The following is a 144,179-nucleotide window of genomic DNA, read 5'->3' on the forward strand; positions in this document are numbered from 1 at the left end:
ATTTCTGAAATAGGATGAGTTTCCTTTTTTTTAAATATAATAATATAATATCAAAAAAACATTACTAAATTTATATTAAGTTAAAGCCCTTGACCTTTTGTGGTCTTACCGACAACATATTTTCAAATTGGCCATTCACAAAACAGGTAACAACTTTAGGCGAAATATAAAACCACTTCTTCCTTCGTTGGAAGATGGGAGAGGGGACTCAATAGATGACAAAAATTTAAGAAGATAAAAGGAGGGTCGTTTTTTTTTTTTGATATTAATCTTTTCTAAAAAAACCGTCATTATATGAAATTTTTTCAAAATGGACATAAGAGGTCTTTATAAGAAAAGAACAACATAAGTACACATGGGGAAAGGGAGTACAAATTATATGAAAAAAGACCACGTCTGGCTTATCAATGACTAACTAAAACCTTATATTTATGTAAAATAACGGAATTTTTATTCAACCAAAACTCAACCTCTTAAAACAATAAACTATATTTGATATTTTGTACAATGGTTATTGTACATTTTTTTTTTTTTTTTTTTTTTTTTTTTTTTGGCTTGTTTTTGAAGAATAATAATTCATATTAACACAAACTAATAAGATAAATAAATCAAAATGAACGCTTCAAACCTATAATTAAATGAGTTTTTTACTTAATTATAAACTTTGTATAGGAATAGTAGAGAACCGAATTTTACACTTTATTACTCACATCTATTGTTTATTCCAAAAAAAATATATTTTGTTCAAAATCTTTTTTGAATAAATTATCATAAATTTTAAAAATTCAAGAAACACTCAACTATTATAAAAAGTAAATACAAGATAAGAATAAAAGAACTTTGATATCTAATTCACATGTGAATCTCAAATGAAAGGTTAAACAGTAACTACAAATTAATTGTCAGAAAAATAATTTCTATTTTTTACATATTTGGCTCGTCAAAAAGTCAACACAATGATTTTTCTTAAAATTGAGAATGGATTACATTTGTATTCTTTGACAAATTTATATCAAACCATTATTCTTATATCTCAATAGAGACAATGGAAATTGCACATAAACTAGTTAAAATTGATCGTCACAATAAGAGAATGAGAAAACAGAATTTGTCAAACAACTTTTTTTAGAAATAATCGGTGGAGAAATAGTTTTTTTAAGCGATATATTTGGCAACAGTTTAAGCAAAAAACAATATTTGTACCATCTTCTCAAATAATTCAAATATTTATAGATAGGGAAATCTTAAATCCTAGATCCTGGGTTTTTTTTTAGTGTGTTTTCCATTTCACTATTTTGCGTTGCTATTTCTTGTTTCGGTCATCTGTCTGTTTCTGTATATTTTATTTCTCCACTATGATTATATACCTCTAGCATATTAATTAATTGTTTTATTACACATTTGAATAATTTTATGACTCCAATGTATGTATCAATACTAATAGACAAATAAATGATAAATATATATTCAAATAAAAATACGGAATATAAGAGCAGTTAAAATCTTTTCAACCTCGGCCATTAATTTTTTTATTATTTGGGAACATATTTCAATGTTTAACATTGTATAGAAGTACTTTATGAATATATGTAGTTAATTTTTGAATATAAGTATTTGAGAAATTCATAAAATTATATAATTTTTCTAATGCACAATCTGAGGAGTGTTTTTATTTTCCAAAGCTATTATTATTATAGTTTAATTCTTGAAGAGATACAATCTCAATATAAAGTAATCACTAGTGAGTGTACTAATGAAATACGGAGGTTAGTACTGAAGATTCATAATGGATTTGGGAACTGTAAGTCCTTTTTGGAGTAGAGTTGATGCTCGAAATCGGAGTGATTCCAAATATATCGCTTCTAGATAAAGATTTATATTTGAGCCACAATCACAATGTTTGACTCAAAAAATTACATTTCTTGTCAAATTTATTAAAAATGTAACAGTAAACTCTGTCATTAACAGAAAAAGTTAAAAAAAAAAATGGTTCTGGGAAAAAGTGCGTTACAATTGGGAGGGAAAGGTTGAATGATAAAATAAATGTAAAGACGTAGAAGACTTCATCTGTGATACCTCAAAAGTGTCCTCTCAATAGAAAAAAAAAGTATTTGGTAACCAACTAAAATTTAAACAAATGGGTCATGTGGTCTCCGTTTTTTAAAATGTAAAAACGAGTGCCCGAACGGAAATTTGTCAGAACTGAATGAATGGACGAAAAGAGTGTAAACAGTTCCAAGGCGGATTATGATTATATACCAAATTCATTTTTTACTACAATTATTATTATTAGTGGTATAATTCTCCAGGATGTGTTACCTCCATAGACATGTGTGTCAGATGGTCCCTGCTTTTAGAGAGCTATATTTTTTTTAAAATATTATGTATATTTCAATTCCAAAATGTGTTACTTTCACAAACACACAACATCGTGAAGCTAATGACCATAATTCAAATGAAGGAACCATTACTGTGATAGACCAACTGTAAAGTCACTTTTAACAATAAATGGCACTCCAAATTGAGAAAATTGATAGATTTTTGATGAACCTAGTTTTCATTCAATATTTGTATACAAAAAGTTTTCTTAGTTTACAACAAGGCTTTTATTTGGTTTTCGACTGAATTAGGTTATGTATATTTAAAGAGCTACCCACATAAAATAAAGCAAAATTTGTCTGTATGTCATTTTTTTTGAGGATTACTCAACAGTGCAGTTAAAGCTCAGCACCACATAATAAATAAGAAAAGGAGTGTACATATATTTGGGATTGTAAATCTTAAGTTTTTTTAGCATCCAATATTTTTGTAGCAGGGAATCTGAACAACGTTTTTTTCCCCTGAAGTTATCAACTTTATTCTTTCATCCTTGAGGAGATAATTGAAGATTTGTTGAAGAGTTATCTTGTATTTTTATAAAGCAAAGTTTGTCTGTTTATCGGTGCATAATATATATTAATGGAATGTCGGGTATTACTGCTAGTAATAAATAAATTAAAGATGATGAAAACAGTTCTATATTATGCTTGGGAGGCGTATAAGTTCATTAAAAGGAGGTTCCCTCAGGATAAATACTTGTATGTGCATCTATGTAAGTCTTTTAGAAGACATCATGAAGCTGTATTAAAAATGGACGTCGTAAGGAAGAAGTAATTATAACACTTGAACTTTGTTTGTCAAGCTTCACAAGGAGATTCCAAGGATATCACTTCCATTTCTTTTCAGCACTTGACGAGAAATATAGTGTGCTTAATAACCACACACAAATGTTGTTTTTTTCGTGCGTCTTTTGTTGTTGTTTTCTAATAATGTAATCCCCTCTCTAACACAAATATTTACAATGCTTTAGTTGTTTCCTATTGATTTTTCTGCTCCCCCCGTATCAGTGTTCTGAACGTTGATTGGTTGAGTTCGTGGTAGTTTTTGCAAGTTATTAACAATTTGAAAAAATATAAATTATTATTACTTAGTAAGGAAACATTGGCTAACAACTATCAACTTTTTTCTGTTTATTTTAGGATAGAAGGTTGCGAGGTTCAATTAAGATAATGACGTAATGTATTTTTTTTACAGGGAGATTATAATCTAGTTTATGTGTATAATATAATTAATCAATCTTATTAACTTAAACGGAAGAAAAAATAAACTAATATCAAACTTAACCTAGACTAGCAGTCACTTGTTTATGAAAGAGTAAGGAGGAAGAAGGGTATCAAAGAAAAAGCCATACAAACGCAAGCAAAGTACATATATATGTACTATGAACATAGTACATTCGGAGATGCGCTGAAAGGAGAAAACGGAAAATAGAGAATGAATAGTTTTGCTCGAAAAGAATTGAGATTTCATATGAATTTTGTTCCTTCGAGAGAGGTGATACTTATTATAATATATCATTGTAATTTGTCAATTGTTAAAAAAAAATCTTTGCTCCCATAAGAAATGATTAAACTTTGTGCTGAGGATCCATAGATGCTACTCCTTACACACATTCAAAGTTAATAAGAGACAAGTGTTTAATGTTATACATAACTTAAGGAGAGACCCTCTGACATCAAGGTAAGTTCATAATCTGTTGAGTGGGAAACTGTATGACTCATGTAATACTATAGGTGAACCTTTTAAAACACACGATGTGTTTTTGCTATTTCTAGTTACACATTGAATCATGTACTCAAATCATTTGCCTTTTTATACTAATGAAATCATTGATTGGTGACATTTATTTATGATAAAAATTATTTTCAAATTATAAAAAAACCTTATTAATAATTATATAAAAGATATTACAAACATCAATTCTACAAAGTGGAAAAGCTTGAATTAAAAAAGAAAAAAAAATTATCAATCTTAATAAATATTGCTGTAAGAAGTATAAACGATATTTATGTATATATATATATGTTAAGGTAAATAGAAATTTATCATGTTTTTGTTATTGAGGGCCTGGATTGAGTGACTATGGAAAACTCACCATTCAAAGAATTGGCATAAATTGCAATAATAATGTGAACAATAAATAATATGATAGAAATTGGACATGTCTTACTCTTGTACAAACTTACCTATAAAATAATAATTAATTTTACTAATTAACATTCACAAATAGACATCTTAAAAATATTAAGAAATTTATCCTCAAACCTTTTTATATTTACATATTACATTTGTTATTTTACTTTTTTATTAATATATTCTATATCGTTACAAAAACATTAATGAAATGGATCATATCAATGCACTACTTAAATGGTTAAAACATTAGGTTCTGATATCCCTTATTGTGATAACTTCCTGAATAAATGAGACAAATAAAATACAATTGGAGTTCGAATTAATACCTTCAAGTTAAAATGAAATTTAATTACTTATTTCCTTTCAAAAAAAGATTTTTTACGTATCAAAACAAGAGTCAATCTTATGAGTTTATTATTTTTTGACCCAATTATCTCAGTTTAGTTCAAAATAAAAATGTATGGATGTAATTTTAGGAAATAGAAAAAAAAAATAGGAAAATATTTTATAACTTATCATAAAATGCTATTACACTAATAATAACCACTGTATTTATATTGTAGTATTGCGGAATTAGTAGAATAGAAATTATATGAAAATTGGAATTGAACTAAACCTTTCATAGTTAATTAGGATTTTTTACACACTAAGACCTATAATATTGCGTCATATTTCATTGAATCAATATTTTATCGCCAATACCTTTTAGTATGCTCAAGATACATTAAATAAGTTAATATAAAATTCTTTATTTAAACTGAAAATTCCTTGTTTAAGATTTTTTCGTGTATCTTGCAACTTGTAATCGAAGTTTAGTGAATTTCAAGTACTTTCGTTTTTTTTTGTTTTTCCTTATGATTCTTTGGATCCTTCTACAGTTAAAAAAAAAATTCTAGCTATTTTTTTTTATAATACAAGCTACCTCATCAAAAACTGAGGGTTTATAAATTGATTCTCAAAATTTAAATAAAAGAATACAAATTTAATATTTCTATGATACGATGAACAAATTATATCCTGTTGAATCCCCAATATTTATATTTATACAAGTATTTTTAGCAGTCAAATTGATGTTTGCCAGTGAAAAATCGATGTCATATTTAAAAAAAAATTAAATGAAGTAATTATTTTAATTGTTCAACTGTTTATCATGTAATAAAATATGTTTTATTGTTGTGTTTTACGGAGGTTTAAAAAAATTGTGTAACAAATGTCTTCTGAAATTGAATTAACTTTAGTTAATATTCCTATATCATAAAACAAATAGATTGACTAGCAAATAGTTTTATTTGATAAGATAGCCATTACACCATTTTCTAATTCCATTCCCTCTTTCATTTAATAACTATTCTACTCTAAGAAATCGCACTGATTTTGACCAACCATAGGGGAAAAAGAATTGTGTATATTCAATTAATAAAGTATTCTTCATTTTAACCCAACATCTTATCGACATTTCTCAACAAAAATGAAAAAATAATAACGAATTACTTATAACATAACATATCTAATGTCGCCAAAACCGATTTATAAGTTAAAAGAGGGGCAGTATCATAATACAACATATTCAAGTAATTTTTTAAAAAGTGGAAGGAAGGAGGAGGAAAAGATTCATTTCTAATGTTGTATAAAATATGACATATAAACAGTGATGGCCAAGTCAACTTATCTTTTTAAGTAGTTAAGTTAAAGTTAATTATTGTTTTATTTTCTAGTAACCATTTGAGTTACATTTAATATCGATTTCTATGAAAATTAACTAGTTAAGTTAAAGTTAATTTTTGTAACTAGTTAAGTTTAACTTAATTAACTTTAGAGTACTTTAAGTTAAATTAACTCACCCAAAACTTGGTTAAGTAAAAATTAATTTCGATATTAAAGATTAACTATTTAAGTTAGTCCATTGAGAGATTTATCAAGGCTTAACAATAAAGATTATTATGTTGGTCTCTATGGCTGGGATTTTATCTACATCCAATTGAGCGAGCAAGAAAAAAATACAGATTCAAGCTCCCTACAAGTGAAAAAGCAATGCAAGAGAAATTAAGTAATTAAATGGAGGTCAAGAAAGCTAAAATTTTAGATTTTTGAGCTTTTATGTAATTTTAAACTATATGTAAAATTATAAAAATATCGGAGATAATATAAAATGATTTGGTGTGGAATGACCGAGTTTTAAAGTTTGGTAAGACAGATAGTATTGCCACAGTGTTTAACTAAATTATGGGAGAAGTAACAGTTATTTTAAGAGTTTTTTTTTTAGTATTTCAACTGAGAATAAAAAAATAATTCACTTTAACTAATTAACTTAATCAAGTTAAGATAATGCAGTTAAAAAAATTAAATTGTTAAGTTAAAAGTTAATTTTGTTAAAAAAATTAACTAGTTAAGTTAAAGTTCAAATACCGCCGTTTAAATAATTAGCTAGTTAAGTTAAAAGTTTATTACTTATCTAAGTTAAGTTGCATTAACTTGCTCAACTCACCATATAAAGCATAAGATACTTTTTATAGTTGCAAATTGAACATTTTTTTTTCTAGAGCTGTTATCATTATAATTTAATTCTTGAGAAGGAATCATTTAATTATAAAGTAATAACTAATGTGTGTGCTCATTAATGACGGGGAGTAACAATGAAGGTTTGCTCGGGAGTTATATAAATAAGTGCTCGTTCGACTTGGAATATAACTGAAGATAAGAGTACTTCCTTTATAACAGTAATGTCTCTGTGGAATAATTTGTGGACTTTGGCTGAACAAAAAATTATCCCTCAACTTGTCTTTAGTATTTTCATAAATTATCTGAGTTTTATTGTGAATGGCGTATTTTTTTAACTCCGATAGTGTTGATTTTATAAGTTTTATGTACGTATTTTTTTGTAAATTTTATCTACATTGCGATTTTATCTTACCCAGAAGATTTAATTTGAAACTAAAATGTGTTTTAATGTAACTATTTTACGAAACTGCTTCTGTATATAAGTATAAGAAGGAAAAATAAAATAATGTGCTTGCTATTTACGGACTAAAATTGGTTTTTATTTAATTCTTCTCACACCTGCTTGCAGCTGATATAATATAATATTTAGATTGTAGACGTAGGTCCAACGTTAATGTTCGGTTTCTTTTATCTTTAAATACCCGTAGGTGTTTTTATGCAACTTTATTCATCCTCTCTCCCTCTCCTTACGGTTGGAGGGGCTTTAGGTAATTTTGCCGTGAATAATTCCGCCACTTGTAATTTCATCTCTTTGTGATTTTCCCACATGACATAATTGCCTTCTTTTTATGTTATTATATTATAGGTTCGTAGTTTACTTTTAGTATTTACTGTTGAAATATTCCTTTCTTTCAATTGTTGAAGTTTTATACATTTCTTCAAGCATCAAAAAGGATCTTGACTATGAGTAAGACGGAACTATTTAATAGTCTTTTCGAATTAGACTATTGATTTGTGACTCCTTTGTCCTTGTAAATATTATTCTTTCATTATTTAGTAACTATTTTTCTTCTTCTTTTGATCTACAAATAGCTGAGATGCAACAGTAAGGACTAAAGATAAAGTTTGAACATATTATATAAATGATAAAAAGACGGTGAATATGTCATGCGACAAAATCTCCAAGAAACAAAAATGTAAGCCGCAAAATTACTAGTTGGGAAAATGTTGACTGCAAAATTAGAACCAATGATTATATAATAATAATTTGTTCAATTTCCTGTCGTTCTTTTTCTTTTTATATTTCCCTTTTTTCAATTTAAGATATAGACGTTACTAAAATGTAATATCAGCTCTTAATCCATATATTTCACTTTATCTCATCAAAGTTAATGAGGACATTTTTACTACCAAAGGTTCGTCAAAAGTAATTAATATTTCATATAATTTTTATAATAATTCAAATTTTATAATCACAAATCATATCTTGTTGATGTCCAAATCTAATGTTGATCTGATTAATTATCGTAATTCTGTGTTTAAGAAATAAAACTAGCTTAATATTTGGATAATAGAAGGACCCAAGTTCATTAATTCCATCAAAAGAAGGATGTTCATTATTTAATTCATTCAATTTTAGCAATATAAAACTTTATTTGCCCTTAGTAGTTATTATGTACGATTTTATAAGCATCAGTGAACGAATAAAATACTTTTATAACATTTTTTATTTCTTTAAATAACTCATCAAAAAGAAAAGTTAGAGAAATTTGTAGAAAGTAACAGCATAGTAGTTTTCTAAATAAATAATTTTTTTTTAAAAAGACATGTTCTAAACCGAATAAGATATCTCTTCATCCTTTTTGTCATATTCATCTTTGGGATAGATAATAGATAAAAAAGGCATAAAAACAATCTTTGTAACCTCGATAATTAATTATAATAAATGTAAATAACTCAGAAATTTGTAAAGTTTCTTTTAAAAAAATGGGACATAGGAATTACAGGGCTAACTATTATTATTTACTCATCTCTATTAAGCAAATCTTCAGGGGTTAAAAGGGACTTTTTTTAAATCTCCGATGAACAATGATGTAGAGGCCATAATTAGCTGTGGAATGCTAAGAAACACATTGTCCTAGTCGCCACCATAAGAACACAGTACGCACAAAATTGTCAACGAAGTCCATCAGGGAGCAGACGGGGCTTCAAGGATGACAATTTGCCATGCATTCCATGCATGAATATTTCTCTGTCGCTAGGGTGAATAAAATAAACAGTGTTGGAAACAGAGAATAATTAAAGATCGACATTGGGGTAATTTTTGACCTGTTCGATACGAAGATGGATGTGTGAGTATTCTCTTCTTCTAATAGCTGCTCACTGCCATTATAATGAAATATCATGACAGCTAAGCTGCTCTCCTCTAAAGCATATTACGAGCAGGTAATTTTTTCAACAATTCTATTTATTTATATTAGGATCTATCTAATATTGATTTTTTAAATAGCAAACCATTATTTAGAATAAAATAATGACCAACTAATAGCTCTTTTTTTTAAATCAACTTTTGAGTTATCATTTAAATCATCAAAAAATACGCCTTTTCAATTGATTAATCTTCTTCGTGCTCTAAGCAAATCATCTGCCAAGATTTTGAAAAATTATATCCTATAATCTTTTTTTTCCAGGTTTTTTAAAATTATGCATTCGATTTGATTTTATTGATAGTAATTTTGACTATACATAGGATTTATGGTAGATTTTTTGGCAATAAAGGATCTGTATTTTTCAAAAAGTTATCTATGTTAAAAATAATATAACATACCTTGAATTACATGTTGGGCTTCAATAGGCTAATTAAAGATGAATGCAATTTCAAAAGAGCCACACGACTATTCATAGGGTTCAATCCTTAACTAATTTTCGCATTTTAGTTTGATTTCTTAAAGAATAATTTGCTTTCTTAAGAAAAATTTTCAGAATGTATTTAAAATATCTATTTTACCTATTTAATTTATAAAACAATAAATACGAAACCAACTGATATTTTTTTTAAAATGTTACAAAACTTGTTTTAATAAACATGTCTTTTAATTTAAAAAATATTTGTTGTATTTATTACAAAATTTGGGAGTTCTGACTTCCAAAAGTATTTTACTTTGACCATCATAATAGTTGCTAACATTTTATCAAATATTTCGTTTTTTATAAATGGATCTTGTTTTTTTGTGAAAATAAAACATAAATATCTATTAAATCGATTCAATATTAAAAAATGTCCAAAATTGGCCCATTTAATCATTTTACCAACATACTGCTCTATTTATAATATAAATATATTAAATTTAATATGTATATTGATTCATCAACATAATTTATTTTTATAAACATTTTAAAATTTTCTTAGTGAAATTTTTTATTAATTGAGTCGCAGTTGTACCCGGTATCGCCCTGAGTATATAAGAGTAAGCTAAAATACAAATTTTGCTTTAATAATAGCGAAGATAAATCACTAAGAAATCCTCAATGTTACTCTCAATTTTTCACTCACACGTAACTATTCAATATTTATATCCAAAGGTGAAAATCCAGTGTGGAATGGTCATTAAAAAAAAATCAACATTGTAACCCTAACAATTTAAAGAATATTCAAGAGAAGAGAAAAAATAATGCTCATGACGTTTTATTAGATCAGCTACAATCAGGTGTGACAAGAGAAGAAGGAAAAAAAGATATAAACAAGGACATATGCTGGAATGGAATTTCAAATATAGCTAAGTAACAAATCCTCATAGTTACCTTCCATCTTTTATGAACACACACTAACGTTCAAACAGGTTTTGAATATATTTCAAAGGATATTCACACACTTTTGATGTTATTTGCACACGTCTGCAATATTTCATTTATAGGAATTAATTTTTATTAATAAGGTCAAAATATGTCTATGACATACATCATGGAGTACAATATAAAGAGCACTCGGTGACCCGTTTTCATGTAATCATACAGAAAGACAAATTTTGCTATATTAATATTGTTTAGATATATTTACAAAACAATTGTAATTCAAATAGTAGTAGACGCGTTGATCATGAATCTGTAAATAGTTTTCCTTATTAATATGGGTTTTAAATAGATTCTCCATTTAAATTTAAAGCATTTATATCCTTTTCAAAGGTTTGATGCATTTAAAAAAAAATATATATAAATATATATCATATACAATCATCTAATTTTGAGAAAATGGAATTTTAAGGTTAAAAAACTAACATATTTTATTACTTTTTGTTTGAAAAGGAATAAAACCTCAGTTTTTCATTTGTTTGTTTATTCGTCAGAGGAGTTCATTTGAAGTGTTAATATAAAATTTTCAAAATATTTACAAAAAATAATTTATAGTTGATATACAATATTTATTTGTTTTATTTAATATCGAAGGAAAAGTATATATGAGTTCAATAAACTAATTTTATAAAAACTTAATTTTTTAGCTATTTATATTTGAATTTATGTATTTCCTTATGCTAGCTAAAGTTACCCGGCGTTGTTCAGGCTAAAGAAAGAGAGGGAAATCACATTAAAAATGGTCAAATTATTGATGAAAATTAAAAAAATATTAAGAAAATAATTCTATATACCACATATACTAATAATTACAATATGAATGTTTCGTTGTTGTCGAAAAAGATCCTGATAATTCTAATTCTCTTGGATTTTTCACATATATCAATCCGGTTTAGTAAACTAATCGACAAAGTCTTATTATCGCAAATCCCCCCTGGAGTCCATTATTTAATAACTACAAAAAATCCCAAATCGAAATTTGCTAAAATAAAGTGCGCTAATTTTGAAAAAAAATAATTGTTAATAGCAATTATGGGAACGGTAAATGAAACACAAATATACTAATATTTTTTTCGTACTTTCAAAGACAGAAAAGTTATGAAGAATAATGTCGTCAAAAAAATAACACTTGATAACTGGTTCACTTTTGTAAATATTATAATTATTATGTAATGAAATGTTCTACAAATTAAAAATACTCTGTGATGATGTGCAATGACATTCATTTGTGCAAAAACATCGTCTTGTTGTATTTTTCTTAAAAAATTAAAAATCGACGTTGAATGAAAAATTGGAAAAAAAGAGAGAAAAATGAAGAATTATTCAGAAAATGACAGTTCAGTTAAATATCAATTTTTATTTGGCAAATTTATATGCAAAAGAATCTCCAGACAAATTTTACAAACTCTGTTCCATTTATTAATGCCATATTCCATTTGGAAGTTCATTTTTTTGAACCTGAAATAAACGAAATTGCAATTATCACCGATTTCTGTTTTAGCCCATGACTTTTTTGATTTTGAATAAATTTAGAAAAGTTAGTTATTAGTTTAGTTTTTTTTTGAAACACCAATCACTTATTGATCAATAACTCAACCCCTTTATATGACCTCTCCACAAATCGACTAATTTTAAGAATATTGTTTGAAAAGATATAATGCCTCAGGTTTAATATTGTTATTCTGCCAAATTAGATTATTTGATGAATATCCAATATGTGTTTCACTTTACGAGTAAGTATTTTCTAGTTCTAGTTTTGTAGCAATGTTGGTTTAATATTAATATTTTGGAAATATAAATTGATCAAGGTTAAGTCTTTAAATTTTTAACATTTTGTAATATTGAACTATATTACATATATAAAAATGGAAAAACCTATAATAATTAGGTATACACTAAAGTTTTTATTAATGATTTCGTCAATAATTTTTTTTATAAAAAGTTATATTACAGTTATATTCTTTGAAAGGTTTTACATTAAGCACGCGTGTTATACATAAAATATTTGAATAAATTGAGATATCTTTGTTTTTATCATATTAAGTTTTTTATAACGATCAAATAACTCATAATAAATATAGAAATAATCTTTTGTACGTGAATAATGAAGCATCTTTCTATATAATTAAAACGGCTTTCAGATCTTGTCACCAACATATTTATCTTTGGATCCTAACTTATATGTCGACAAAAGTTTAAATGTACAAGGAGTTTCACTTTTTATTTGACACGTGGAGAGCCTAACGATGAGATAAGCGATGAAACAATCATATGTCTTACAACATCTATGACATATCATGGACCACTGACTGTGGATCTTGGAAAGATTGTGGACCGGAATAGATTCCATAATTTCACCAATTTGATTAAATTTTATGAGGAGACAGTTGCAGGATTTGTAGTAAACAACTATTTGAATAGGCTTAGGATTAGTGACTGTGATATCATCTCCAACAATCTTAATGTAAGTTTGATGTATCAATTTAGGTCATACCTCCCGACAAACTTGATTGTAGAAATGTTCAACGGAAAACACATGAAATAATCCTCATAGAGATGAAAATGAAATTTAAAAGATTTACGAAAAAGTAAAATTTTGTTGACTTGTGTAATATTTACAACTGTCGATGTACTCTCGTCTCTATAAAATATTGTTATTGAGTAAAGTTTGTAATAGAGTATTGTTTGAAAGCATATGAATGCAAAATACTGCATGCATATAAATAGATATACTAAAAAAGCAGTTTCCTTAATAAACCTAATTATATTCCTCTAGTTGGATAGTTCTTAAGTGCCAATTTATTGCAGCTTTTTCAATAAAAACGTATTCGTAATGTGCTTAATGTTCTCTCTTCAGTACAAAAATTAACATGATAGTATTTTATTAAATACAGGATATGAACGTTACTTTGCAGCGGTTAAAAAAATTAAGTAAAGTACCTTGTTTATGGGTTATTTTGCACCATTACTTTAAATGGGCCTTGAAATAGCATTATGCATTCAATAATTAAAATTTAGACTATAGTTATTGAATATTTTTCACATTTTATTTAAATAAGTCCTTAAACTTATTCAAAGATTTCAATTTTGGACAATTATGATTTATCTACCTTTATAATGATAATAAATTCGAACATAACTTTTTTTTAGAGAAAACTCCTTATTTCTAGCACTACTCGTCCGACATAGATTTGATTTTTTGGAATCTATATTTGAGGATTGAAAAACCATCAATTGATAAATCAAGCAATTTTCCATATAGTTAGAAAAACAACGGAAGAGAGACAATGTTTTTTTGTAAAGTTGAAAGAGAGACCCCGGAACATTTTGCGAAAAAGGTAAGCGCACAGAAGGGATAAAAAGTCAAGTGCCAAAGATATAGAGTTATATAAAAAGCAAATCATTTTCCTTTTATCTATACATGCTTCCATCAAGAGGATATTAATTTTATCATAATAAAATAGCGTACATGCTTTATAAATTTAAAAGTACGAGGACTCTCTTACCAGGTAATATTTTAGATTCTGTATATAAAATTTGTGATATGTATTAAATTTAAAGTTTCAAGATATAAAAGAAGGTGAAAGATTTATGTTAACTAGACTGTCATGTTTTAGGGTCAACATTTGTCTAATCTGCACAAATACCTTTTCTGGAGACAATAAAAAACTACCCTTTGCAAAGTTACTGGGATCGCTGTGTCATCAAGCAAAACATAACCTTAATTGAAGTGATAATTTTTGAAAAAAAGAAAAACTATTATCTTATATCATGTTTTATAAAACCGGGAAATCAAAAATTATTGAGCCCATCTAAGACCCCATAAATTATTGAAGACAAGATGTATAATATTTTTACTAATAATCAGAATACTATAAAGTATAAAAAGTACAATTTTTAATCGTAGCATCATATTTGGTAAAAGATGTAAAGGTGGTAAAAGAGGCCAATCAATGGGCAATTTAAAAACAACAAGTCCATTTTTAAAAACTAAAGAGGCAATTACCACGTAAAAGATAGCTTAAGAGGCTATAAAACTTTTCCAAGGTCCATTTTTGGGGTGAATCCAGTAGAAAAATTAGTACAAAAATGGGACAGTCTAATGTATACCTATGATCAATTAATGTCTATGATACATCATTTTGTAAGTAGACAAACAGAGTATATGCACATATTTGTATAGTATATAAGCATAATAGTAATAAAAGTGAATTTTATGTACTATATGTCTACAAAGTTTTATCGCAATTTTCATACCTTTATATTTTAAAGCCTTTTAAATTTAAATATATAGTTTTACTGTCAAAAAAAAATGAATGTTTTTAAAAAAGAATGACAGCTATTTATAGCAACAAATATAATTAAAATAAATTGAATAAAATATTCTTAAATGTATATTGTTTGTACCAAGACAGCAACATGTTTACATAAACTTAATTTATATAAATAACAATAATGTCAAAAATGAATATTTTTATTTAAAAGATAAAGATGAAGCTACAAATATTATTTTCTGCCTTATTTCCCTTGATGTCCTAGCGTGAGTACTTCCCATTAACTCTATGTCGACGGTGTATCATTTTTGATATCATTTTGCCTTTGCCAAAAAATATAGATTGTTTACACCCTACTTATACATCATGATTACACAAAGTTTAGACGATGCTTTGGAGCTTTATAAAGGGTTGATCTTATCTAGTGTTACATATTCTTTTTTGTTTTTCCGTTTTTCGAGAGTAAAATTTAAACAAAAGGTTTTGTGAGGATCATTATTTTACAAAATCATCTGAAAATGGTCTTTGGCATAACTTTTATTCAATATATGAGCCCTCAGCTCTAATAGTTACTTCGATAGGAGACCTACATCCCTTTTTGACCTTGACTATTTAATCAGAATCGAGCTTGGTCCAATCCCTCTTGATGGAAGTCTCTAGAGACTGTCACTCCTGTGAGGATTAGCACACACCCTCTCCTCCAGACGCACTTAAATATAGTAGGCCAAGGAGTTAGCACAGCCACATTTTGAGGTCCCAAAAGTCCTGAAAGTTGTCTCTCAAGAAGGCCAGGGTCTTAGCGGTGCAATGCCCCGTTTGAGGAAAATAAAATTGTCTCCAAACTTTTATCTGGCCCAAGGTAGCACTTTCTTAACCAGAAGTTCAATGTAAGCATCTGCATTGAGAAGCTTCTTCGTCTCCACAAAAATATGTGGGAATACTTCACAGCGCCCAAAACTATGGCTCCGGCTGGATTTTTTGTTTAGAAGACGTCTCACTGAAACTGAGACATTATCTTGATGTTTGGTTGTGATGTAGCTGCTGTTCTGTTTATTCATAGTGGCAATAACGGTGAAAAGAAGTTCATCAAAATAGAGCAAAACTTTGCCTCAGTTTTTCTTGACCTTCAGAATATTTAGGAGCTATTTTCTCTTTCAAACCTCTTTCTTCACCTTACTCTCTTCTGAGATAAGAGGTCTTGTTGTCCTTCTCCTTGATTTTGCACCAATGTCATTCCGGCTTGAAAATAATAAAATGGTTACCAATAGCTAAAATCAACTCAGTAATTTTTTATGATCCCTAAACTGTCGTAGTAGACAGTTGAATCATTTTTGTACTCATCAATATTTACTTGTTCCATATTTACTCAAACCATGGAACTCTAGAGACCTGGACTAATGATGTAAAACTTTGTATTCCTACATGAGGACAAATAAAAGGTTGAAAAAAGGGGAAAAATAATCAAAGTCATTTTTTACTTCATTCTTTCAAGAGGGGAAATAAAGAAAAATAAGCTTAGGTGCATAAGTGATCATTCCATGTGTTTATAATTCTATGACTCAGACATATCGATATTTATTCCTACCAGGTTTTGTATCTAGTTAATACATATATAGTAACTATATTAGTCAGAAATATTATTATTCTTTTGTCGGCCAGCATAGTTTTAAAAATCTTTAGACATATTTTCTTTGATATCAGCAGTCTGCGAAGAACGATTCTATAATACTATCGTTCTAATATATACTTACTGTTATTTAGTGTAAATAAATTTAAAATGTTCATTAAACTTTTTCTGAATTTTGAAAATTTTTTATAGGTAAATTTATTAATTTGCATTGCAAATGGAGGTGCCTTACCAGTCTCGTTTTACTAAATGAAAACTTTAGTAAAATAAACTTTATTTGTCACAGCATTAACTCACTTACATAAAAAATATATAGTATTTTGTTAGTAGCTGAATGAGTTCTTGATTGGTTCAGCTTAAATGAGCTCTTATCAGTTGTATTCTATTCCCAACAATTATTTTAAAATAATTACACAGTTGGGAAGAAATGGCTGATTAATTACGGGTTTTAGGCATTTTTCTGTTTCTTTTTATTGGAAAATTTATGAATTGTATACACTACAATTAATCAATCCTATTATACTTTTACGGCGAAAAATAATTAAACATTAATAAAATGGTATTTCAGAAATAAAAACCTATATTTGCCATTAGTAATTAACACATATAATACTATAAGCTTCAGAAAACAGATATAACACGTTTTACTTCTATATTTTATAACTATGAATTAAAAATCAAATATAGTAGTTCAAACAATGATACTACGCTTGGTAAACTGTATTGATTATTTATAAATTAATAGATTTTTATGAAACATAACAACATGTCTACAGAATAAGACATCCACCACTCTCTTTATATATGTAGCCCTTGTTCATATTCATTGTGTGTGCGTAGGGGTAGATTAATAATATGAACACATAAAAAAACCTTTTATGAAATAATAATTTAAATGTGAAATGAGAGCATTTTTTTCACATCCCCCTGATACAAGGGGTGTCTGAAGATGGAATACCTCATTTTAAAAGTGGAAGGGAAACTATATACTGCAAATAATGATATTCACCCTTTCACAACGGGGATCCAAAAGTATGTGCTTAATTGTTTAATTGAATACTCTCCCTATACCAAAGCCTAGCTAATTAAGCTAATAAAGTCAGTGTTTGTTTTTATCTCTCTTTGTTGACATACGTCATAGTACCAAGACCAGTTTATCCTTTAATCTTGTATAAAAAATGTGCGGGCTATGCTATTCTTTTTATAACAATAAGGATGGGGTGTTGGGAAGGGGAGAGAGAAAAATGTATCAAAAGAAGAAGATATATATATACATATATATATGTTGACACAAGGTGTATATAATATCATATTTTACAGTATTAATTACAAGACGTTATGTGCATTATAATTAAATAGCAATTTAAAATTTATAAAAAAACAACAAAAGCAGTTTAATCAAATTTATGTTTCATATTAAAATATTTTACAAAATGATGTGATTCCATTAATTCCCTAACGAAAATAATTCCTTTGAAATATGTAAAAATTATTATAGTATTTAAATCTTCAATATAAGAAAGAATATTATTCATTAATGTCTATTTTTCTTCGGTATAACGAATCATAGATAATTAGTTTACTTTTGAACTATTTTTATGAGTTGACTCTTTTCGTATTATAAGCATCTGACCATGTGTAACTCTAAAGGTTAACAAATCATTATATGTATATTTTTTTTTGAGACAAGAGGGAGTTTAAGTGGGAATACAGAAAATTGTGCATGCCATGTTACAGGCGTGCCTTGTCCCTACAATGTTATTACAAGTCAATGATACCTTTCAAAATAGACTTATGACACTGGAGCCGTGACTCTGATCGATTTCATACACACACTTCCTTCTTTATTTCCTAGCTCTGTTCCTTTTCTTATAATCTGAAGTACAACAGTCAAGACTAAAGGCAAATTTTAAGAATAAAAAGGTGGCAAATATTCACTGTGGCAAAATCTCCTAGGGTGAAATCTAGTTAATATTATGTTTATATGGAATTGTTAAATTTATCAAGAATGAATCTGATATTTTATAATATTTATTTCAAATATTGACTTTCTACATGGTCGTCTCATCGAGATTCCAATAAAGTTTTTCAGGTAAAATCCGTTGTATTTTTGCAGAGTCATTAATAATTTTGTTTACGGTGGGGTTATTTAAAAAAGTGTCTCTTACAGATTAATGATAAAAAAAAATCATGCCAAGTGTTTTTTTGCTTATATATATTTTTACTATTCTACAAACTAAAGCCATAAATTACAAAAAAAAAAAAAAATATAAAGAATTTCATATATGTATGTTGAAGTCAATACTGCAAATACGATCAAGTACTTATTGAAATATGTAAATTACTTCAACTTCTTCGATAAACAATAAGTTGGGAACTTTTTATTTCAACATCCACTTTATGTGAAGTGACTAAATAAGTTTCCATTAAATATCTCCCCTCAAATTACATTTTTGTAACGACCACAATGGAAATGAATACATCTCCATCAATGGAATACAGAGTGGACCAATTGAGTTAAGGAAAAGTTGTTGCAGCCATGGAACTAATGACTTCAAATTTATTACGTAAGTACGGTATCAGGATATCAACTCATGTAAAGTGACCAACAAGGTGAAAATTTTGGGGATAGTATGGAACTCTGAAGTACCCTGCCATTCCAATATGTTGTACTTAAGTTCTTTTGCAGAAGGATTTTACTATGAATGGTGTAAATTTAAGAGTCGATCTATATCATACAAAGCTTGTTTAACAAATAATTTATGTAGGATGCGCTATTCCCTCAGTAGCTGAGGAAATCATGAAAGAGGAAGAAGTTTGCCTGAAAATACTTTTCCATAATATATATATTTCCGCCTTAGAAAGATACTGCAAGAAATTGTGAGGGGTTATGTCTTTATTGTCAGATATTCTTCCGGAGATATATAGTAAGTTATTTGTTGATATTAATTAAAAGCCTCAATTAGAATTAAGAAGTTTTATCACGAAATCATCAATCTATGACTTTCTTATGTTTGCTTCTGTTATCTCAAATGATTCCATCAGTGCGATATTTAATGAATGGGCAGCTCTACAAAGAATTGTTTGGTTCATCACTCCTAGATTTGACAATAATAGTACGATATCGTCCAACAAAACCGACATAGAAAACACTTCTTCAAAAAACCTTTCAGGACGTGAGGAGCTTGAGAGCATTGCTCTGGTTGAAAAAATCCTTAATGTTGGTGATCTAAAACTTGATTCCTATTTTAATAATGGAGGATTCTTTTTTGCTCTCCAGAGAGCATCGAAATTACAACTACCTCTGATGCCATGTTATATGACATTATATCATAAGCCATGTTAAGCCATGCAATGACTGTAGAAAAAGGTTTAATAATACACTGCCTTCCTTTTTTTGACTGTCCCTCTTTGTGGATAGTCAATCAGTTTATAGAGTTGAATTTCTTGGAAATGCAGTCCAATGTTTAAAAGCTACATATGTTATTCAGCATTACTTTTAGTAAGTTAAATAATACTGAGGAAGAAAAGACATTGAATCTCGCCGTCCGCAGTGTCAAAGCTTATGTAGCACATAAATTAACTGAATAAAAACTTATCGAGCCATAGTTCTTATCATTTCCTTCATTTCTTATTCATTTTTTTCATCTGTATATTTATGTAAATAATAATTACCTTGGTGTTGATAAAAAAAGAAAGAATATAAAGTATATAATATGTAAAGAATTCGTAATGTTGATAGCAAATGAAATCATTTATTACAAAGAAAATGAGCAAATGCTAAAAAATAAAATATCATCACTAAAATACTTTATTCCATTTTAATTTACAACATGTTTTCTTTATATAAATTTGACATATATGTAGCTCATTGACAGAAAGGCAAGGTAGAACGACTTTTCTCATTGTTAAGCCTACATTAAATTTGTATTTTTCGACAAATTATCGTCAATTTATACGAGTATAAACAAATTATCTTGATTGCTACATTGGAGAAGCCGCAATTTGAACTTTAATTAGCATAATCTTTGGCATAATTTAATAATTTGAAATATATAAGTATTAATTTAAAGCGCCATATTGGAGCCAAATATAGTCTCATAAATAAAATGAGGATTCTTAAATATATTTAACACACTTGGATATCTCAACTCATCCCAAAAATTTGAGTACAAAGCCAATAATGGACAGAAATATTATGAAATATTGGTCTGTATTTTGTATGACTAATTAAGTAAAAATACGCCCACTTATAATCGTGCCAGAATTGAACTATACTATCTACTTGTACAAGTACCGGGTGGTCTATTTAAATCTTAACACTTACAAATTCAATAATTCATTAAGGTTGGGTGAATGAAGTAAATTCATATTTTATAAATATTTAAGCATAAAAAATTAGTTACAAAACAAACCTGAGCCTCTCTAGCTTAAGTACAAGTCAAGGACATGACAATTCGATCGACAAATTTCCATTAGCACACTCCAAGCAGTTGGACATCTCCAGGACCACCGTCTTTGCTGTCAGCAACGTTGAAGAGGAAGAAGGGATATGTCAAAAAGGCCAAATTGGAGCTGGAGGAGTTAAAGAAAACAGCCTAAGATAATTCCTTTAAGTCATGAGGGCGCATGCAAGATATATCTTGGTTTCCCGCCAGACTTGTGCAGAGTACTATTAACAAATCTGTGGAAATATCCTTTTGAGGGTAGAGTGACCACTTTTGAGACCAGCAATTAATAAAACCCATATCTCCGTTGCAAAACTCTTTTGAACTCATTTTTGACACTTTTCCCCCTCTATTGCTCTGATGCTAACCCCCTAGACATTCATCTTTTGAGTGCATGCCAATGGGAAGGCCTGTAGCGTTCGTCATCCAAACACCAAGACCATCAAAGCCACTGTCAGCCATCACTGGGACGTCATGACAGAGAACTACATCCGAAGTGCGGATGCCAGGCCTTCGGCCATCTACTGAAGGCAATTATTACCCCCTAAGGGCGGTTATATTAATGATTAAGAGAGTTCAGATACACATCTGTTTGTTTTATGAATTTTGTTGAAATTATAACGTTAATTCATAAATTATATCTTTTTGAAGTTTATAATTCAAAGTGTTCACATTTTGATGGACCACCTGGTAGAATGTCCAATTCTATCCTAACACGCTTAAAAGTGCGCATTTGCGTTTATCTAATTAGTTTTTGTTTTGGTTGAAGTTAATTTTGCTGTTAACTTATTTTATGTGTACTTATACCTAGCCGTAAGAGAGCAATGTGCAAAGGGTCTAAAATAAATAGTCTATGTTTGCGAACTTGCAACACAAAATTATATAATTCAATTATGGTTCTATAAATAAATGAAGAGCTAGGAAATAAGTTTTTTATCCATATGAAGTTATTATCATATAGTCAATTTACAAAAAATGATACTTATATTAGTTTAATGGTTTTTTAATCCATTGTTACTTGTAAAAACTTTCTTCTGTAATACAGTATAGAGGCAAATAATTTATTCAGCTATTTAGGGATAAACCCATTTACTTTTTTCAGAAGTAAAAAAATATAGTAAAAAAAATACTATAATTGAATGTTAAAATGAATCAAGAAATAATAAGAATTAAACCTTTTATTTTCAATCAAAAATATATTGCCTGGTTTTATTTTATATCCGAGTCTATAATGTATTAAAAAAATGGTACAAATTTAAACATTTTGAGAACATGATACTTTGATTAAATTCAAATGTCAGATTTTAGAATCAAATAGTATTCAATTCACGCGTTGAGTTTTTTTGTTTAAAAGGCCATTTGATGGAATTTAATCGAGATTTATTGGAAATTTCTGACATTTATATCTTTTTATTCCAAGTTATACTGTCAATTAAATTAACATAGGCTCTCATTAATTTGTTTAAGAAACCATTTTATACATTTTTGAGCTTATTTTGGTTAAATATAATAATATCAAAATAGTCTAAATTAAAAATATATGCCCTCTGTCTATTTAATCATTCGGTTAGTTTTAGAAGCGCAATTACTAATTCATTTATGTTTGAATTATTTAAAAGGTTGGCTGGGAAGTATCTAGGATATCTCAAGGATTTATTGTTTTCAAATCAAATAAAGTTTTTTCATTTTAAGAACCGATTTATTATATCGAACAACATTTGTGGATATTGATAATAGAAAGTACAGATGTTTTGATTGTTTGAGTATCCGAAGTATTTCGTTGGGCTACAATTTTTCAAAATTAAAAATAGAGATTAAGATGTTATGTATCACTTGAGAAAAGGAACTTAAATGAAACTTTAGAAATTCAGCACCATAACTTTAAAATTGAAACTTTTGAATCCCCTTACAAATAGTGAATGTTGTTAAAAAAAGTCATTTCTAAATGCTTATAAAGTTCAAAAGACGCCCTTTGAAGACTGATACTTAACAAACATACATTTTCATCAAAATACAACATAACATCGAATTAACAGATCACACTAAAAATTGTACAACCTATAACACAAGCATAAATAAAAATTTGGAAGAATTTGACTTTTTTGTGACTTTCAACTGTATTTTATAAGCTTAAAATGTTAACTTTAATGTGGGGTGGCTAAACACTCGATGGAAGTACCATATTGTGATAGGATTTGCAGAGAAACAATGGAAGGGCTAAAAATAGAAAGATACCAAAATAGTACACAAAGTTAATAGCGTGTACTGATTTAGAAATCTCCTATGATTATTCCAAGATTATATCCGTTATAGAATTGGATAACACATGGCGTAGTCAATTGTTTTAAAAGAACATTAAAGAAGACAGACAAGTGGATTCATAAGAACGCGACAAGATGTCGAATAATAAGGAGACTGCCATGCTATCCATTGCGAGAAGATCCTGAAGAGCCCAGAAAAGAATCATTTGAGTCGCAATCTGAAAATTAAAAAAAATATATAATAGAAGAAAAAAATTCATCCCGTCATAGAATCAATCGGACATAAATAGTTAAAAAAAAATGCAGTTGTGAAATATAAGGAAAAAACGGTAGAAGTTTTTATGTAAGAGGAAAATAATATAAGAACAATGGAGCTCGTTGAAATTGAATTTTGAGCAAGTTAGTATTTTGAAAGACGTTCCAACAATTCAAATGAAACTTAAGTAAAGAGCGTAAGACATCCAAATATTAAGGCAAAAATTATCTCACCAAATGAAATAACATATGAAACACGCAGACTTTTTAAATGTATTGAGACCCGGGATAATTATGTAAAGTAATCACATTTGGAGGTAAATACCAGAGAAGAGCAGATTGCAACATCATAGACGTATTGCTTGCCTGGATTCCTTATCAAAGCACTCCACTTGGTTGAAATTCCAGCTACTACTACAAAACATTAGGGGAAATTAATTCAGAGTATGGGTAAATGTCTAAAACATAAAAAGTAAATTGCAGCAGCAAGATATATATTAGTCAGACAAAAACAAGCTAATTTTGAGGATTTTGATGAATTCTATTGTGAACTAAAGATGTTTGGCGAGGAGGCAGACATTTATGAAATGCAATCAGAAGATTGGTTGTCCACTCTGGTCACAAGTGGAATCAAGGACGATGATGTTCACCAACAAGTTTTAGAATATACTAAACAACTTAATTTGAAAGAGACCATCACCTTGTGTAGAACAGTTGAAACGGCAAAGAGTAATAAAGACAGTTTAAATGATTTATTATTAAAGGGTATTAATAGAATTTCAAAGGCCGATAATGATAAATATGGATTTGAAAAAATATAAAGTAAGAGTCAATAACTATGGATGAGAAAGAGAGAATTAATATGTATACAACATGGATTTGAAGTGCATCAATATAGAAGACCATGCTCTGGTAAAGAAATGGAATGCCAAAAGTGTAGGAAGAAAGGTCCAAGAACATAAGATCACTTTAACTCGTCCATTCAGTTCGTGGATGTAAGCTGAATATAATTCCAATTGATATGCTGATTGTAAGTGGAGAACACATCGGGAATAAAGTTTCTATATTTGATGGTGGTGTAATGGCTTCTATTACAAGCTTAAGAGTTTACAAAGATTTAGATTTGCCATCAAAGAGGCCATGCCATCCATATGCTAACCCCAAAATAGTCGGAGTGAACGGCTCAAGATTCGAGGTTATTAAAAGTATTAAGCTAATATTTAGACTTGGTAATCGTCAACATAAAGAGATCGTCTATTTTGTGAAGAATATTGGCCAGGCGGATATGTTTTTATCACAGCATACATGCATGGGATTGGAAATTATCCACCCAGATTTCCCTTAATTACAAGTATTAATAGTAATCAAACGGAGTGTGGATACTCTCCCAATTAAATAGTCTATGGACAAAACCTACGGGAAAAATATCCCAGCACATAGTAGTGCACTGAAGAAATTAGTTCATGACGTCCCAAATAACTTGCACAACATCTGTAATAAATCCAAATGTTATTACGACACTTGTACTAGGGATTTATGTACATAGGATATTGGAAGTCGAGTTCGGATACAGAATCCGGCAACAAAATTATATGATAAGGTTGGTAGAATTATTTCCATTTTTGGCTATTATATGGGATTTATGATGCTCAGGGAAGAACTTGTTCATTCAATAGTTTGAAAATCAACGATCTAAAATAATTAAAAAAACAACAACAGTTTATTAGAAGCGATGGATTCACTTCTGTAAATAAACCAACTACTACTACATACATGACACAAGATAGTTTAAGCAAAATGAACGTTTCTTTTGGATTAACAATAAGTTTACCAATATAACAAACTGTACTTAGTTTTTGCAAAATCGAGTTCATGCCTTGACAACAGTTTTCTTCATTTAGGATGTTATCTGTGACACGGTAGGTCTATAGGTCTTTTATTTTTAAGTATTTCAAGAACTATTCGGGTAACATAGCTTTTCATATATCTCGGTAACTTATAATTCATAGACATTCCCATCTCTTCAAAGACACTATTCTCTTCATCGAGATGTCATTTTTCTTACTCAGATCACGGAATACAGAAGAGTTGTGTCAACCTCTTTGCGCAAACATTCATCGAATTCAGTTAAATATAGGCATTTAGAAAATCATCGATGAATTCCATAAATCAATTCAATCCCATCTATGGAATCTTTATGAAACTGGTTCGTTGATATATTTTGGATAGAATTGTGATTTTGGTGCATGACATGTTGTCTTTTCCGATGAATGATTCTAGTACCCTAATCCTTCTTTGGAAAATTGGTCGATATATATTTGGAATGTATAGATTATTTGTTATTATGATTTATCTATTTCATTGACGAGTAGGGCTGACGGTGTGTCAAAGTATGATATAATTCTATTTAGTTCTATAAGTGATAACATAGTCAACATTGTAGACCACAAAAACAAACAAAAAATGTATTACAAAAATGATTTGTATGTTCATTGAGGTAAAAGCAATTACGGTCACAACATCTCTATTCAAGGGAAAAAATATGTTCAGGAATATTATATTCTAATTATATTAATTAAAGAATATTATTAATCCTTTGAAGGTTCCACAAATTACACTTAAAAGTTGCAAAAACTCCCAATCCTTATTAAAGAAAATTAAAAAGATAAATTTTATTTGAAAAGCTATGATATATCAGAGCCATATAAAGTTTCATAAACCGAATAAATGTTTAACACTATTTAAAATATTTTTGGACATTTTATTTCATTCTAAAAATATGAATATAAAGTCCACAATTGACCAAAATATGGTAATGAAATATTTGATTGCATGAAATTTCATAACTTAAATATAAATATACAAATATTTTATTAATTTATTTAGACAAAGCATTGCTTAATGTTTTAAATAACGTAATAAATATTCACAAAATGAGAATACATATGTATATAAGGGAAATCATCATTAACCATCAATTTGTATCAAACACTTTTATGTCAAAATAAGATGGGACGTTTACTTAAAACAAATTCAGATGAATGTATTTCATTTTATTGCGGAAAAAATTCTTAAAATACTTTTTAATAAATCTTCAACGAATGACTAAAAATAACGATTAAGAGAGAGCATTTTCAAACAATAGAACATAATACTTTATTTTGTAAATATATATTGCTAATTGATTGAAAGTTATTGTTTGTCATTGTATTTGGTAAAATAGTAATTTAATCACAGAAACATAGATGTTTCCACTTTTCAGGCCTGTCTAGCTACGCAAATCATCTCCTAAGTCTATCCAAAAATTATTTCATTTATGGGGTTCAGCCAGGAACACTGAAGGTATCAGGATACCTATTCGACAACCTTAGCTGTTATTTCTCCGGATCATAAAGTGAGACAGCTTTACACCATAGTTGCCTGATTACTCTGCTCTTTGAGAGCTGGTAAAAGAGCACATCTAAGACTCAGTGAACTGAAAAGCCTTTTGCACACTAACTTCCAATGAAAAATATAAAATAACGTAGTGATTGTCAAAATTCAATTCTGCATCGAGTCCATGAAGGCATCCAGCTCCAAGCTTAAGGGATGCGTGATGAATATTTTCAAGAAATAAATAGGCATTTAAAATAAAATTAGGCTTACGTTTTAAATAAATATTTTATAAATGTTTGTGTGTGTTCATAAATTTTTATTATCTTATTTTAACATTTTTCGAGTATTTCAAAATATTTGAAATAAATTATGGTTATGAAAAAAGAAGAACTATATTATATGTTTTTTTCCTTATATTTAAATCTTTATCAATATTTGTCAAAAAGACATTCTATACACTACAAAACCAGAATTTCTGTGTTATAAAAGTAATTTTCATTCTCCCCCTCAAAAAGTGATTTCTTACACGAGTGTAATGTGTTGAAAAGTACAATCCACTCACAATTTTGGCGAAAATTATTGTAGGTTTCTTTTAAAGGTTGACAGGAACATACATATAATTGAATAAAGTTAATTACAAGAAACACAGATTTATAGTTAATTAATAACGGATTATGGAATAATTGAAAACACTAATTTTGTATGTTTTTCTATAGAAAGACTGATCTAATTTGTACCTACATGAAATATATTATCATTAGTAATATAAACTGACGTATTCCTTTTTAATATCTAAATTATTAATTATGCTTTACTTGTAATATTAGTATTAATATTAAGAAATACTAAGTAAAGTAATTTTAATATAGATAGTTTTACGTAAAACTACGTTTGTCACGTCTCAACATAAAAGTAAGTTAAATAAAAATGAATTAATTCAGGAAAAATATATTTTTTCAAGCTATTTAACTTCACAAGGAAAGACAACATAGGCCGCCATTATACAATTATAAATAGATTTCTACACTTATATTTATAAAATATTAATAGCTGACAAAGAAATATAATAGCTAATTTTTAAGCTTTTTTTTATGCTTTTCAAATTATATAAAGTAGATAGATGATTTTGAATTTAACTTTAAAATATTATTGCTAATTTCTTATATTTGATAAGTGGAAGTCACGTTTTTTACAATTTAGTTTGAAAGAGGAGAACTTAATCAAAAATTTTAACTTATTAATCGAGTTTCACAAAACAATTACAGTTTGAATATATGTTACGGGTCAAATATGAAGTTATCGAATGATATGAGATATTATCAACATTTTTAAAGTAGTAGGAAATATGAAGTTAAAAAAAAAAATTTAAACGCGTTTATATTTTTGAGAATTTCAAGTTCAAAAATGGACTTAGACATTTGCAACATGTAGCCTCTGACTTTTTATGAAAAATTTAATATTACTTTTTTCATTTTTTGTCACGTGTCAAAAACTAACTTATCCAAAAAATGAAAGTTACAAAATTTTTACAATTTTTTGTAAAGATTTTATATCTACTATTTTTCATCATATTTTGATATTTTTTGTTACTTTGTCTGATAAAAAACAAAATAATTATGCTTTATAGTCGGTAAAGGCAACTTCAACTACAATTACAAATTTAGCTTGCTCAATTTTATTTTCTTAAGTCTTTGAGTTTATATATTTTAGTGTGTAGAACAATGGCTCATTAACCTGAATATTTACAAAACAACAATAGATAAAAAAACTTAAAAAAAAAAAAAAAATTGTGTTAAATATTCAAATTCATAATTGATTAAGATCATAAAAGTATTAATAATTATGTAATAAAGAGATAATATATGGGGTTAAAAATGAAATCTTGCCTATTCACCAAGGTTGGAAGAGTGTACTCCACTCAATGGAGATTCTAGAAGCCGTCTTCTACTAGTCAGAGATTATGGGGAATGATGAATTATTAACGTGTATAAAGCTTACCGACAGACCAAGGAATTATCTAGACTAGAGGGATTCCGGATGGCTCTTTTGTGTTATTATAGATTTAAATAAATGAACAAGATTCTTGCGTAATGACCTCAACTTAGAACAATTGATACTACGTCATATAATATGTAGTATAAATATAGAAGAATTATATTGGAGAAAAGGAAAAGATCGATTGAGGGGTATATAAAGGGAAAAAATAGTAGTTATGTAATGGATAGCAGAAGGGAACAATCATTTTGTAAAATAATTAAATAAAGGAATGAATCCAAATTTTAAAAAAATCACTCTAAAAAATCTCAAAGGATTTTTGGTCCATTTTGTATTTTTTAAGTGATATGATATTTCTCATGACAATGTATTATGAATAAGTTATAAGGGTCTAAAGAAGAGTGTTATTTTTCATTTTTTTGAGCCTAAACACGGAAATGAATCAAGTCCAAAGCAAGATACAAAATCAATAAAAAAACATCAAATCATAAAAACACTCTTACATAAGTTTTTAATCGTACTTTTAATTTGGGGATTGTTTTAAGGGTAAAAATGACTCTGAACGATAATAGTCCCGCATTACTATAATCCCAAATAAAAATGACTGAGAACTGTTTTGGATTTGGTGTTCAAGGAAAAATTTCTTTTTTGGCTTGAAATTTGTACAAAATAAGGATTCTCCTGTGTAATTAATACATTATGTCGATAATGCAACGCCAATTATATTTTAAATTAATTTGTTTTGTTAAACTTTTTTGAAGTTTTTATTAGTGTTTTTAAGTAGTTTTTATAGATTAAATATGAACATGTGAATTTAGCATAAAGGAATAGTAAAAAAGTTACCATCAATGGTTAGTTTTATAGGTAAAGCGTATATAAATATTAAATAATCTGGTTGATTTAAAAAATAATTAAAACTGCAAAAACTACTACAATTGTAAAGATTTTGGTATCGGCATAGCATTTATTTATGTAGATAAAAAATAATTGACAAACTTTATGTTTTTAACAAAAATTTGAGTAGGTGAATATATTTTTTGTTAGTTTCTTAATATAGGGCGAAGCATTAAAAAGTGACAACCACGATTAAATATTAATTAATGTCATAAATGTAAAAAAAATATTTTTAAGGCCCACCTTAATGTAGATAAGGGTATTTTTTTGTGGTTTTTTGAATGTTCTATGTACTTACATACCTATTCCTTAAAAACCATAAATCTTTCTTTTTTCTTTATATATATACATATTTTTTTAGATTTCATTAATAGAAAAATATTTTTTGGGTTTTATTTGATTTCTTTTCTTTTAAAAACAATTATTTACAATTAATCATTTGGAAAATTAATTGAAATATTATTATTTAAATTAAACTATTTTACCATATCATTTCGTTGTGTTTAATATATCTTGGACTTTTTCATCTAAAAGAGACAGAAAAAAAGATTCAAAATAAGTCGGTATTAAGTAGTGTCTGAAAATCCAAAACCGGTCTGAGATCGTTATTATTTTTGGAGGACCAAACTAATTTTGTGCATTAAAGAAACTTGGCTCAGACCTTTCCCAAATAATAAATCAGTCTGGATCTGATTCATCTAGAATTGGTCTAGACCAAGCATATCTAAACTTTTCATATAATGGGCTACATTGCAACCTGAAATATTTAAATGGCCCACAGAACCTATTAAATTAAGTTCATGAAAAATTACTTCATAAAACAAAACTATTAAATAATATAAATTTACTTCAAATTTTATAAAAACCAAATCTAATTTTTCTAACCTTTCATAACTACGTGTAGATAATTTAATGAAACGTTATGACAGGTAAGCTGTTCTTCTCATAAACATTCTTCTTATTGTCTATTCTCACCGTGTTATTTTTCAAAGTTTTTTCAACATACCGGCAGATCATTTGAATTACAACTCATACATTCAACAAGGATGTGAAGGGTCATTGAGCGGGATTGATTGGATGTTCACTATTTCGGACCGGTATTATTCAATAAAAATATTTAATTCAAGACTTAAAAGTAGCACCGGTGGTAGAATATTTCTTTAAGGATGTTTTTGCATATTTTTTCCTACCATATTGGTATTTTATATATTCTGACTCTACTATGAAGTTATTAAAAAAATATTGACCTAGTCATTTTTACCCAATATAATAAAAGGCCTTTCTTGTTAAATAATTTAGTTCATTTTTAATCGAATATCATTCCTTTTAAAAATTAATTTTACGTTCTTAATTACTTAAAAAAAAGTGAAACCTTTTTTTATCCTTTTCCTAAGTAAAGGCCTTAAAAATTTTTTTTTCTGTTTTAAATAAAATAAAATACGTAAATATATAATAAGAATGATCTAAAAAAACAGTCTTAATAAAATTTGTTAGTCCTAGAACTCTAATACCCTCTTGACACCCACCCTACTACAAAGTACAAAGTTACTCATCATTTTTAAAAGCATAAGCCATTAATGACGATAAGTCATCATCGTGATCATTTTTTGACGACGTGATTACCAAACAATTCTTCGTCAGTTAGACAATATGTAAATTAATAAATGTATAGCATCATTGCCTTCACATTGGCATGTATGTACATATTTTGTTAATCTATTTACGTACATGTTTAGTGCATTAATACATCTTGAATTCATTATCTCACAATAAGGAATAATATATTGTGTATACATTATTTATTATACTTTAGAAGTCATAAGTCTTCATATGTTTCCGTTCGTAATTAAATACATATATTTAATACTTATATAATATAGTGTATGTAGTCGTAAATTAATTTGCGTTAACCTGCCAATTTTTTTTTTGTATTAATAACCTTATTTCATTATACAAATTAAATAGAATATTTATTTGCCAAAAAGGGAATTTTATTAGAAATTTCGCTTTGTTTTGTTAATTTTTCTGTTTATCATTAATAAATTTTATAAAAACTTTTACCTCGTATTATGTATATGCAAATAAAAAATGGTATTCTTATATTTATAAAGCTTCTTGGAATTAAACACCTATTCCATCCATTCTGCAATCGTTAATATCAATTGAAATTATAAAAATACTTTTATTAAAATAAGAGATAAAAAAAATGTTTTAGTCAAACAATTATCTAAAGTGCACTTATAAATGTCGAAATATATGAAAAAATCATAATTAGGACATTATTTATGTAAATAGTGAATTGCATATTTTCACATGCAATGTTTCAGGAGCATACTGAAAAATATTGGCGGTAAAATGTACAATCAAAGGAATTGAATTTTTGTACATCTTGTGGTGGATAATATCCCAGTTTACTAATGGAGGATTTATATAGTTGCCATACAAGACGTATTATCATGTTGAAAACAGAAAAATGAATTCCGATATGTCTGAGTACATGTTTGACCAATTAAAATTATATAATTACAAAATGATTATACTGTCCACTGAGGTAGCATAAAATGTTTTCGGGATCATAAAAAAGTGTTCGATGTGTGTTCAAAAAGTAAGGTGACTTTTCAATTTTTTAGGCAAGATAGACTCGCCACGAACATATATTTTCAGTTTCAGTGATGTCATATGTTTAGTTTTTTTGTCAGAGGCCTAACAAATGTAAGTATTTTGGATGTTTGGGGATTTTTTGCCATTGACAAACAAGGATAAAAGAATTTGCATTAAATTTTCCGTAAAATATGGAATTAATTACTCCAAAACCCTCAAAATGTGAACAATGCGATAAAGTGAAACTTTTTTTCGGGAAAGAAAAGGTTTTAGAAGTGGTACAAACTCTTCCAAGATGGCCGGGAATATGCCAATGCCGAGCTTCGTTCTGAACGCGCAAGCACGTCAACAACAATTGAAAACGTGGAATCAGTGAAGAAAACTGTTCTTGAAAACCTTTCTCAGCAACTTCTCCGATAGTGATTACAGAACTTGCTGAGGATATTGACATATCGGGTTTTCCGAATATTTTGGCTATGAGATAAGTATCAGGGAGTTTTTTTTCCGAAACTGCTTAATTTTGACCAAAGAATCGTCGCATGAGTATCGTTCATCGCTGGAAGAGCTCAAGGATATGCCGAAAAAAGCTTATGAGAAGTGGTTCAAAGATTAGAAAAAGCGTTGGCACAAGTGTACCGTATCTGAAGGGGACAACATAAATATTGATTAATAAATAAATATTTTTTCTAAAAATATAAAACCCTGTATCGCTCTAATTTTTTTTTTTTTTTCAATTGTGGGAAATCTAACGTATGAACATTAAATAAAATATTATAGCAAATTCTAAATGGTATCACAAATTATATCAACATAGTTAAAGTATGAATAAACTACGCCTAAAGGTAATATAAAAACCTCCTTCAATGTAAAAATAAAGGAATTCAAAAATAATTAAATAATAAATTTATGTATCTTTAGTAGGTATATTTCAATTAAAATATTAAGAGAAAATGTATTCGAGAATGGTGCTTTCAATAGTTGATTTACCCATATATAATGTTATATGGATAGACTACAGAAATATGATTGAGCATGTCCTAAACAAAGAAGTAGAGAGATTTATGAATTTAAATGTTTTAGACAAGCTTTTTCCACATTAAAAGATATAGAAATGCATAAATCATATTAATTGTATGTATGTCCATATGTACACCGAAAAATCGTTTCACTACCCTGAGATATTATGTAGTTGCGTACATTGAGTTTGAAAAAAAAAAAAAAAATAGAACAAGCGCGAAATTTTACAAACTTAACAGTGTTATTATTTTATTTCCCAAAGCTGTTATCACAATGTTTCATCTCTTGAGGATATAAAATATAGTATGATTCTTTAATTCTTGAAGAGGGAACATCTAAGTGTTTGTCCTCATGAATGAAGAAGAGTAACACTAAGGATTTTTTGGGGAGTTAGAAGTGAAAGTGCTTCATAGACTCAAAATGGAGCTTATAATTAACGTTAGGGTCATTTCTTCCTATGTCCTTCCTCTCAAAGCAGCTTGCAGCTAATGTAATAAAATTCATACAAACTAAGCTGATCTCCTCTTAAACTTTAATCCAATAGTCATATTTTCTACAATTCTACAAGATAAATTTAGACTAATTTACTACTTGATCAAAAATTTAATCTTGAGCAAGGAATAATAACTCTTTATTGAAGTGTGAGATTACGTGATTAAGAATACCAGGTATGCGCCTATGAACCTTGAACGTTTATTGTGAAAAAAATGATTACAAATTTAATTTTCAATGTATGTGCCTTCGCTAGTCCCACATTTCCCCCTTCTTTTAGGTAATTTATGTATGCCTTTCCAAAAATATTGTTCGTCTTTGGCTTCAATTCAGCCATCGGCCCATATTTTGGCTTCAGCGTGAGAATCGAAGCGTACATCATTGAGCGCGTGGCCTATCGATACAAACAAGTAATAATCGGAAGACGCCAGGTCTGATGAGTAAGCCGCATGAGCAATAGGCTCCCAGTAGTACGATTAAACAAGCTGACAGGGGGCTATAGAGGGATGCGGTGGTGCGTTGTCATCAAGGAAAATTACCTTGTGTTGCCTGGCTTCATATTTTGGGTGTTTTTTTTGACGTATAGCATGGTTCAAATCGGCCAATTGTTGTTGGTAGCGATCACCATTAATGGTTTGACCGGGTTGTAGAAGGTCATACTATATGAAACCATACTTGTCCCTGAACAAACAGCATTACCTTCCTTCCAAAGCGTCAAAATCACCACTTTGGAATTTTCAAACAAACTGAAGCACTGTGCTCTGCTTAGATCATGTCTTTTGAAATACGTGTTTACTTGTCCGGATTTATTCAATTGCCCCTGCATATGAATTTTCACTTTTATTTGATTTATATATTTATTCAATAACATATCTATTTCACATTTTCACCGAATTAAACTTTTATTAACGGGGGTTTGCTAATCCGTTAATTAATTTTATTGACTTGGTAAATTTTCCTTATTATTTCTTGGCAGGGAGTTATTTTAATGATTTTATTTACAAATCGACTTTATTAAACAATTGAAAGGAGTACAAATGATATTTCGTGAGTAAATATTGGCAAAATAGTTGATTCTACAGTAATTGCATTATGCCTAAGAACTAAAGATACTTAAACTATTTACTTATTGTTTGATTGAATTTAAACCTTAATGTTATAATTCAGTCTGTTCAAACTTATTTGTTGTAGTTTTACCATCAAATAAAATTTATAAACTAATGAAATATATACCATAAGTTGCAATTGAGTATAAGTTAATTTGCATCCAATAGGGGGTATACTTTCTTTCACTTCTTTTAAGGACAAATATACCAATATATCCAACTTTTTGATTAAAATAAATATTATTCTGATAGCCATTTTCATATGTTTTATCGGACGTTTTCTCTCATTTAAATCGGATTATACAAATAAGAAAGCTTATTTTTTAACAGAAACCCGCAAAATATTACAAGTTAGTCTTAACACATACATACATCCCCTCTAAGAGCGAATATATACTAGGCCCATCATTATTTGTTGAGTACTTTGGACTATGCATAAGTAAATAAATAATATGCATGAAATACTTTATGTATCATAAAATGTATTTTTTACAGTATAATTATTAGCTTTGATGCAAACCTCCACTCAATGGTAAAAGGATTTAAATGATTTATAAATCTCAAACTCTATCATGCTAGTACATGATTCCGAACAGATCTTTTCAGCCTTGAAAACTTACAGTGTCTATTCCTTAAAGTTTCCTGTTCTTTTTGCAACCATACATTGTAGTCACGTGGGCTTAGGTTAGAAGATGAGGGTGGCCAGATCTTCCAAAAATTGGCTAATATAGACCTGGGTGGCTTCAGAAGTATATTTATATTTTATTTTGCCATAGTGGTTAATTGTCGCATCCGATATATATAACTCTCTACATAGTTATCATATTGTAATTCGTGTACTTAAATATATTATAAATTTGACAGATGTAACATGGCCCTTGGATCAAGCAGATTAAGTTTTTACCAGATATTGGCTTCACCTTCACATTGTTACAATCTTATGCATATTCTTGATGTCATGAAAAGTAGCCCTAGAGATGCAGAAGCGTTTGACAAATTCAACAATTTGGTTATTCGTTGAAAAACCCGTAAACACTATTTCCAGTAGCTCTGTTAATATAAAAATATGACTTTTCAATATATTTTTTAGAAACACTTTATTTACAAATAATATTGTCAATATATGTCAAAATAATTGAATTAATCACACATACACCTCTCAAAACGGCATGACTTAAGATTTAAAGAGTGTTCAACGACAAATGACGCACATTGTACATATCAATGGATAAAAATTGATCATAGTTTAAGAATTCAGGCTATTTTTAATTCAAGTTGGGTAATTTAGAATCATGCATTACATAGGGGTTCTACCCCAGCTCATGCCAGACAAAGCTGTTATAATGTGATGACAATTTTTTTTTCCATTTTCAATGATTCTTTGCTAGCTTTAAAACCTTATGGATTTTACAATGTAGGTCATTGTTGTAAAATAATCCAATTAAAGGGTTTATAATTGGCAAGGAAGGACCAAATTGAATTAATTTATTCTTTAATGTTTGTACAATTAACAGTTTACAAATATACCAAATATAAATATGATTGACCATAATTATTATTAAGATATGTATTATTAAATTAACATGGCTTAATTTTAAAAAGCGGCTCTTAATTATCAAGAGCTAATGCAACGGCTACAGTTGTAAAAAATATGACATGTTGGTATATTTAAAGATAACCAAAAATCAACTTAGTCATTTGGAGAATGTTTATGAGGAGAGCAGTTTAACTATAAATACGTTTTATTAGATTATTTGGATGTAAAGGACTGAAGGGAAAGAGCGAAAATAACAACAAAAATATAAGAGAAAGAAATAAGGTCTTTATCTACAGCTATCCTAGAGAATCCTAAATTATTTCTTTCTATTTATCTATTTAACTTATTTTTAATGTTTTTAAGTGCTGGACTTGACCAAGTTATTATAGAGTATTTTTTCCTTTTCTTGGACAAACATTTTATTTGATCATTATTCAAAAACCCTTCAATATAGGTTTTGCTACAAAACTGGGCGTAAAATAGTAAATAAGATAAAAGGAATATAAATCTTTAATCTATCATTTACAGATACTACTAAATTGATACAATACTTATAAAACATCCCATTAATTTAATTTTCAAATCCTTCACATAGCCAAAAATAGTAGATTATAGTATTTGACAAACACTTGAGTCTGTTGCGGGATTCCAATTCTCACGTTTGATGGCAATGATCTACAACTTCCTTCGATTAATGTATTTAGGAAAATTAAACTTTTTCATGTGTGATAAGCCTGGAAACTTGTTACTCGAAGTAGAGCTATTACTACAATACACTGCACTACACGTTATCATTATGAAAAATTTATTGCAATTAATAAGTATGGCCTCATTATGATAAATAATTAAATGAAGCTCTCAAATTAATACATAAATTGCCTTCAATACCTTTAAAATATAACTTACGGCAGTAGACAATTTTAAGCCAATCGATAAAGAGAAGGAAAAAATATACTCTTCTTCTACAGAGTGTCCACTGTTTCTCTTGATACTTTAGTTGGAAGTAAAGAACGGAACGGAAATAAGCACAAATTCAAAATATATTAACTTATTCATCATATTTAAATCAAATTGAGATATATTTATGTGAGAAAAAATAGATTTAACATCATAAATGTAGTGACATATTCAGATACTAACTTTCAATATATAATTTGAAAATATCAAATAAAAAATATTTTAATATTTGACAATTTCTATATGGAATTGACTAAAAAATAAATAATATTTTTCTTTGATGAGACATTAAAATAAATCAAATAAACGTAGTCCATTGACCATTTGTGCATTTTCAAGTTGAGTTCAAAGTACATTAATATGGATTTAATAGGAAATCTTGGAGACTTAATAAATTCCTTAAAAAGAAAAGAAGAATAAGATTTGATTATGAGTTTCAACTGATGCGTGCATAATACATTGATTCATTTATGTCTTCGCTCACAAAGTGTGTTATATGTACAAAAGAACTATGTATAATCATTCACACATCGTTGAAACAAAATGAATACATCTCCTATGCCACAATAGACAATAGGGGGAGCATGTAAACCCATATATGAAAGTATATTTATTATATTATATACAATGGCCTGACAACCAAATGAGATTCAGAAAAAAATTGAATTTGCACGACAATGCAGCGTAAATAATCTTATTTTCTCCACATAATGGGAAAGGAATTGTTTTAATCAAATCTGCAAATATAATCAAAGAATCCTTTGTTTTGTTTCTTACTTATGCATATTCAGATTGAGCGACGTTCATTTAAACATTAAATTTTTTTAAGGTATTGAATCAAATGTATATATGTAGCCTGTCAACACAAAAGTGAGCCAGAATGTTTTTTCTCAAAATTGAGTGTGGATTATTTTTTGCCAAATTATCGTGAATTTCTATTAACAAATTGTTCTTAATAATCCCTTGGAGGCACCTGCAATTAAACTATAAAATAATGAAAAATTGATAAATTTATTTGAAAGACCATAATATCTGTTCCATTAAAAGTCTCATAAATTAAAAACAAAACAAAAATACTTGACCATAGCTAAAATTCTTGACTATCCTAACTCATATAATAAATTTGAATATATAGCCTGTAGTTGACTCAAATATGTCTATGAGGTATTATAATACTTATATTGCGTATATTACCTATATTGGAAGTAAAGAAAATAATTGGGATTTTATTTTTTTATTTTCTTGTGTTAAGATTGACACTCCACATATACGATATTCAATGATAGACAACTCTTCAAAGATATGATATATTGTCATGTAAACTCTAGAAATTTCAAAGTTGGAGAAATCAAGAGCAGCTACAAAACTTTTTACTTATGGATATTGAAACTTAGTTTGACACTTTGAAATTGAACAAAAACTACCAAAAAATTTCAACTCTATTTCTAGTATGAATAAAAATATGATTATTTTTACACAAATCATTTGAATGAGACCTGTAAATGTATATTGCATCTATCCTCATACCCAGGGAAAACTGTCAACAAATCAAGTTTGCAATTTAAATGATATAAAATTAGACAATATCAATTTTTTCTAAGGAATAATTAACTTAACTTCTTAAGGTGTTAAATTATTAAATTACAGAGTATTATTCTTATTGAGATATAAAAAGATTTATATCAATTATAGGTCACTTATCAATATCAAAGATTGGAAATATTCAGTGTGCACACTCTCTCACTCTCACAATGCCCCATATATATTCTAATGAAGCGTAAATATATGCACTGATGCATAAATTATGTCCTGCCACTATGTTCAAATAAAATTAGGCAAAAATGATCAAAAAATCCGGGAAATTTGACTAATGGTTGGAAGGGGAGCAGCATAGCTGTCATGAAGTTTTGTTAGATCTACTGTACGCAGCATTGAGAGGATGGAAATAAATACAAATCTCACTCCGTATATAATAAGGACATACTTGTAGGATGGAATTACTCCGATGTCGATCCTCATTTATATTCCGAGTCCAGCAAGGACTAGCAAACCCTCATTGTTGCTATTATTCTTTCATGTACACACGCACTTGTTCTACCTCTTTATACTTAGAAGTCCCCTTCTGAAGAATAAATAACAATGATAGTAGCTTCAGAAAATTAAAAAAAAACCTGTTAAATATTAGCTCTAATAGATTAAAATTTTCGGTCTGCAGTAATGAACGTCAACATTATAAAAAATGCTGTAAACAAATGTACGGTAATATTTTAAGATACAAGGGCTTCAATATACTAGTTTATATTGAGATATGAGCTAGTCAAGAATTGGTGACAAGAGACGAGACCCACTTCAATATTCCTTTAAAAATTATTTGCTTTAGAACATTTACTTTGATTTACAAACTCCTTCATGGAACAAATTAGACTTGTAAAAAAACTGAATAAGACAGTCACTTCTACGGAAAAAATGCCTTTTCACGTGTCTTTTGCGTTTGAGATTGTAGTTTGTAAATCCTCATCTGATGGAAACATATATATCCTTTGATAGCTTTTGAGTTGTTTAAAAAGATTTTTGTATATAATTTTGAAATTGACTTAATACAGCGTTTCTATAAGAAAATAAATTGCAGATCTTTGATTTTTTAGCGAAAGTATTATTATTTTTTATTGCTTTGATTGGTAATAAATTATTAGTGATGATGAAACAGTCGGATTTATAGACCAACCATGCGTTAATAACAATTTCTTAAAGTATAGATTTTATAATATGACTGTTTCCCTGCACCAAAGAAACATCCGTACCTTGGAAATTCATATTTCGGACATAATTTTTGTCTATGAGGATTTTAGGTTTTTAAACTTTCAATTTTAGTTCTAACCCTTTTCTGATCATTTTGAACTTTATTTAAGAATATTTATTTTTCTATATAACATACTGTAATATTGTAGAATGAATTTTACGTTGGACATTTTTACTCCTTAATTATAAATAAATAATAAATTATAATTAAAAGTAACAGCTACCTTTGATAGCCATATGTACACTTAACAAATGATTATGTTTCGGATGAATATATATTTTGTAATATTATTTTGTAATGTTATGTATTAAGAGAAGAAAAAGACTTTTTTAAGAATAATTAATCTAAAAAGTCAAAAAGTATGTGAAGATTTCTTCATTATATATCTGTAGATTTGGATCTTTCATTTATGTCGGTTTCTCTTTAATAATTTTATATTTTATCAAGTATGTTAATGAAGTTTTTAAGAATATTAAATAAGTATTATGCTACAAATTTAAATTAATGCAGAAATAATTTTAATTTTCATACATAATTTAAAATTTAGTTACTTTGAAATAGATATATATCTAAATTAAATTTTGGGTCTTAATTTGAGATTCTGGTTATTTTCTGTTATAAATAAAAAGTATATGGGCAATTTGTATAATTTTTTGATTCTTGGTGACAAAATTGAATATTCTACAGGGTGCAGAAGCAAATTTTCCCAGTCAGTGAAAACGAAAACTTTTTGTTCATAATTTTACTAACTGATTTAAACAATATGAACTAAATATTTCAGAAAATAGCAAAGGCTTCATCTATTCGATATGACCTTAATGCAGTGTTTGAAGCTTGTTCTGGCTTTGAAAATTTTGCCTTTGGGGTATTTAGACCAGACCTTGGAGATTGACATACACATTTCGTTGTGGGGCTGAATTTATGATGCCCTCGATGGAGCTCCCCAAAGAATAATCAAAGGGGTTCAAGACGTGTAATGACGGAGACCACATGTCCTTGGGTCAAAAATCAGCAAAGTTTTGTCGCAGAACTCCATTTTTTTTTCATATTGCAGACGACACTCAAATTAAACCTGATGATGCAAGTGATGTCTTTTTGGGCTACATGTGAGTTTGAACAAGTTCAAAACAAAAACAACATCAAAATAAAGGTTTTTTATGACGCAATCTTTTATAAAATAATATTACTCAACATCTTACTCAAAAGAGTATTAAAATTTCTATTGGTTTTAGCAGCAAAAACCAAAAATCTTTAGGGCGAAGGAGATTTTTTTTTCAGTCGATTTAATAACACAAGTTGTAATAAAAATTCCGAAATTTAAAAAAGTTACATATTTGTAAACTATCTATACTCTGCTTCATTATAGTAAAAACTCAATATTGGTATCCCTTCTTTAGGGCATTGATTCAAGATTATTATTTTTTAAATGTCTCTAGTCATTGCACATTTCTATATTGCAAAAAAATAAATTTTTTGTTTAAACTTTAATAAGTACTCAACTCTTTGAATTATTCAGTTGATTTTTTAACATAGTTTAGCTGAGTGCAAGTAATTTGCAAAACCTCGATAAAACTAAATCAGGTTAATAAGAAGAAATATAATCCTCCTTATCGTCAACAAATTGGAAACATCATGGAAATGATAATTTAAGATTTTAAATAAAAAATTATAAATATCACCTCGCAAAATATTTATTTTGACTAGATATATATTATATAATTTTAAATATTTACGACGTATATTCAAAAAGTAAGGATAGTTTTCTAATTTCACGGGGGATGTATATTTGGTATGGTAGATTTTTATATTTTTTTATGTTAATAAACTCAAAAAATAATATATATTTATTGTTTAAAGCTGTATAATATGTTTAGTTTGTTTGTGAGAGGGATAATGGTAAGAAGCATTTTGTGTGTTTGGCGATTTTTTCAAATATATCTTACATTATATTTTACCGTAACTAAAATATTTGGCCCATGATTTTTCGCACAGGGATTTTTTGGCCAGGGAAGTTTTGCCATTATAACATATATATATATACTATCTTTGCACTACAAAATCAAGGCCTGAAATGTATTTTGGCGTGTGTTGAGGCAATTATTAGAGCTCAGGGCTTTAATATTGAACACAAGTTTTGCAAAACACTATTTTCAGATGATTTTGTAAAATAAATGTCTTCACAAAACTTTTTGTTTTAATTTTACTCCTGAAAATTGAAAATAATAAAATGGATACGACTAGATGAGATCTACTTTGAATAAAAACATGGTTGGATAATTTACAAAAACTTGTTGCATTGATGTTATAAATACCTTTTTTATCAATACAGGTGTAGCTCAAAAATTAAAAACTTCTCCAATTAAAAAGTTTTTATGTATTTGCTCAAGCAGACTAATGCATTTAGCGAAATGATTTGTACTTTAGACCACACATAAGGACCCATATTATACCATTGATATATCGGTTTAACACCCATAAATGGTTGTAAGGAGCATTTTTATACTTTTATAACCCCTTTTTGTTTGTTGTCCTTACGATGACGAGTTAATAATTAAATAATTTGATATAAACAATTTTTTTTTACCCTCAATCGAACTGATTTAAATGTTAAATCAATGATTATTCAAAATACAAGGTTATATAAACTTAAGTATACAAAAAAATTGTCTACTTAATACTTTTATTTCTCAAAAAAAATTATATGAGTGGTATTGTTTAAGCTTAAGCAAAGGTCAATAGAAATACAAGGCTATACCACAACGCATGTACGACTGATGTTTGACTTCCACCACACTTTTTAATATTGATGTCATAGTGTATGAGTGGCTGTGTGTTTTGTAAATATCTGTCTTTCTTGCCCACCAGTCGGTACAATACCAATATAAAGTAACCTTGGTGTAATAGATCAAATTGAAATTTTAGCAATAATGACGTCATAGACTATGATAGGTTGCGTTTTTTGTTAAATTTGTCTGTCTCACCCAGCAGTCAGTACGATGCATTAAATTGAAAATTCTAGCCAGCTGATTACATGATGGTCTAATCTTATTTTTATATTAGCCATTAGATAAACGAAATAATTAATTAATTTTATTTCCTAATGATGTCCTATAACTACCCACAAAATATTCGATTTTATTTTAACTTACGACTCCTTGCTATGATCTCTTTTTGTCATGGATGAAATTTTACAACGAAAATTGGGAGTAAAATATATCAAAAGTAGTTATGTGTCTACGAGAAAAATTAGGTAATAATTTTAAATAGGCTTAATTAAAGAAAAATATTTTGTAATTTATAACTCACAGAATATTGAAGGATTATTTTGAATACCTTGTCTTATAAATGTCTTAAATGCCGTCAAATATAAAATTGGGGAGTATAGTTTAATCAAATGATTATAATTATCGTAAAAAAATGATCATAACTTCTAAATAATTTGTACTCTTATAAAAAATGCTAGACTATTACTGAAACATTAAAGTATTGGATAAATCATGTATCGAATCATTGGTAGTGATAGACGATTAGTAAATTGCAAGGAGAATACGAGAGCGAAACTAGGCGTGGTACTTTTGAATCAATAAATAATATTATTTTATATAATCGTTTTCAAAATTAACAGTTTGTTACATAATTTTCGAGAATAATAATTATTGATCAGTTCATGGAACGAGGCAGCTTAATTGAGAATGTGCTCGGGAGTTATTATCGTCTTGAACTTAATGTGCACAGGTTTGCGTCTCGGTCGTTCATGGAAAAGGAAATATACTTTAGGTATATGGACTTCGAAGACAATTCGGTGGTCAGATGGACTAAATTTAATAATAGAATTTTTCCTTATACTTAAACATTACAACTCCATCTGACCAATCAGAGAAACATAAAAAATATCAGTTGTTCTATGTAAAAATCACAGACACCGAACAATGTTTATAATTGCCTTTAACGCGTTTTTATCTTAGGATGGGGTCTGAGTATTTTTCTGAAGTAGTGTACATATATTTCTAAAGCAAGATTAACTTTACTTCTAATCTTGTAACCTAAAATTTGCTTGGCCGAAATAAAACTTTGGTAGGAATCAATACGTCAACTTTAGGAGTTTACATTGAAAAATCATTAGAAAAGTTTAGAATAGCCTTGGTATACCCTACGGTTGAATTTGTAAATCTATGAGCTTAGTTAATTTATCAAATAGTATTATCAACTTTATATTGAATAGATTTTACTATAATATTAATCATATTATAAAATATCATTTATTTTTGGGAGGAGGCATCCGGAAATAGAACAATTTCCTTTTTTAAATACAAATTATATTTGTATTTGCTTTGCAAATTATTATGAAATATAAAGATCAAATAGAAATAACTTTCACAAGCATCAGATATTTAATATATGTAGGTATATCATAGCTACCAATAATATATACTATGTTAATACTTTTTTTTTATGTACCCAACTAAATATTTGTGGGATTAGAAATTTCTTAAGATAAAAAGTTCGTGTGAAACCTTGGAGTAATCTATATGACTTTACATTGGACTGTAAAATTCATTAATCCATTCAAGGCCATAGAGGAGAGTATGGAATGTATTAAACGAAAGGATAAATTGGATATGGATATTACAAGACGATTTTATATAGTCCCCTTTTAATGAATGGTGCTTAAAGTATATAACTCATTAAAGTGGTTCTTAAGAGACTCTTTAGAAAAAGTAGTGTTTCTAATGTTTAAAATGTCCCACCTGATAAAAAAAGGAAGCAAATTTGTTTAGTATCGTCAAAAAATATTTAGAGATAGCACAACGAAGCTAAAGTTTCCATATTTACTTATTTTTAGATAAAGCTGGCATATTTTTTATAAATATGCAAAAAACGTAACAATACAGCACTTACAATTATAAAATTATTTTAGAAGAGTACATGATTTTATATACATAAATGTTTAACTTAAAAGAAATTTGTACTCTTATGGATTGCCACTTGAAAGTGGAACATCCAGCGGCAGATGTTGATGAGTTGAATAAATAATGCGACAGTTTTTTAGATGGGTTTCTGCTATCAGAGTCTCGAAGAAGTTAAATTTCAAAATTTCTTACTAGTAAGAATGTTCAGATGGTAAGAAGTTTATGGTACAATTTCAAATATCCTCGGAATGTATTTATTTCAATTCTCCTCGTAAAGACTGTGGTAAGCTATTCAACTCTGTGTTTCATACTTTTTGTAATTGTCAGGCTCGCAGATACTGAGAGAGTTTGTTTTGCTCAATTTGAAGTGAGTTACAGAAAGAGCGGTTTCTCAATTCTATTATTTGGATTATCAAATAGAAAAGTTAATTTTTCAGACAAAACCAAAACAATAGAGTACGCCATTGCAAAGCTCTTATCGCAGAGAAACTGACACATTTGAAACCTATAAGCGTGAGGGAATTAAGAGGGGTTCTCATGGTTGCAGGTGCTCGCTATACTACTTTTACGATTAAAATTGCAGATAAAAGCATCTCAACTTGGAAGTTTTTTGGAGATCTAATTCAATTTCATCCTTCATTTTCAGCAATATACTTAATAGTTTTGTGTAAGATCATTTGCAATTTTAAAAAGCTCAAATCTTTTAGATCCAAATAGTCGTTTGCTTATTTTTTTTTCTTCCGTTATTCTAGTCATTTTCTTTTTTTAATTTTATGGTTTCTTTTTGAACTTTCAGAAACTTGTTCCTGGTTTATTCATGAGTCATTGTTTTAAACGCGTGTATTGGAGTCCCTTTTAGCATTTTCTTGTTCTTTTTTTTTCTACGAAAGTAATTTTAAAATAAAATGTTTATTTATATCTGATGTAACCTTTCTAAATTAATAAAAAAAAAAAAATTCAAAGTCATAACTTATAGAAAGCAAATGAATGATCTAAATAAGAAAAATACCTCTTGGTTTGAGGTAATCGTATTTCTCAAAGTTGCACTAAATGTACATTTTAGCCTTAGATTTAGGTCAGAGAATTTATTGTTCTACTGCATCCTCGACTACGGTCTTTTGAATAATACTATAAAGAAATTCTAAAGATTGTGGTGGTTTGTTTATAGTGGTTCTTACTAGTATGGATAGCAGAAACACTCAATTACGAGTTCATCGGCAATTGATTCCAAAGATATTTATGACTATTTTTATATATTTCTTGGTATCAAAATTTTTCTCAAAGGAGGTTGTCAGGAATTGATTGTTTTGTTACGTCATAATCAAAAACTACAAATCATAAAAGAGATCGTGGACCATATAGGTCTAACCATTAGGTTAATATGCACATATTTTCGCATATTTGAAAAAAAAAAAAAAAAATCTGTGTAGATAAACAACTCGTATTAGGTATGGCATAAGGAATATTTGTATGTTTGTTTAAATAATGATTCCAAAACTTTTTTGAGAAAGTGGAGTTTTATGGAGTGCTACTTATTAACATAAATATAACTATTATTCAAACTCTGGTAAATACTTGTATACAAATTTTTGCCCTTGGATTAAAATTGTGCGTTCCTATCTGCTTTTTACCTAAAAAAAAATGAAAATTACTTAATATTCTAAATTTTTTGTTTGGTGGTTTAAAAAAAAAATACAACTTATATTCGATAAATAAGCCTTGATAGTTTAATTAATATACTAAAATATACTTACATGCAACAAAGCTTCAATAATTTTTAAGCTGTTTATTTATTTATTAAGAAGTAGTAATATATTTTCTTTACATTAAAAAAAAGTATATCTATATATTTCTACAAATGATTATTTCAAAACACTTTACTTTTTTACTGGTATATGAATTTATAGTCAATAACTTTATTTTATAACTCTAAATTATCATACACATAAATAACAGGATTTTTATATAGAGTTAATAAATCATTTATTTATTTTATGGTACTGGGGGAAAATGAATTCAAATCTTTTAAGAATAAATATCTCAATATATTTATGTAAATCATATGTGCCTATAAATATTCGCTAATTTAATAATGTATTGGGTGTAGGTACTCAAAGGAGGTCGTTTTTCAGATCTATAACAACAAATATTTTCGTTGTGTTTTTGTAAACCCCTCTTTTAAAAACGTACATATTTATTTTTGCAACAATTTCCTTCTTTTTCAACGAAATGTCCTTATTTATCTACAATCTTCGTTATATCGTTTTGTGTTTGTTTTGTTTTTATGCTATTTTTCATTTAATTGGTCAGGAGGAGTTGCACTGATTAAGTACAAGCAAACATTATACTCCATCTGACTTAGGAATCTTCTTTGAATTCCATATAGATGAAGTGCATTTTCTTTACCAAGATATACTGGGGCACAAACAAAGAGAATAATCTTTCACATTGAATGAGCTATATCGTTTCATTATAGTTTTTCCTGGCTTTGTCTCGAATATTTTTTGCCCTTATAACTAAGATGGAGTTTCATTTATTAGATATAAGTAAACTTTTTAGCTCTACAATTATGATCTAGTAGTTGACTGGGTATCGAAGAAACACAATTATTTCTCACGAGCACATTAATCTTTTTCTTTTCTTTTTCATTGAGGTTTTGTGAAAAATAAACATAATTTACTGTATGAAAATTGACCCTAGATTTATAATTTTTTAAAAAAGAATGAAAACAAAAATTACACATATGATTTATGATGAATTTTTTTAGTACTTTTTTAGCTCTCTTATTTTTTTTGGAATTGGTAATGTTAAAAATGAAATTTATTTTCCTCAACTGTTGTGATTGTTATTTAACTCCTGTATTGTGAACTACCTTTTCTACTAGACTGACTTATATTTGAATCATGATTAAAATTTGTGTGCGCTTATAAAAGATGGAGAGTAGCCTTACATTTTTGTTGTAGAGTTTTAATAATAAAGTCCTATGAATCCTACATTTTTCCTCTTGACATGGTGGATCAATTATAAAACTATTATTTTTTTCACCTACAAATTAAAATTCTTGCATTACTGGGTTAACACGCGCAAGACACACAAAATTTATAAAATCAATTCAATTCTTATTCATTGCTAAGAAAACTAAATTAATGTTATTTTCTTTAAATATAGTATAATAAATTCAATTTTGGAGGCAGAAAAATTACTAACGAGGCATTTTTATTTCCCACGAAACAAGAAACATTTGAATCAAAAAACCTCTTCATATTTAAAGGCAGAATTTAAATATATAATGGCCTTCGAAATAAATTTATTGTACAGACTGGAGAGAGTTGGTATCCCACCTGTAAAGTATTTAGCTTAAATAATTTATACTTATTTCTTCAAAAGACAAAATTACAAAAATTTTAAACTATTGCAAATTTAAATTTCCTTAAATACCAATTGATCTGGAATATATATTAATTAAAAACATTTTTTTATGAATGTAAGTAATAATACTTTTGTGTTGGTGTGTTGAAAACGCCCCAAAAAAATGTTTTATGCAAAAGTAACACAAGGTTCAAAGTCTATAGAATCTTTTTTTATTGATATAATTAAATTTTTTTTTAGAAAATACTTCATTATAACTTTATTTATACACATAGTAAGTAATTTTGAAAGAATATGAATATTCAAAAAGTAAATATTTTTTTATTGAAAACAGTAAAATTATTTATTAAGAACAGCTTCATCAATGTTCAAATTAACATTTTAAAACCTCAAATGAACAATGTTTTCGATTATTATTTTTTTAGGATCTAAGTTTTAATTTATCAAAAACAAAATTTAGAATTTTTTTTTTTTAGATCCAGTCTGAAATGAAAATATCCTTTATGAAATGTCAAATCATTTTCTAATTCATCCAGCAAACATTTTCTTGGTATATAGGGAACAAGCTATATGATTTATTTTGTAACTAATTTTTTATGCTTTAATATATCGAAATATGAATTAATTTCAATCAATCACCCTTCATTAATTATTGAATTAATAAGTGTTCAGATTTCAATGGACCACAAGTTTAGAATTATTGCTATATGCCATCTTTATTTAGTCATTTATTTAAAAAAAATGGCCTTTTAATGGCTTTCCTTTCCTTATCACTCACCATTTCAACACTAACTTAAACATTTAGTTTTTACTAAACATGTTAACACTAGCAAGTAATCAATTTATAAATACTGACTTTTACAATAGACGCTAGTGTTGAGTATCGAAAGGTTTGTTGGGAATTATTTCGTTTATCTATTTATGACATAATTTTAGAATGAGATGTTTGGGAATAACATTTGCAGAAGTAAGGTAGAATGATATGTTTAGATCAAAAGAAACATTTTGAGACATTAATAACCCAAAATGTAGAAAATAAGGTATTTTCTAATGTGGAAGATTTTAGAAAAGACATAATTGCACGGGCTAAATAGATATATATTTAAATATTTTTCTATCAATGGAAAATTATAAATTCGTGTCTTCGGATAATAAAACAGTAATTATATTTGTAGCGAAACTCTCCTCTTCATCTGAAGGGTCAATTAAATATTTATCATTTCCAATATTGCCGCTGTAGAAAACGTCAAAAAACCTGAAAGGCACTCATCTTTTTTATTAATTATCAGATATACATATTGTTTAATTAGTATATTCAATTGATACTACCAACATATTCTTCAAGAAACTGGTCGCCATAAAAATGTATCTATTTCTGTACAAAGATTTTATAACAGGTAATAGTAAAAAAATATTTTAATCATTTTGTATTGCAAAACAAATTGAATAAAATTGGGTTTGTCCTATCATCTTCTTATTCATAATAAAAAAATATCTATGATCTTTATAAATGACATAAATATACTTTTTTGGCAACCATGAATTTATTTTTATTTATTACCCTTATTTTTTTCGATATTTTAAAAATGGTTTCTTACAAATAATATATAAGGGGATAGAACATCAAATATTGACCAAAAGAACAATATATATTTATATATAGCTATACCAAATATATTATTTAATTTGAGCTAGTCTTTGATTTTTTTTAGAAAGTAGAAACTTTATCATTAGAAACTGTAATAACATTTATATAATTAATACATAATGAATAAATGGTATAATTTTATCAAGATTTCTTGTGCCAGACGTAAAAAAAAGTACTGAGACTTGCCTCTAAGTAGTCACTAAAATACTCATATTTTATGAAGATGATGTTGTACTTAGAAATTTTTATTATATAATAATTTTAAAGATAACCATTCACATTAATTATGAATCTGGCCACATCGACCTAAATTAAAGTCTCCAACCGCCTCTGGAACCCCTTAAACACATTAGCAACGTAGTGCTTTTTCGTAATCCTCCACTGCTGACTAATGGAGGTCTTCAGGGCATCAATGTTCGGGTTGCAGATTTTGCAGCCCTTTTTCTCAATTAACCATCAAATGGAGTAATCCAGTAAATTCAGATCTAGGATTTGAAGGGGCCAAATTCTTGGAAAAGAAGTTATTGTTGCTACCCATCCACTCTTGTACAATATTAGCAGTATGGGCCGCAGCCCCATCCTGCTGAAATACGTACGTGGCCTTGTTTGATTTCTTCATGGTCTTGGTAATCTACGGGACCACATTTTCCTTCAATACAATTAAGTAGTCAGGGTCAACAGTAAAGGTATTTTCATCAGAGAAAAAAATGAACCAGTTGCCCGTTGTGCTTCAGATCATTCAAGAGTTGTTTGGATCACTGAAGATGGAGTTCTTTTCGACGTTGGGAAAGGAACAGCCTCTCAATTTTTCTAAGCGACCTTCTTCCAGCCTTTCGGATGGTCTTGCCCACAGTAGACTGATGCATCTTCTTCTTCTTGGTGTACTCTGACATCTTCATCGTTGGGCTGACCTTATAAAAATATAAAAAGTTATTTGAAAATCAGGAAATCGAATGAAATTAAAATATCGCTTATATTTATAATTTTAAAGCTAAATTATAAAACTGACAGTAGAATAAATAAAAACAATTATAGATTGATAGAGAATAGTTAATAATACAATAATATGAGTATATAGGGGAAGCCGTTTCTTGCCAAATAATTAATTAATTCAGTTCGATATTATCATAATTTAACTAATAATTTTTTTAAGTTCCATTACAATATGATCTTCTGAATCTGAAAGAACACCATGCATAGACAATTATCAATGATATGAATGATTATATGAACATAATTTATTTTTGCACCATAAGAATAAAAGAACATTGATTATTACAGAATCGATGGATTTGTTAAATATTATCTTAACCATGTCTTGAAATTAATTAATTTCGGTCCTTATCTATTAAAACGGTAAAAAAATTAGTATATTTCAGAGACTTTTTAATTTAAAAAAAAATGATGCAATTTAAAAAATAGGTAAAAAAACTTATTAAGAATAACATTGTATATTAACAACAACTATTATAAAGTTATAAGCAAAAAAAAAAAAAAAAATAGCAGAAAATTGACCATGTAGAAATAGTTTCGCCACTATTTAATAGATTGGGGCTAACTTCAGTTACTGAACTTTTGAAAATAAATTAAGTTTATTGATATCTTCTTACTAGTCTAAAACACATCGATAAAGTGTTTGTATCAAGCAACTTAGATTATGGTTTCACGGTACCGGAAAGGAGACATTCCTATTTTTTAACTAATGAGTAAATTACACTAGTATATAAAAAAATTTACCTCTGATAATTTTTTTTTGTATATCTTCAACATAAAAAAGAAGGGTAATAAAAATTTACATATACACCAAAACACTTGGATAGTAATTATAAATATTTATATTACATTCGTTAGAGAAAGTCATAAAATAATGTTTATATACTATTACAATGACTAAAAACAGGCAGAAGACACATTCTCACTCACCTGAGACATCGAAGGCACTAATTGCATATTTTGATGAAGCAATATAATAATATATTCTTATCAAAATACCAATGTTTTACTACGAATTACACGTGGCTGGTAATATCTCCAGAAGTAATTTCAATCATAGATCTTTGCTCTATGAGATTTTGACATATTTGTCGTCTTTTTATATTTTTTTATTATAAGTTCGAAATTAACCTTTAGCCTTTACTGTTAAACATTTATTCTATTATATCAATGGTGTTCTTATATTCCATTATGCATCAACTAAAATCATGACTATGAGTAAAGTACCACATACCAATGAGTCCTTTCAAAATAGACTTGGGATCTCGGAAATGTAACTCCTTATTCATTTGACCTTATAAACAAGTTGCATCTGGACGCATTTTCCTTGAATTTTATATTAGATGAAGTGTTTTGTTGATAGTTTCATATTTTCAGCAATAAATATTTAAGGCTCTATAAAATAAAACAATTACCTACTACATACTCACATGTGAAAAAAAAGATTCACACTTTACAATGATGTTGTGAAAATCTATTTTAGTTATATTTAGATATATGCTGACTAACCATATATATTAAATGAACACTTGTGTATTATTGATGAAGGGCTTTATTGCGTAGATAGAAGCATTATGAGAAACAAAAACACATATTTATGAATAAATAATGTTGATTTATTGCAAGGGTGTTTTTATGGGTATATGCTCTTTTGTGGTAACTGAAAAGTGTTTAATGTATTAAAAGATTAGAAATGATAATGCCGATATGGTTTAGGTGTTTCTTTATAATTGTTTTGTTAGCTATAGTTTCATATTTGTGAACATATATCAATATTAGGTAGCAGTCTTCATTTATTTTCTGTTGTTTTGAGAATAAAGGTACTAATATTTTAGTAGAGGGGAGCTGCTTAATAGACAACGTACTTCCTGAAGAAATTATTCTCTTGGAGTCAATGTGTGAATGTTTAATTCGTTGTCACTCCTATAGAAGGAGTTATACATGATGGACTTCAATGATAATTCCTAGGTCAGATAGAATAATTAGAATACTATTATGTCTACCAATATTGAATTTGTGCAATATCATTTAACCAATTAAATGAACATTAAAAAAGTATAATCAAGATGGAAATAAATCTAAATATATTTTGATAATCAGGGTTAAATTTTTGATTTACTCAAAATGAAGAACAAATATGGATATCCATTTCTAAGCTAATTTTGTACGCATTAATAACTATGTGTAAAGATACTCTAAGGCAGTGATTTCCACACTGGCCTCAGTGAGAGAGTACTTATTTAATAAGTAAGGTAATCAGAAAACGTATTTTCTAAATTAAATGCCATCAAGATTTATTGATTAGAGTGGCTTTGTTTCCACATCGCATAGGAAATTAAAAAAATATATATATTTTGGACAAAGGAAATATATATTTTCTTAATTTCTTATGCGCTGTAGAAACAAAGCCACTCTAATCAATACATAGATTTTAAAATGATCTTTGATATCCACTTTTGATTAAAAAAATCAACTTTTTATCAAATAATAAGATAAAAACATATGTGGTGATTCAACATAAGAAAAAAATCTAAACAACAGACAAAGAGAAAATCTTAATTAATTTTTTTAATATATATATGTTTTTAATACAGTCAATTATTTCATAGACATGCTTAAATTACTTTCAGAATTTGTATTCAAATTTGTGGGATGAGTAAAGACATGCAAAATGCTTAGCAAAAGTAAAGAAATATTTACTTTATTTTAAGATTTGTTGGAGTGTTTATGATACCCAAGAGTGTTAGTTATAGTTTAGAAACTTATAATTGTAATTATATAGGCTTGCATTTAAAATTTATCATTCTTTTTTGTGACAATTATTTATTTTCTAATTTAAGTGCTATTTGTGGTGCCTCTAACGGGTAAATAAAAATATTTTTCCATAAAAATTGATAACTATTTATAGAAGAAAACAAATGTAATCAATCCACAGTCAATTGTGAAGATTATCATTCTATCTTGCTTTTGTGTTGACAGGCTATATATGTCCTACATATATATACAAAATGCAAGTTCATGAAAAATCAATAGAAATTCGAGAACAACGTTTCATGACGAGAATTGATCACTATACTAGTTGTATAAACACTCTGGCTTATTTTATGTGGATGGGCCCACATATCACAATTGATCGAAATATTTTTTGTTTCTGTAAATATGTATTTAAAGAAGCAAAAGCGCTGTTCACATTAAAAAAGTCTGGACAATTTATTTTTGTAGCAATTTTTAAGGATAATCACTTAATGAAGGGAGAAATTATATTGTTTGCAAAATATACATAGCAAAAAGTTCAAGTTATATCGTTATTTGCTACAAAAATTTATAATTTTATATTGCGACAATGACTATGTAAGCTCTTACATAAAAAAAGATAACTTCTATCTTGAAACAGTTCTCACCAAGGCTGCAAATTTTGCTAAGCGTAAAAAAAAAATGGAAAATGAATTAATGGTATTATTAATATTGGCTCAACATAGATCTCTTCACTTTTTCCATTCATCAGTTATTTTCTGAAAGATTTCCGTTATCACTGGTAGTATCATTCTTATTTTTTCATGCCTTGAATAGCAAATGAATCAAAAATGATAACAACGAATTAAAACTCGTGATTGTTTATTATAATATATGATTTATTTACTAATATATTAATGTAAATAAACAACAGTCATAAGCAGATCAATTTATGTATATAATTATTAACTATTTCTAAAATTAAAAAATTATCTAGAAACCATAAATCACTGTAAAGAAATAAGATAATTTGAACACACTTTTTGTGATGATAACTTTCTCAATAAAAATTGATTTATTGGTATCAAAATTTATACACAAATTTCCTTGCGTTTCCTTAATAAAATAATATCCGAAAAACTCTGAATGCTGTTCCAATTAAACAACATTTGATAAAACCTCCTTTTCTTGAAATAATAATAATTATTTAAACAAATAAAGAATTAACGAGTCTTAAAATTTGTACAAAATATGGTATAATATAAAAAGTATGTCTAAAATGAAATAAAAAATATCATGACATTTTCAGGCAAGCAATTTTTGAACATGATTAAATGGATACATTTATTTAATATGAAAGTATTTCATATCTAAAAATAAGGTATTATCTAGATCATGGGCATCGTTGGCAAAAACAAAAGTTTAAATAAACCTAAATTGACGAAGATATTTAATATTTAATCTGGTATTGATGTAGAAAAGTTTAAATTTCAGACTTCATTGAAATTGTACTTCTAATTTCATGTTTTGTCATATAAAAATATTGTTAAAATAAGTAGGCGTTAAAGTGATAATTTCTTCATTTCCATTTGGGTTAGTCATTTTTATTTTTCCATTATGGTTACAGCCACAAAGAATAGGAATTACTTTATACTTAGACTGAATGGAGGCTAAACATAAATACGACTTCACATATAGATTATATAAGCAACTCAATATAAAAAAAGGAAAAAAAGTAGACTAAAAAATGAAGTAAAATGACTTAAGAAATTTTTATATCTTTCCCTTTGCGAAATTTACACATCTAATAAAACATAAATATATATATGTATGGATATAAAATGATAAATTAATGTAATTTATGATTTCAGTCATGGTGAAATAACCATTATTTTTTGGGGTAAAAGGATATCTATATTTTTCTATGATTCTTTTTAATTATGTTCTTTTTTTTTTAGGTTTGAGGAGCAGAAAAAATAGGCTTTACAATCGTATCAAATCTTCATTCAACTGCAAGAACTCAAAATAAAACGACAGAGATAGGAGTTACACAGAGAAGAATATTTAACTTCATTCAAAACTCTATCGTAAATGTTTTTGAAGATATCACAGCTTTTAGGACCGATGTCACAGATTTGTAGATGCACACGAGTCTCTAACAGCCAGCAAATAGCAGGAAACAGCAATCATCAGGAACATAAAAACAGTGAGTTGCCCTCTAAGCCTTCCTTCAAATCGTATTGTGACTCAACTAGTCTCCATGGTTGGCAGTATATTACCCGAGGAAGTTTGGAATGGCGTCTCTTTTGGGGAGGAATGGTTATGTCCTCCGTTCTCATCGCATTCTACTTCATATACAAGCAAACCTTTGAGTTTGCACGTGCCACTGTTGTGACTACAGTGGATACAACGACTGCGCCTCTATCAGAAGTATACTTTCCTGCTGTTACAATCTGTAACATAAATCAGGTAAGAGTGTTTCCTGAATTATGTGCGTAAATAATATACAAGATCAAAAAGTAAGGTGACTTTTTATTTTTATGAAAAAATATTTATTTCTTCATCAATATTTATGTTGTACCCTTCAAAATAATCCCCCCTCCTTAGACATAATACACGCTTTTTACAATCTTCGAAGTACATCTCATAAGTGGTATAGCCTTTAGCTCTTCCAGCGATTAAGTCTTTATCTCCCAAACCGTTGCAAATTTATTTCCTTTCATAGGTTTTTTCAATTTTGGGAACAAGAAAAAGGTAACGTGGGGCCGAATCCAGAGAATATGGTGGCTGAGGCATGATTGTGGTGTAGTTTTGTCCAAAAAATTAATTCACAAGTAAAGTGAAAAAGAAGCAGTTTCGGAACTAACTTCCTTGACACTCGTCTAATCCCCAAAACATTCGAGAAAAAAATTATAGGACAAGCCCACGATATTTCAATATCTTCATCAACGTTTTCATCTGTTGTTGAAGTGCTTGGGTGAGGCTCGTCATTGGAATCTTCTCGGCCATATTGGAAGAGTTTTTACCACTCCTAAACATTTTTTTTTATTGAGAACAATTTCACCTTAAGCCACTGTCAGTATTTCAAGTGTTTTTGGAGCACTTATTTTCATTTTTTACACAAAATTTGATTTAAATTCTGGATTTTGAAAAATAAAAAAATCCCCAAAGACGCAAAATAATTCCATCTGTAATGCCTCTCACAAACAAATTAAATATAATATATAGATGAAACAGTAAATAGATGTTCGTGGCGAGGTGTTTAGAAAATAGAAAAATAAAAAAAAATGATCATGCCAAATGTACCTTCCCTGCGAAAATTAAAAAGTCACTTTACTTTTTGAACATACCTCCTATACTGTAAAATGTTTAATAACTTACAGAGACCATTACTTTATTGAATATTTTAATTTATGGACATATAAATATATTTTTTACTTTTATTAAAAGTTTTCTGACATTTTACTTCTACATATCAATATTATCATTCATTAGAATAAATTCTAAAGTTCTTCCAAAATGTCAGAGGAAGAGCTAATAGATATAATTTCTGAATAATAATAAAAAAACTAGTTAAATGAAATGAGCGGATTTCTAATGTATGAAAATACATGCATTAATAAAATCAATTATTAAAATTGGGAATATGCTCAATAATTTAGTACTATATAAATAAATCCGAAGCACTTTCGCTATGTAAAATTGAGAAACTGAAAACAAACATAATAACCCTGACAATTTCTTTGAATGTTTGAGAGGAGAGAAGTTTAGTTCTCATGAAGGTTCATTAAATTACCTACGAGCAGCTTTAAAATAAAGGAAATAAACACAAGCTCCACTTTTTATCAAGAAAGGTAAGTATTCAACCCTTAATTCTACTCTTAGTTCAACAGGGTCTTATAATTGAAACTCCCCAATGAATCCTCAGCATTAATTGCCTTCAAACATAAGTTCATACATTTGTGCTGACACTTTCAATTAATATGTAATAATTATTAGATATGTAAATATTGTTTAAACTGCGGGGAGAGTCAATATGACGCCTGAGAAAATGTTATACAAAATATGATAACATTGAGAGGCGACATATCTGCAAACAGATATCCATATAAACTATATTACAGATAGGGAGGAATAACTAATTAGAACATTCATATGATACAAACTTATACTTATTTTTAAATTTACACTTACCGTCATTTAGGTTATATCCACTTGCATAAGAAAATTAGCACACTGAAATATGTTTAAGATTAACAACTCTAACTATGGAGATTAAATCTATTATTCGATTAACTAAACATAATGGAAAATTTAAATGAATGTATTCTCAATGTCTTTTGAATAATAAAAAAAAATTATCAAAGCATTAGTGAAATATTTTTCTTTTAAAATTACTGAATACATTTTATGATATAGGTACATTAAAAAGTTTCAAAATACACAATAAAAGTAAAAGCATGAAATGACGTTATTTTGTGGTTTATTATGCTTGAAATAAGAACTTGTATTTGAATAACTTTTCATTTGGATGTATTTTTACAGATGAACAAAAAGACAAATCCTGTTAAAGTACAAGGGTTGTCTGGAGCTAAACGCAAACGGATTCATATATCAATTGTTTCTGGACCGATTTTAAAACTTTAGAATCAAGTTGAAGCATACACTTGAACAAAATAATCAAACAAGATTCTTAACGTTATTTGAATGTAAATGTGTGGATATGTTTGTCTGATGAAATTCTTCTATAAACGATTCTAATATTTTTGAATTTCTTTTTAAACATCTTTATTTTGATAGCAAATAATAATTTATATATTATTTGATCTAGATGTAAATACAAAGGATAAAAATTAATATATTATGAATCGCTACGAGGAATTTTGGTAAACTAACGTGAATGAGCATTTTAGTTTAAAATTATACCACTTAGCCAGGAACTAATCCTTAAAAAAATTCCATATTTCAATAACACGAGAACAAATTTATATAAAACAATCACATACTTAATATTTCTAACTATTGTATCCAATCTATTGGTTTCCCTCGATGAAAGTGTTCATTCTTCCGAAATGTTATTATTAAACTTTGCATATATCTAGCTGAGTCTAACAGTTTGTGTTTGAAAATGTCAATAACATAAGGATCAACACATTTCCTTGGTATTTTTAAAGAACAAACAAAGTATTTAACTCTAGAGGACAAAAATATTAGATTTCTTTATTAATCGACTCTCATATTTCAACTTATTGGCAATAAAGGCTTTGGTACTCAAAAGCGCAAACATTTAAGAATTATGTAAAATTTTCTTGTGAAGTGGAAACATATAATTTTACATTATAATCTAGAATTCCCTTTCCAGATTAAGGCACATTTTAACTTCGTTGAGAATTTAACAAAAGTAATAGTAAGCTATCTTTTAAATTATTATAAAATTGAAAGACACCTGTAGGGATAGATTTCTTAACCTTTTTCATTATTCATAAACTTAAAAAATTTGCAATTACAATTTATAATGGTATTTATCCTTCACTTTCTTTTATTTTAATATTTTGGTTCTTGTATCTGGAATTTTCTCATTTTTTAGAAGTTTAAGATTCCTAATAAACAACTATAGTTTTTTTTTCAACGTATCATTATTAATACATGAGTTTTTTTTATCGTGGATTTGAGCTATTTGACAAATATTTGTAGGAGTTCGTCTTGTTTAGATGATATTAAATATTAATCATAGTACCTTATATACTTTTTGCTATTCGTATAAAAGAATGATCATTTTTTCATCACTTCAAATAAATATATTTAAATCTTAACATATTTGACTCAAAAACCACATTGACTCAATTGGTGGAAAAAATAAGTGTAGTAAAAAGAAATTCATAATTTTTTCAATGGCTTTAGTAACGTCTATCTCGCGTTACTTACGTACAATCAGTATACGCTGGATGTGATTAGAAAAATCAAATTTTCTACTAAAAACTATTTACAGTAAGTTTTGTGATTTTTGACTCAGTATTTTGTGAGCGCACATTAAAGATGGACACCTACAGCACTGAGAAAATACGACATTATGTACAATTTTCCAATTCCGTTTCGATAATCAAATGCCAAAGATATATCACACTCTGGAAGTTCAAATATCGAAAATTTGAATAAAATAATGTAGATAGTCTCTTCCAAACCACATGTTAGCACAGTTTTGATTTGCAAGGAGATTAACATTAACGAAAAAAACACATTAAAGATTAGGGATTTCTTTTTAATTTACCTGATATATAATCAATAAAGCATTACATATAATTAAAAAGGTGATTTAAAAAAATCAAGAGTTGTAAATTTACGGCCTGATTGAAACATATAACAATTTAATGTTTCCAAAAATTGAAAATTTATTTTTTGAGGTGTTGCATATAGAAAATAATTATTTTTTGAAATAAACATCAAAAATATATTTAGTTAGTCACTTGGAATAGCGGAAAAAGCTATTATAAAATATTTTTAACCAAAGAGTCAAAATATCAATTTTCAAAATAAACTAAAGAATGGTGTTCTTAGAAATAAAAAACGTTCGCGCCCCGGTAATTCCTAGAGAAAGAAATATACTTTATATATATATATATGGATTTCCCCAAAAGAGTCCTAGGTTGGATGGAGTAATTGTAATGCTATAATGTTTACTTATACTTAATCAGTGCAACTCCATCTAAACAATTAAAGGAGCATTAAAAAAAATAATAATACTAATTTCAAAAATCAGATAATTCTTACAACGTATAAAGCTAGTGGGCGTTATAAAGTTATGTATAAAACAGGAATTTCTTGATAAATCGAACAAATTTTGATAACATACTGATTACATATGGAATATCTGTCAATGAGTGGTCCCAAGTAAATAAAATACACGAGTCTTATCATTAAACTTGATTGAGTATATAGATAAAAGAAGCAAAAAAACACATCTTTATTTCATTCACAATTATCATTTACAATGTATCCGTGTATTAATTAAAATTAAATATGAATAGATACTTATGTCAAGCGTCAGTGAGAAAAAATGAGTTTATGCGTAGCAAGCTGAACAATTAGATATTATATGTATAGTTCTATATGTAATTTTTTCTTCAGAATTTCTCTGGAAAAAGAATCAAAAGAAAAAAAAATACGATTTTAAAAACCTCTTTTTATGAAATGACAATTTTATAAAAATAAAGAATGAATCCATAAGTTCAAAGTTTGTACACAAATTCCAAAACATATGTTGAAAATGTAGGAATATAATAAAAGTTAAACCTAAAAAAATACAGAATAGACATTAAATTTTTATCCAAATTGGTTAAAATCCACAATCCTTAAATTTTTTATTTTTCTAAAATATTATTCAACGTAAAAAAAAAATGTTTAATAAAAAACTAAAAAAAATCGTTACGTTTTTGAATTTCCTCTTATGTTTAAAGCTTCAAATATTTATATTGAAAAGTATTTCATTTTTAAAATAAAGTATCATATAGAATCCAGATGATTATGAACATCTGCAACAATAACAAAATTAAAATTAATTAAATATTCATGTAGATATTTAACATTTAACCGGGGTTAATTAATTATGTAGAAAATCTACCCATTGGATTACTTCCCTTTTTACATTTAATAGGGAAAAATATTTTCATGGAAAAATGCATTTAAAAGCTTTTTTATGTAATTAATTAAATGTCAAACTGCACAAATATTGAAGATTCACTTGAGATAAAGTTTTTAACGATTTATGCTGTGCAAACTTTTGGCACAGCAATGTACATCAACAAAATATGAAGACCCATCGAATTACTTATTTCCAATTTGCAAATGAATATTTTATATAACTTTATCTTGTTATGTAGGAAATATGATAAATTTGGACTACTTCACTAAGGTATGAGTAAGACCAGCTTACGATTTGTAAGTTTTTTTATTAAATATTATATATATTTGTTAAATTTCTTAAATATTATTTATCTATTTTTGTTTTCTTCAGGATGATAACTGTTCGATTCCTTTTGAAAAATATAAATTACTCTACCAAAAATCATCTCATTTTTTAATATAGTCAAAGTGCATTTGTCTTTTTTTATGGAATTAAGCTTTATAACTTCAATTAACATTTTAGTGGATTAAACCTCATTCTATAAGCTTCATATTTAGCATGGAGTCTTAATGTGTATAAGGAACAATCACTGAATAGTGCAGCCTCAAGCAAATATTTTGATATACTATTTAATCTCAAATGGGAAAATCAAAAAAATATGTGGACCTTATATAAAAGCGTATCAATATAAAAATTTATTTGCTCAAGAAAATGAAATGTAAAAAAGTTTTAAAATTAAAAAATTGTTTGTATCAAATATAACGGTAAAAAAATCCTTTCAATAACATTGTGATTTTTAAATATATATATTTATATTTGTACACTTAAAGAGGTCAATTAATTTTATGTGAAAGCAGAAGTAACTATTCAAATACACAATAAAAATGTATATATATATTTTAGTAATTAAAATTTCAATAAATAATTACCTATAATTTATCTTTTATTAAAGAAATAAAATTTTAATAAGAAAGACATATTCACTATTTTTACATAGTCCATATGTATAGTTTATAATACAAAAGCACTTGCTGTTCCTTTTGATATTTTTGATTAAGTAGTAGGAATGGTTAATGATCTATTAATTAAGGATTGCTTTCATTTAAAATAATGACAACAACAAAGGGAGTATAATTATATTAAGAAATGTAACTCACAAGCATTTTTTAGCAAGTGAGTTTTTTTTTAGTTGCAATTTTTTTTCCTTATTATTGTTCATTCCTTTTTTATCATGACTCCAATCGAGCTCATATATATATATAGTCCTTATCCTACTACATTTCAAATACTTCCATATAAAAGAAACCAACGTACAACGAGCATTTGCAATTTCCATGTTGTAGTTATTACATATCCTTCCGTAAATCATTTGACCAATCTTCTTAATTGTAGTGTCAATTTTCATACAATTTTTTCCCAGAGAATATGCCAAAAAATCTTATATTCCAGCATTGTCTTTAGGGAAATTATCATTATTCTTTACTTCATTGCCTAAAGTGTAACCACAAGTGTGTACCTTAATGAATAACGGAAATTAACCCTGAGCATTTATAAGTGTAACTTCTTGTTGAGCTTAGATTATAATTAAGGATCCAAAACACAGTATACTTTACATTTGGCTTGATACAGATTGAAGATTTATTATTCAGATTCAATTCCGACATATGGACCAGCTAAAAAATATACTCGATTTACATAACTAGCTTTAAGCTCAGACGCATGTTCATTATTAAAAAAATAAAATTATATGTTGTGATGTAAATCATGTAATTCTTTTAGCCGGCCTGTTTTTGTTTTTTTGCTTCAGTAATCTGTAAAAAAGAATTGTCTTCTCATTAGCAGTTATTATTAATACATAATTGCTTTGTAATGACACGCCTTTCATAAATCTGCTCATAAAAGACGGAGCGTCACCCTCTGAATTTGTTGTGGATTTGTAATTGAAATTCCTTGTTGGACCCAGAGTAGAATTGGGGATCGATATAGGAGTAATTCTTGTCAATGTCATTGTCTATTTCCTTCTCCCCCTCCTCCCTTGTGTCAGCTGATTGTACTGATATACCTCTAAACATTCTCCAAATCGTTAGAGATACCATGTTGATTTTTGGTCTTTTTTTTTTTAACATGCTCATTATACACACGTTTTTTATCTCTAAATATATGACACCTCTACAGTTATACACTGTATTTGTGAATTATCCGTAACAAAAATGAATATAAATCAGAAATATCTGTAAAAAGAAGAGCAAAAAACTGTTGATATACTCTTGTTAAAACTGGGGTTAAAAATGTATTCCTTGTCTTGCGTCACAACATAAGGGTTATATAATGGTATATTCTAATACGAATAAGGTAAACATGAAAATATAGTTTGAATATTTTTTTCATGGCATTTAAATTAATTCATTTGTGAATTTCAACAGTTTTAGTTTTATAAATTATAATATGTTTTTTTATGTAGATACAAGTAAAACAATGATTAAACAAAATTTATGCATTTTACTTTGTTAAAAAACTCTTAAGTCACATATATAAATGCATACAGATATTTACAACATGCAAACAAATAACAAAGCCTTTCTTGGTACACAGGGTTACTCATTTTGACACCTCAAATAAAATCAGGATAAGAAGGGAAAAATTGAGAAAAAAGTGATTTTTTTGCTCGTTATTCTACTTCATAGAACAGGATTGTAGAATTTTTATAGGTCATGATGCATTCTTATATCAAAAAAATATTATTAGTCGCTTTGGGGTTATGACAACAAAGGATTTGAGTCTTTTGATGATGCTTCTCATTAAAAATATTATACCTTAGGAGTCACGTTTTTTTAAAGTCAATTACAATATAATATTATGTTTAAAATAGTTAATTATGAGCGGTTCATGAGTTTTTTTTTGGTTAAAACTAAATAGTAAAAAAGCGCACCTTATACTCAACAAATCAAAATTATAATATTTAATAATTAATAAAAAAGAATTACTGATTATTTTTAGGTAGACACGTCACATATGTGCTTTGACGACTAAAACTAGGAAATGCTTGGTCTAAAAAACATACTGCAATACTCCACCTGATCTTGTCCAATAAATAGCCTGTCTCAGAATATATTCACTAAGGTATTGCACTAGGCAAACAGCATCCAGAAGTGGTTGTTGGAGAAATTTCCTCACTTTTGGAGTAAGGAAATGTCTTTCTTCCTTGATTTTAAATGTAATGGACTTCACTATATAGTGGAGCGGTTCGAAAATAAAATTTTATAAATCCATGATATATGCTTTTGGAAAAATTAATTAGAGGTACCGATGTAGAAAAAGTAATGAAACCTTCTAAAAATACAGTTTTGAATCAATGTTGTCGATTAAATCTTAAAGTTACGATTTTATTTGAATAACTTAGATTCTAAGCCTTTGATTGATGTAAATATTGTAAATTGATGTTGTGAACAAAAATTCTGCATATATTGCGATGGAGACAAGAGGAGCCATCATGGGCAATTTAATCCGCGCCATGATGTTCACCTCAGACATCATGAAGGCCTCAAACGTCGAAGTTGCTTAGAATAATTGATTGAACACTCCTGTCCCAACGTCATAAAGAACTCCGTCTTCAGTATGTAAACATCTCTTGAATGATTTGAAGCACAACAGCAACCTGCTAATTTTTTTCTCGGATGAAAATAACTTTATAGATCACCAAGACCATGAACGAGCCCAACAAGGCTACGTACGTATTTTAGCAGGACGGGACTCCGCCCCATACTGCTAATATTGTACGAGAGTGGATGGGTAGCACCAAGAACTTCTATTCCAAGAATTTTCGGCCCCATCAGAGCTCAGATTTGAATCCACTAGATTACTTCATTTGGTGACAAATTGAGAAGAATGCCCGCAAAGTCCTCCACCCGAATATTGATGCCCTGAATACCTCTATCAACTGGCAGTGGGGGATCATGAAAAAGGACTAGGTTGCTAATGTGTGCAAGGGTTCCGGAGGGGGGTAGAGGTTGTCATTGAGGCTGAAGTTGGCCAGATTTATAACTAATGTGCATTGTAATAGTCAAAAATATTATAAAATACGTACAACGTCATTCTGATCAATTATGAGTATTTAAATGACAACTGAAAGGCCAGTCTGAGTACTTTTTCTACACTCAGTCTAAGATTTTTAGGTTGTACTATTTGAAATAGTATTATTTAGATCTCAGTTTTCACTTATTAAATAGAAACAAAATCTTTATTAAACACTTCATTTTATTGTAATATAAAAGAATAATTAAGATTTTCAAGCAGTGACCATTTTGACAAAGATAACAGGTGGGATTATACTCATTTCTTTTTTAAACTTACGTTTATTACATATTAAAAAAATACTTATATATAAGGGAGACTGGGAGAAGTTAAAATACTATTTTACTTTGTCTTCTTTACACAGAGGTGGTTTGATTTAAAAACACCACAATTTGACCCAAAATAAGTATATTATTGCTTAAATATATTATACTTCTACCAGTAGTACCTGACATTGTCTGGAGTAGTTATGCGTGGGTACGAAAATAAATTTTACTTTAAAATTTAATATAACAGACAACTCCACAAGAAATTCTTACTGTTACTTTCCGTTTTTTATGAGCACACTCCCACGTAACTACTCAATATTTAGTACATTTAGAGCGTTCACTACAAACAAAAAACAAAATTCATTTCAATATAGCAGCATTTTATTTGTTTCCAATCTTAACACAAACTGAAAATGCAGTGTATTATTGTTGATAAAGATATAATAAGACTAATGTTACAGGTCATTGATCAGTATTTTATATCGGATAAATTCTCCCTGACAACCTTTTATATTTCCCCTGAGCGTTATAATATCTTAAATTAATCCTGAAAGAGTACATTTTGAGTTTTGATTAATAATATCATACGATAGCAAAATAAAAACTTATTTATCAATGGAAATATTAAAACTTATATTTTTTATTTTCTATTATTTTTGAAATATACTTGTAGTTATGTTGTTTGTTAATATAATTTATGCATAAATTATATGTTTTTGTAAAAAAATAAATAAAAATAGATACCAAAATAGTGAATAATTCAAATATTATGAGTTTCAGCAAAAATAGTGAAAAACGGATTGCATTATTACAAAAAATAATGATACTTTTTCTACTCAAAATCAGTTTTATCCAATATTTTAATGATACAAGAATCAAAGATACAAAAGGTATAAACAAACTTTGATTTTTAATATATTATTGATATGTTCTTTTTTTTAAATGACTCAGTGAGCTTTAGCTACACATGCTCGTTGCTAAATTGTTATTTCTTAGATTGAGTAGTCATGCAGATCAAAGAATTAAAGCACACAATACAAATAAGTCATCCACGGGCAAATAAAGAGGAAGACAGAGAAACGATACTTTATTAATATTGAAAATAATGTATGTTTTAAGGCTGTAGCTTTTAACATACTCAAGAAAAAAGGTGTTGTATTGCTACAGCCTCAAGTTGCAACTGACTCCAATCTTCCCTTACTTGGTCATACTGTAAAGTAAAATGTGCGTTTCCTATGTAGTAAAATAGACTGATTAGATTCTTCTTGAATATAGGAGATTTAATTGAGATCATTTCTACAGCATCATTCTTTTATATTTGAATATTTGAAAAATGCGGAAAATTTACTTTATTGAGCATAAATATAGTTCAAGAATAATGCATAAAGGTATATTAACTTTAAACGTTTTAAACAAAAATACACATTCTTAATAAAAGAGATTTAAAAAAATTAAAAGGCATGTATAATTTGTAATGACAGTAGTTGCAGTTTCTTCTAAGCTTCTTGTTTATACACATATTTACGTCTTTTGTATTAATGGTTAGCATTCCACTAATTACTAATCTGCTACTTAGTGGACTACGAGAAAACTTAGTAGAATAACCAAAATTGTAAGAAAGCTCAGTGCTTACGCTCATATTTTCAGCTCACAGTACTATGAGTTACTGATGCCCAAATAACAAATCTCATTATTAACATTTCTTCTTGATCGTCTGGAGCAAAGTTAACTTAATTAGCATGGGTTGCTAAATATCACCAAAATATGTAGGGAGTTTATTTGACTATGATTACTTTTCATTTAGACAAATAGAGTTGTTGTGACATGTATGTACATTGTACACCAATACCAATGCATAATGTAGACCATTGGTATCAAACCACCTTCATTATGTTGTCCATTAAGAGTTTGCCATCTTACTTATTTCGAAATGAAGTGTTTAATTATAATTCATATTTTAGCCTGAAGTTTCTCTGACTAACTTCACTTACCAAAGAGTAAAACATAAATAGACACATTTGTAACGCTGTTGCCTCCTACAAGCCTGTTAGAGCTATCTTTTAAAGACCCAGTAAAGAAAAAATGGTTTCAATCCCTGGACATTTTAATCCAAAAGACAAGTTAGCAAAAACTCGACAATAAGCAAAATTTGCGATAGTGGAATGTCCACACAAATTAGTGGACTAGTGTGGATCGGACTAATGGAAATATAACTCGGTTAAATACATTTTTGCTTTAACGGTTAATCAAAAGATTAATGCAAATAAAAAATTAAGTCATTTAAAAAAAGAGACCAAGTAAATATATAAAAATGGTGTTGACTGGCAAAAAATGTCTACAATAAAGTAGAAATACGAACATTACTCTTATGGAAGGGAAAATATATTAATAAAGTTTTCTTAAATTTATGCAAATATCATTTAATACATTTCTTCATTTACATTTGTGCGTCTCAAGGCATATAAAGTATATTTTTTCCTGAAACATATTACTTTTTTAAAATAATTACCCTTTAGTTTTTTAATGTGATCCCTGTTACACAAATATTAAATCTTTGTATACTATTTATAAGAAAATAATAAAATATAAACAGTTGAAACTCTTCACGTCTTGTTTAATTTTTTATAGATGAATAAGATAAGAGATAAAAAAATGTATAAACAGCAAACTAATTTAATTACACTTTTAATAGGGCCTTTTTCGAAGTAATTTGGATTTAAGTATGTAATTATCCTTCTAATCTACGCTCAATTTATAGTCAAAGTTAAAGATCAACTTTAAATGGTTATTCTTGTTCTGAAGGAGAAAAAAATCATATTTGAGGTGCTGAGATCAAATAGATATTTTTGATATTTTTTGGGACAACTTTATATATATTTATCTGAGGTGGTGGCGGGTGTTGCTGCAGATGTACTCGGCGCTCATGGAGGCTACTACCTTGGACTCCAAGTACACCTAGATGGAATAGTGAAAGGGGTTGAAGTCTGGTCTCTTCGGAGTCCAGAAGTCCTTTGCCCAGAAGTGCATGCTGGAGTGGAGGCACTCTTGGATTTTCTTTGCGTTCTGGGCTGGTGCTTCATCTTTTTATAATACCCACGGGAATTACCATGGATGCATTACATTCATGGTAATAATTTGGTGTTTGATGTACTCATCAGCCTTCAGGCTGTATCCTAAAGGGAACCAAACGGAATTCATGGTCTTCCTATTGGATGTAACCAGGCCTAACATCATTACTGAAGCAGGGTGTTTGGTGGTGGAGACATATCGATGCTCCTCTGTTACATCCCCAAAAATCACTACTCAATCATTCTGCGTGTTGAAGACAGGGTCAGCAGTAAGGTATTCTCATCAAAAAATACTTTTCCCTGCATTTTTGTCAACAGAGACCACAAAATACGATGCAGAGACTTTCCTCTTACCTTTTTTTAGAGCCCTGGACATCGGTGATGTGGGCTTGTTCATTTTTCGGAGCAATGGAGGAATTCTGCTTTTTCTTGAAGGCCGACTTCAGGCGGTTGACGGATACAGAGGGGTTTTCCCCGATCCTAGAGAGTGTCTGAGGTCCTCCCCGACCTCTGATCAGATAGAAACATTATCAATCGTACTCCGTGAGGTCCCAGTCTGCTCACAGATAGCCTTATATGACAATCATGTATGGAAGAGCGCCGCAATTTCAATCATCTTCTCGCACTGGGTGCTCATAGTGTAATTAAGACAAATTTTTTCTTTGCAATCGACAGCTATTTGTTCTACAACATTGTTTATGGGAACATCCATTTCCTGCTTGGCCGTATCCATCTTTTTGACACTTTTGTGAAGAAATTACTCTTTTTCTGCACATCCTGAAACAGCTGGTTGCATGGCTGACCTTAAAATAAGATGGTCGTTAATTTTTAAATTGACTCTTTGTAAATCAATTTTTAATTTTGAAAATTGGATAGGATAAACGGTGGTTGTGAGTAAAAAAATTACTCGTAACCTCTCCATATTTTGCATTTTAGAGCTGATTAAATAATACTGGTTGGCCCAATATAATAAAACTATATATTAGGGAAATAGATTTTTGAAAACACAATTGTAATTTTGATAATTTTATTCCTAGGTCCCATTTTGTTTATCCTATTTTCCTATTTTCTTTACTACATTATGCAACGAAATACATGTCTTGGAACGCCCACCGGATAAAGCTCACTTGCATTATTGTTATTTTACCTATAAAAGACAAGAATGACCATTAAAACCTTCCAACTCAATAGATTTTGCCTTCCAAAAAATTTTTTAAATGTCATTTCAGCATTCAAAAAAATGAAAAATTCTGTTATCTTGAATAGAGTTCCTACAAAATGTGTCTCATCATACAAAAATAAAGTAAAATAAAAGTTATATTTGAATTATAATATTTTTTGTATATTTAGATTAAATTATAGGTAAAAGTAAAAAATAAACTTAAAGCGTTATTATTTAAAAATAATTTTGATTATAAGACTTGGTTATTTTGGTCTCCAAAATATCCACATTAAGAATGTAGAATTTATATCAGAAGATCCTTTTAAATGTTAAGGTAAAAATTAGAAACAAAGATTTTTTATCACATATCATATAAATCTAAACTAATAATATTTAATTAAACTATTCAACGTTATATATATATTGTATTATTATAATAATAACTATTTAGTATATAATGATTAAATAATCAACTAGTTTTTTTGTTTATAAATAAAGAGTAAATATTATACGAGATGTAATTTTAAATGAGCTTAATATATTATGAACACAAAATTAGTTATTTTAGAAAAGAAAGGTAAAAGTTTTTTTGTACCCTACAACTGTTGTTTATCAAGGCGTGTAAATACATTTTTGATCTATATTCTAGAAGTTAAGTATGTTTTCTTTAACTCCTTCTGTGATATGTATAATTTATAGGTACTATAAACTATCCCGTTTTCAAGATAATATTTTCAATATTGTTTTTCTATATTTTTTAGAATTCGGTTTATCATACAAAAAAAAGCCACTTTGTTTGCTATGGTTCTAGGATGTTTCACTCAGAAATTTTTGCCTTACAAACTTTTGCCCTCATATATACATATATTATGGCTAAAATTTATCTGCTCACATAATTTAAGGTTTAAAATGGGTCTTCCACCACTTGTAGTCATTTTAAATGTATTTTTGCATTAATTGTGGAATATATATCTTGCTATTAAACAGTAGGCAATTTGATACGATTATTTCAATTTTTTGAAAAGAAAATAGGATTATAAATCTCGTATATTGCAAGAATTGGGCTTACGACGGAACTTCAAATGCTGCCAAAAAATAGCGACGTTACAAGACAAATATGGATGCCTAGTCTTTTTCCGTTAGCTCCATCTAAATAACAGAAGACATAACTCCACCTTTTTCTAGCATTGAAGGGACTAAATGAAGCTCTGGAATTTTTTTTAGAAGGCTCTGTTGAATTCAGTTAGCATAGTTGTCCATGTAGAAAGTGAATTACAAGGACTTCAAGTAAAGGAAAATCCATTTTAAACAATGACAAATTATGTTTTTTTATTGTTCCAGTATATAAAATCTTTGTCCAAGAGAAGAAAAGTACTAACCAGAAAATGGGATGATCTACTACAGTATATACATATATATTTAATGCAAATTCAAATAAATAGATAAAGGAGATATTTATTCGAGTATAATGATCCTTTTTTTTGCGAAATAGTATTATTATTTATTTCTATTTATACAGTTACATTAAATTTGATGAAATTTAGTATTTATCTTTCTAATATAAAAATAATTAGATAATCAAATATCATTGTGATAAATCAAAGTATAATGGAATGTAAAAGGTATATTCACTAAAGCATTATGAACAAATTACATCGCTTTAAAAATCTATAAAATTATGGTATGGAAATATATCTTCTTTCAGTTTTGAGTAAAAATATATTTTTCAAATTTTATACATTTTCTTTATTATTGAATTGATTTATTTTTATTACTACAATGTTCAAATATCTAGCTTAATTATTTAAATTATTTTATTCATTTCATTTTAAAGCTCTTTATAGTCATTCCTCAATACTTCATAATGAGAAAAGTGAAATTCGATCATTTTTAAGCGTGTAAGAATATAATTTGACTGTAAATTTTACAACTGGGATATAATAACTTGTACTAGTAAATTTTATAATTGTATCTTTCCAAGTTTAAAAATGTGCACATTTTCACATTTCAATTCAAAAGTAGATAACAAAGTACTATTAATACAGTTGTTTGAATTACCAAATATTTTATAAAAATGATTGACCGATTTTGAGATAACTTTTTTGGGTGTACTACTATTCTACTCAAAAGCATTGAAAAAACATTATTTTCAAAAAAAGTTAGGTCCCTAATGTTTATTGGTTAAGTTTAAGCACTATACAAATAAAAAAGTGATATTTTTAGGTCATAGTTGTCAATTTTACTTGTACATCCTTTACTATGAAATTATTAATATTCATCAAAAATAGAGCTATAATTTCATGCATAGGTTTTAGCTTATCCAGAAAACAAAGGGTATAGCACTATTTAAAAAAAAATTGCCTACGGATAAAATGGTGTATGTTTTAAGATTGATTTTACTTCGAAAATCATGAATATATCCGTTCTAGTCCAACATTTTGGTTTTTGTGCGAAAACATAACGTAAAAGTGGGGGGAATTGGAAATATAAATAATATATATATAAATATGTCACACTAAAAAAGTAATTTACTAAAAGTAGCTTAAGGTAAGCCACACTTCTCTGACAAAACCATAAAGGTATGGAATTCCAAAAACTAGCTAACTTATGATAAATACAATGCTTGAAAATGTCTATTTTTGGTTTTGGGAGGTATATGGTGTTGTGATCAAAAAGTCTCGTCTTGTGGGGAGGTTTTTGTTTAAAATTATGTGGAGTGTAATAACATCATTAATGGTACGTTTATGATACAGTGTGAGGATGCCAAGTCTTTTGATTTTGCGTGGATGGTTGTCGTTATCTTCCAATGAAGGAAAAATAGACACACAAATAAATTTTACCTTTTGCAGGGACTTAATCCAATAGTTTCTGGAAGAATTTCAGGTCTTAGATCTTTACATTAAGATCAGAACAAACAGTTATAATGTTTCACTACGAAGGAAAATTGTATTTTACATAGAATAAAACTTGATAGCTAAAAAAGTAATAATAGTTTTTCAAGCAGCAAATATATATTTAAAAAAAAATTCAAACCATAACTTTATATCGACAAAAATATAATATTTAGGGTGTTTTTTTTTTATGAAGTTGTATGTCAATTTTGATAACTTTTTTTGCTACTTACAACCCATTTTGGCTATTTCATAATCTATCCTTTTTGATAAATAAACAAAATAATAAGTTACTCTATAAAGTATGCTCCGTTTCCAAAAGAACAGAAATACAATTTCTTATTGATCCCTCGTCGTTTATATAATATAGGTATATATCAGCCATTTTATTATTTATATGAAGAAATTTATGCCTACGCTCATAATATTAATAAGAAATGTATAGCAGTTGGTATGATTGACTTATTTGACTAACTATCATATGATTTCGGGCCTTTTTTTTTTGTTTCTTCTCCGGTGAAAGATTGCATGATACAATAAAGGTAACGACGCGATATATGGAAGTAAAAGACAATTTCTGAGTAAAATGTAGTAATTGTAATACCCTATACTTAACTAGTGCAACTCCATCTGACCAATTAAAAGAATATTATAAGAATGGGAAACTCCTTGGAAAAAACTAAGGGTGCAGGGTGTAAGGCCTAAAGTCACGTATATTCTCGTTTTGGGAGGGGAAAGGCCGACTTAAAGCTACGCACACTTTACATAATACGGTGTCTGGTACTTTTGCATTATACTTAAAACCATTTTGCCTCAGGAATATTTTGCCTTAATATATAAATAAATAACGTTTTTATGGTTTTTTTATTGTTGAAATTGATGTTTCTTTTGAATTCATTCATCAAAATATGTCATCAGTATTAATATCAACCGTATTAAATGATTTTTTTGTTTTGAAATATTAAAGGCATTATGCCCTTGCCTCTAAATATGCTTGTTTGGTAATACGAGTAATTTTTTACGTCTAATGATAATAAATTTATAACGGTAAAGTGATTAGCACTTTTTCGATTCGACTTGTTGTTGTGTATTTTTTTATCATTATTATACTAATTTTATTCAGGTTTAAAATCATTATATAGTAAAATTCGATTGCATATATGTATGTACTCGTAATTAATATCAAATTTTCATCGTTTTTCCATTAGAAAACCACGATGGTATATTTTTATAGTTATAAACATTTCATAGTTTGGTAAAAAAATTAAAAAGGAACATCCATTTCAACCAATAATATGCAATAAAAACCTTATTTATTTATATAATAAGGCGAAATATCCTTTAAAAGGAAAATGGTTTTAAGGCAAATGTCCTGAGGCAAAATAGTCTAAGGTAAGAATAATATGACAAAATAGTAGAGTGTCCAAGGAACAAGGGGATTTTTTATTATTTTTTTTTTTGGTGGTGGTGGGGGGGGGATGTATAAATAACCAGGTGGTTCTAGAAGGGTGAAGAAAAATCACCACATAAGTAAACATGGAAAAGGCGGGTAAAAATTATGTAATAAAAAAGCATGTGCTTAATGATTTGTAAAAAGTTGTAATATATTAAAATTTGTAAACATAAAAAAGTAATACGTAATTAAAAAGTATTAAAACCTTCCTTTTTTATTGTCCTTGTATCAACTGCAACTTGCATTTACCTATATATAAATATATATATATACATATAAGTTTGTATTTTTAAACAAATTTTAAACATTAAATTATAGTAAATCTGTTCCCAATTGTCATGTCATTGACAGGCAGTTTCCTGCTATTAATATATGGCACTTCTCAATCTACTAAATTGTAATTGTTGTTTAACTTACCTAAAATGTTAGTCTAATCTATCACCGGCTCTAATATAATATATCCCCCCTACACAAGGATATTGAAAGTATAAATTTACAATAGCAATTCCATTAGATTGATTGCTTCCTTCACTATGATTTATTGAATATTACAACTCCCTGCTTATTAGAAAAAATATCTTTTTTATGTTAGGTGACTCAAATGTTTTAAAGTTTTTTATTGCATACGTATTCTACTTTAAATCTTTAGGAAAAAAGTGGGAAATGAAGATCAGATGATCTATATTTGTACAATGCTTTGGTTGTGGTGAGACTTTCTTGTCCACTAAGATCCATAATTAACAACGAAGCCTCAATGAATTCACTCTTTTAACTAAATTAATAAAACAAGTTCTGCAATGGGAAGATAAAGTTGCAGATAGATTAACGGAAAATTACAAAAAAAAAAAAAAAAAATGGTAACATAAAAAGCGACATGATGCGTCTGGGAAAATATCACCATGACCATTTATCTCTATATCTAATGAGTTTTATTTACTTTGTTTTAAACCTTTAATCTACCCTAATATAAAGTATAAACAATCTGTATCATCTATTGGACACTAAGCATTATTAAAACTCTTTCCGTGATATTGTGATCTCCAACTATTTTAAAAGTTCTTAAATTTAAGAGAATTTTTATGTATTTTTGCCACAAATTCTTTTAAAATAAACTTTTTTCATTGTACATATACATTGTACATGTAAGTAGGTAGTTTAGTCCAGAAGTTGCTTATCAAAATCTCAAAATACCATCATTGTTTAAAAATTTGACAATTTTTGAGAAAATTTTGGATGAAAACTTTTTGTAAGATTTTATTTCGAAAAATTAATATTTGTTTGACTTTTCTTACTATGAAAAATGTATTTTTGAATATGCTTCCTAAAAATTTGAAGCCTTTGTGTACCACAGTTGCAGAGCCATTGGGTTATTCTCATGCTAAATAGATTAAAGATAAGGAATATAAATGCGAAAAAACTAGTTATCTATGTGAGCAAAAAAAAAAAAACACACACAAACCTATATATGTTTCGCAAATCTGAGAAACAATATATATACTTTAATTATGGATGGGATTTTTTTACAGTAAAAATACATTTTTGTGATTAGAAACGGAGAAATAGTTTGTATCATTGTTATTTTGTTTTAAATTATGTTGTAAATGGTTATGGTATAAAATCTCTTACTCTAATTTAAATTTTCACTTACATTTTTTAAATGCATAATAATATTATTTATCTATATATACATATATGCTATATATGTTGTAAACATGTTGTGATGTCTGTAACAAGTTGAAATTAATTCGTCATAAAATTTATTATTTAATTGCAACTTTAGTCAGTCTAATTTCCAAATATTTATTGATATTATCATTTCGTTTTATATTCAAATTAAAGGTATTTATGAGTAATAAAACTGTGGGAATTTGAACTTTATAATGTGCTACATACTATTTATATTTTAGTAAATACTATTAAAATAATAAAAAATTACACCACCATTATATATCGATCTTTAATCCAATTACTGTAAGTCCTTCATTTAAAATTATCCTTCTCATTACATGTTGTTGCAACTTGTACGGAACATATACATGTATTTCATTAAAATTATTGTATTATTCCTTCACTTATTCGATTTTAAATGTAGAAGTATATATAGTTGTAATTCATTTTCACACATTAAGTCAAATAACAGGAAATTTGCCTTAACAACTGACTATTAGCAACGGTCTTAATTTAGTTGTACCTTATGCCCTGCTTCCCCTTTGCACAACACTCTACAAAACTCCCACCCCTAACTATAATGTTCCTTGCCAACTAATATATTTGAATTTTCAAAACATTTTCTTTATTTTTCAATTAATCTTCGCTAAGATTTTTACATTTTTTTCCATTTAAAAACATGTGTCGATTTGATTTATCCGCCCTGTACATATACCTTTATGAATAGCACATATTCATAGAGTTGTAGGAAGTATGAAATGCCTGCTGGTCATACATTTCAGCGTGATTCTTTTCAGCAGGGCTCTGTTGGGTGCCTTTTTTACAGCATAACTTCTTTTCAGCGTACTTCTTTTACGCATAGGTCTTTTCAGAGGCATCAAATTTTTCCATATTTATGTTAACTTTCATCCATAAATGAATACATTAATACAACATTGATAACCTTAACTATAGTTCTATTTCACGTTACTTAATTTCCAAAATCTAGTCAAAATAATCCATATTTTGTTCCAATTTTAGCTAGAAAATGTCCATATAGTCTGTTTAAATTGATAAAAATTGCCGTTATATTCCTAACATTGAAAGAAAAATAAACAAACAAAGTTAGATGTAAGGGGGATCTTTCCTACGAAACATTTGGTTATACTGGACCTCTATTCCCCCATCGTTTCCTTTCCAAAGAATTAATACTATTCTATTTGGATATCCTAGTCATATGCCTTCTGCTTCAACTCCATGTCTCTTTTAATGGAGAGATCGTTCATTGTACAGATGTCCCTTCACATCAAGATCTTTGATAGTGACTTCTGATCTTGTGAATCATCACCTCTATACTCAAAAATGCATCAATTCCTCATGATCTTGTAAATAATCATCGTATTCTTCTATAAGAACTTAGGAGTTTCATAAAAAGACAGAATAATTGACTTAAAGACCTAGTGAGGAATAGACACAGATTTATCATTCTCTATCCACAGATCCTTCAATGAAATTATTGAGTCAATTCCTCCTTAAGTCAACTCTGATTTGTCTCCTACTCTAAGAAAACATTCATTGATAAGAGCCCTTCAGTGTTCGATCTGTCAAATTGATATAATTTCATTCATGAGATAGAATTTGTGATATGCGATCTACATATATGGATGATTATATAACATGAACAATTCAAGCTCACCCTTGATTTCTTCATTACTTTTGAGTCTATTTTGTCGATGAAAAACAAGTGAAAGATAATTATATACTCTTAAAGATAATGTATATCTCTTTTCTCGAACGTTTTGTCTGCAATGTATATTCTATTCTGGTATGTTATTACATATAAATTGTTATGGGGAACTTTTAAGTGATTTTGTGTTTAAAAAAACTATAAGTGACCTCTTAACTTACGCTTAATTCAATTGGAAAATAGGAAATTCGTTGCAATTCCCAAACATATCGAGTCTGGAATCCTTTTCTAAGTAGCTTCTCACCATATTGGAACATGTCTCTTGAAAAGATCTAGAATTTACAATAAAAGAGCACATCTTTGTTGCATTATTTTCTGAAAACAAGCTTAATCTCCATGATTCATAAATGAATTCAAAAAGCTCCTAAGTATCCATTTTTCAAACATATTGCATAAAGCACCAAATCTTAGATGAGTCAGGATTAGAAAAAAATTCTTGTTGTGTTTAAGTATTATATACCTAAGTGTATTATGGAGAGGTAAAAACTGAATGGCATAGTTGATTACAGAAAGTTAAAAGAGTTTATTGAAGGATGAGATAATTTAAGACTAGAGATAAATAATTAAGTACGGTGTCTCATCTTTGACCCGTAACATCCCTTAGAGGTGGAATACAAGAAGTATACTATATTTATAATATAGGAGTTTATTCTAATGGGCCATAGATCAACTAAATTCAGATAAGAGTAGAAGACGTCTTCTTAGTCCGCGGAGTTGACCATCAACCCTTATCTGCAGTTTTCATCCCTTTCACACCTCACTAGGCGATTTATCACATTCAAATGAGGAAGCTCGATATAGAAACCATAAATGATTAATATTATATGAGTTAGAATTCATGGTTATGAGACAATATTCATTAGGGGATTCGACTGAGGGTAATACAGAACAAAATACCCACCCAACTATTTTCATGTTAAGTAGGGTCTGATCTTCGAAATCCTCAGCTTGCATCCATAGTCCTACCAAATAGCGATCGAAATACTCTTCCTTGCCAGTTTCTAACCTCTAGAACAGTATATCCCCCTCGTTCCAATAACTTTTCATCATCTCACATCGCACTCCACTTCTCCTCTTAAGCCGTTAGGGGAGAGTAAACTTCAGCTTCAGTAGATTGGAAGAGCAAGCGCTTCTTCCCCTTTTCTAATACGTTGGTTAAGACCAGAAATAAGTAGTTCCTATCATCTTACTTCGAGCCACTAAGAGATAATGCCCCATTGTCCATTGCGTTGCTTGAAGAATCAGACTCCTCCGGCATAATATGAGAGTCTATTTCAAGGCTCAAGGCAGACATACTGCTTACACTAAGTGAATAGAATGCATCCCATGTCCCTTTTAGAATAAAAATTAAGAAGTGCTTACTGCTTAGCATCAGCATGTTTATATTTATTTTTGTTATTCGACTATTTAGTGATGATACGATGCTTACTTTTGATTCAAGGTAATTCTAATATAATATATATATAATATTCCAAAATGATACCATGCCAAATAGAAGCAAGTGGAAATTACCTGTGCTGAAAAGAGGCCCGCTCAAAAGATGTACGCACCAAAAAGTGTGCATAAATGCGTGGACACAGAAGCGCCTCCATGCTAAAAAAAGAAAAATGACAAGGTACCTTAAGAGATTAAAGATTGTTTTTAGAAGATCAGCTTAGCTGGCATGAGGTTTCATTTATTAGATTAACTACAAGCATCTATGAGATAATTACCCCGATATCGATTATCAATTCTACTCTGACTCCAACAAGAACTTATATTTATAACTCCCTAACAAATGATTAGGTTTACTTTCCATCTTTTCACACACCCTAGCACTTACTTTATAGTTTGATGTTCTCTATTCAAGTGTGAAAAAAAAACAAAAAAGCTTTACAAATAAAATATTACCATATCATACTGACAGGTAATAATTTTTACCGTTCAAGCTATTTATGAACATAAAAATAGTAAGTACCTTCACAAAACTTTTAATACAAATATGTAGTTATACTTTACTTATATTTGATCATTCCGTCTATTTTTAAGATACTTACAAACTTTTCTTGCATTTTATTTCTCTAAATATTGAACAAAAATATATGTTAAAAATTTATGTTTTCTAATCAAAATATAGATTATTAACAAAAGTTTTGAGATATTTTTAAAGTTGATATCTTAGTTAATTAGCAAGATGTATGAAAATATTAAAAATTGTACTAAAAAAATTGAATTCTAACTGAAATGAGGAAAAATGGGAATATACTAGCAACTATAAATATATTTATCACTTTTTATCTATTAGAAATAATCATAACTATTTTTTCCTCTATGATCGATACATTTGCAAATTTACAAATATAGGTATATAATTAATAATTTGAAACCCCGTTGTTTTTCAAAGGAGATTAATTATGTACCCTTCTCAAACTACTCATCCAAGAATTACTTAGCAAATAAATTTATATTAGACATTCGTGTAATGCAAGAACGCAGATATACTAAGACAATTAATCATTTTATATGTTTATAAATGGGTTTTTTACGAATGAGTTTTTCCCTTACATCTTTTATGTTTTAATCCTCGGATATCTTTTAAATTGTCTTGCCATTTCGTAAAATTATATACAGGATGGTTCAGAATTTAAGTGTTATTTACGCACTTATTTGTATATTTATATTTCGGTACCTAAGTTAGATACATATATTCCCACAGCGATTTGTCATAATGGTAATTTTTCGCACTTTTGGTCTCCCTGTTCATATCATCTTAACCCCCCTTGAGTTTACAACGAACGGTTTGTGTGGGGAACATTTTGATGAAAATTGTATGTATTTATAAAAAAAATGAAACAGAAAATCAACATGGTAACCCTGAAAATTTGATGTATGGTTCGAAGAAGAGCAGCTTGGCTGTCATGATGTTTCATTAGATCCTCTACATCATCAAAGTGGCACAAAAAACTTTTTTGCGACATTAAAATTAATTTTTTTGCTCTAATTAAGGTTTCAGGTGATATTTCAAACAATGCTCCGATACATGTATTGTTTTTCTTGTGCATTGTTTACATTTGATAAAAAATGAGATGTTGATCCAAAAATAATTTCAGACATTGTCGTCGTGACCGTGAGGACAGTCTGGAACATCAAGGTGGCTAAAGAGTATTGGAAATTATTCCAAAGGAAGGCAGTGGGTAGAGGGAATGGTTTGAAGCGAGATGAAACATTTTTCAAGTCCTTAATGGCCAAGATGAAGGAAGATCCAACTTCATCTGTGCGCGCCTTGGCACGGACGAGATCACCATTATGAGGGCAGTTCACGATGACCTCGCCCTTAATAGCTTTGTCAGGACTCCAAGATATCTCTTCACCGACAAGATGAAGGCCTTAAGGATCGAGTGATACAAAAGTCCTTAATTACTTGAAGAGTCATCCGTCGACTGTGAAGATCTTCTCAGACAAGTAGATTTTCACGTTCAATCATGTTTTGAACAGCAGAAACGACATTTTGCTGACTTATGGGATAAAACCTACTGGCCCTCTTCCAGTTCTGATCTCAATCTGCTCAACTTCAATGTGTGTGGAGTATCTTAGAGAGCAAGGCTGGGAAGACATCACAGAGAAATGTGCAGGAGCTGAAGACCATCATCAAGAATCAATGGTTAACATGTCTGCCGATTATATTGTGGTAACCTGCTCCAAGTTTCAACCTCATGTGGAGGCTGTGATAGAGGCTAGTGGCAGCCATATTGAAACATTCTTGCCATGAGCGATTACTAAAAGCTTTTTCAATAACATTTTTCATTATACTTTTCTAATAAAAATTTCCCTGTTGCAATCTGTACAATCTGTTGTGACGAGGAAGAAGGAGGAATAGGAAATAAAGGAGACATTGCCAGAAAAATACTCTGTTTTCGATCCTCAATTCACTCTGAGTTCAACAAGGACTAAAAATTATGAATCCTCATAACTCCTCCAGGTTTCTCTCCTTCATTAACTACACACATACAAATGTTCAATCAGGTAAAAAAGGAGATTTACTATCAGGAATTAAATTATAGTTCAGTAGCTGAGAAAAAAATTACTTCTTTAGATTACCAATTACAAAAAAAAAACAACTGTGGAACGAAAAAATAGAATGGATTTTCATTACTAGCAATGCACTTCCTCATGGCAGTCGCATAGAACATGTATACAAAAATTAAAACAGGCTAGGAGCTGCAAGTAAGTGACAAGTAGTGCCCTCCAAGTGGCTTACTGCAAAAGCAGACAAATTGAATTAGATATTGGTCAACTGTAGGGCATTATTAGACATGTAAAAAATATAAATTCTTAAAGTATTTTGATATGGAATAGTAGTTTTAAACGACCCTATATAATATTATATAAAAAAGTATTTATATAATATTTACCTCATAATTAAAAAGTTGTTCATCTTTTTTTCTTTTTTTTGAGCTTCCTATGTTTATTTGAAATTGTAAATAGCCTTTAATTTCGTCTAAAATAGGTGTTAGTCAGTTTGTAAATTTTTCCTTTGACAAAGTAGTTTAAGAGTTTTGTGATGTTTACCTTTACTAAAACAATTAAAAGGCTTTCTTCAAAAGTTATTTAATAATATGTAATGAGGAAGAAAATGGAGTCAGGCTCTCTAATTCACAAAAAAAAGAATAGTGTTTTAGACTCGGTAGATATGTTTACTCCTATTATAAATTATAAAAGGGTTTCAGAAGTTCAGTTTAAAAAAAGATAGTATTGAAGGTAAATTACTATACATAATATATTTGTATGACACGTTGTTATCTTTAGTGTATTGCACAGCCTTTTATATGAAAAGAAACATTAAAGGAAGCCCAAAATTAGTTGATAATTAGCCAATTATTTCCTATGGACGATTTATTATTCAATAATTGTTAAAAAGTGTTTCGTTAGCTCGTTCTAATTCAGCTAATCAACGTTCAAAACACTGATAAGGGGAAATATGTTGAAACATCCACACTTGACCACAAAATACAATGTATTATTTTGTATTAGTGAAGTAACAATTTGTAATCACATTGAAATTTTTAGTGTAGGAACACATTTTTCTGTGTTTTTGTAAGTCTAGATAAATAAATTCCTGAGATGTTGACATTGACTCAGCGTATTGAGATTAAAAATTTTGGTATTGTGAGATATGAAAGCGATAGTGAAGTTGTTTTGAAGGTCATATATTTTCTATATTGTTGATTTACTATTAAAATTTAAAGTCAATTAAAAGCTTTGACTCAAATTGAACCATATTATTTTATTAATAAAAAAGTTCTACGACTAAAATGCCCATAAAGTTTAGTTTTCAATAAATCTCCAATGTTATTGTGAGATTGTTAAGAGGGAAATTCTAATACCAACGTATCTATATTTCCTTCACCTGTCAAACAATGATTAAATTAAACTCTATGGGTATCCGAATACAAACGCCGTGTAGCCATTATTGTGTGCCTTCGAGTTTGTTGCACCCTCATGGATGCCAATAACTCCAAATATAATAATGCTAGAGAGATTAAAGTTATGTTAAAAGATGTGGTGCCATACTAGAATTTTAAATTGGTGCAGTTTTTCCAAATAGAACCAACCTTTTAATAACCATTATGTTTTAAGCAAAGGAAATGTGGCCTCCCAGCTTGCTTGATATTAGTTTTTATGAGAAAATGTACAAAATTGAATATCGAGCTGTCATTCAATATATGTTTTTAAAAGGAAATACGCTTATGCAATTCAAAGATGTGTTGGATTTTGTGTGCGGAAATATTCAAAATTCAATGTAAAAGTGAGAAAATTATGAAAAATGACAGTTCCATACTAAATTTTGTTCATTTTCATGAAATAAAAATCACTTCAACTCACTCAAACGACTGTTAACATAACAACTGGGCGTCCAAAGTGTCTAGAACTTTAGTGTGTTACGGACAACAAATGTTAAATGTTTGTGACTAGCTTTTATTTACGAGTGTACCCATCTTAACGTTGAGGGCGAAATGTTTTTGTACCACACTCATTTATATTTTATCTTTAAACTTTAAAATCATACAAGGGACTTATGTCTAACAAAAAATGAATATGATATTGTTTAAAATGATTATTTTTATTTTATTAGTTGGTAATTTTAAATAGAAATAAATATACTAAAGTGATTTCATACACACAAAAAGTATATTGGTTAATTATAAATCAGGAATAAGTCCATTTGATACAAAGAACGTATTTGGAATGTGTTCCCTTTCTATATTTTCTATCTTGCAGACATTGAAAAGTACTTAAAAGTGATGAAACTAAAAGAACTGCATTAATTAATAGAAGCTAATAGTTGATTATGTAAACCCTAACAGATTTATTATATTTTACGCCAAATTCTTAGAGTTTTTTTTGTCATACTCTATTTCAAAAAGATAAAATGACTCTTTTAAATATATTTTTATGTATATCTCTATTTTTTTACTTAAATATGTGTTCAACGACAAATATTTGTTTAAAGAGTACAAGGAATGGTAATTTACTCATATTTCAAAGGTCTAATATTGCAGCTGTAATTATATTTGAATGAAATAAAGACATTTATTTATTGTATTTTCATTACAATAGTCTCTAAATAAGAGTTTATTAAATATGTATAGGATACTAAGATTACTGTTATATTTTGATAAAATTAGAAAACCATAATGCAAATAGTAAACTAATTAATTGATTTTCCAATAATTATTAGAGCATAAAAGTAAATCTTTAAAAAAATAGCAACTTTGATTTATTACTTAATTAAATCATTAACACAAAACATATGTATATAAAATACTAGCTAAACCATTCGGCTTTGTATGTCAAAACATTAATACACCCGCTTGTATACTGAATTGCAACTTTTTAAAGCTCCAAACATTGAACAGTATGTAATATCAGTTTTTGTAATATTTATGTTATACTTATAGGCTCTTTCTAAAATTTTGTTTTGGGCATAAGTATTGGTCACATATTAATATGCCCTTACTCTGAAGGTAGAAAACACTTAAGTATCCCATGTTATCATCCAAATATAAATTTACTGAACAACTTACACATATCTGATATAAGTGAAAGAAAAAACAATAATAAGAAAAACGACAATAAAAATCACAGGTCTTTTAACATTTTTTTTTCTTTATACAAGTATCCAAAAGTCTGAATTAACGCCCATTTTCGGAAAAATTAGCTAAAACGTCCATTTCCTTCTCGATTACAGCTTCCAAATTATATGTATATATATTTATTTTCTTAAATCATTTACATACATTAACATTAAACAGATCTAGTTGTAATATTTCATAATTTCTATAATATAAAAAACAATTCCCAGTTATTAATTTTCAAAGTCGTAAAAATATTTTTTTTTAAAGTATGTACATACATATTTTATACATTCTTATTTAATATAAGCAAAAAAAGAAAAAAAAAAAAAAGAAGAGAAACAGGAGGGGGTTTGGGGGAGAAGGCGTACAAACATAACCTTAGTATTAAATGTTTCACCTATTCCATCTCTCAACTCGCTCCTGTCGACTATTCAAGAGCGTTCTAAAAGTATTCCATGACTATTTGTCCTCATTCCTCATCCAACACAACAGAGCACTAACACACCTCCAAATTTGGTGGTATGGGTTTCTTGTTACATCTGGAAGAATATATTATAATCTGCACATTACTGATGATGGCCTCACCTTAAAAGACCTTGGAAGATTCGGATCGGTGGACACTACCCAATCAGTTTCTGACATCAAAACTTGTAGTGTTTCTTATAATTTTACTTCATACATTCTTAGCAAAGGAACACTCGTAGAAAATATGTGCAGACGTTTATATTTGCTCGCTACAGAACGTGCAGTTCATACTTTCATCCTCGTTATTCGATCCAACTTTTATCTTATAAAAGAACCCTTCATTCGAATATATTTTGGTGTGAAAACGTACCCTCCAAAATTTAAAGGATATGTAAGTTCTTATAATAATTATTTGATAAGACCATGGAACTTCTATAATTCGATGATAAGGCCTGGAACTTTCATTTTTTTAAATACTCACCTCAAATTTAAATCAAAAGTTTAATGTTTCATATGGCCAAGATTTTTGGTAAAATATAGGTTTTCTCAGTAGTGCCAAAGTTGACATTTAAAAAAATTTAACGACCTCCAAAAAACAATCTTGTGCTTGCAGAAGAATAAAGCTACTTATTGTCATTTAATTTGGTTCAAGAATGTTATATGGGAAAAATCAGTTGAATCCATCAAGTTTTTTTGGAGTTTATATGATAAGACCGACAAGAAGAAGTTGACAATTATACTATACAAGTTCATATGATTAAGTCTGGAGTATACTTATAACCAAGCCAACATTATGGTAGCTTTCGTTGTTTTTGATGAACTTGAAAATAAAAATAAATATTCTTCTAAAAGTGTGTACTAAATTAATGGTTGTTTCCAAAAAGGAAAGACTTAAAGCCACAATCGTATACTTGACACTGTGGGCCAGCCAAAGTCTAGCTGACGGGTACCCCAAGAGCAGAGTCTTAAACGTCATAAATAGGTAAAAAAAATACTGAGAGGGTACAAAGTTCAAATTGTTATCCTCAATCAATTAAGAAACAAACTACGAGATGCTGGGCCGGACTGAAAGGGTATATCATCGCTAACCTCAGCGCTCTTATAATGAGTAAAAATTGACCTTCAAATTCCATTTAATCATATATTGTTTTAAATTAATTAGTTGATATGAAACAAAATGTTCTTATAGCTCATTATGGCAAAAGTTTGTTTTGTACAAATCTATCTGAAAGACACTGTTTATGCAGTACTAGAATAATTAATTATTTTGTCAATTGAATTCGGTTAACTGATTGAATGGTAAATTTAAGCAAAAGTTGAAACAGTCAAATATCAAATATAAATAGGTGATTATTAGTCCTGAAAATCGGCATACAAAATTAGTCGTCTATGTAGCTACAGTTACCGCCAACTATCAACTAAATTTAATTTTCTCCATAAATAAGTATAATATAAATGAGTAGCAGTTAGATAATTCTTTTTAACTATAAATTTACCATGTTATAATTGTTCGGAATTGTTTACAACTTAACAAGGGCTAATTCAAAGTCGACCAATTAATATCCAGGTACACTATGGCTCATAGGCATCTGTAAAACAAGAGTTAAAGTACCAACATTTGTTGTAATCCCCTATCAGGCGCCTTTTTCGAAGGTTGGTGACTTGAATCCTTTAATCCCTAGTGATTATGTATTTGTTATAGATTTGAAGCATTGATAAATTATTTTTAACGTATACAAAGAACTAATATCATTTGTTCATATTTTTCTAGATTGAAGAAAATTGATATTTTTAAATAATATTCACTCTGTCTGATGTTATTACTATTTTAATTGACTAAGGCGTGAATTAAAGCATTTTTAATCAATTAAAAAAGTATAATAGGGTTTTTATGAGTAAACGCGATTTATCAATATTTCATAATTTATCGTAGATTTCAAAAATTATTATGAAAATTGTAATATTACATTTTAATTACTAATTATTTAAAAAAATATTCAATAGAATAAATATGAGGAAAGGATTGAACTATTATTAAAAATCTAGTCTTTATTAGAGAAAGATGAAAGAGAGTTAAGGTCTTTTAAGAACTATGGAAGGCTAGTCAAGAAAGAAGAGATAATATTTCAAATTATGCTAGCATGGAATATGACTCAAAACAAACTTCCAAAAAATAACTTTAGTTAAAGAAATTGCTAATATAATAGTGGCTCTTAAGATAAATAAAGACTTAGAATTGCAGGAAAAAATGTGTGGTTCATTTAGCTTATTGTAACAGGATGATGGACTATTCTTTATTTTGGTTATAGTACAGAGTTGTTACCAAATTACTAACCTTAGGTCGTTCATATGGTAGAACATAGGAAGAAAGAACATGTTTCTTTTTGTATATTTTGTACCCAGGCACAAAAAAGTTTTTATAAAATCAAAATCTTCTTATAGTTCCCAATTTTTACCCTACTAGCGATAAGTTATAATTACCATCTTGATTTCAAAATGTAATGAAAATGAATTGAAATGGTTAAAAATTGATTTTGAGGAACATCGAGGATTATATTTCCAAATACAATTTAATTATGTATATTTTATTATAAACGGGATATTTTTCCTTTTTCTAGGAAGCCATAATTTTGAACTAAATAATTCGATTCGAACTAGACTAAAAGTAATGTAACGGCAAGGTAAATAATATAATATTGTTTAGAGTACTTCGGAAAAGTTCTTACTATTATGTAGTATTTAATTAATTAACATATCACCTTTATAAAAGTATATTTACTTTTAAACCCTTTAAACAATGTTTTTAAGTACGGGAGATCGTTTTGTCATAGAGTAAAGTTTATAATAACTTATTTGAGGCCATTAGGAAAAAAAAAATTAGCAGAAAAATTTAATGTTTCATATTATTTTCAAATGTATAGCCTTGTTCACTCAGTTTCAAACTTACCTCATACTCCTTAGGATCCAAAATAACTTTTTTTAATACAAGTAAAGCAAAAACTATTTTTTCATGGATTAGTTAGACATTGAGATAAATATCATTAAAAAAATATCAGAATAGCCCCTTCAACATTATATAGTTAGATCATTTCTCATTCCTACTTTAAGTATAAGGTATGACTTTGTTTATTAAGGAGTTTCATAAATGCCTGTATTTAATCTAAGAAATATGTTCAGTATTATATGAAGCATTGCACATCTTACAACGTGCAGTATAATTTTTTTAAATTCTTTAGCACTACAAAAGGTTGGTACTTTTGATATACCCAGTTAAATATTTTTATAATTTCATATTTATTAAGAAATAAATTACTTATAATGTGATATTTTTCAATTAAAAGAAATTGTAATGGGTAATTTTATCTGAATTTGTATTTATTTCCTTGAAAAATGATTGTTGACTTAATTGTATCCTACAATTTTTCCTCCAAAAATAATATATAACAGAAAAAAGGTTGAATATCTTTTTCTAGTTAATCAGTTCCACCAACTGTTGAAGGTGGAGTATTATTCAATATTTACAATAAAGATGTGTATTACTTAGTACTAACTAACTAAGCAACGTTCAGAATACTTATAGAAGGATATTAAGTAAAAAATAGACAGCTGACATCAAAATACATTGTAGTTTTTTATCATCGTGGGAGAACAGCGTTAAATTTATATTTACATTTGTTTCCATAAAGTTACTTTTACATTTATCTGTTTTTGGCGCTTCTTATTTTGCATGTGTCCATGTTCTATTTGTATTAAAAAATAGTATAGGAAATATTGTCACAGTAGTGGCTATACGTAAATGATGAGTCATTAAACATATCTAGATACATATATTGAGACAAAATGATTATAGCTTTTTAAAAAGCAAGCGTTTAAAAAAAAGAAGCTATAGACAAGGTCATTTCATTTTATAAAGGAAGTCATTATATATTTTTTATCAATTTTTACTCACCTTGAATTTGAGTCAATAATCATTGGAAAGCTTACAATAAAAATGAAAGACCTATAAAATTAGAAAGCAACTTATAAATGAAAACGGCAAATAATAACAAAACTTAGTTCTATGTGTTTCTCTGTATTTATTTAATTTACCTCTGTCAATAAAAGTAAACAGAGGTGATGCTTTCCCTTAAATTCGTTTGTTTGTTGATTAGTTTATGAGCAAGATTACGAAAAAAAGTTATGGAACAATTTTGGTAAAACTTTCTATAAAAATTATACATGTTAATTCAAAGAGGCCATAATATTTTGAGAAGTCAAGGTCAAAGCTAAAACCACATACTTAACCATAACTTTAATTTGAGTTCTGCCTCTTAATTTTTTTATGACATTTTATACCTATAATAAATGCATGTAATGTCAAAAAAATAAACAAAAAGATAAAGTTCAAGCATAGGATCAAAAATGCTTAGCATTGTAAACTTTTGTCCTATAACATACAGCAGAAATGAATATTAACTCTTGATAAAACGATTTTAAGCGGAGGTTTGAACTCTACCGAGTGACCATTCTAGTTAGCTATGTATATTCCTGAAATAAAAAGTACTTTGAAAATTCTTCTCATCGAATGAAATTGGATATATGGGGTATTAGATTCATTATTAAAATATATATATATATATATTACATTTTATGCTACTTTGTTTTCAAAAGTTTTATAATATTGAATATGATAAATTATTTTTTTTTTAAATCATCTATTGTACTCTTAAAAATAATTGTACTGATTGTAACTTTTCGCAATAAAATATGTTCATATGTAATTAATATCGTTATTTTTCTGTCATATTCTTTAGTTTTGTTAAAGTATATTAAATGATAACTGAGTTGTAAGAATCGAAAAGTATAAAATTAAAACCATGATCGTCTATTGTAGTTATCAATCATACAAGTAAGGTAAATATATCACTAATAACTAAATTTTATATCTAATGGAGGCAAAATTAATAATATGTATTTACTAAAACTTCAATATTAATAGAGAAGAGAAAATTGCCCTCCGAAAAGTGACAATTTCTCCATCCGTATATTATGGATCTGTTTGTTAGGTATATCATTTAAAAACTATAAGATAAATACACATTGTGATGATAGTAATAGACTTCTATCTGATTATTTTTGACTTTGGAGTAAAGGTGAGGGGGGTGAATTTATGAAAATGAGTAAATTCAATTTAAGTCCAACATTTTTTGTATTAAACTTTTGTGAATGTTGCTAATTGTATTGAAGCTTATATTAAATAGACGTCTTATAATACATTCACTATTCAATAAATTAAGAAAAAAAACCACTCTCTCAAAATGCAATACATGAAAGACTGTCTGGCTTTCACCTATCTTTTGAATAAAAAGATAAAAAAAAAAAGATGCATAATCATGGCACAAGGGTAAACCCACACACTAACTTTTTTTGCTTACTATTTTGTTGGTTCATGGCAGTAGTCAAAAGCACGAGTGATTTTTTTTTTTACATAATGTATTAATATTATTATTTCAAAAATATTGTCATTACAAATACAATAAACTCAAAATAGAGAATTGAAGATTACAAATAATGTTGTACCTCAATAAAATATACAATTATGCTATTTTGATTGCAATGTAAATGGATCAATGATACACCTTTAAATTACTCATCCATCACTTTTGACTTCCACGGTTAATGATGCATTCCAGTATAAAAAATTATATATATATATAAGTATTTGGCTTTCTTATGCTAATGGTAATTGGTAATGAGTGCTCTTAATCATATTTTGAAAGATTTCTATTAAACCTTTAATAACTTATGAATGATTTATAAAGCTAAATTTATGGCTTTTATGACAAGCTTTTGATAAATTATATTATGACACATCTGTAAAAAGTAATATAAAAATAAAAAAATCCACAAACATATCCTTTGCTCAAAATACAGAACTTTAACTTTTATGTATTTAATTGATGACATTTTTTTACAAGAAATGGTTGATGCTTTCAGTTAATATGGTTTAATAGCTTGGAGTATGTTTGATGTTTCACTAGTGGACATTAACCCTACGTTACTCTCTTTAAAATTATAACAGGAATGTTTCTGTGGGATATTAAGCTTCCCCAACATTAAAATGGATATTTTAGGGATCAAAAAATAATTAGCCATCACTGATTACTACATATGTTACTATGAGCATAAGAAAACAAATTAAATATTTATTTCTATTATATTTTATACCTATAAATTCATAATCTCAAATTACAATTATATGAATGAATAAAAATTATATAGACTGTAGATGATAAATAATTCCTAAATTAATATGTTATATCAAACAAGACATGTTTAATATAGGAAAATATATATATAGGACTTCCTTTCTATCTTCCTTTTTATATTCAACTTTGGGGTCTATAAAAATAAGATGGCATAAAAAGCTTTCTTTGGAACCTCGAGAATATATTTTATGATTCGTTAATAACTTATTAACAAAGGAAGTATTATTCTAAAAAAAGCTTATGATAATTTAAGAAGGTGGAACCAAAATAAGATACGCACAAGATATTTCAGTCATTGGAGTGGATAAAAACATAGAGAAATAATGGCGTGGAATGGAAAATATGGGTAACACATGGGAAGATGTGTGAAGAAGAGAAACCTGAATACTGAATCAAATCTAATATCGTATTGGTTCTAACGTAATAGCTGAAGACCTTTAATTGAAAATTGAAATCACTAGGCCGTATTTATTTCTAGAGGTCTTTTGTTTTTTTAATTTTTCAAGGGTTGGGTTTCAGCTTGAACAGATTTTTCCAAATAAAATAATGATATTCTACACCTTTGAATGAACTTTACCTATATTTCTTCTAATCACCTTTTTTCGTATTTAACTCAATTTTCGTTATTCTTCACAAACCAAGCATTATCTCCTTTTTTATCATTATTATTATATTTTTAATAATAATTTTGATTTATTTTTGTAAGACTTACTATTATCTCTCTTCATTTAATGCTCCCCCTTGATCATGTAGAAGCCTCTTTTATTGGGTCAATAGTTTTAGAAGGGGTTTTACTCAAATTAGGAGGCCACTGTTATATGTAAACTTGTGCTGATCAAAATATACTTTTTTTCTGCTCTAAGCATCTGTATGTTGTTTAGCGTTTTTAGATACAACTTATTTCAACTATGACACTCTTGTAAGAACTTATTTTTAAAAAAATGTCCACCTAATAGCATTTGATACAGAAATGAAATTGATATGCCTATATTTCAAACTGAGGTCATGTGTTATTTTTTTTGTCCTTTTATAAATGGATTCACGGAAAAACAGAGCAAGATTTAGTTTTTCATTTTAAGTTAAAAAAATGCTATGGATTCTATAAGAACAGCACTTTTGTGCTTCATTATATTTTATAGTAAAACCTAAAGGTATTATAATATGTAGGTATATGAACTGACCAAACGCACTTTAATATTTTACTATAACTATGATATTACCGGGCCGTGTAAAATTATTTACCAATGATGTAAATATACTTTTTAAGAGGTTTTGTGGCAACCAATCTGATTGTTTCGTATTTTTACTGTTAAAATGAACAAAAATCCTTCTTGTGAGAGCGTAACAACTTCCACACGTGAGACCATGTCCAATCAGGAAACAAAGAGGATCGAAATTGTAGCCCTCCCCTGAGCGTGAGTGCCTCATAACAAACATTAAGGAACAGGCTGGGGCCTCCTTGAAGACAATTTACAACGTTTCCAAGCGCTTGGAGGCTGGGGGTGATCTCAAGCATTCCCCTGGGGCTGGCAAGAAGCCCACTGTCTCAACAAGGCAAGTAAAGGCAGTATTCAAGAGGACTCCCAACAGGTCCATTGCCGCCATGGCCAGAAAGATGGGAACGTCGAGATCAACTGTTTCAAGGGCATTGAAAAGGGCTGGAGGAGAGTCCCTGAGGCGTACTGAACGCCCTCTGCTAACTGAACGTCAGCGAGAAGTCAGACTTGAGCGTGCCAAGAAAATCTTGAATGATATCAAGAGCTCATCTGGACGCATCATCATTTTTTCAGATGAGAAAACTTTTACGGTCGATCCTATTTTCAACAGGCAAAATGAGCATGTTGTGAGCTTTGGAGGTGTGCAAGATAAGCACCGCTATGTGGCAACAACAAAGCACCCTGCTTCGGTGATCATGTTGGGTATCGTGGCCTCCAACAAGAAGGCCATGAAGCCAGTATGGTTCCCCACTGGCTACAGATTAACAGCGGAGGATTATGTGATGATTCTAGCGTCCAAGGTCCTTCCGTGGATCAAATCCATAGTCGGCAACTCTCCTTGGGGTTTCAACAAGATGGAGCACCCGCCCACGTTTCCAAGAACGCTCAGGAGTGACTCAAGGACAACATGAACTTTTGGCCCAAGGACTACAGGCCCCCTCAGAGCCCAGATCTGAACCCACAAGAATTCTCTATCTAGGCGCACGTGGAGACCAAGGCCTGCAAAAAACGACAAAAGAACATAAATGCCTTAAAGGCTGCTGTCAACAAGGCCTGGGCCTCCATGGCCGCCGATTACATCCAGCAAGTCCGTGGCAGCTTCAGACGTCGCCTGACCAGTGTCATTGAGTCAAATGGTGGCTACATTGATTAAATTTGATCACAAACTATTTTAATATTCTAAAAATATATGAATAAATTGTTTCTCAAGTCATTCAAATGTCATTATTGTCCGCGATATGTTCTGAACAAAAATTGGTAAATAATTCTGCACGGCCCGGTATTTTAATGAAAGAGTTCATAATTTTTATAAATATTCACTTTTATAGCTTCAATATAGATTGATAATGTGTACTGGTTTGATGTTGACGTCATTGAGAAAAATATGTTACTGAATATGATCTTTTTCCCACAGATGACATAACCAAATATATTTCTTATGGGAAGTCAAAACTTTGGAGGGCATACCTATCTATACAGCATATTGTATATGTATGTGCTTCCAAAAATACATTTCTTACAGAAAGTTTAGTGTTGTTTATCTACTCATATAAAATAACTAAATGTTTTGGCTTTTTTGAGAGAACGAATAATCTGAAACATGTCTACATATTATCCTGAAATTTTACAAAAATATGTATTACCTAAGGATTAACAGTAAGTATGGAAATACTTTGAAATTATAGAACATAAACTACCCAATTAAGAGGCAGTATTAGAGCTTACCAACATAATATGATTATGTATTTAGAATCCCTTATAAAAAGTTATATTTTCCTCTAATAAAGAACCTTAAATAAAAGAAACATTTTTTTAGAAATTGTCAACATCGTTAACAAAAAATTTAAAAAAAAATGTTATTCACTTTTCTCTCATATGCCTTTAAAAAAATTATAATAGTTTTAAAGCCTCAATAATGAATTGCAACTTTCATTATTTACTTGTCTTTGCTCCTCTAATGTTTGGTAAATATATATGTATCAAATTTGCAAAAACTTTTTATTATATTTTCTATAAATAGTAAATATTTTCTCGCTCTATAAACATCAAGGTTATATCATAAATTGGATCAAAGAATGAATTTACAGACACCGAGAATCTAGTAAAGACTTATTCATATATTGTGACGTTACTATCTGTGGAAAAGATCAAAATAAGAATAAGAATCTAAAAACTTTTATGACATCTGTAGATTAGTATGGGTTGACAACAAATGAGAATAAATGCAAATATTCAACAAGAAAACTAAAACTTTTGGTGTTCCAGATAGAAACTAGTATGATGAAACCGGATCCAGATAGACTGGAGTCACTCATGAGAATTCCTGAACCTAGGAATAAGTAAGAGTTACAACGTATCTTGGGGATATTATACATTGTGTAATATATAGCATCGATACGTAAAGCTCCATTATACAGGGTGTTAAGATTAAATCGGTGTTTGTGTGCCCCAGCGACTCTGTTATGATGGAAATGTGTGATGGCGTCCCTTGATTTGCAATCATGAACGATGTTGTATCAAGTAACTTTAGTTAAGTTTTGGGTATCAAGGCAATAGCTGCTCCAATTTATAATAGATTTAATTTAAAAGAAAAAAGGAACAACGTTGAGCCGTGACGATGATTTTTGTCCACAAAAACCTGAATATCTTAAAATGGGGGGCTCCCGATCCGGACCGTACAAAAGATCTTTCAGGCTCTTCTGAAGACTGATTATTCCAGATTCCTCATCAATCGAGCACTGCTATGTAATATTTAAGAAATATATATGGCCATGTAGCAATACAGATCTTAATCTGATAGATTATATTATCTAGAGCTACGTTGAGTCTTAAGCAAGTCGCACATATTATGCCATGGGGCATTTTGATTCCCTCTATCAAGGAGAGAATTAGCAATATACCTATATAAAAAAACCTCGTGAACATCTTCTCTTCCTTCTGAACCTAGATCCAGGCTGTGATTGATGTTGGAGTTAGAAACATCAAATGAGCTCTTTTTCTATATTCATATGTACAATTCAAGCCAATTTTCATGTAAATCAGCATAGAAATATGGTATCAATGACAATTCAAATATTTTTGAAAGATGTGCCGATTTGATTTTAAGATCCTTTTATAATGAACGTTTGATACTTGGAAAACAGAAATAATGACAATGGGAAAATTGATGTGGAAAAGTATGCAAAAGGCAAAAATATATTTTATTTCTTATTCGAAATAGGGGATTTAAAAGTGTGTGTTTTTTTTAATAGAGATGAAAAAAATGGCTCAAAGTTGGAAGTTAGCCAATTCTTCCCCACTTAGGAATTATTATTGCATTATTGGTGGGTAATTATTCACAACTAGAAACTATGATCCAAACAAAACAAAAATGAGATACGGAACATAAGATATTTTTAAATTCAAAAAATTTCTTAAATTGTGTTATTCATCAAATCTTTTAAATAAAATACCTTTGTATATAAGCTCTAAGTATATACACTCGTATTTAAGAAAAAGTTTGAATAGATTAACAAATAACCTTATTGTTGCTTAAAAAATGAATTACTTTAAAAAAAGATCTATCTTTAGATGAAAAAGTTGTAGATACAGAGATTTACATATTTGTATATTTATCAAAGTTTTGATAACGTTGTGAGAATTAGATATATATATTTATTTAAACACTTTTCAAATTTGTATATTAGAAAATTTATAATTCAACATGTTGAAAACTTTTTATACTTCTTTGATATTGAAGATATATGATAATGAGGCAATGAATGTTGAATTCTTTACAAATTAAGTTTTGATGTAGATAAGACTCATAATTTATTTTTTTGTTCAAAAATTTAAGGGTACAAAGTCCAAAAATGTTTATTTTGCTATAAATGAAAAAATATCAAGTTGTATCCATAATGATGAATGATATAGGATTGAAAATGTATATTGAACACAAAACAAAAAAATAGATAGTTCTAATTTATTCACAAAAAACCAAAAAAATGTACTATAATTATTTAAGGAATCAAATTTTGTGAAAAGTTGCTTTTTATGTAAAATTCACAGTCTTTTAGAAAAATTCTTAGATTTTGTAGATATAAATCACATAAAAAAATTCCTTTATTTTAGAAAATTTTCAAAGGAAGTAAATTATTTTAAGCAAACCTAAAAAAGTCTAATATATTTTATACTTAAAAAATATTAGAATTATTTAAATCCAACTAAAAAAATATATACCAAAATAATTTTAAAATGAATATACATATATGTGATGTGTCAACATAAATATAACATTGTACAGAAATCGAGAAAAGGAGAAAATCCCCATTTTTTTTATTTGTTCATATATTCATAAATATTTCCTTGACATATAAAAGTCAATTATAGGCCTTGTATTCAAATGTGTGTTAAGACTTATTATACTCAATAATTTTAATTATATTTTAAATCCTTTAAAGGACTTATAATCTATCAATTTCTCATTCTTTTACTGTAACAATAAATTTTGGCTACTTTGGGTGCAATTTGCGGCGCCTCCAAAAGGTTAATAAAAATAATTTGTTGATATAAATTGACGATTCTTCGCCAACGAATATAAATATAGTCCACACTCAAATTTTGAGATAAATTATTCTAGCTTGATTAAGTGTTTAGGGGCTACATATGACATTTATTGAGTTTTAAAACAATGAAAATGTAAACCCATTTTTGTTTTAAATTTAAACATAATTATTGTAAATGAACTAACTGTTTTTACCCTGACTATTTGATGAATGTTTTGTAGATGAGCTGCTTAGCTGTCATGACGTTTCATTAGATCAGCTACAATCAGTTGTTACAAGGGAGAATTAAATGAAATAGAATTTGGTAAGAATTGGTAAGAATTTTAGGTCGATCCTCAATTCTTCACCATGTCCAACTTAGCTTTGCAACAAGTCATGAAGGTTACACTCCGTCTTTTATAATCACACACGAATTTTCGATCAAGATTTGTTAAAAAGTTAAAAAGGAGGTTCACTATTAAGGGGTTAAATGATAATAACGACAGTTTAGGAAATGAAAATTCATTATTCAGTTTGCCAACTCAAAAAAACAAAACAAAAAAAAAACACGAGTTAGCTAAAAAAGGCACCCGATTTCCATCACTATACATAAATGTACCTATATGTTATTATTTTCCAATGGGCATTGAGTTATCTATACTATTGAAATACTTAATATATCTAAATATATCATTTCGTAAAATATTACCAACGTATACTCAAGTTGTGAGTAGAATCAAACAAATCCTGAAAAAGAATCCTGTGTGTGGGACCTTAATTAAATTATAATTGTACTACATTTTTTAGATCAATTTAGGTTCAGATACAATTAGTAACAAAATGTACAATCTTCTGTTGCAAGTTTTTCCAAAATTTAATAATTTCGATAAAGTCTTTGCACTATATTAGCAGAAGTATTTATTATTCTTTTTTATTATTCTGCTATTCTCTCTTGTGTATCCCACACAAATTTGTATTTTCTTGTTAATATGTATTGTTTTATGCGTTTTATGTATGTATATAAAGTAGAATCATTCTTATCATGTAAGAGATGCAATAAAGACACGTGTTGTCGAGTATAATTAAATATAGTAGTGTTTTAATTACTTTGTCCCATATTGTTGGGCGATGTTTCATGTAGAAACCACAATTCTAAAACCATTATAACAATTGTTAATCTATATAATTAAAAATTATATTAAAATCGTTTCTTAAAAAGATACTCAATATTAATGTATCTGTATCATTTATTTGTATTTCATATATTATTTGATAAAAAGTTTTTTTTCAGTTTTATAATCCATTTTAAATATGAACATCATATTTATATGACCCTACAATTAAATATGTTTGTGTAAAAGTAACATAAGTTGACAGTAGAAACATATTATCTAACTTCAGATATTACAAGACACTTGGACGTTGCAGAACTTTGTCCTGATCTTTTTAATATAGAGTTGTTTTATATCTTTTTTTCTAGAATAATGCCATAATATGATATTTTAGGGTCACCCAGTCCATAACAATGTTATAGGTATATTTGTGATATCTAAAATTTGATTATTGTTTTCGTCAATTCATTCGTAATAGATTTAAAATAATAGTAGATTTTTGGAGGACCATCCGGCAAATTAGAACTATGCCTTATTCTCCTGTGGAGCCTTTTCTATTCTTTGTATCGTTGTACGCGGATTTTGTTGAGTATAATTTAATAGTTCTAGATCATCTTTTTGACAGTTACTCCACCAAAAATTGAACTAAAGACTAAACAACAAACGATACGGACAATTGAGAAGATTCCATACTGCAATCCCAAAAATCCATAATTATAGAAACACATTACACATAAAAAAACATAAAAAACACATAAAAAACATAAAAAATGGAAAATACCCTTTTCTGCTGGTTGAATAAATGCTTCGAAAAATCTTGTTACGATTGCCAAAATGATAAAAAAAGCCTTTTATGTATACTACCCCAAACATAATGTGTCTCATTTTTTTCAACAAAGATTACTTTAACATTTTGTTCATATTTTGATATATTATGTTTGATAAAACTTTCTTAAACACGCCAAAATTTAACCCAACATACCTACATATATATTTCTACTTTTATTTTGAATTTATTCTCTGTAGCCAGAGACCGTTGCAACAGAAATATAGACCATTCAAACTGTTTAAATATAGAGTTTAACTTAAAAATTTAGAAAATTTGTGTGTACAATATTCTTAAAGTAACAAATATATAGATCTTTAACGGATCATTGTGCTTTAATCTTTAAACGTATTATATCAGATTAAGAAATAATAAGTTTTATGTTATAGATCGCTTATAAGTATTATTGATAGAAGAAATTCACACTCATAATCCTCTTTACGAAAAACGATTTAAAAAATTGTACATTTGTCGAAACTATTGCTTTGTATGGATAATATCAAAATTCTCCCTTACATTAATGGATTTAGAACATTATTACATTATATTAACTGATAGTGAAATAATCAAAAATTGAAATGATATAATTTACAAGCACAGCAATAAATAACTTAAGACATGTTTAATTAAATCTTGCTTGTCTAAAAAGTTAGTTTTATCTGAGGGTCTATAGGTCCAAAAATTCTAAACGTCCAAATTGGACGCAATAACTGTCCAATAGAAATATATATATTATAAATAATATAATAAATTGATCTTCTAAAAATTTTATAAGCCAATACTGTTCTTTAGTTAGGCCTAAGTTAAAAAATTATGGTTAAATAGCCTTGTGTTTTAAAGATGCTTAACAATTTATTATACTTATTCAATTGTTACTTTAATTTAATATTAATGAAAATGATGCCTTTTAGAGGTTGCTTATGTGAGGTGGAACCAATTTGAGTCTCCTATGAAGGACCGATACAACCACAGTTTTATCCCTCAAAATCATTGTTTATCCTATATCTATATCTTATTTATCTATAAGAAAGCGTGACAGAGGATAAAAATGTTTTTCAACAATAATCTTAAATGTTAATTATAATTGTACATTTTTTTGATAAAATGAACATGAATCAACCGTTCTCCGTCTCCCCTACATGTACACTACTTAAAAAAGAAGATAAAATTATTTCTTATCCTGATGATTACTTAATGTATAAATAAAGAACCTTTATCAATTTTTATAGTAAAATGAAAAAAAAATTGTATGTAATCTTTGAGTCTCTTTTATGTTTATTTTTTTTATATTTAGCAACAACAGGCAAAAATCATGGAAAAAAATTATCTGTTCTTAAGGATGAAACTAGATTATAGGTATTAAGTAGATAATGCAAAACATCAAATAAACTTAATAAATAACTCTCTTTAAATTTATCTTTTTTTATCTTCAACCTATTTTCAAATGGTATTTGCAGAAAAATGATATACATCTTTGTAGTTTAAGTAGAATTTACTACTTTTTTATAACAGCTATATAAACAAAGATATACATAAATAAATTTTATACTTTTACTTGTCTTGTCCTTCCATATTGTTACATTCATCACTAAAATTCGGTCTGTAAAATATTTTTTATTTTAAGTAAAATTTATTGGCAAGCCTCGCTTCTGAATGTTTTGTCCAATATTAAAAAAATAGGCGGGAAACGATATTTCCATTTTTTTTTTTTTGGAGACATTAATAAATTTTTTGCCAATTCCAATGTTTTTACCGGTTTGTAGTTTTTGTAGTTTCAATAATCAATCATATTTAACATTAATCAAGTTATAAAATATTCAGCTACAACAAGGCCAATTCTTTGATGCACTTTTCTTTTCTGTGTAGTGGTAAAATTTACATTTATTCTACGTTATATTTACGTTTAAAAATAAAAACGTCAAGAAACGTTATGAAATTTACAATTTTAGTCAAAAGTTTAAAAAGTAACTTCTAAATATCTTTTGAACGTTAAAACTTTTGGGCAGAATTATGTTTTTACAAATTTAACTGATTTAGAGAATGAATAAAAAAAATGATTTTTAAAATACCAAATAAGAGCCCACTAACTTAGTTATGTTTCATATTGTATTTCAAATAGTTTAACTGTATTTGAAATTACTATTACTATTACAATTTTAATTACTATATATGTAGATGGATAAACTTTGCAAATATCAATTTTGACTATTTATGTTCAAATGTTTTTCAAATGTGCTTTGTAATTTTGATATAAATATTTTTTAGAATAAATACAAATGAAAATGTTGCGTTAATAAACGCATGCATAAATTATATTTAATTACGTTACTGCATAACTAAAAACTTGCTAACTCATTTAAATTAACTAAATATTAAGAAATATATGCATATGTTATTATATTTTGGATTTTGATATAGACAGATAAAAATTGCATATACATATTTTTGATAGCTGCATATATATATAAAAAATTTTTATAACTCAATTTTTTGTTTTTATTTATTTATACAATTTAAAGAAACGGAAAATAAATCCTTAAAAGATGATGCTTTAATATATCAAGATTTAACTTTTTTATTCTTAAAGAAGTTTTTTTAAATGGCATGCCCTCTTTTAGAAGAAAAAAATTTATTTGAAATATCAGTATGATATATGTCTATTACTCTTTCAATGCATTTTCAATGGTACGTATTGTATTGATACTAGATAACTTTGTCCTTTTAATGGAAACATTATAAAACCAACGTATCTCTAAATATCTTGTACTATATACTTGAGATATTTAAAAATACTTTGGTTATATACTATTTCAATTATTAGAAGAAAGTTATCTAATATTTCAATAAACTTTATAAAATAAGGGGGAAAAAAAGGGGAATTTTCTAGGACTAATAAAAAGATGGGATGGGACAGTATTAATTTTCAGTCCTATTTTAAGGAACATAATAGGCCAGTGGCTTTCAATTTTTTTCAAATTGTGGTACCTGAGAAAATCTTTAAATATTACCATTATTTAAAATTTGTTATTTTTTAACAACTCTTCTAAATTATGGAATTATTATTTAATGATTTTTGAAAAATGATCACAGCTAAACAAAGGTCATTAGAATTCAACCAATCAATGTTCCGAACATTAAATAAGAGAAAGGGAGTAGAAAAATCGACAGTTGATCACAAAATTAACTGTATATGTTTGTATTAGCGAGGTAACACTGTGAATGATATGAAATAAGTGTAGATGCTCTTTAAAAAAATTAGTATGATTTTAAAAAAAGAAAGAAGACTTGATGACCTTTTTTTAACCCTCCTCCCTTCTATTGACTAAACCACGTACTATTTAGAGCGAATTTGCTTACTCAAATTTGAGAACCACTACTATTGAGTACCCTTTACTTGTCTTTACAAGTCGCCGTTAAAATAAACTAGTTTTAATATTCAATGTTAAATTATTATTACTAATTAATTATATGATAGAGTACATCAAACTTTTATCCATGAAATAAGAGGCCACACTTCCCTCTCTCTTCCCTCATTTATAATTGATAATGTACATACTTTATTATGGCAACGTTTGCAATTTACAAACTCATTTCCCACTCCTGTCTATATACGTACTTTGTACTAATTTTACAAGAAAATATTAATTAAGATATCATATAAACTATTATTATTACAACCAATCCAAAAAATATCAAATTTAATTATAACTATGTGTATTAAGGTACATGAAACGTACCTGGATTCTTAAATTTTTGCTTAATTATCTTTCTTATTTTCTTTAATGTGATACTTTACAAACTTGAGAAAATGTTGGTCATTTTTACATTTTTTTATTTCAAATTATAATCTTAACAATAAAATTAATTTTTAAAATTTTATCCCAAAAACGCATGGATGTCCTTTAAAGTGATTACTTTCATGGGCTAACCATCAAATAATGTATATAAATACATACTATTCTCAATTATTGTTAGTTTATAAAATTATAAATGAACGAGGAGCTATGGGTAAAAAAAAAAGTGGGGGAATAACGTTCATATATTTCCACATATCTAGAACTCCATGCCTATGTCCAAGAAAAAAATAATTTTTATGTTATGGCTCCGAGCATATATCTATATATAAGAGATCGATAGCCACATAGACCACCTCCAATTTTTTTATATTAATAAGTGAAAAATTTGAGAGAAAAGGAAAGAAAAGGCAAGAAAAAAAGGGAGTTTCATACACCCTAATAGATGTACATAACTTTATAAATTTATAAAGTTTTACCCAATTATTTAATTCCAGAAAGTTTAACACTACTATTTTTTTTTACCAGGTACGCCGTAGTTTCCTTGAAGAACTAGGAGTTTCAAAGAATTGGACAATATCAGACATGATTTTCGCAGAGTTCTACACTGGAAGTGACGAGGACTTGAAGCCAGAGGAGCGCGAAATCCTCAAGTCTATTTTCACACAGAAATTTTACGTAGAAAAAGAAATCATTTATAACTATGTCTCAGTGTATGGCTCTGTTAATCAAACAGCTTTGGATAATTGGGAGGAGTATTTGGATAACTACAGAGAATTCATCGAGGGTGGAAATCATTTTGGTAGTTTTGCCGTTCAAGAGCCGAATGGAACAATGATACTAAAGGCCAGCTATGACGGAAAATCAAAAGATGGAACTTCTTCAGACTTTAATGTTTATTTTGGGACAGACGTGGGGATTTGCTCAATTATTAAGCCACAATTAAGTTTTAATTCCTCTTTGGACTCACTACCCTTTTGGCAAAAGTTGTTTCATTACAGGTAGGTAACAAAATGAAGTATATATTTTGTGTGTAAACATAAAACCAATCTTCAATAAAAATGACAAAACATTCAAATTAATTTTTTTACATAATATATAGCTAAATTTTTAAATTTAAAACTTTTTTTTGATTGAAGAGTCCTAATATGGTTTTTCTAATAAAATCAATCAACTTCATGTCCATCATTATGAAAATCAACTTTGGCTACTTTAAGTGCACTTTGCAGTCCACTTAAAAGTTAATAAGAATAATTTTTCCATATTAATTGACGATACTTTGTCGAAAAATACAGATGTCATCTACACTCAATATTTAGGAAAATTACCCTCGCTTATTTTTGTGCTGATAAGACATATAATGAAAAAAAAAATTAAATTACAATTTTGAATTAGAAAAACCTATTTTTCTTTTATATAACTTATAAATAGCGTGAAATAATGATTTATTGCATTTAAAAACGACACGTTGCATTTAAAAACAATAAATCTCTTTTAAAGATCCTTCCTCTAATAAGAAATACATTTTCTTTTAATATTACGGTAATGGTTTTTAGAAGATAAAGTCTTTTAAATTATACAAGCATTTCAAAATTTCAAAATTATGATTTGTTTACATTGACACAAAAATATTAATATGTTAACTTTTTCAATATGATTTTACCATTATAAAATTATTTAACTTTTTGTGAATCTAAAAAGCACTTTAATCTTTTTATAAAAACATTCATCTACTAGATATAAAATGAATTTCACATTATTCAATCGGATTGTTCATTTTCTGGTAAATATTTATACAAGATATTTCATGCTGGTATTTTGTTTCAAGAATAGAAAAAATATATACTGTTCATGATATTATTTTGGTTCTAACTAATTGTTTGTTCGACAAATATGATTAGCTTGATTCAACAATTTTAATTTTTTCTATAGTAAATTTCCATACTAAATGTTGGAGGACACATTTCTTACTATGTCTTATATAATATAATAATTCGATATTTTATTCATTTGCATAGTTATACTTCAGTATATGAATAAATTATTGGAATCTGTATGGATTAGATTTTAAGTTCCGGCACTTAAGGAAATTTGTGGGGAACTTCCTCCAAACAATATCTAGAACGTCAAAAATATAATAAAATATCAAAACTAGAACGACATTATTTTTTTAACCTCCCATTGCGGACTCCTTTTATCCAAAATGATCCCACCCATGCATAAAATCTATGCTGGCTAACAAAAAAAAAGGATGTTTGAATCTATTCTGACTTATACACATAGTTTATAATGAGTATTAACTTACTGATAAACATCAAAAGAAATAATTTAAAAGTCTACGGGTTCAAAACTGTGTCTAAATGTAATATTGACATGCATCATAAAATTCTTTTTTGTTTTTTGGAATGCTGTTGTTTGAATGTTATATACAATTATACAAAAATGCCAAAAGGGTATCAAAAATGATTCCATCGTCGCTCTAGTGTGATTTATTTATAAGACTTACATTTATCATTTAAGTTGTAATGTTTAGTTATCATTTATATGCTGTTTTATTTACCTTATTCTATTTGACATTTCCACAATTTGAATAAAACTTTTTTTGTTAAGTTACTTCTATTATTCACATGTTAGCATTTATGCTGTGGAATACCATTATTTTAAATGCATTTGAGATGACTTTTGATTGAATGAAAAGTCCAGAAAATTGATTGGGTAGACTTTTGAAAAAGTATGGAACACTTTTATTAAATAAATAATATATGTATGATGTTTTAAATCAAAACCTAATATGACATATAAAATGCTATTAATAAAAGTAAAAATAATTGAATTTCACATAAGTAGGTATATTGAATAACTTATGCAATAAAGTCAACTCTATTCTTTCTTGATTTATGATCGAATAAAAGTTATTTTCATAAATCAAAAAATGATGTATATAGTGATACAAGTTATGAATGTAGGTTATATATGAGTATACATGTATATAGCATCTAACTATCTCCTACATTTCATTTTCTAATGCTTAAAAGTTTATTTTAGTCTATCTAATGGAAGATGCACTCCTTTTTCCCTTTCTTTTTTAGAGCAACTACGAGCAATTTTTATTTCTCGATTACTAGAAGAGTCAATAAATGAGAAAGGGAATTAAAACATTCGTTTTATGAATGTTTTAAGGAATTAAAATAACTTGATTTATTCACTATTAGCGTTAGTACCCGGGACTGTACGGAGTTATTTGTTAAACTATAACACAAACTTTTTCAATACCTTTGTTATACACATTTATTTTGACTTTTTTTACATCTATAAAAAGTAATGTATAAAACAAAAAACTAACATGAAGATCCTGACAGTTTAAATAATCTATAGGAGAAGAGCAGCTTAGCTATCATGACGTTTTATTGAATCAGCAACAAGTAGCCATGAGAAGGAAATAAATAAACACAGATTCTACTCTGTATAAAGTAATGATATATGCAGGAAGTACTCCAATGTGGATCCTCAATTCTACTCAAATTACACTAAAGACTTACGCTTATAACTTCCAATCAAACTCTAATTATTACTCTATATCTTTCATGAGCACATGTCCTAGAACTTCACTTTATATATAGATGTTCTGTACTCAAGAATGAAATTATAATGACAACAGATTGGGAAAATAAATCCTCATGTTCAGATTACCGACTAGAAAAAGCAGCTCCTAGTTTTTAACATATGAAATGTTTTATACAAAGTTATAAAAATCGAATGTATTTTTTAGCCCACCCATTTTTTGAAAATGTAGCTAAATCCTAAGCTGTTGTCATTATAATTAAAATTCCTTGAGGGGAAATTTTACTTTATAGTACATTCAATTTTGTTTAAAAACTGATTGAACATTTGTGTATGCTCATTAAAGAGTTATAATTTTAAGTCTTGTTAGACTCAGAGTAGAATTGTGGATCGACATTGGAGTTATTCTTTGTTATGTCCTTTTTATTTCTTCTCTTCCTCCCGTTCATCACAGCTGCTTGAAGCTGATATATGTCATGAAATCTAAGCTGCTCTCCTTCATAATAGTTTTCAAATTGTCAAGGTTACCTTGTTGTTTTTTGGTTTCTTTTTTTTCCTTCCTAAAATGATTCTAATTAGCATAACTGTTTGTCTATAAATACATAATTATGACAAAGTTTGATTTGAATCCTTTAATAAAATTATTTTTAAAATAGTAGAAGCACATTAAAAATGAGGCATCCACCTACAGAAAGGCGGTCAAACATTGCTTTATTAATATATTATTGTATTGTCATAAAATAATAGATTACCAAAAGATATACAAATATTTAAAGTTTTTTAGACATTTATTACACGATTGCTTTCATTCAATTTCCTCTTTCATTTCATAACAAGTCTATTCTATATAATTGCTTTTAGTTTACTTAAGGTAAAATTAAGTATGTTTTATGGATAAAGTAATCTTTGGAAAATGAGTCAATTTAAAAAAATACTTATATCTAAAAATATAAATCTTATTTCAAGGGACAGTATTTCCAAAGGATCCGAAGTTGGAAAAGCTAATGGACTCACGGTTTTCCTGGATGCTGAAACATTTGACTACACCTATCACTTAAAAGCAGGAGAAGGTTTTAAAGTCTCCGTTCATCATCATTTAGATCAACCCATTATGTCCATTAAAGAAATTGATATATCTGTTGGAACAGAGTCTCAAGTTGCAGTGGCCACCACTCTTACGACAACAACAGACGAAGCCAAGAATCGTTTTTATCCAGAGGAAAGAGGATGCTACTTTGAAGGGGAATTGTATCTTCAATACTTGCCAAAAAATTTCTATAGGTGAGCAATACAAATGCAAAGCTGTAAGTACAAACAAAATAACAGTGTACTTAAAATAAAAATATCCGTTGGCAACATATTTATTGAATAGAACTGGTTTTTTCTTTTTTTTTTTTTTAAATTGGCTGTTCCTGTCATATCGTTGCTCAACTTACAAGCAATAGGAAAATAAAAATATATTTTTTTTAAAAGTGTTAGGTTTGTGTAACAAACATGGATAAACATAGTTTGATTGAGAGAGATATTATCGCATGATTTCATTTCATTTGTAGATGCAGGAACTTTTTAATATGCATGTATATTAGGGTGGATTTTTTTTTTTAATTTCAAAATGCTAAGTTCTTAAGTTCACAAAAAAATAGTATATGAAAATTTTGAGCAGCTTTGAAAATATTTTAGGGGTACCTTAATCTATTTAAAGTTTTTAAAATTTTAACTTTTTAGGAATAATTGTGTTTTTTTTGAAAATTTGAGTCAAACAATTTGACTGATATAAAGCAATATTTGTAAGTATATATATTTTTTACTAAAGTAATCCAATAAGTGGGATTTTTTTTTACTTTCGTGAAATTTTTTCTTACTTTTATTTGAATAAAAAATATTTTTACTTAATTGTATAAAATAAACTTAAATTTATATAATATGAAAAATGCTTACAAAAAATATTTAGTAAGAGTCTCTTTTATACAGAAATGGCCTTTAAAGTAATTTAAAGCTGAAGGCACCAAAGGACTAAATAATATACAATATTTATATTTCAACAACTTCTAACTATCATAAGTAGAAAAGCTTATGATAAAAAACAAATTAATTAATTATATTAATCTAATTGAAAGCACATTTTTTTTAAATATGAGTATTAAAATAATTTGTTAGAACCTCGAAAGTTTAAAAATAAACTCCACCTCAATATACTATATATAAAATTTAAAATCTTACTGTATTAAAAAATATGAAATAAAAAGCATAAAATTATGCCATAAAAGCAATATGTAAAAAAAAATTTACTCTATATATTTATGATAATAAAAATATGCTTTGTTGAATAAAAAACAGAAAAAGTAAGCAAAATTTCGTCATCAAGACAAATCTTACGTTAAATTGTTTTGACGTTTTGTTGCTTCTTTTTTCTATCCACCAAATGATTCAAATCACTTGAGTAAATGAGTAAGTTATGATTTTTTTTGTTCGCTTTTATTCAGTTTTTAATTACAGCTCTGTTCATATGTAACATAATTTTACATAAGAGTGAGTTGAAAATCCAAATTTTTGAAACCGATGATTGGAGATATAAAAAAAATTGGAATACTATAAAAAAACTATTGTATGCTCAATTTCAGGACAATTCAATGTATTTTAGAGGTGCCTTAATTAAGTTCAAACTTTATTCATATTATTTTATGGATTTTTTAAATATTTTACGGTTAAAAATTTCATGCTCTAAATAATCAAATGACTCAAGTTTCGTGCTTATTCAAAATAAAAATTATAGGTCCTACAGAATATTTTTGTTAATTTGATAAAAATATTGTGTTATTCTCATCTTTATGAATCAAGAGCAAAGCAAATATTTCTATTTTTTTAAATAATAATTAATTTTCATCACTACTCAGTAAATAATTAATCCCTCATAAAAATAAATTGAGCGTTCATGTCTTACAATAGAGTTGGTCATTCCCACAAAATTCAAGTTAAAAGAAAAAAATACTTATTTCAAAAAGTTTTATGTTTTGAGAAACCTCTGAAATCCACTCCCTCGAACTAAAAATATACTGAAGTTATGTTTATACCAATTAACAATTTATCCTGACATCCCTTGTTCAAAATTCGAACAAGTTTATCAAACTCCTTAAAAATGACTTACCTTGATGTTAATTTTCATTTTATCTATCTTTTTCCTCATGAATAGGTATGAAATGTCCAACTGTTTATTTGAAGCAGCCTATGAAGAGGTATTGAAACGTTGCAACTGTACTCCAAGCTTCCATCAAACTGGTATAAAGGAGTATCCAAAAATATGCTCTGGAATGAGTCTTAAATGTATGATAAAAATACTCAGAGCAATAGGGAAATATAATACAGTGAGTAGAAATCATACCCATTTCAACTTTTATTTGATTTATCATATTTGCTTATTACTTTGTACATTATCGAACTTATAATGCGTCCAGCATCAAAATTGTCACAAAAAAACCTATTCGCAAAAAATGCAATGAATTAATTATTTTAAAAGATTATTACTTAAAAAAGACCAATAGTCAGCTCAATCAAAATAATGTGTCTGATGGAAGCACAGACCTTCTTCACGAGGTTCCTTCCACTTTGGACATCTCCTCCATGATTGAGTTTACCGTAGAGGCATTAGTAGTGGTTCTCGGTAATTTTGCCACGACTATTATGACTATGTGTAAATGTAAAAAGTCAATTAGTCCTTTGAAATAGACTCATTGCATCCCTCCTTACTCATGGGCCATTATACAAACGATTCCTTCGATATTTCCCCATTTTTTTCTTTTTCAGATGTATAATAGAAATTCAATAGTAAATACTAAATGTGAAGTTCGAACCAATAATATAAGAATATGAAAAGGCGGCGAATATGTCATGCTACAAAATTACGAAATATAAAAATGTTTGCAGCAAAATTACCGGTCACGATTATTGGTTTATAGACGTATATTGTTCTGATATTCAAGATTAAGATATGAACTACTAGGCCGTCATATCTCCTTCAAACCATGTCGTGACACGTAGTTCTCTTCATCAATTATTGGTAATCTTTTGTGACCTCTAAGGTCATTCATAGAATCAGTACGGGTTTCAAGGATGCAAATTATGTTTCAGATACCTCCTTCCTAGATATTTTGTATTTCTTTGTTACTCAAAAGATCACCTGCGTTTTTGCGCATTAATTTGAACTTTCATGAACCCATGCTATCTCGATAAAATAAATATCCTTCAATAGCTAAACCTTATGCTTATTAAAGCTAAATTTAAAGAATTTATTTGATTTGGAGTTATTAAGATTTAAACTTCCCGCCAATTTTATCATTATACCCTACATATTGAGTTTGTTTTTACTAGAGATATAATCTGCATTACAAATTTTTTTATAAAATTTAAGAATATAAGTTAATGATATGTAAAAATTGAACTCCTGGGGATCATAAGTAGACAATATGATCTAAATGATCATCAAGAAATACTAATCAATATATATATTCCAATGTATGTTTGTAATGTTCGAATAAGAAGTTTTTTTTTAACTACAAAAGGGCTTCCTACAATTTTTATTTAATTTCACTTTAACAATAAATTAAATATATGAGCAATTTACAAGGTTTATCTATTTATATACCATAAATAATGGGGAGTAAAATTATAGAAAATAATATTAGGTACCTTGTTTCTAATGTTCTAACCATTATGTACAATACAGGTCGGAATGGATCCCAATAATAGAGCTCCATGTCTAGCAGCTTGTGAAGATCAAATCAACCTTGTAACAGAGACAAGCTCCACTTTTCCAAACTCTGAGACATTTCATAGACGAGAAGAGTTTTGTTTGGTCATAAATAAACTATTTAAAACATGTAGCACACAAAAACGAGTTGCATTAACTGACACATTTCCTGAACTTTGCTACTATTTGGATATGATTCAGTCTCAAAAAACCATTTGTAGTAAAGGCTATTGGCATCCAATCTATGATGGGAATGAAAATCTTATGGAAATGAGTCAATCCACACTAAATAAAACATATAATGATATACTGAAAAACGTAAGTATTTACATTGTAGGATTTATTTTGACTGGCCTCGAAAATGACGAAATTATTTTTTTAAGTAGATATAAGTACAATAATAAAAATAAAAGTATTTTGAAAAAGTGAATACCCTGATATTTTTTTACTCTTTAATTTCAACTACATAAATATCAAAAGAATAATCATTATTTGGTCATTCCACGCCAAAACAAACATGGGAGTTAACCAATTATATAACTAAACTTTTTTATATAATGTAAATACTACTTAAACTCTTTAAAAAAATTAGATCAATGGATTTATTTATTTCACAGACATGGGCATCTAAAGTTAGGAAAAGCATATATTTTTCCTCAAAAAAAGGCTTCAAAGTTTGATCAGATTCCCACTTTAACACCAATAACTCGCTTCTTTTTCACCAATTATATTCAAAATTCGTCAGCAGATTAAAGAAAGCATATTGATTTAGAAAAAAATATTCTTTGTTTATAAAATGAATTCATGAAAAGTACAACAACTCAATAAACAAGCCAAATTTTCAAGGCCAATTTTAGGGATGCGGTGGAGGAGGCCAGACAATAAAAACTACATTTTCTTAAATTACGTAAAATTCCACTACACTATGGTTTAAAATTCATCTTGAGAATCTTACGAGTTGGGCAGAAATTAGTTTAATTTTTTTGAAAATCTTGCATGTTTTGGTGTGAAATGACGCAAAAACAAGGGGAAAAGTGCCCAAATGAGTTTAAAATTTAACTATAACCTGAACGGTGAGGGAAAGAAAAACAGTTTATATTTAAATACAAATGATAGAAAAGTACTTCATCATAAGTTATAGTTAATTAATTAGCCTTTAAGTCAATAAATGCAAATTTGTTGTAAATATAAAGATTTTGAATGTCTCATCCGATTTATATATGAGTAATTGAAAAAAAAGTGAACCCCCCTTCCCCCATAGTATTAATATGTTGAAATGATGTTGAGCTTTTGTAACCGTATTCATTATGACGGTATTCCAATATTCAATTAGTTGAAATAGGAATAATAAGTTAAAGTTAAAGCTCAAATTGTCCCTTATTATCTTATAAATTTGCGTAGGTGAGATTAAATAGAAAAAAAATGGGGGTTATGTGTTTCAGATTTCGAAAATATAAAATTGTTTAATATGCTTTCGGACACTCTAATCTACAACGTATGTAAAGTAGTTTTTGACTGTTGAAAAGAATGTTCTTATGTTGTTATGAAAAATAGTTTTTTATAAATATACTCTTAATATTTAAAAAAGAATATATTCGCAGTTGTTTTTTGCTATTGGTTTCATTGAAGTTGAATATGAAGTGGATGTTATTTTGATAAATACATATATGGGTATGTTTGAATGTTTTTTCACTTGGAAAATATATTCAATTTCTTTTTAAATGTATTCAATAGAGGGATAAGATATATATAAAGATCGAAATATATGGAGCGTCAAAATAAAAACAATCTTGAGCTAAATAATACGAAAAGGAGAAAATCGAAATATATTTTTTTTTATATATAGAAACTGGCCAATAGTTCATAAACATAATTAAGTAATTTATAGTCTTAATAATCAAATTTATGGGACAACTTAAGATGTCTGTAAATTTTAAATATAGTTGTAAACATATTTTCATTAATGAGACTTATATTACCACTGATATGTCCATTTTTAAATAAAATCTATCAATTTCTCATTATTTTATTGTTACGATTATTTTTTGGCTAGAATTTGCGACGCCTCCAAAATGTTAAAATGAATAATTTGCTTATGAAAGTTGAAGGTAATTCGTGAAAAAAGGATCCCCACTCAATTTTGAGATGAATCATTCCAGATTGTTTTTGTGTTGGCGGCCAACATTTCTACGTTTAAGATACATAAAATACTTAAATATCTTATTTAAAATTTGATTTTTATCCTATAACCCTTGGAGCTATTTTTTTAAATTCAACACATAAATAAATCCTCTTTTCTTTTGCAGCTGATATTTGACTATGCAAAGAAGAATACAGCTCTAGTCAACGTCTATATAAAAGATCCAGTCGTAATTCGTCTAAAAAGAGATCAAAAGATACCTATCATTGGATTTGTAGCTAACACTGGAGGTCTATTAGGCCTTTGTATGGGCTTTAGTCTAGTCTCAGCCTTTGAAATCTTATACCATCTCTTTATATATATTATCTATCGGTGTAAAACACCAAAGTTAATAAAATGGATGAGTCAACGTAGGGAAATCAATTCAGTATGTGAAACTGGGAACGATGAACTCAACGGTGTGGCTGGTTCAACACCAAACGTGGGTGGTGGGAGTAGTAGTAACCGAGGGGAACGGACTTTTATTTCAGAGGAACTTGGTAGTATAATGTTAAAGAACCCTTCTTTAATGACAGAAGAGAATAGCACTATTGATGAATCTAATCAAGTTGTGGACAGTTTTAAAATGACGTCTGTACGACAACAAACGAAAAAGTCATTTATAGCGAAATATACTAAAAACAATATCATAAAAAATAATGTGAGTTTGTAAAGGAGAATGACCCACATACCTACAAATGTCTACAAATAGTATTAATACTAATAACCATAATTAATTATAAAATACATACATACCTACACTTACTCATCTTTTGTAATCAACTTATGTTCCATATTTAGAGAAACATATTTTTTCAAAAATAATTGATTAAGTGGAAGTAGGTTTTGTTATTGACGGGATTGTGGGATATCGAAAGTATCATAAGGTTTATTTTTATGCAAAAAAATATTTTTCTATGGACAACAAGAAGCGAAAAGAAAATTGTGGCTGCAATATTCTCTCACAGGCAATTTCCTGTGGATAACAGCAAGGATTTGTAAATTTTACAGAACGTCAGTTCACCTAATTAAAAGTGAATTTAATTTTTTCAGGTTCCTCACCAGATTTTTGGTGCTCATATACCTTTCTTTCTAGCTTTTAGAGACTCTGTTAACCCTTAAAACAAAATCAGTGGTGGTATTTCTTTAAAGATACGGAGAATAATTTTTGATTTGGAGAAGGTATTGTCATTTATCCAATGTTTTTACTTTCCTGCACTTTACTTAGCTAAGGTGTCTACTTTAATAATCCTATTCATTACTGTTACTGAGAAATCCAGGTCCCTGGACAATCCTTTCGATTATACGGAGGGTATTTTGTAAAGTTTAACTTCTGATGGCCTTCACGACAGCCATTTTACATGTATTCCTTTTTTTTATTAGCTAGGCTTTCAAGCAATATTTTAACAAATATAATACGGTAAACAGACATTCGGTTGATGAACAAAAGACATTTTATATGCATGATAGATTTCCTGGACTAGGATATTTTAACCACAAGTATTCTTTTTGCTAGCATTTTGTTCATGTTGCTGATAGAATAAATATTTTTAAATAATAGCAAATCTCGTGATTTGTCACCATCACCCAACTCGATCAATAACAAAACCTGATTTCACTAGTTAAACTTGTTTACTTTAAATTTGTATTGCTATAAATATGGAACATAGGGTAATTTATGTAAAAAAAATTATTATATAAATGTAAAGTATACTTATAACATGAATTGTTCAATTTGACTGCAAGATTTTTGTTTGGGTAAAACCACATTTGTCTCAATATTTAAGGGTTCATTTCTGAATTTTGAAATAAATATATTTATCAATATCAGCTCAAATAGGATTTAAACGTTGTTGTATATAATTTCCTTCCTGAAAAGTGAAAATTTTAATTGCCATATAGAACAGAGGATAGTTATCTAGAATTTCTGTAACGCAGCTTGAAATTGATGGAAACGTCGCCATGAAGTATTACTCCTATAACCCTTCTAGACATTGTTTTACGTTATCAAAGATATCCTTTGGCTTCTCGGGTATGATATAGCACTCGTTGTGTGGGTTGAGGATGTTGTCAAGAGTAAATATATTTTTATTGCTGAAAAGTAACACATTATGAGAAAAATTGTATTACAAATTTGACTTTCAATATTTCTCAATTTGAATTTAAAATTTGAAAAATAAAAATAAACTCTTTTTTATCTATTTAAACTTTAATTGCTTTTTTGTTCGATCCCAAGAAACTTTGTTTTCCCTCGTCGGAAAGATCTTTGAACTCACTTAATTGTGAGGAAAATTTATATTTTTAAAGTTTTTTATAATATAATTATAATTCACTATCAATTTTCATTTATTTTTATAACATAAAATGATTCACACTTAAATACTTTTGGTTGTAACTATGAAAAATACTTACAAAACCCCATATTTTATAATATTCAACGAAAATGTGTCCAGTTGCAACTTGTTTTACATCCGCAACAACTTTGTTTGTAAGTGTTAGTAGTTATTAGTATGATGTTTCATCAGAATACCCAATAAATAAGTCATTCGTATCTACGATATCACTAACAAATGTGTGTCGTCTGCCTAATTTAAGGGTCTAAACTTTTATAATCTAGTAGGGTGGCAACGGTCATTAATTTTGAATTTCAATCGGTCTCGTCCCACGTCTAGTCCCTCCTACGCAATTAACTCAATTTAATTCTTAAATTAATCTTTTTTGATTATATTCTTATAAAATTATTAGAGTTAATAATTTCAGCTAACACTTGAGTTTCGAAATAATAATTAAAATAATTACTCTGAAGCTGTAAAATCAGATAATATATGACAGCTCAGCTTTAAGTGTTCACACTACCAAAAGTGCTACTGCTTAATTTGTAAAATCCTGCCGAAAAAACAAAAAAAACAAAAAACTTACCCTGTTCTTACCTATAAGCCATTTTTAACTATACAAACATTAGTACGTCATTTTTTATTTGACAATGACGTCCAATGTAATTATTTGCATATCTTCTTAGGAAAATATTTTTCCCTTTACAGTCGATGAACACAACTAATGAACTTTGGATGAAGTTGATGTTTATCCGAGTACGTGAAAATAGTAAGATGAATAAATAAATATGAGTTTGTATTTAAATTAAGAACATCAGAGTTCTGTTTAAAAAATATTGACTGTTGTTATAAAAAGAATATTTTATTTTTAAATGTTTCTATATAAAATATTATTTCAGCCCAGATTCATTGAGTGAAATTCTATTTTGCTAATAATCAAGTTAAATATCTATAAAAGTCAACAACAAAGATGCTTTTTGTTGATTTTTGCTATTTTTAAATATAATGAGACAATGTAAAAATTGTTTGTATGAGTCTTCACAAATATTTTGCTTCATTAACTTCTAATTTAAATAATTATAGGGTTTCATTTGTTTGCTGTGGGACAAAAAGTTATAATACGTTTTACAATAATAAATGTTTAATTAAACCTGTCAAACTTTTGCCTTCGTAAAACCTTAAAATTAATTGTACATTATGTTACTTATTTATCTAGCCAAAAAACAAGTACAGTACTATTTAATAAAAATGAATTTTAGAAGATTCACTTTTTTAATATACCTACTTCAAATAAAGAAATATAAGGTATTTGGATTAAAAGGGTTGTAAACACTAAATCTTACAACAATAGAGAAATAAATACACATGGGCAACAAAGGGATTTCGATTGGCAGTTCTCATAGAAAGGCAGTAGTATCTTTAGTCTGCTGCAATAAACATCAGCTACACCTATATTTGAGTAGTTTGTGATGAATAATAGAGTGCCAGGAGATTACGAGAGCGAGAAATGGGGTACACTTGAATTAAAACCCTTTTTAATATCAGCTGTCAGTTATAATAGGCTGGAGAAAAAGTAATTTCGTATTTTTGCTTTATTTAAATGCTTTATAAGAAGTGTTACAATCATCCAATTTAAGCCAAGTATGCTCGGTTCTGTTCGATAACTTGTTGCCAACGATAATACAACTTCTTAATTCCCTTCTCGCAGAAGCATTTTCTCCAATTAGCAAAGACCTAGGAGAACCAATTTTAACAGGTATCTATTGAGGACAAATTTGTATCCTCAAGTGCGTAGGCCATAGACAGAAACAGGTAATAGTAACTTGGTGCCAGGTCTGCACTGTAGATTGGATGCATAAGAACTTCCCATCCGAGCTCCTATAGCTTCTCGTACGTCATCAAAGATTGTTGGAGCCTGATATTTTCTTGATGAAACAGAATTTATCTCTTATTTACCCAAAGCTGGCTGTTTCTGTTCGATCTTAAGCTTCGATCTGTTCACATTAGAGTGCAGAATTGAGCGTTTGGCCATAGGGAAGAAATTCATGTTAAATTATACACTGCGAATCCCACCAAACACAAAGCAAGACTTTCCTGGAAGTAAATATATGGCTTGGCTATAGATTGGATTGCTAAGTTGGCTTTTGCTTACGATCTTATCGCTTAAAATTGACGTAAGTGATCCATTTTCATCGCCAGTCACAAACCGCTGCAGAAATGAATAGTTTTTTCCTTTCAGGTAGTAAAAATGTAAAATATGGATAATTTCTTCTTTTCAGAACTCCATACTTAATGCACGATAATTTACAACGGAACCGGCCCAGCGTAACAATATCACTCATACCTTTACAACATTTTATCGTATTGTCCGATGTGACCAATAATGAACAAGATATACTTAGTTAAAAAAAGGAGGTGTAAAAAAAGCAATGTGAAGTTATTTTTTCCCCAACCTAATAAGATTATTTGGGACAGAAAATTAATTACCTCTATAAAAAAGAGAACCTTCTAAATTTAAAATAACATCAGTGCAAAAAAGTTTGTAACTACATTTAAATTCATTTATATTTATTTTTTTAACAGTTTATACCAAAGATAGGCAATAATATTTACTTCAGAGGGAGAAGTTAACACCACGACGACCAATTAAATAGTGAACGAAAAAGAAAAAGATCACACGCAACAATCGTTTTTCCTTTTATAATTTTTAAAGTTAACTTTTTCATTACAAACTAATAACCCCAAGGTATGATCAAGGGTATACTAGAACTTATAGTAATACTTTGAGATAAGAGTGCATCGACTTACTTGTTTTTGTTGTTCTAGAGTTGGCAACGGGACAGTTGGGCCACTTCAAGCTTAATTATTTTATAGTTTTTTCTTATGATATGTATTGCTTTGACTTACTATTTCTGTCCATGAGATAATTAAACTTGTACAGAGTACGTGAGCATAATTTTCAGATCTATGTAAACGCATATTAATGCATATTTTGAGTAAGATTTTGTTTCAATACTTTAATCATCTGATTGCGTTATAAAAAAGCTTTTGTTTGATGCATTTTGTTTTGAGTCGGACACCAAATCAGTGAACAGGAGGAAAAAGGTGCGGTGTATTCAACTTGCTTGACGCACATATATCCCAAAAAAATACGTCACTGCCACCGTTGAGGTCAATCTGAGGACATTCCACAATAACTAATATGTCGAGAAGGTAGGCAAATGGACGTCCAGAGCTCTTGAAAGTGGAGTTTTGGGTTCAAAATTTTGATTTCTGCCCCAAGGATATGTGGCCTCTGTCATCCCCCCCCCCTACTTGAACCCCTTGATTACTTTAGGTGGGGTGCCATCAAATACATCAGAAACTCAACCCTATGCCGAGGTGTGGATGACCTGAAGTCCACCATCCCCAAGATCTGGACCAACTTCCCTAAGAACATAATAGTCAACGCCTCTACCAGCTTCAGCCACCGTATTGAGACTCTCATAGCTTCGAAAAAATAGAGCCTCTTTGGTTTGCCAACAATGTTTGTAAATATATATATTTTTCAAATCAGTTTATATGTATTATATGAAATTATTTTATGTCTGGTTATAAAAATGGTATTATAATTTATCTTCTTAGAATTGCCTATTATTATTAGTGTAGGAAAAACGAACAAATATGAAGTTATATATTACCCTTTGTGTCTCCTATAATCTTTGCTCAATTATTCGCTTCTATTGTTAAATTTTTATATAGTTATTCTTAGATTAAAAGATATCAGCAAATTTAAATTGATTTATTTCAATATATCCTAATATGTTTTTTATTACAATATTGTACATTGCATTTTTATTATATATAATAATTAGTAGAAAATACTTGAAAATAACATATCATCTAACTCAACAAAAGAAGCAATGTTAATTTAATGTACATCATCCAGATAATATAGAGGGATGCTCAAATTAATGAAAATTTTAAACCTAATTTACTTAGAAAAAAGAAATTCTATTCACTCTCAAATATTCTTTCGAATTTTCAAAATATGAACATTAAACAAAAAGTCTTGTCTGCGATGATATTTGAAAAATATTCATTTTTCCAAATTTATTCAACAGTTGAATATATTATAAGACGCCTATTTGATATAATATTTTATATGATTAGCAACGTCTTTCAATATTTGATACAGTGAATTAATTCTGAAAATGAAGGAACTTTATCTTGGTTTGAAAACTATCAATCCTAGATAATTCGAGCCTTTCAAATAATTCTAACAGAGCTTTTGCAGTTCAGCATCAAACTTTAAAAATTAAAACGCGTCAATCCCTTTAAAAATATTAAATCCACCCAAAATATGTTTTTTTCTAATCCACCAAAATACTACCAATATATGTGTGCATTAGAAAAGTTGGGCTAAAATGAATCTAACCTTTTTCAAAAATTAGAGAAGGGTTTCCTAAAAAAAAAGACAAAACATATTTTGTTCAGTTATATGCAATTTTAGCTAAGAGTCTAAGCTATAGTTTAAAGTCCCGTAAAACACAACTTGACCTAGATAAAGCAATTCAAATCTAATCTATATTTAACTAGAATGAAAACTTGGTTTAGCACAAACCAAAAGTAATTTATATTATTAATAATATTATATTTTAAATTTGTTCCAAATTTTTGGTAGATGATGCGTTTATGTTGTATTGTGTGACCTTGACATCACAAAATTTAAATGTTCCTCACTATTGAAAATATTATTTTTCTAAAAAGTTTTGTCAAAATCATTTTTTGCGTAATTTTGTTTACAAACAAATAAACTGTGTAGATTACAATAACGTGTGTTCAACTTGTAAACAGGAATAAATACGAAGATTATTTTTTTATTTTTACATGGAATTTATAATGCCACCAAAGAATAAATCATAATAATTTGTTCATGAAAATTGACAATAATTTGTCGAAGAATACTAATGTAGTCCATACTCGATTTTGAGACAAACCATTCTTGCTTGGTTTCGTGTTACAGATCATATATTTCATCTTTAAAATCAGATATTTTTGCTTTGTTTTTTGTTAAAAGTTTATTGTAAGATCACATCTTACTCCACAGTGAAAGAATAAAGTTTATGTTTCTGCATATACTTAGTGCTCCATTAATATCTGAATGTGTTGGATTTTTTAACATCAACAAGATATATTTTATTAATTAACAAGATAATTTAAACAACATTAATACTATAAACTGTCTAAGCTCTTTCAATAATTAATGTAGCTGTCGTTAGTGGTAATGATGGCTTTCAGGCGGTGAGATGGAAGGCCAGGCACCCGCTGCAGATGTAGTTATCTCTCATGGCGTCCCAGTGCTATCTGACAGGGGCGTTGAGGTTCTAGGTGTTTGGATGACGGAAACTAAAGGCCTTCCCCTCGACATGGGCAAAAAATGTGTAGTTGAGGGTGTAAAATAATCAGGGGTAGGTGGGGTGGGGGGGGGGCAAAAGTATCAAAAAAGAGCCTCAAAAACTCATTCCTAATAGTCTAATACGGAGGAAATTGGTTTTTTTCGTTGCTGGTATCAAGGCTCTTTCCACCCACTTTTTTATAGCTCTCTGTTTTGATGTGAAATCCGGAGATCTCTTGCATGGGTCATCATGAACTTGATGGGATTGGCCTGAGCTCTTTTATATAACATTTCCGGACCCAGTTTGGCTGTTTTGATAGAGTCCTTCTTTCACTACAACGTTTGGACTTGTTGACGGCTTAAAAGTGGTCCAACTGGTTGGAGTGTGCGAATGGAAATTCGTTGATCATCTTCAGAGAGTTCAGATATGTTCTATTTTGTAACTAACTATTTATGGCTTAATATATAAAAAAAGGAATTAATTTAAATCAGTCAACCTTCATTAATTATTGAATTAGGAAGTGTTCAGATTTCAATGGACCATCCGGTACCTATTGTATTGTTATTATGTGTTGTAAATCGGAAACAATTGCAACAATCCTTTTCCTCAAATATCAAAAATGATACAGCCATGTATTAACTTTTCATTTTCAAATTAACGACAAAAGAAAATTCAATGTTGTATCCGTTTAAAACTAATTAATCCATGTTGATAATTTGAAATATAGTACAATCTAAGAATGACTTAAAAACTTATCCTGCACTTTTTTTGTTCTTGTCATATTTAAAGAATATAATACTGAAATATGTTTTACTAAAAATATACATAATTTCTACAAGTGATGCTTATACATCGTTGGCTCAGTTAGAAGGTGCATACCTCCTACATTTTCTTTAACTCCAAAATGTGCCCTATGCCCCCCCCCGTCCTATCTAACCCATCCACTACACTTTAAAAATCCTATATACGCCCATATTTAATATAAGATTCTTTGGTTCTCTGAAATAAATAGTTTTTGAATGAATAACACCTTATTTTTTGTTTATATGTAAACTAGTGATGGGAACTCTGGCTCTTTTTAGAGAAACTACTCTTTCGGCTCAGCTCACAAAAAAGAACTGGCTCTTCAGATTTTGCTGTTGTTTTAATAAATATATTACAATTACAGAGATGTCCGCGCCGGGGCGTTCGCAGGGGGTAGGCTGTAGCTATTCTTTCAAAGAATAGCTTTGGTTTTTTGATTTTTTTTTTCCAAAATATTTATTATTTTAAATTTAACATTGAAATAAATTTTTTTAAATTAATTTTTTCCAAAAAAATAATATTTGAATTTTTTCTGCAAAATAAATTGATTTTTTGTGTCGTGTTGTGAATTTTTGAATTTTTTTTCGAAGAAATTTAATATTTTCAATTTCATTTTTGAATATTTTTTTACAAGAAAATCCAATTTTTGGATTATTTTTTCTTAAAAACTCCAAAATCCAAGCCCCTCCCCCCCAAAAAAAAAAAAAATATATATATAATCCTGCACAGCAGTAATTCCTCCATAGGGGCTACAGCCCCTCCCTTGCAGACCCTCTGAGCCAGCTCCTGATATTGGTGGGGAGCCAGCTCCTGTCGTTCACTTCAAAGAACTGGCTCATAGAGCCGTTACATTCACAAACGACACATCACTAATGTATACAGGGATTAAGTGATTTAAAGTCTAAGAAATAAGGGATATATTTTATCAAATATTAGACAAATTAACCCAAGAAATATCTTTTATATTCATTATTTAATTCATTTATATTTTTAAGAGCGAAAAACGAGTCTGTAATTTTTTTTTGTACCAAATCTACCTTTTTAGACTTTTTTATTTAATTGGTTTACCTTTTTTATAAGTTTTTACTATACTTTTGAAAATATAAAATACATAATTAGTGTTTCATTTACATAAGAGTGTTAGGTTTCTAGAAGGTCTAGTTCAGCTGTTATATCCATTTGAATTCAATTTTATTGATAATATAATTTAAAAAACTCTATTGTTTACCTATTTATATTAAGATTTATTTTTTTCCATATTTTATTCATTATCACGTAATTTAAAAAAAAATCAGCAATCAAACTTTGCAAATTTCGGCTTAAAAAAATTCAAACCAATATTGCAGATGAGGAAAGCTTTTTATAAGTACATAACTTCATTTACATTAAATCATTATGGTTTGTGCTTCACATCGACTTCAATTTTTTTGTTATTATTAAGATTAAATGTCTTTAAAGGGTTTAGTTCTGAGCTTAAATTGATTTGATTTCACCTTTTTAAATATACAAAATCCCCTATGGTTGATATACTTATATCTGAAAATTTCATTATTTATAAAAAAATTGTTTATTGATTTACTTTAATTTTAATATTCGAGGTATTGTTAGGATTTTAACCAAATATCGATATATTTTTGCTTAGAAACCTGAAATGGATAAAAATTCCAGATTCTTTAATCAAAAATAAATTCATTTTTATTAAGATGTAAGCATCCATGTATGGTTTTATGCTCTTGACTACTACATAACTGTCAAGTGCCATTAAAAAAAGGACATTTATTAACTACCACCCAAAATATCACCAAAAATATGTCTGTGGAGGAGTACTGGGTCAATGGATAGAGTCAACCCTTTAGTTATTCTGCCAAAAGCTTAGGAAAAGGATAATAACGAATAATATACAACAAAAAAGTTTTTCAGTAATTTTTTTTTTTTCTTGGGTGAATTAATTTCATTTAATCCTTAAATTGAATATTTAGAAATTTTTAAGCTTCAACACTAAAACGACAATTGTATTTTTTAATAATAAAATATTAAAAATATTATTTATTCATATTATTTAGGCCATATTTTTTTTTTTCATTTTATAAAGCATGCACAAATTACTCATTTAGAATGTTAATTAAATCTTTTATTAAATTTCAAAATAACTTTATAAGTAAATTTACTTATTTGAAATCTTTAAAATCAGGTGGGATTTTTTTTATAAACTACAGTTCGTAAAGAGAGATGCTCGAGCACTGTCGTACTATTAATAAAATACCCTCTTATTCTAGATTTTTTAAAGTTTTTTTAAGTAGTAAAAAATATATATTATTTATAGTTGTATGCAATAAATAACTTGTTAAATTTAAGATTTGATCAATTAATTGGTTCTTGATTCAATTTTAAAACGAATTCATTGTTTATTTTTTAAAGTCAGACGTTTGCATTCCCTATAAATTATTTATTTTGGAAAATGAACTATGAATAGGGCTTCAAAATTCACCTTTTATTTTTTGGGATTTTGTTTTGCTTTTTTTTCTATCAGGGAATATTGTTTACCAAGATGGATGATTTATAATATCAAACTAAATATTTTATTTTCAAATACACATAAATTAACCTTAAAAAAATATTCACTGTGTTGAGTAGTCACAAAAAAGTGCGATATGTGCCCCACTAACGTGAAAGTAAGCCGGAATGATTTTTCTCAAAAATTTATTTTGGATTACATTTGTCAATTTCTATTAGCAAGTAATTCTTTCACACTTTTAGAGGCACTGCAAACTGAAATCAAATAAGCCAAAATTACTCGTCAAAATTAAAGAACGAGAAATTTACAAAAGACCCTATCGGGGCCCGTATAATACTTTTAAATAAAAGATAACCTCCAAAATTTATTGAAAACTATTTGATATTTTAACTTATCCCAAAATTTTCAAAACAATGCCCATAATTGACTCAATTATGTCTCTAAAATTGTGAACTGTGTGGAATCATGAAAAAAAAAAATTGAGATTTTCTCTTTTCATGATTTTGATCAAAATTGTTTTTATACTGAAGCACCACCACATATCTTTACCACTTCCACAGGTTTAAAATAAATTGTAGGACTTTTGACTTATTTTTGGGATTTAGACTTTTTGAAATTAATAATTATAAATAAACACAACATTTATTATGACCTTAGATAATGCTTAATCTCAACAAATCTCGTTAAAAATTATTTTAATTATTGTTACTAAATACTGTTAAATATGGCATTTAAGTTTATAATTTTCAAATATTGTCAAAAACCCCTCTATTGAAGTTTCTTCTCTATAATTATAAATTCAATTATTATAATAAACAACCAACCACTTCAGTATGTGTAATACTAAATCCTTAAATTATTTCTTTCCTTTTTTGGCTAAAAAATTGATAAAGTGACAAACTTTTTGTAGTTATAACATAAAATTTTCTTAAAATATATTTCCTCAAATTAAAAAGTTGCAAATTTGCAACAATAAAAAGAAGTGCAATGAAACTTCACATATACAAAATGAAACACTACAATATAAATGATATTAATATACTAGGAAGTAATTTTTGAATACCACTATATCGACTTGATTGTAGGGATGTGTTGGTCAAAAAAATTTGAAGTCTCTTTCTAAATTTTAAAAATAATTCCGAATCAGACGCAAAAGCAGTCGCAACACTCTTTCATAAATGAGATAACTAAGAGATTAATCATCATAAGTACATCATTTATAATTTTATGATGTAGTTAAGAATTTATTTAGGCCTAACTTTAGAATAATGGTAAAAAATCATGTGTTTTAAAGATAATTGAGTTTTACTATCAAATTTATAGGGTAAACTGAGATTTACTTAGATATTTGTGAAAATGATGCCTGGTACGGCATTTTAAAATTTAGGCCAATTGTCACAGATCGATGGTATTTAAATGTATATTTTGTACTTGAAGTCAAATAGTAGCTCAGGGAAAGATGGCGAACGCTGTTTGAGGCAACAAAAAAATGAACGAAAATGAATAAATACTGTCGGAAGAAAAATTACGGTTCTTGTATTCTTATGTGCCAATTTGTGATATCCCTTCACTATGTTAATTTCCATACATTCATTTTTTATCTAATATATGTATGTTTATTAATTAATTAAATTTTTTGAAACATATATTTGGGGTAAAATGAATGTTTATTTCAATTATACCGATAAATGCTATTATTTTCTATTTATTATTTGTCAATGAGCATTACTACTGATTGGGGAAGACCTTAACTATGTAGTCAGATTCTAGCTTGGTAAACTCCTTCTTGGTGGAAGCCCATAGATACTGGACACTCTTGTGAGGAGTAGGATACATTCATCTCCTCCAGACGTACCTAGATATAGTAGTCCAAAGGGTTCGCTTCTGGAGAGGAGAGGAGTCACATGTTGAGGTCCTAAAACTTGGGAAAGTTGTCTCTCAGGAAGGCCTAGGTCTTAGCTGTTCACTCACACCGAACTCCCTCTTGAGTGAAAACAAAGTTGTCCCCGAACTTATCTCTGTCCCAAGTTAGCACTTTCTTACCCAGAAAGTCTGTTTTCTCCATTGAGGTGGTTCTATTGTTCTGGATGGATTTTTGTTCAGAAGCCATGTCTCACCGAAGCTCAGACATTGTATGTATGTTCGGTTGTGATGTAGCAACTGTTCTACTAATTTGCATAAAAAAATCATCAGAAAAGAGAACACTTTGCCGATTTTTTTGCCGTGAGAAAATCTAGAATCTTCTTTGCTCTTTCTGATCGTCTCAGCTTGCTCTGTTCATAGATAAGATATCTTGTTGTCCTACTCCGTGATCTTGTACCAATTTCATTTCGAATTGAAAATAATAAAATGTGTACCACTAGATATGATCAACCCTGTATATTCGCATAAATGTGCACTGATATTTCCATCGATTGAAATGCCATTATGAGACCAACATATGCACATAAATAATCATTAACCAAGACTTTATAATATCATAGTACATTCTTAATGTCTCTTGAAACACTGCTGTTATACATACATAAAAGTCCATAATTTTACTTATTAATCAATTCAACAAAATTATTTTGTACAAACATTTTAACCTTCTTTCATATGCAAGGACAAGCAAAGTTTAGCAACTATTATGTATATATATATATTGGTTGAATAAAATATCTTTAGCTTTTAAAATAAATTTTATAAAATAAGAATAGTGTCAAACCTGGTCTAAGAACCACCTGTTTGAAACGATTCACCGCACATAGTGTCCATATAGAGTTTTGAAATTAAGAATTGTTACAAAATAGGAAAATTGGCTAAGGAGTTTCCCTTGCCTAACCACTTACTACAGGTTTTACTGTATATTTATTCATTTGTAAAATTTTGTTTATATTTAGCTAATTAAATAACTTTCTACATTTTATATTTTTGCTTGTAATGGAAGAGAATTGCTCATTAAAGTCCCATACATATGATTATACTTATACTTAATTCAGTTCTTTTATAGTATATTGGTATTAGTGTTCTATATTTAAACTCGTATTTGATATAATATACATATTTTCTGTGGATAAATAAAATAAATTAGGATTCTTATTCAAATATATTATAATTGCAAATTTAGATATTTTATAAAATAACAATATCATTATTAAATTTTTATTATTTTCATGCCAGTGAAGTCAAACGATTTTTTTAAACTATGTGATTTTTGTTTACTTTATCCCTTGTGGCAGACCAGAACCCCAAAATTTCATTTTATATTAAATTAAGGTTATGAAAAAATACAAAATAAAGTTTGTGTGCTTGTACATCTTTTGACGTTTTTTTTTTAAATCAATCCACTACGAGCGGAATTTTGGTCTTTTAAACAACACTGATCCTACGCATAAGGCCAAAATTTGAGCGGGCTTAGAACAGCCCGGATGAGTCACAGAGTCCTAATATTTTATACACTCTCTTATTTCATATAGAAAAGCCAGCATACCAAAAATCATCAAAATCGGCGATGGTCATGCCTTGAAGGAGTGTACACTTGTCGTTGAATGATCCAGGTTTATTGCTTCTAAATACAATTTAAAATACAAAATTAAATTTTTCCGATTTTAAAAAACTATGAAATATTATTGTAAAAATTATATTATATCTTGTTTAAACTAACATGAACATTTTCTTTATGATATTCCATTATGTAGTCAAAAAATCTGACCTTTTTAGTAAGCAAGGTCAGTTTTTTATATATTTTTTTTTAATATTAACTCTTTCATTATAGTCATTCAGTTAAATGAAACGATTTGTTGACCCCTCCCCATTTACTTTTCCGGGCGTTTGTAAAAAATTCTTCATGTTATAAAAAGTTGGTTTTAATCGATAAATATTATCAACATGAGTAGAAATATGTATATATGCAGTTTATTGCTTAATGAAGTTATGTTTCTACCTAAATTAGTTTCATAGCTGTGACGTTATATGCTCATATTTATTGCCTTTAGCTCCTGACATCATTAAATAATTTGAGATAAAGTAAATAAAAATCACGTGATTAAAAGACGAAGCAAATGACTTCACTGGCAATAATAAAAAATGAGAAATGACGTCACAAAACATTAGAAAAATGTTTTGTGAATTTATATCTGTAAAATTATATATCAGTGTAATATTGATTTGCAATCATTAACACTTCTAATTCCATACTTATATACCCCCCCCCTCCCCGTTCTTTTAAAAGATATCAGCCGTTTTTAAATTTTTCAGCTAATGATTTAAGCATAATTTAAATATTTTTATTTTACAATAAGGTATGAGGAAACTGAAAGAACTCAATATCCGCTCAATGGTAATTATGTACTAAGTTGTACTAATAAACAAATACATATATATATAAATTACAAATAAACATTAATATACGTAAGATAGCACCACTATCATCGGTTATGTAAACACACTAATAATATAACGACATAGTACAATGGACAATGTATTTGGGATAGATTATTCTCTTCAAGTCAATGTGTGATGGTTCGTGTCTCGGTGTTATTTATTAAATATCATCTTGGGCTAAATGCGTCGAATTGTCCTTTACAAGATGTTTGTTCGGCAAAATGTTCTCCAGCAAATTGTCTTTCGGCAAAATGACTGTTCAGCAATTTGTCCATCGCCAAAATATTTCTGGACAATTGTCCTACAACCTATTAATACTCATCAATTTTTACTTATTTTTTAGCCATCGAAGCTGACGATTAAATAATGCTTCATTCTGAAACATAGTTATTATTTATGATATATAGTGTTATTTTATGTGGAGTGTCAACTTAAAAACAATCTTGAACTAAAATTTAGAAAAAGTGACCTCCAAACTAATTTTTTTACTTGATATATAAAATACATTCAGTCCAATATTTCATTGACAAATTTCAGTTAATTTTTATACTTGTTATTCAAATATATGGGCTAAGATGGAATTTTCAAGAATATTAACCATAGTTTATAACTTTTATTTATTTTTTGAGACATAATTTGGTCTTCATATGGCTATTTGAATGAAATTCATATTATTACTTATCCTTTATTGTTATAGTGCCTCAAATGAGTGAATCAGAATAATTTTTTTATGAAACTGACGATATTTTGTCGAAAAAAGCCAATATAATCCATACTCAATTTTTGAGTAAAAACATTCTAGTTTGCTTTTGTGTTGATGGGTCACATATGTTTTATATTAGTATGAAAACGTTATTTTTTTTAACTAATATTATTTTGAGATACAATTAATTGTTTCATTAGATATTAGTAGGACTAAGTGCTTCAAAATAAATACATATTATTTAAAATAATTGTTTAGGGGATTTAGTTATTTATAGATTTGAATAAATAACTTTTATGTATTTTATAATATATCCGTTTATACTTTTCTAAAGTACATTGAAAATATTTGCATCTAAATATAAAAATATTTATAACAAAAAAAGTTTATTAAGTGAGTGGTAAACAACTTTTATGACCCACTCTCCCAAATGAATGGAATATTAACATGAGGAGTGAAAACAAAACATTGGTTGCAAAATTTCTGGGTTTTAAAACTCTTAAGCATGGAGGTTTAGATACTGAAAGTAGGGAACCAACCACTGAATGATATTTTCATTGCCAAATAAACAATGTTCTGTAGGGTGAAGCAGTTCAAGTTGTCTTTCTTTTATTTATCTCAAGTTTCTACGAGTTGTGCTCCAAAACTCTTGCAGAATAACCACCTATTACTGTTGCAATAGGAACGGCTATTTAAGGGTGGTTAGTGCACGCAATTCTGAGTAGTTGAACATTTTCTGATTTTGCAGCATCGGATTAATTATTTCATAATTATTAATATTTTTGTGAAAGGTATGCTTTTGAAAATGAAAGGAATATCCATATGCTGAGTGAAAACAAAACATTTGTTGCGGAATTCCTTGTGTTTTAAACTTTTAAGAATGATGTTTGTGTGCTGAAAATTATAAAGCACTCTTATATATCTTCATGTACCTCTAAATCCATATATTTCATTAGGTAATGTTGCCTCAAGAAATTCTGTCCTAAGATATATTGTTTTAAAGTCATTTTTTCCTAATATATGAATAAATGAGATTTGTACTTTATTTCTGATATTTTTGGTTAAAATTGATGTTCACTTTGAATTTTTGAATCCAAATTTGTAATGTGTATTACTTTAAAACGCATTAAATGATTGTTTTCTCTTGTAAAAATGATGGAATAATAATTCAACTCATCCACTAACAAAATCTCCCTATGTTATGAATTTGAACCAGAGACACATTAGGTAAAAAAATTAGTATAATTAGAAAAAATATATATATATAAATACTTTACGATTCCAAACTAAGAATTGGTAATTTTTCATATTAGAAAAGATTCGTGGACTGACGAACAAGGATAATATGAGGCATAAGTATAACTCCATCATTTCTCTAACAGAAAACAACTATTTAATGCATTTTATAGTATTGAATATTTTGATTTCAACCAAAATTTGTAATAAAAACGTATAAAATTCATTTATTTTTTTATCAAGGCAAAATATCTATGAGGCTAAATGTACTCAGGCAAAATAGTTTAAAACAAAATTACCGGGCACTAATAAATAAACCACCAATATAAACTTAGTTATAACAAAGAATGCTTTATATTTGGAACATGAACTCTTAACTTGCTTTCCTTTTTTTAAACAGCTAAAGGCTGTTTTTTTTCTTACTTTTAGAATCGTAATGAAATGAAAAAAGAAAATACATTAAAATAACAATCGTGTAATACATGTCTTCAATACTTAGAATAATTAATGATTATATTGCTAATAGTAAAGAAATAGAGCCATCAAAACTACTTAAGACATTCATTACATGATTTTTTATATTCTATTTCCTTTTTTTATTTCATTACTCTTTTCTTTTTTTTACTCCAATATCACTGGCAAAGGATTATTAGGGGAAAATAAAACATATATAATCAATAATGTACAGACAGAAAATAATTAAAGTGCGTTAAAACAAATAAAAACCATATTAGGAATAATATAATATTTGTAAATACAATTCATGGATTTGAGGTTTTGTCGAATCATAAAAATGTCACAAGAAATTAATTGTATAAATAAATAATAGCAAACTAATGAAAACACACAATCTCAACTTTCCCTGGTCAATGACTTATTTAAAATTAAATTCACAAATTGCAACCTGTGCCACTTTTCTCGAGATTCCCTCTTCCCCACCATCGTCTGAAACTTTGCCACTGCTGTGGACCCTATTCTCAAAGCCACATTTTGGCTGTCCAACTAAAGCTGTTTAGTAGTTTGTGCTGTGTTGGTGCTCTCTCAATATTTTGGAGAATATCCTCCACTAGGACTCCAACATCTTTCTCTAATCTTTTTCATTCCCTGATATCGTGCTCCAATGCCTGTGTCTCATTACAGTGACTGCAATGGCTACGCTCATTGTGAAGTACACTTGACGTGAAGTAGAGGTCTGCTGCTATTCTGTACTTCGTATACCTCTGTTTCGCTGTAAGTATAGGTCCATTTTGTTTTTACATATTCTTTTGTATTTTCTTTTTCCATTGCACCTCTCATAAAATTATGGAGTTTATCCGGACCTGGATCTTGCAAACACAGTCTTCTTTTGATGAAGTAATTTGGAACATTCATAATCACGTTTATGGGATTTGGTCTTTTGGTCAGGCTGAAGGGACCGCTTCAGCATCGTTATTTCAGGGCGAGTAGTTTCATTACAGTTTAAAATATCATTTATATTATTTAAGCCCAAATTCCTTCGTATTTTCCTAAATAAGTGTATTTTTACGTCTGTATATCCTTGAAGTAATCCACTTGTTCCCATTATCTATCAATATATGTTCTTGGTTTCTGGTGCCAGGCTTTTCCAAGTCATTTGATTAGTATTGAGCAGGAAGTTTCCCTTATAGGCTACATACTGGAAAAGTAATTTTTCCACGGAAAATTCACCTGAAATGTTATCTTATACCAGGAGAACAGAAGAAGTTTCAAATGAAGTATAACATCTATTTACATATTTTTTATATTGTAGAGATGTGAAAAGTATTGTAATTACAGAGATTATAAACTTGTCATAAAACATGACAGTAGACAATCTACAAAAATATCTTGGTTATTACAATTATTCTACCTAAGTTTAAAGATTCAATTGGCGTTAGTAGATACGCTATCTTATAGAAAACTGAACTAAAGAAACTTTTACCCAACAAATAATTTTGGTTAATAATATATTTGTATAAAAGGTACGTTCTGTAATATTTCATAATTTACAAATTTTAACATTAATATTATTGAAAGTGATAGTTTTATTTTTTTACTAATAATCATAACTTTTTGTCAACGACAAGTAACTAGAGAGCGAATATAACTCAAACTAAGAGGCATATAACTGAGATATTTATCTTTAACTATACCTTTAGACATAGTTTATGCATTGAATACTATTTGATGCCAATGATACAAATTAATATTTGAATTTAATTTAATCAAAGTATTCTTAAAGTCCATAAGAATTTCAAGATTTTATAATTTTTTCTATCGACTAAGGACGAGGAAATCAGGATAATTAGATAAAAATATCTTAACTAATCCAATGTAATAGTTGAATTTATGTCGATACAATAAAAGTAAGATTGTATAAAGATTTATAATAAATTTTAGGATCAGGTATATAATAAAACTAGGTATTCGAGGAATAATCTTTGGATAAACAGTAAGTTTTATGTCTTTTGATTTCTTTGTCTCATTTTGACATTCAATAGTTTAGTATTTTTCTTATTATTAATGAAAAAAGAGTTTTCTATTCTGTCTTAATCCAAGTTGTTTAGGGCCCGAAAAATCCCGACATTAATGATGCTGACGTCACATGAAAGCGCTCTATTAGAATTTTACCGTGAACCATAACATTTCAGATACCTGGATTTATCACTCAGAATATGTAATCTCACATAAGGGGACATAAAAGGAGAGTTGTTTGAAAAAAGGGAAAAGAAGATTTTGTACTTAGGGGGAAAACTAACAAAGCAGCACCATTTTTATTCAATGTGTCTAGAACTCCATGCCTTGAATCCATCAAGAGAGCATAAATTATTATACATGATCAAAAAATCTACTTAAATGTGATATATATATATTAAAAATAAGTTTGCTTAATTAATTTATTTACTTTTCAAATATATTTTTTTCGAGCTAATGTAATTATTTTATTTTATTTTTTCAAAATCTTATTAAATCTGTTAAAACATTACCTAACTTGTGTTTCAAACTTTAAAATCTACAAAAGATATGTAACTAAGTATATACTCGTATTTTAACTAAGAACATTAAATTTGCTTAAAACATAAAGGGGGAAACAAATATTAAGGTAATTAATAATAAAATAAGTTGATTAATTCTTAGAATTAAAAATTTTAACGGAAAAACGTTGCTTAAAACTAATTTATAATGCTAAAAATTTATGTTTAATTAATGTCAAATATATGTACAGAGTGATCCATTAAAATACGAACACTTGGAATTGTAAATTTCAACAAAATGTAATATATTCATCAAAAATAAAATTTCAACAAAATTAACTTTAAATAGATGTGTGTAAAAGCTCTCTTCATAATTAATGATGCGGCCTTCAGTGGCAATTATGGCTACCAGGTGACGCTGGAAGGCCAGGGATCCACTCCAGATATCAGCTTCTGTCATGGCGTCCAAGTGCTGGGTAACAGTGTCTTTGAGGCCCTCGGTGTTTGGATGACGGTGACTACAAGCCTTCCCCGTGACATGTACCCAAAAAGTGAAATTGAGGGTATTGACATCACTGCTTTAGGGAGCCCAAAAGTACAAAAAAGACTTAAAAAGAACTCTAAAGACTCATTCAAAAGAGTCTTGCAACAGGGGAGATGGGTTTCTTTCATTGATGGTGTCAAAAGTGACCTCTCTACCGTCACAAAGCTTCCGCCAGCTTTTTTGATAGTTTTCTGGACAGTCTGATGTTAAATTAGATTGCAAGAAAGCTTTCTGGTCGAGTCATTCCAAAAAGGGTAACCCGTCAAACCTAAAAGGGACAATAATTCGAATAAGGCAATTATTACAAATGTTTCTTATTTTGTAAAAAACAAATGTATTTGAAAAATGGTTTAAAAATTATATTATCCTAAAAGTAGGGATGAGATTTTTGCAAGAGCATGAAGAGAAGACCAGAGCAAATTTATTGGATTTCTGAATGAATACCTTTGTTATCCCATTAGAGGCGATAATTATATTGGACAATTAGAACAACTTTGGAATAAAGTTTATGTCAAATATGTAGATAAAAAAATCTCAAAAAAATCTTGGACCCAATAGGTGCCAGTTAATTAATTAACCTATCAGTAGCATTTAGATGTAAAAATATGTTTATGATTTGGAAACATATTTGTCATTCAATGATTGGATTAAATCTTTAAAAATTATATTGACCTATTTAGATAAGTTCAATTTGTATTTACATTAAAAAATTACAAGAAAAAATATCATAATATCTACATTTGAAAAGCATTATTGAAATAAATTTATGGCAAAGTAAGGGAGAATTCTTTTTTCTGAGGCAGATAGTAATACCCCACATTAAATAATGAACGTAAAAGAAGGAGCAGATGGATCAACCTTTTTCCCTTTCTAATTACTATACTTAGTTTTTTCTTTCAACGGATCCCTTCTTTACCTATTAGGGATAAAAGGCCATTCAAAAACCTAATGTTACATTTTAAACTCTTCCAATACAAAATTTCTCTTTTTTCTTACTAAGTTTTCAATTTTTTGTACAAAGAAGATACTTTCAAAGCGAGTCCAACTAACTTATACATCTAAATTTTTCATATATATCAAGATAAAATTATGAAAAAAGTTATCATATTTTACGCCAACTACATTCCTTTTCAAATATATCTTCCATTTCCCCCTTTTTTATCTCGCTTTCTATATCACAAACTTACTTTGCATATTTTGACTTTTTTTTGTATTAACTTGTTTCAGGCCTGCCTAATTAAGTTTTCTATTCATTCAAGATAATTCTAGGATTTTTAAAACACCAAAATAGTGTGGATTAATGGAAAATAAAACGTATATTGTTTATTTGAAATTATTATTTTTCTTTTACCTTTTGTGAATGGATTGATAAATAAATCTGTTCTGTCTTGACTAAACATATATTAATCATCAAAAGACCTGAAATTACTTTCGTATCCATAATTATTTATCTTACCTAATAATGCCACATCTGTGGTTCATCAATACAAAAGCAAGCTAGAAGGATTTTTCTTCAAATTGAGTGTGGATTAGATTAATATTCTTATACAAATTATCATAAATTTCTATCATCAAATTATTATTCTTAAAAATTTGGAAGCCCCACTAATTGTACTAAAAGTATCCAAAATTGATCGTCACAATAAAATAATAAGAAAATGATATATTTCTTTTGAAAGACCATATCGGACAAATACAAGTATTTTAAATAAAGATTATAAACTATAGCCAAAATTCTTGGGTATCTCAAATCATCCCACAAATTTGATTAAAAAAAATATTTTTTTTTGTTCAACAATGTTTATATGTTAACGTACCACAAATGTATTAACAGTGGATACTAAAACAATAAAGAAGCGAAGGTTGACTGAGTGACATGCCCTGAAATATACACAGGAAAATGAAAAAAATAAAAGAGTTTGAACTGGGTTTTAATTATACCCAGGCGGTTTGGTCGTTCTGAATTATTAATTAGTTATTGCCATTGGTGATTTGGACGGATCTCTTCCTTCGAAACATTCGGATGTATGTGTCTTCATCTATTCATCATTCTTCTCCAAATTGAATGTGGATTAGATTGTATTCTTTGACGAATTATCATCAATTTCTATCAACAAATTATTATTATTAATTATAGCCTGTACGAATTATTATGGATCATGGACACTTCAATCCTCCCTCCGCACTCGATTAATACTTTTGAATATCTATTCATTGTAAAAAGTGTGAGTCTCTCCTAGATAATGTAACCCTCTATCCTTCAAATTTGCAAGTTTACTCTGCTATTATATTTATAAACTGTAGTTCATGGGAATATTAATGTCATTATGTGCAACTTCAATAAATATATTGGAAAATTTGAATACAATTACAATTTCAAAGTGAATCGGAAATCCTCCACTTAATTACTAAATTGCTTGTCAGTAGTTTGGGTATTATTTTTGAGAGAAATTGTATCTCCACACGAATAAATTATTCATCGACTTTAATAAACCGTTTTTAGGGTGTGTTTTTAGATGGAATAAAAAAAATAAAAATGTTATAAAATAATACGATTTTCTTTGTATTTATTTGAGACAAAATATAATTAATCTAGAATATTACAGATATTATTTATGCATTTTCTGTTAAGTTTAATCAATAAGTTTGACAATTTCGATTTTTTTGGGGTAATTATATTATTACTGTGTTTGCATCATTTAGTGTCATTCAGAAAATCGAGGTTGCGAAAGCTTTCCTATTCTTAGTTATGAAGATATTATTGGTATTAATTATCAAATTTATTTAAAATTACTTAATGATCCATGATTCTTTATCTTAACGAATAATGTGACATCTATTGCCTGTCAACACAAAAGCAAGCTAGAGTGATTTTTATCCAAATGGAGTGTTGATAAAAATTTTATTCTTTGAATATTTATCTAAAGTTTTTATCAATAATTTATTCTTATTTACCCTGTGAAGGCGTCACAAATTGCACTTGCTAAAGCCAAAATTGATCGTTACAATAATACAAGAGCAATTGATAGGTTAAATTTATAAAAGGACAAGTAATGAGTGTTTTAAATCAAATAAATGTTTTAAACTATAGCCAAAATTCTTGGGTATCTCAACTCATCCAGCAACTTTGAATACAAAGCTTTAAAATATTTCAATGAAATATTGGGCTACAGGTATATATGAAGTAAGAAACAAATGGGGATTTTTTGTATTTTTATTCATTCTAGAGTAATTACATACATAACATATATAAATGAAAATTTTAGTTCATAATTAGGTCTCTAGAAAAAAAAGTAATGGGGTCAAAGCAATTCTGATATTTGAGACATATAATGATAAATAAAATTACTCAACTAAAATATATTTATACTTTTTGAAATCATTTAAAAAGGTTACTTTAAATGTACGGCTTTTCAAATGGAGTCCAAATTGCATTGAAGGGGTGACATTTTTTTTTTTTTTTGTAATCTATGGAACATTAATTGTGATAAACTCTCTTAAAATTTTGATAGCCGGGTAACTGGCAAATGAGTAAATTGTCGAATTAAACATTTTACCACTATATTTACAGGGAGTCTTAAAATATATGCAGCCCGATGAAGTTTGAAATTGGACGGTTAATTTTTCCCATCATTTTAGTTTAAGACAGGCCTAATAATTATGTTTGTCTATTCAAAAGGTAAATTTAGTAACTCTAGAAAATAATCACATACCCTTGTAGCTTCTACTTCTGTTTGAAACAAATAATTCACTACCAAGTGCCACGGTGCAGGTGGTGAATGATTTAATGCTGCTATTTTAACTAAGGAGATAAAGTTTTTGTAACCTAATATCGTGCCATGGCTAATATCGTATATTTTAATAATAATTATCTTTTTTTCATAATTTTTGTTCAATACTGTTTTTATGTTGACATACCACTTACGTATTCATTATCAAAATAGTTTAAATTGCTTTTTAATCCATGATTCTTTATCTTGCCAAATAATGTTTCATTCATAAAAGGACTGGTGTTCCTCAAACTATTCTTTTTGACCTTTTCAAAACATTGTTTTTTAGTTTTGCACATTCCCATTGTAAAAATGCGCAAAACCATTTTGCACAATCTTGTAAATGCATATATACTTTTAACAAGTCAAATAACTTTTTCACGGTAATAAATAGCTTTTATAATTATGTGCATAGTTCCATAAATGCTTCGATAACTTCATGATCAATAAATTTACATATCATTTTTTGTATGTCCAAAAAGTGCATCCTATAAATAAGGAAGAAAAAAAAATTAACTAAAGTCATTTTTATACCTAAGCCATTTCTTGCAATCTGATCCATTTTCTCTTACTTACTTGAAAGACACACTCACTCATAAATTATAAGGAATGTGAAAATATATTTAATTTACTACTTAGTAATTTTATTTCACATTCATATACATTTGTTGGAGAAACAATGTTGTTGTTTTTTCAATATTGAAATTCGATAAAGATTAAATGTGGAGATTAGAATGAAATTTTGAATATCTAATACATATGTTTATCCTAATGAATTTGCTTAGATTAAAGTAACATATTACTTATGTTATCTACATACATTAATGACTAATATCTAGAGTTATAAAAAATATTACGTGCGATAATTTTTCTAGTTTGTAATCTAAAGGGTGTTTTAAACTTTCCAAAGCTGTTCTTAATAAGTCAATCTTAAAGTGAGAATATCTAAGTATAAAGTTATCACTATTATGAGTTCTCATAAAAGACTGAGTGTAACATTGAGGATTCGTTGGTGTCAGAGTAAAATTGAAAATTGGTATCGGAGTACTTCCTTTTTATGTACTTGCTATATACGATGTTGGATTCGCGTGTATTTCCTTACTCGCAGCTAATCTAGTAAAATGTCATGAGAGCAATATGCTTTTCTATCCAACAACTTTCAAATTGTGAGCGTTATCGCCTCATTTTTTGGTTTCTTTTATTATTACATACTGGGAGGTCATGTTTTATACAACTCTACACATATCTACTTATATAGTGATTGTACTTTTATAAGTAAGCCGTAAAAACCTCATTTTTTCAAATTGACAACCTCTTTTTATTATTATTAATATTTTTTTTCAAAAGTTATTAAAGTACTTCTTTAAAAGAGTCCAGTTATTGACTTTATACTCTTATTTGCATTAGAATTAAAAAGTATTGTATTTAAAGAAACACATTTAAAGTACACAAAACTACAAGGTTTTTCAGGTAAATTGGTAGATCCTACTACCTCCAGAAGGACAGATAGTAGGCCACAGAGAGAACTAATATCCCCACGTCTTTAACCCCAAGTTTTCGGCCAGCACCATGATCATTTTGGTCATTGGTAGAAACGCAGTCTCATTTCCCCATCTTCTTTTAGCCAAAAGAGAGGGTGTTTCTGCCGACAGGTAGTGGAACCCCCTGTCTAACCAAGTGAAACTTTGGATGAAAGCTGTGGTCAATGGTGTTGAGTTCCTGTTTCAACAGTACTAGGCCCCTCTCACAAGGCCCACAAGATCCAAAACTTGTTGAAAGAAGAGAAGCTCCGATTTTAGGGCCCCAGAACTGGTCTTCTAACTCCCTCGATATGAATCCCATGGATTACTTTTTTAAGGGGAGTTAGAGATGAAGGTCTCCGCAGATGTGGTCAAGGCCAGCAAATCCATAGCCTTGTATCGAACGAATGATTGATGAAGATGGCGGACAAATTGAATGAATTTTTATTATGTATTATTAGAACTTGTAATTAAAATTTCAAACCTTTACTTTCTTCTCTAATTAATCAGGATGTAGTTAAAGGTCGTCTGGACTTACCTGAATGATCCTATATAAACAAAGATAATAAGAGGTTTTTCTTACTTTCACTGCATCTATATCCTATGCAAAGGTTGCGTAGAATCAAATAAAATACAGTTTATATTCAAATTTTACAGTTTAAGGGATACTGGAGAAACTTCATGAGAAATGGTTAAATGGGATTTTTTCTAGATATTATAAAATATAATAGTAAAAGATATATTTTCTAAAAAACATTTTGATAATTCTAAAGATCAGGGATTATCATGTGCTTTAACTTTATCTATGACATAAGCATTGAGAGAACTGGGATATTTCAATTTCAAATGTAAATACCAGAAAAATTACAAGTTAGAGGGCTCAGGTTTCTTTTATTTTGTAACTAATTTTTTATGCTTTAATACATCAAAAAATGAAATAATTTCAATCCCTCAACCTTTATTTAATATTGAATTCGTAAGTGTTCAGATTTTAATGTAACACCAGGTTAGTGTTTTTAATTATTATGAATATTCGTAAATACAATTAAAATGTCTTTAATTTTATCAATTGTTAGAATACAGTAGAGCAATCATTGAAAATAGTATAATTTAAAGACTTTAATGTTTTACCTATAAATTAGTTACCTTATGGCCTTTTAAAGAAAGGGATGTTAGAATTTAAAATGAGTTATTTCATTTTATGATTTTGCATGTCTATGTTAAATTAACATACATACATACATACAGATGTTCGAAAATTAAAATCTATTCCTTTTAATGTTACCCAAGTCATAAATATTGTGATAGCAATTTCGGCCCCAAGTAACACTGCAAATTATGGCTAGTATTGTGCAAAGACAATTTTGAGCACTTTTGAGACCATACCTTTTGGCTTCCCTCTTCACTTGACTTTAACCCTCTTGACTTTACAATTTAGAGTATGGGTGAGGAGAAAGACAATGCATGTCAGTGACGAGGCGTCTCGGCCGTGTTGTAAAAGCCCATTGCAAGCACATTAAATTAAATATTGGTCTATTGTAGGACAACATTAAACCTGTTAAAAGTATAATAAATATTCTAATTAGAGCAATAATATGTGAGTTTTTTATGGTACTTTAACCCAGGACCACCCTGTACAGAAATCTTTAAATGTGAAGTTTCCTGTTTTATCCAGCTAAAATAACAAAATTGAATCCTAGTTTAATAGATAGTTGATAAACAGAAAGGAGAAGCATTATCTTGTTTATGTTTGATAAAACAGGAAAACTGCAAATAAATGAACAGTATTAGACCATTAAATTTGAAAAAAAAAACTTGTAAATTAAACATTTAAATGATAAATTCTAAATATACTAAAAAAATAGTTAATCTACTATTTTTTATTGATATCATCATATCTGGTACTAGAGGGCTAAAAATGCCAAATTTTGACCAACAAATCTCATTTTTTCCAAGTTAAAATGACTTGTTCTACTCTAAAAATTTTGTGAGAAGTTCAAAACTTTGCCTAAGTTAGTATTTTGATAGTCCTAAGCAAAAAGGTGTTTTTGTGCAATAAGAAAAATATTCAGCCAAATAGGGGATAGAAACATATAATAGGTATATTAAATTCCTCTTTTCATATTGAATAAACACTTTTGCCAATTGCAATTTAGATTATAAAAGCCTCATTTCAATAACAATATGTAAATATTACTATTTCTTTTTGTTCAGAATAAGATAAAGGTAGTGAATATTGCGGAGTCTTACATGTATAAATTCTCCAATAACGGTTACAATCATTTTTCTATTCCCTCACTTCACTTGATGGATGAGTTCTTTAGACATTAACGTTTTATCTCCTATGTATGTTTGGGGCTACATATTTACAACTTAAGAGAGGAAGAATCCCTAATCACTTCTCTATTCAAATCAGTATATTAGATTTGTTCTTAAATGGTTATTACGTCTAGAACTGTTAGGGGGCGCATAGTCTAAAAATGTTATTTTTGATTAAAAATTATGAAACTTATAGAAATTAAAGAACCATGTGCAAAGTATTTACACAGCTAGAAAAAAGTAGACTTTTGAAATTATTAACAAAAGGTATAACTGGAATGGGGACTCAAATTAATTTATTTATTTCAAGTTGTTCCAAAGTTATGGTCAATTATGCATATTTCATGTTTTACGTTACCTCGATGTTTTACCTCTCAAAATTTAATGACCTCTTACTGTACCCATATATAATCTCGTTAGATCAAAATCGATTTGTATCTTTTGCTGTAATCCTGTTGACCCAATACCACACGTGCATACATACATTGCATATGACCCCTAAGATTTTAACTTTTCTTTAAACTTTTTTTAAAGGGCTAAAGTGTATACTTTTAATGAGTATATCCCTTATGCCATCCACATAGCAAAGTACATAGCTCCGAGACAACTAAATTGTATGCCTCGTTGTGAAGTACTGCCCTAGAAAATTCGAGGTAGTCTCACTAAAAAACCCTACTTCCCTTCATATATTTTATGTGTTTATCTGATCAATAATTATAATATGTACTACTCGCATAATGATATGAATAATATTACGACCTGTTTTACCAAAAATATTACTTTTTGGAAAATATTCATTTTGTACACTTTAAAAAAAAGAAGATGTAAAGATGTTATGCTAATTATACATAAAAGACAAAAAAATCACTTTTTGTTATAGAACAATGATTTCTTTGTTATTTGATTAAAAGAAATAGTCCTGATTATGCAAAATTATGAGACAATTTTAGAAAGATTCTTTATTTTTCTGAAAAAGTTATTGCTCTATTTTGATGTAAAAATACTATCTTTTTTCTACGTATATGGAATTTTTTGAACTTCAAAGGCTTTGTGCAAAACGTAAACATTTGTCAATATGATCCAAACTATACAATTCTTTTTTTATTTTAGACTATGTCAACCCCAAAATTAAAAAAAAACCCCACAAATTTAAGAGCCACTCTAGATGGCAATATGTTATAAATATCTAATTGGTTTAGGTAGAGAAGACATTCTGATTGTAAAGGATAATTTGACAATAGATAAATCAATTACCCCAATTTGTTTAAAAAAAGCAGTGAACCACATCTTTTTTTAAAGTTTATAAATGCATTTTGTCAACATTGAAATCAAGAAAACAGGTAAAAAAAATTTTTTTTAAGTTTTATCATTTGAAATGGCCTTATATATCTGGTTAAAACCCTATCAATATTTGTAAACGCGTTCTGAGAGCAAGCAAATTTTAACAGTAGTAATCTATATATATATACAAAGTGTCTTGTGGATTGGGTCTTCAGCGAGATATAAAATATACAAAATTTCAATATGTATACGCACTTAACTTCTTATGGAAATAAAAATAACATATTCTAGAATTTTCTCCTTTTGATAAATAATTTGTATCTTTTAAGTTTATTTTCTTAGCAAATACGGGGATATGCAACGTTTATTGTACTTCAGAAGTGACGAGTATTAGTTACAAATATATAAAAAATACAAAATCTATTTTTTTTAAGTTACTAAAGCTCTGTTATTTTTAGAAACAATAAGTATACTATATAAGAAAAAAAAGTCTTACTTCATACATGAGCCTTTTCTGACCAAAAGGGAAGGCTAGGTTAACTCACATGAACATTAATTTTAATGGAAAGATTTATTACTTTTGATATACCTAAACCCGTGATAGCTCATTTTCTGGTACCCTCTAATGTAT

General features: G+C 28.3%; 1 protein-coding gene across 1 annotated transcript; it reads left to right on the forward strand.

Annotated features, from left to right (window-relative positions):
• Positions 1-3,768: 3,768 nt before the first annotated feature.
• LOC121113557 (pickpocket protein 28) lies at positions 3,769-115,645 on the forward strand. Its single transcript, XM_040707363.2, has 7 exons — positions 3,769-4,059; positions 56,054-56,564; positions 103,853-104,325; positions 107,852-108,166; positions 110,076-110,247; positions 111,606-111,947; positions 113,936-115,645. Exons 2-7 carry the CDS (start codon positions 56,187-56,189, stop codon positions 114,479-114,481), a joined length of 2,226 nt encoding a protein of 741 aa, XP_040563297.2. The 5' UTR covers positions 3,769-4,059; positions 56,054-56,186; the 3' UTR covers positions 114,482-115,645.
• The last annotated feature ends 28,534 nt before the right edge of the window (positions 115,646-144,179 follow it).

The sequence above is a fragment of the Lepeophtheirus salmonis genome, chromosome 2 (genome assembly GCF_016086655.4).
Source record: "Lepeophtheirus salmonis chromosome 2, UVic_Lsal_1.4, whole genome shotgun sequence".
Taxonomy (NCBI): domain Eukaryota; kingdom Metazoa; phylum Arthropoda; class Copepoda; order Siphonostomatoida; family Caligidae; genus Lepeophtheirus; species Lepeophtheirus salmonis.

What these genes read in the sequence shown, in the direction of transcription:
- LOC121113557 (XM_040707363.2), top strand. Translation starts at nt 56,187, where the DNA reads ATGTTTTTGAAGATATCACAGCTTTTAGGACCGATGTCACAGATTTGT. An exon ending in CAATCTGTAACATAAATCAG is followed by an intron (nt 56,565 to 103,852) that starts GTAAGAGTGTTT and finishes TTTTTTTACCAG; the next exon opens with GTACGCCGTAGTTTCCTTGA. An exon ending in TTGCCAAAAAATTTCTATAG is followed by an intron (nt 108,167 to 110,075) that starts GTGAGCAATACA and finishes CCTCATGAATAG; the next exon opens with GTATGAAATGTCCAACTGTT.